This window comes from Choloepus didactylus, chromosome 3 (genome assembly GCF_015220235.1).
Source record: "Choloepus didactylus isolate mChoDid1 chromosome 3, mChoDid1.pri, whole genome shotgun sequence".
NCBI lineage: Eukaryota > Metazoa > Chordata > Mammalia > Pilosa > Megalonychidae > Choloepus > Choloepus didactylus.
Window position 1 is genome coordinate 158,405,678 of NC_051309.1, and position 144,179 is coordinate 158,549,856.

The 144,179-nt window shown below is 38.6% G+C and overlaps 1 protein-coding gene and 1 long non-coding RNA gene across 3 annotated transcripts; one reads left to right on the forward strand and one right to left on the reverse strand.

Annotated features, from left to right (window-relative positions):
• Positions 1 to 9,565: 9,565 nt before the first annotated feature.
• Positions 9,566 to 13,059, reverse strand: LOC119528860. Its single transcript, XR_005215773.1, has 3 exons — positions 12,759 to 13,059; positions 11,011 to 11,152; positions 9,566 to 9,617 (listed from the first exon to the last, which is right to left on the reverse strand). It is a non-coding gene; the product is annotated as an uncharacterized LOC119528860 (long non-coding RNA).
• A 1,124-nt stretch (positions 13,060 to 14,183) lies between these two features.
• Positions 14,184 to 63,749, forward strand: MMAA (metabolism of cobalamin associated A). 2 transcript variants are annotated; one of them, XM_037830749.1, is made up of 7 exons: positions 14,184 to 14,207; positions 43,164 to 43,667; positions 45,798 to 45,920; positions 49,384 to 49,554; positions 53,648 to 53,733; positions 54,872 to 55,021; positions 63,398 to 63,749. In XM_037830749.1, the coding sequence occupies exons 2-7, from the start codon at positions 43,223 to 43,225 to the stop codon at positions 63,683 to 63,685; spliced, it is 1,263 nt and encodes a 420-aa protein (XP_037686677.1). In that variant the 5' UTR covers positions 14,184 to 14,207; positions 43,164 to 43,222; the 3' UTR covers positions 63,686 to 63,749. The 2 variants fall into 2 exon arrangements, with proteins under 2 accessions (XP_037686677.1, XP_037686675.1); XM_037830747.1 differs by lacking the exon at positions 14,184 to 14,207 and adding an exon at positions 42,100 to 42,856.
• The last annotated feature ends 80,430 nt before the right edge of the window (positions 63,750 to 144,179 follow it).

A 144,179-nucleotide genomic window follows, 5' to 3' on the forward strand; every position in this document is an offset into this window, starting at 1 on the left:
GAGAAAACATAGGGAAGCATCTCCAGGACCTTGCATTAGGCAATGGTTTCTTGGACTTTATACCCAAAGCATGAGCAACAAAAGAAAAAATAAATGGGACTTCCTCAAAATTAAAAACTTTTGTGCATCAAAGGACTTTATCATGAAAGTAAAAAGATAACCTACACAAAGGGAGAAAATATTTGGAAACCACATATCTGAAAAAGATTTACTACCTAGAATATATAAGGAAACCCTACAAGTCAACAACAAAAAGACAACCCAATTAAAAAATGGGCAAAAGGCTTGAACAGACATTTCTCCAAAGAAAATACATGAATTGCCAAGAAGCTTCTGAAAAGATTCTTAATATCATTAGCAATTAGGGAAATGCAAATACCATTCCACAATCATTAGAATGGCTACTATTAAAAAAATGGAAAATTGTAAGTGTTGGAGAGGACGTGGAGAAATAGGAACACATTAATTGTTGGTGGAAATGTAAAATGGTGCAGCTACTGTGGAACACAGTTTGGCAGTTCCTCAAAAATACAGAATTACCATATTACCTGGCAATCCCACTTCTAGTTTCCCAATAGAATTGAAAGGGAGAAAATATTTGGAAACCACATATCTGATAAAGATTTAATACCTAGAATATATGAAGAAATCCTACAAGTCAACAACAAAAAGATAAACAACCCAATTAAAAAGTGGGCAAAAGTACCCAACAGAATTGAAAGCAGGGGCTTGAACAAATATTTGCAAACTGATGTTCACAGCAGCATTATTCACGATGGCTGAAAGCTGGAAGCAACCAAGTGCCTATCAATCCATGAATGGACAAACAAAATGTTTTTTTAATTCACAATGGAATATTATTCAGCCATAAACAGGAACAAGGAATTATGTTCTAATATGTGCAACTACATGGATGAACCTTGAAGACGTCATGTTTAGTGAAATAAGCCAGACAGAAAGGAACAAATATTGCATGCTCTCAGTAAGATAGAACAATTAGAATAAGAAAAGTCATGGAGTCAGAAACTAGAATATAGGTTACTAGTGGTGGGTGTAGGGGCAGGGAAGAGGGAGTTAATGCTTAAATTGTACAGAGTTTCTATTTGGTGTGATGGAAAAGTTTTGGTAATAGATGGTTGTGATGGTAGAACAACATTGTGAATATAATTAAGAGCAGTCAATTATATATTTGAATGTGACTTAAGGGGTATTTTTAGGTTGTATGTATGTTACTAGAATAAAAAAATTTTTTAAAACCCATAGGACTGTACAACACAAACAAGGAACCCTAATGTAAAACATGAACTATAGTAATAGTACAATTATAATAATATTCTTTCTCAATTGTAACAAATGTACTGCACTAATGCAAGGTATTAATAAGGGGGGTGGTGTATATGGGAACCCCATATTTTCTTCAAGATTTTTCTGTAAACTCATAACTTCTCTAACAAATTTTTTTAGAAAAACTGGTGCAATGATTTCACCAGAAATTCACAATTATCTACATACCAAATTGACATAAAAACATGGTCTGGAAATCATTAAGTTCATATTTCTCTTGAAAATTGGGTCATCTTTTTATTATTAGGTTGTAAGAGTTCTTTATTCTGGATCCAAGTCCTTTGTCAGTGTATTATGTACCCCCCCAAAAAAGGCATATTCTTAATCTTATTCTACATTCCTGGGTGTTTGCACCTATTTGTAAATAGGTCCTTTGGAAGATGTTGTAATTAGGGGGTGGCCAACTGATTTAGGGTGGGTCTTAATCTGTATTCCTGGAGACCTTATACAGAGGAGCCAGAAGTTAGAAGTCGGCAGAATCCTGTAGAGCAGACTTAAAGAGAGAGATATTGCCCTGTATTGGGAGGCAAAGATGCAAGTCAAGGATCTCCAAGGACTGCAATAACCAGCACCAGAATACTGCAGGCTTTGGGGAGAAGGCATGGTCTTGCCAATGCCTCAATTTTGGACTACAGTCATTTTTCCGGTTTGCTAATGCTGTCATTATGCAACATACCAGAAATGGATTGGCTTTTATAAAGGGGGCTTATTTGGTTACAAATTTACAGTCTGAAAGACATGAAAATGTCCAAATTAAGGCATCGACACAAGTATGCCTTCACTGAAGGACAGCCAATGTCATCTGGAAAACCTCTGTTAGCTGGGAAGGCACATGACTGGCATCTGCTGATTACAGGTTGTGTTCCAGCTCCTCTCTCAGCTCCTGTGCATTCTTCAAAATGTTGCTCTTGGGGCGTTTGTCCTTTCTTAGCTTCTCCAGAGCAAAGTGTCAGCAAAAGTCTGTTTTCAAAGGCTGTCTCCAAAATGTCTCTCTAAGCTGCAGCAGTACTGAGCAACTTCTGTCTGAGCTCTTACAGGGCTCTGGTAAACTAATCAAGACCCAAGCTGAATGGGTGGGGCCACACCTCCATGGAAATAATCTAATCAAAGGTATTACCCACAGTTGGGTGGGTCACATCTCCATGGAAATAACCTAATCCAAAGATTCCAATCTAATCACCACTAATACATCTGCTCCCACAAGATTGCATTAAAGAGCATGGTATTTGGGGGGACATAATACATCCAAACTGGTACAGACGCCAAAATCATAGAACAATAAATTCCCATTTTTTTTGTGATGTTTGTCATAGCAGCCTGGAAAACTAAGACAGCCAGATTTATGTATTACGAATATTCATTTTCTTATTAGTGTCAGAATTTCTAAGGGCAGAAGTGTTTTGTTTCTGAAAAGTCTGATTTTTCCGTTTTCTGTTTTATGATTATTGCTTTTTCGGTTCTAAGAAAACTCTGCCTATTTTTCCAATGTTTTCTTCCACGAGTTTCATAGTTTTGGTTTTTGCATTTAAGTCTATGAAACATTTCAAGTTAATATTTTAATGTGATGTGAAATAGGAATTGGGGTTCATTGTTTTTCAAATGGATGCCAATTCAGCACCATTTTTTTTTTGAATAGAATGTCTTTCCCCATTAAATTATTTTGTTGCCTCTAACTAAAATCAATTGTACACAAACACATTTTTCTGGGATTTCTATTTTGTTCCATTTATCTATATTTCTATCCAAGTGCCAATAATATACTATCTTAATCATTATAGTTTGTAATAAGTATTGAATTATTGAATTCAGGTAGCATATGATCTTCAACTTTGTTCTTTCTCAAAACTGTTTTCACAGTTCTAGGTTCTTTACATTTGCATATAAATTTTAGAATCAGCTTGTCAATTTATGCCAAAAAAAGTCTGCTGTAGTTTTGACTGGGATATCACTAAGTTTATAGATCAATTTGGGAGAACCAACATCTTAATATTTTCTAATCCATGAACATGGCATATCTCTCCATTTATTTGTCTTCTTTAATTTCTTCCTGCAATGTTTTGTTGGACAAGACTTGCATTCTGGAGTAAAACCCTCTGGGCCATTTTATCCTCATTTTATATTGCTGGGCTCAATTTGCTAGTATTTTGTGAGGGATTTTTGCATCTATATTCATGACTGATAATGGTCTATAATTTTTTTTTTGTCTAATATCCTTGTCAGATTTTTGTTCCAGAGTTATGCTGTTTTTTTTCCCTATAACTATTTTTTTTAATTTAATAAATTTTATTTTGAAATAAATTCAATCTTACAGGAACAGTTGCAAAAACAGTACAAACCCCATACATAGAACTCCATCATACCCCAACCCCCCTCCCCCGATACCCTGATCTACCACCTTTAACATCCTGTCACACCACCTTTTCTTTCTTTCCCTCCCTCTCTGCCTCCCTCCCTCCCTCCCTATCATCCATCATCTATTGCTCTGTCCTCTGAACATATGAGAGCTAGCTGCACATATCTTTGAACTGCAATCTCATTAAGCGCAGCTAAGAAGTTCAAGAAATTCAACATTGATATAAAGCTTACATTCTATATTTCCTTTTTTTTTCCTTGTGTCCCATCTGGAGTTAGCCTAAATCTTCCCATTCCACCCCCTCCCTAGCATTCCATTAATGGGATTAATCACATTTAGAATGTTGAAATGCTATCACCTTCCCACCATCCATTTCTAGAAGTTTCCCTTCACCCCAAACAGAAACCCTACTCTCATTTCTTAACTCCCCATTGTCCCTTCCCACACTTCTCAGGACCCCTACTCTACTTTTCATCTCTATGGTCATATTCTCTGATACTTTCTTTGTGTTTACTTGGGGGCTTAAATTTAACATCTTAAATCTATAACATTCTTGTTTTTCTTTGATACCAACTTAACTTCAATAGGACACATAAACTATGTTCCTATACTCCGTCATTCCCCCACCTTTATGTAGTTCTTGTCAAAAATTACATATTTTACATTTGAGTCCAAAACCACTGATTTATCATTACATTTTATGTATTTTAGATCCTGTAGGAAGTAAACAGTGGAGTTAAGTCAAAAATATAGTAGTATTGGTATTTATGTTTAGCATGTGATCTTTACTGGAAATCTTTATTTCTTCATTTAGTTTCAGTCAATTGTTTAGTGTCCCTTCCTCTCAGCCTGCTCAACTCCCTTTAGCATTTCTTATAGGACTGATTACTGGTGATGAAGTCCCTCAGCTTTTGATTATCCATGAATGTTTTCATCTCCCCCTCATTTTTATCCTCCAGGTGTTTGTGAATTCTCCAAGTCTCTGATGGTTATTGACTTCTATTTGTATTCCATTGTGGGCAGAGAATGTGCTTTGAACAAATTGATTTTTTTTTAATTTTTATTTTATTGAGACTTGTTTTTATGTCCCAGCATACAGTCCATTCTGGAGAAAGATCCATGATCACTAGAGAAGAATGTGTGTCTCGGTGACCTGGGATGTAATATTCTATAAATGTCTGTTAAAATTCTCTATATCTCTCTCTCCTTTCTTTGTTTCTCTGTTGGTAGGGCTCCCTTTAGTATCTGAAGTAGGGCAGTTCTTTTATTAGCAAAATTTCTCTGCATTTGTTTGTGAAAAATTTAAGCTCTCCCTCAAATTTGAAGGAGAGTTTTGCTGGATAAAGTATTCTTGGTTGGAAATTTTTCTCTCTCAGAATTTTAAATATGTCATGCCACTGCCTTCTCGCCTCCATGGTGGCTGCTGAGTAGTCACTACTTAGTCTTATGTTGTTTCCTTTGTACGTGGTGAATTGCTTTTCTCTTGCTGCTTTCAGAACTTGCTCTTTCTCTTCAGTATTTGACAGTCTGATCAGACTATGTCTTGGAGGGGGTTTATTTGGATTTATTCTATTTGGAGTTCACTGGGCATTTATGCTTTGTGTATTTACATTGTGTAGAAGGTTTGGGAAGTTTTCCCCAACAATTTCTTTGAATACTCTTTCTAGACCTTTACCCTTCTCTTCCCATTCTGGGACACCAATGAGTCCTAAATTTGGGCATTTTATTTTATCTATCATATCCCTGAGATCCATTTCGATTTTTTCAATTTTTTCCCCCATTCTTTCATTATTTCATTTTCTGTTCTGTGGTCCTCAAGGAGGCTGAGTTGTTATTCAACTTCCTCTAATCTTGTATTATGAGTATCCAGAGTCTTTTTATTTTGGCCTACAGTTTCTTTAATTTCCATAAGATCTTCTATTTTTTTTATTTACTCTTGCAATATCTTCTTTATGCTCTTCTAGGGTCTTCTTTATGTCTTTTATATCCTGTGCCATGCTCTTCTTTGTGTCTTTTATATCCTGTGCTATGCTCTCATTACCTGTCTGTAGTTCTTTGACTAATTGTGCCAAGTACCGTGTGTCTTCTGATCTTTTGATTTGGGTATTTGGGTCTGGGTTCTCCATATCGTCTGGTTTTATCATATGCTTTAAGATTTTCTGTTGTTTTTGGCCTCTTGGCATTTGCTTAACTTGATAGGGTTCTTTTAGTATATGTAGACTGATTCAAACACTTATCTCTAATTTGTCATATGTACAGCTTGGTGGAATACATTTTAACTAACCAGCAGGTGGCAGCCACGTGCCACCTATTCCCCTCAAGCCAGTTCTCCCCAACTTTGTCTTTCTGGTGAATGGGGTCTGAGTCTCGTGGGAGTCCAATTGGTGCACCAAGTTTGTGTGTGTAGTTGGTGCTGCCCACCCTGAATGTGGGGCATGTGTCTGAGCGGTTAGGGACGGAGGGCGGCTTTAATAATCAAGTCCCCCAGGTGTTCCTGGAGATTTAAAGCTGTTGCAACAGTCTACTCCTTCAGGTCAGTCTCGCTACAGTTTGTCTCTGCCGCTGACCCACAAGTCCTTGCTATTGGCATATGGTCCCTGGGACTTGCGAGTGGGTCCCTCTTCCAAGGCGTGTTCTCCTAGGGCCTCTGCTGAGGGAAGACTGCTATGTCACCAGTGAGCACCATCCCCCAAGGGAAGTTCTGGGCCATGGGGCCATGTAGTGGCATTCCCAGCCTGCTGAAAGGATGGCTGAATGGGGTGTGTTGATTTCCCCCCTTTTCACATAGTTCCACCTTCCCAGCTTTGGGACAATTAGCTGCGGGTGCACGAAAGGCTATTGTCCACGCCAGATACTGTGGCATGTGCGTGTGTTGCTGGAAATACTTCCTGTCACATTCAGTTGTTTGGTGCAGCTCTGGGCTGTGACGCTGGTGTCAGGTAGGGGCGTTCCCTGCCCGCCAGGAAGATGGCTGTAAGGGGATGCCCCCCTTTTCTTGGGAAGTTATGGTGTTAAGTGAAATTTTTCAGCCACTAGAGTTATTGCTTTGTCCTTCAGAGCTATCTTAGCTCTGCTCTTGCCTGGGCCCAAATTGCAAGTCTTCGAGGCCTTCTGTAATGGGCTTCTTAGAGTAATTGATTTAGAAAAAGAGAAAAAGATTAAAAAAAAAAAAAAGAAAGAAAGAAAAAAAGGAAAAGAAATAAGCAAAAGAACAAGAAAAAGAAAAAGAAGGGCCCTCCTTGCAGATCTAATCGGCTATTGAAATGCTAAGAGACAGGAGTTTAGGGCCATTAAGGAACAATCAAGAAAGCAGAGAAACCAGCTTTTCAGACAAGAGTCCTCACCCTCTGGATTTACATATGCTCCTGATTCTGTTTGAGACCTGCCCTTCTCTGTATTATGTTCACCGGAACTCCAAAAAGTCTCCATTTTTATTTTTGGTTTTTTTTTTTTGGTTTTTTTTTTTTGCTGTTTTTGCTAGCCCTATCTCCTCTCCGCTGGGCTGACTGCTCCCAGATTCTCCGGTGTCGGGTTTCAGTGTATCTATGTTTCGAGTTTTGGATCAGCAGTCTGAGTTTTCAATCAGAGCTGCAACTGTAGTTGTCCCTCCTGGTTCCCAGTACCGACGGCCCCTCCTCCCACAGGACTGTGTCTGGCAGAGAGAGGAATGGGTCCCCTGGCCGTGAGAACTTACAGATTTTGCTGATCTCTGTTCCACACATTCGTGAATGTTGTATGAAGTATGCCCAAAGTCAAATTGCTCTGCGGTGTCCAGTCCACGCAGTTCCTGTCTTTCTACTTACTACCCTGGAGGAGTAACTAAAACCCAAACCTCACCATTCCACCATCTTGCCCCCTTTCTCTAATCATTCTTTTTAGCATTATGAAATTTCTCACCTTATCTCTAGTAATACTCTTTTTCCTGAAGTCTACTTTGATATTAATATAGCCATGCCAGTTTCCTTGTGTTTACTATTTACTTTTTCCATCCTTTTGTTGTTAACCTACCTATGACTTTATATTTAAAGGGGATCAGTGGTGGAAAACATATAGTTGGATCTTGCTTTAAGCGGAGTGTTACATATAATGTAATTATTGATACCTTTGTATCTAAATCTATCATCCTGCTTTTTGCTTTACATTTGTGCCTTCTGTTTTTTGTTCCTCTATTGTCATCCCCCCCCCTTCTTTGGGTTAGCTATTTTTTAGTATTCCATTTTATTTCCTCTATTAACTTTTAAGCTATAATAATTATTACCTTTTATTATTTTAGTGGTTGTTCTAGGGAAAACAATATGAATGCTTCACTTATCAAAGTTCATTAAAAATAAATAGTATAACATTACCTCATAACTTACATGTCCCACTTCCCACTTTACACAGGGAACTTGCTTTTAATGTTTAATATATACACTGATTATATTAATCCTTCCATTTTTACATAATGATTATCACACCTGTGCTATATGTGAAACAATCAATGACATTCAAGTGTTAAGTGCAAAGTTGCTGACATGACAGCCAAAGATGAATCCAGGTGGAAGAGATTTGAACTGATATCATGACAAAGGAAGAGGAGCAAATTTTGGAAAGGAAAATACGTACTTTCATACATAAGGCACTGAGACCTGGGGAACAGTGTATCTGAAAGTTAAAGGAATAAAAGTAGGTTAGAAGTAACAGTTGTGAGCCACTTGCTTGCCCAGATCAGGGGTTGCAAACTTTTTCGGCAAAGGTCTAGATAGTGTATTTTAGGCTTTGTGGGTCATATGGTTTCTGAGTCAACTGCTCATTTCTGCTCTTATAGTTTGAAAGCTGCCATGGACAATATGTAAATGCATGGGTGTGACTGTGTTCCAATAAAATGTTATATACGCACACTGAAATTTGAATTTCATATAATTTTCATGCCATGAAATAGTCTTGCTTTTTATCCCAATCATATAAAAATATAAAAACTGTTCTTAGGTTATGGGCTATATAAAAAGCAGGCAGCAGGCTGGACAGGCCATAGTTCAGTGAACCTGTCGACCAGAATTTCTCAACCTTGGCACTATTCACATTTGGGACCAGATCATTTTTTGTTGTGTCCTGAGCATTGTAGGATGTTCAGCAGCATGGCTGGCCTCTACTCACTAGATGACTACAGCACCTACCTTAGTTGTGACAACCAAAGATGTCACCACAAACTGCCAAACTTCTCCTAGGGGGCAAAACCACTCCTCTTTGCTAATCACTGGTCTAGATTACAGAACATAGAGCATTACTTGACAAATAGATTCAACTTACCTATGTAGTCTATTATTGCTTCATATCTATATGATACTTTTTAGGATACTATTTTCACATACTTTATCTTAGTTAATCCTCATGACAGCCTTGTGATAGTTCTTAAATAGGATCCTGGCCCAGAATGATAGACATTGTTGGGACAACTAGCAAAATTTGAATGGAGTCTGTGGGATGGATGGTGGTATTGTAGCAATGTTAATTCCTGATTGGAGGGTTTTATGTCCTTACGTAGGAGAGTGTCCTTGTCTTAGAAAGTACATAGTGGAGCATTCCTTGTTTTCAAAACATTCAGGAAAAGATTAATGACAATGATAAATATTTAGAGAGAGGTAGAGATAGAGAAAATGTTAGTAATTGGAGACTCTGGATGTTTTAGTTTCTTATGCTGCTTAAAGCAGATACCATGTAATAGATTAGCCTAAACATGGGACTTTATTAGCTTACAGTTTGAGGCCAGGAAAATGTCCAAATCAAGGCATCATCAAGGTGTTGCTTTCTTCCTGAAGACCAGCTGCTGGTGATCCTTGGCTCCTCTGTCACATGGCAAGGCACATGGCCACATCTGCTGGTTTCTCCCTTCTCTTCCAGGTTTTATCGATTTTAGTTTCCTGCTCCTGTGGCTTTCTCTCTGTATACATATATTCATTCAGCTTATAAAGGACTCAGTAATAGGATTAAGTCCTATCCTGATTGAGGGGAGACACACCTTAACTGAAGTAGCCTCACCAAAAGGTCCCATTTACAGTGGGTTCACACCCACAGGAATGAATTAACTTTGACAACATGTCTTTTCTGGGGTACATACAGACCCAATCCACCACACTAGGTGAAGTGCATTTGATAGTTCTTTATTCTATTCTGGCAACTTTTCTCTAAGTATAATATTATTTCAAAATAAATCATTTTTAAAAAAACTACCTATCCAATCCTGCAAGAATTATGTCTTCATTACATTGTGATTGATAAATGCATATCAATGTGAAGGGTACCAAATTATGTCTTCAGGTTTACTTAGTTCAGGTTTGCTCTACATTCCATTTGTTTAAATATATTGAAAAATCAAATGGAACATTGTTTATATTTTTTCTTCATCATCTTTTTAAGAAACCAAGCTATTTAGACCATAAGGGCATAGGTAAGGACATTTGGAGCCAAAATAGTGTTATTTGGGAAAATTCCTTAGGGGAAAACAAACAGCCTCTTTAGTTCTTATGGCTTTGCAAACTCAAAATATAAAAAGTGAAGTAAATGTCAAAGTTCTATTTTCCTCACTAAATTTCCAACAATCTCTGCTACTGGAAACTGACAACAAGACTGACCTAGACTACGGTCTTTTTCAGTTGAGCTATCTAATTCTATCAAATAAAGAGAGAAAATAAAAATAATTTAACATAGCACCCATACCTATTGCTAAAGTGACAGATTATGTTAAACTTAAGCAATAATTCATATAAGTAAGGCATTTCATTGTCTGCAATATTATTATTTTTAACTAGTATTTAACTATAATCCCTCTTTGCTCTGAGCACCACAAAAAGGAGTTTATTGTTGTTGTTGTTTTTAAACAGTGCACAGGAGAAAGGATTGGATATAAGCATAATTTATCACTTATTTGAATTCAAAAGACATGACTCAGAAATCTGAAGCTATCAGAAAATGAACTAAGTGTTAAATAATCAGGTACAATTTTGTAATCTACTATTGATGGATGTTAGCCAATTAATAGCTATGGAAAGCATGTGTTTATCCACAGAGATAACAGACAGGCATGACTGAGTGTTGTTTCAACACAATGGTTTACAAATGGATTTTTAGTTCTGTGAGAGATGAACAGTGAAGAACAGCATCGATGACTACATAAAAAAATTTAGTCACAAAAATTAAATACACTCATCCAACTAGAAATAAATTCCCATATTCTGGAATCAATATTCTTTTTGCTCTTCTTGCTAAGAAAAGCCATAGTCTGCAAGATCTAGAATAGTTACCATGACAAGAAAATTACAATGATTTTACTGTACCTTATTTAGCATTGATTTGCTGCCACCTGCTGGGAGGCAGAAATGAGTTTCTAGCATCCTTAAAGGGTGAGAGGGATGACCTTAGAAGTTGTGAAGTGTTGCTTATCCCATAAAATGAAACATAATACAGGTTCCTTTGGACCTGAAAAAAAAGAAATCATTTTAGACTAAATGAACTGCATACAAATAATCTGATTTGTACATAAAAATGGGAGAGCAATCTTTTCCATCTAAGAGAAGTTAGATGACAATTTGTATTTCCTGTTAAATGATTTACAGTAAGCTTTCTTATTCCTCATACTGATTGTGTAGTTGGGTAAAGGTAATTGGCCATTTGTCTTGGGCTAACAGAAAAACTTATGTGGTAAAGAACCACTACTGAATGAAGATTATTAAGAAATAATACTAAATCTTATAATAATGATTGTGGTAGATAGAATAATGGACCCTAAAAATTGCCCATGCTCTAAATCCACTGCAAAGAGGGGAGAGTTGTAAACCCAGGAGGCAGAGCTAAGACACACCTCTCTATTCCTAGGCTTTGAAACTTAATGGAGATCACCCGGCTAGAATTTCAAATTGTTTGGTACTGCTGATTCTGCTTTCCTTCTGTTTTCTCCCTTTTTGAATAGGAATGGCTGTAATTTGCTATTCTACACCTGCCCCACCATTGTACTTTGGAAACGGATAACTGATTTTCATTTCATAGGTCCACAGATGGATTATACCCAAAGCCTTATCCATACCTAATTTAGATGATTTAGATGATGACATTTGAGACCCTTGAGGTTTACATGACATGCTGTAATGAGTTGAGAATTTGGGGGCCTTTGGGAAGGGGTGAACGGACTTTGCATGAGGACAGATGTGAATGTTTGGGGGCCAGTGGACAGATGGTGGTAGACAGAATAATGGTCCCCCAAAGATGTCGACACTCTAGTCACCAGAACCTGTGAACGTGTTATTTAACTTGACAAAAGGGACTTTGCAGATGTGATTACGGTTAAGGGAATGGAGAGATTATTCTGTATTAGCTAGGTTGTCCAGCTTAATCACATGAATCTTTAACAGCTGAGAACCTCTGGCCAGATGCTACTAGCTTTGAAGATGGAGGAAGGGGGCCACAGACTAGAAATGAGAGTGGCCTCTAGATGATGGAATAGGCAAAGAAACAGATTCTCCTTAGAGCCTCCAGAAGGAAATGCAGCCTGCCAACACCTTGGATTTTTAGCTCAGACTCGTGTGAGACTTCAGACTCACAGAACTGTAAAATAATTATTTGTATTTATGACATTTCTAGTCCTCATAATTTGATCTCTGCAACTGCCTATTAATGTTGTCTTTTATTTGAACATAATGCAACAAAACAATCATGAGATTGTTTCCCCTAAAAATCCTAAAATAATACACAAGTCAGGTTTACCACTTATAATCTCTTAGGTTTTTAAAAAATTAGTTACCATTCTGCCCCGCAGTGAGGTAGCAAACATTAAATATTGTTCATTTTCATTTCTGTTTCAGGGTAGAGCCGTTCCCCAGGTCCCCCCCACCCCCGGGAATTCCTGCAGCCCTGATAGCGGGGTGATCTTGCTCTTGGTGGCAACTAAAAATATTAATCAGTATGAATGGGTGACCTTTAGAGAAAAAAACTGTCCTTCAGCCACTTAAAAAAGACACCTCAAAATAACAACAAAAACAAACAAAATAAACAAAAGAAGCTCTATTTCGGCTGAACGTTGAGTATTTACTTCAAGTTATAAATTAGCTTTGAGGAGTTTGAGTCGCCTTAATTTCACCAGCTTGTTAGACGTTTCTCTTCTCGCCCACTACTCCACACTTTACGCTTCCAGGAAGCGGAAAATGTGGGCTTGGGCATCCAGGCCGCAGCAGGCTCCTGAGGGCAGAGAAGGAGTTGGGGTACATCTCACCCGCCTCGCGAAGAACAAATGTAACCCTTCAATCTGGAGGCGAAAGACCTGGAAAGAAGCAAAAACTACCCTCAAAGGCTGCGAACCACCCTTCCCCCCTTCACTCCCGCGAGAACTTCCCAGCACCCCACCAGCCTCTTACTCCCGCAGCTAGCGGGAGTTTTTCGCGCTCACGCCCCCTGGCGCTGCGCGCTAGATTTCGCGGCCACGTCCGCAGGAACTCTAGCCACGCCCCGCGCCGCATCCCTTGCTGCACGCTCCCGGCAGTCAGGCTGCGCCTGCGCGTAGCCGCGGGGGCGAGTCGGGTCCTGCGGAAGGGGCGGGGCGGAGCTGCATTTCCGCGGTGTCAGGCCGGTGAGTGTGGGGAGGAATATTTGCACTTCGTCTGGTAGTCGGTTCGCGTTTCTTCCTCAGTTCGCTGTCGTGGCAGCCCGGGCTTGGAGGGACGCCTACTTGAGGATTGGGGGCGGAGTGGGGAAGGACGAAGAGGATGATATTGAATTGGATCGTTTTAGGAGTGTGGAGTATGTGGGAACAGGCAGATGTCGGCAAATGGATTCAAAGGAAAGGTTCTTGTTTCTCCTCCCTCCCTCCTTTCCTTCCTTCCTTCCTTCCCTCCTTCCCTCTTTCCCTCTTTCCCTCCTTTCTCCCTCCCTCCTTCCCTCTTTTTTTTTTTTTTTTTTTTTTTTTAATGCCCTGTGAGCAGTATTTTTAAATTTCCGTCATTCGAGGCAGGTTTTTGAACTGACCTTTGTGCCACAGTGAGATAGCCTTGGTAAGGCGGCTTGTCCCTTGCTGTCATCCCAAACCTGGCGAAAGACCGGGTCGGGGAAAAGGCAGTATTAGTCCCTCTACCAGAGTGAAGTTAGAATTCGTCTTTTATGGAACAAAATCCAGGTTATAAAAGTGATTCATACTGAAAACCACAACAGTACTTTCAGGTTCTGTGAGATGTGCTCGCCCTGGGCTAGGTCTCTTCCAACAAAGGTTTTTCTGCCTTCAAATAAGTACTTTGTTATTATAAAATGAAAACCTAAGTCAAAATGATATGATAAAATTTTCTTCTCATTTTACCACCTTTCTTATGCGTTCTGCCCAAATACATATGGTTTTGGAAAACAAAAAGACTAATAATGTAGCTTATAATTCAGTACTGAATAATTTAGTACTAAACCAAAAGTTTCCCAAGGCCTGTGTGGAGTCTTAATTTTTATTTGTGGATTGTCTACAATGTCCAGAATATTCTTCTACATTGTAAACACGATACAGGTTTGTATTCAACCTATGAATTTTAAAAAAAATATATCAAAGACACAAACAGTGCTTTTAGGGGGTGCATTAGCAGAGACAAAATATTGAAAAGTTACCTAAACACAAGAAAGGTAAATCACGTTTTGACATATTTGAAGACGTCAAAAGGAAACCTATGTTAGGGATGGAAAGAGCTGGTGAATGCCTGGGACATTTGCTTCTTTGTCTCAGCTGTTTTGCCATGTGGGAAGGTTGGTCCATTGTCTTCAAATCTTCTGATTTTTCTCAAAGACAGGTTAAAAATCTAGATTTTCGTGTGATTTTTCTTGATTTTTAAATGTTATTGGCAACCAATTCAATTAACATACACACACAGCCCTCTGTGGGCTGGTTACAACCAGGTTGTGGCCTCTGCAGATTACACTAAAGCGAGTGTTAGAACATAATGGAATTTATAGAGGCGAGAAAAATTCTGGAGACTGGAATAGTCAGGAAAGGATGTAAGTAAAAAGTGGGATTTGAGCTGGCTTTTGTAGGTTGGGTAGGATTGGAGAAGTGTCAGAGAAGAAGAATATAAAAGGTAAGTAAAATCTCAGAGTTCAGAAAATAAGATTTGTAAAGTAAGGTTTGGAAGATGATGAGTAACTCTCCTTTGTAGATGTCTGGGAAAGTGAGTGCAGTAAATGGAAGAAAGTTGAATTTTGGGAAACCCTAAAATGCCAGACAAAGGAGATTGGACTTTATCCTAAGGTAGTGATTCTCAAACTTGAGCTTACATCAGAATCACCTGGAAGGCTTTTAAAAACAAATTGCCTGGTCCCACCTCTAGACTTTGTGATTCAGGAGGTCTGAGGTAGAGCTTGAAAACTTGCCTTTTTGATCAGTTCCCAGGTGATGCTGATGCTGCTGGTCTGGAGACCACACTTTGAGAATCACAGTCATAGGGCATGTGGAACTATTGGAGGAGGAGGGTGAGGAGATCACATTCATGTTTCAAGATAAGTCTTGCCTGTGAAGTCCAAGAGGGAGGGATGGGAAGGGAGAGAGAGAGAAAAGAAAAGAAGGTCCCTTGTAGTTAATGAGCACATGCACAATGCCATGCCCTCTCCCACGTGCTATCTCATTTCACACCTACTATAACTCTGATGTATAGGTCTTAATATTTTCATTTTGGAGGTGAAGAAGCTGAGTATGAGACTGTCTAGGTCCTGTAGTTGGTCTCACAGCTCTTAGAGCTATGTCTCCCTAAGATTAGTGCAGATTTGAACTAAGATGGTGGCAGTGGGAATGAATCAAAAAGTCTAAATGGGATTTAGAAAAAGAAGATTCCCAAGCAGATTGACACCTAAAAGTAGAAATTGGGAACTCTGAATCTTATTGGAAAAAATGTGAAGTAAAGACCTTTGGAGAATCTGCAAAAATTCAGTATGTGTTCTGTATTGTTCTTATATAACGATGACCTATTTAAAAGTTGCTTGTTTAAAATGTCATTCCCCTCTACAAAAACTTCCTGAGATTGTTAAGAAAACAGAGAAAGTAAAGCCTTCTGTGAAGATAGTGGGAGATGGATTAATGGTATCTAAAGATACATTAATGGTATCTGATGGCTTATCTCTGAATCAAAAGTGATTAGCATTTAGAGGTGGAAACACGTGGTATAACATTGCATTGCCTTTATGAATTGTGTTGCTCTGCAGACGCTGACCTAATGTATTGATTTTGGAAATCCTGCATGCTTTTTCTCGCCAGAGTGGATATTGAAATTGAGAATATTCATGGGATCAATTTCAAGACAAATACCTAAGGCAGACTGGCTGCTGCAGAGCAAACTTTTAATGAGGCAAAACATCCATATATTGAAATTAGACATTAAAAAAGAAAGTCCTTTAAATATATATTTACTCTAAAATCTAAAAAAATGTATGTATGGTGGTATGGAGCCATGTTTACCCCAGAAAAGCATATTCTTAAACTTAATTCATTCCTGTAGGTGTGAACTTTTGTAATTAAGATCTTTAACTGAGGTTACCTCAGTTAGGATGTGGTGTGGCTGAATCAGGATGGGTATTAATTCTGTTACTTGAAGGCCTTATAAGGAAGGTCACAGAAAGAAAGCCAGAGGGAGCAGCCAGAAGCAGAAAGTCAATAAAGTCGGATTAGAAAGGAGAAGCCAGGAGAAGCTGCCATGTACATTGCCATGTGACAGAAAAGCCAAGGACCAAGGTCACAGACAGCCACCCCCAGAACGCCACAGTCTTCTGGGAGAAAGCATTACCTTGATGGTGTCTCTCTTTTTTTTTTTTTTTTTTAATCTTCATTTTATTGAGATATATTCACATACCACGCAGTCATACAAAACAAATCGTACTTTCGATTGTTTACAGTACCCTTACATAGTTGTACATTCATCACCTAAATCAATCCCTGACACCTTCATTAGCACACACACAAAAATAACAAGAATAATAATTAGAGTGAAAAAGAGCAATTGAAGTAAAAAAGAACACTGGGTACCTTTGTCTGTCTGTTTCCTTCCCCTATTTTTCTACTCATCCATCCATAAACTAGACAAAGTGGAGTGTGGTCCTTATGGCTTTCCCAATCCCATTGTCACCCCTCATAAGCTACATTTTTATACAACTGTCTTCGAGATTCATGGGTTCTGGGTTGTAGTTTGATAGTTTCAGGTATCCACCACCAGCTACCCCAATTCTTTAGAACCTAAAAAGGGTTGTCTAAAGTATGCGTAAGAGTGCCCACCAGAGTGACCTCTCGGCTCCTTTGGAATCTCTCTGCCACTGAAGCTTATTTCATTTCCTTTCACATCCCCCTTTTGGTCAAGAAGATGTTCTCCGTCCCACGATGCCGGGTCTACATTCCTCCCCGGGAGTCATATTCCACGTTGCCAGGGAGATTCACTCCCCTGGGTGTCTGATCCCACGTAGGGGGGAGGGCAGTGATTTCACCTTTCAAGTTGGCTTAGCCAGAGAGAGAGGGCCACATCTGAGCAACAAAGAGGCATTCGGGAGGAGGCTCTTAGGCACAACCATAGGGAGGCCTAGCCTCTCCTTTGCAGCAACCGTCTTCCCAAGGGTAAAACCTATGGTAGAGGGCTCAACCCATCAAACCACCAGTCCCCTATGTCTGTGGTCATCTTAGCAACCATCGAGGTGGGGTAGGCGAATACCCCTGCATTCTCCACAGGCTCCTCAAGGGAGCACTACATATTTTTTTTTTCCTTGTTTTTCTTTTTTATTTTTTTAACTTTCCCTTCTTTTTTAAATCAAGTGTATGAAAAAAAGTTAAAAAGAAAACAAACATACAATAAAAGAACATTTCAAAGAGACCATAACAAGGGAGTAAGAAAAAGACAACTAACCTAAGATAACTGCTTAACTTCCAACATGTTCCTACTTTACCCCAAGAAAGTTACCTAATATAGCAACATTTCTGTGAACTTGTTCCTACTATATCCATCAGAAATTAACAGACCATAGTCATTCCTGGGCATCCCCAGAACGTTAAATAGCTTATCTGTTCTTGGATTATTGTTCCCCCTTCCTTAATTGCTCTCTATTGCTAGTTCCCCTACATTCTACATTATAAACCATTTGTTTTACATTTTTCAAAGTTCACATTAGTGGTAGCATATAATATTTCTCTTTTTCTGCCTGGCTTATTTCGCTCAGCATTATGTCTTCAAGGTTCATCCATGTTGTCATATGTTTCACGAGATCGTTCCTTCTTACTGTCGCGTACTATTCCATCGTGTGTATATACCACATTTTATTTATCCACTCATCTGTTGAAGGACATTTGGGTTGTTTCCATCTCTTGGCAATTGTGAATAATGCTGCTATAAACATTGGCGTGCAGATATCTGTTCTTGTCACTGCTTTCCGATCTTCCGGGTATATACCGAGAAGTGCAATCGCTGGATCGAATGGTAACTCTATATATCTAGTTTTCTAAGGAATTGTCTATATGACTTCCAGAGTGGCTGAACCATTATACAGTCCCACCAACAATGAATAAGAGTTCCAATTTCTCCACATCCCCTCCAGCATTTGTAGTTTCCTGTTTGTTTAATTGCAGCCATTCTAACCGGTGTTAGATGGTATCTCATTGTGATCTTAATTTGCATCTCTCTAATAGCTAGTGAAGCTGAACATTTTTTCATGTGTTTCTTGGCCATTTGTATTTCCTCTTCAGAGAACTGTCTTTTCATATCTTTTGCCCATTTTATAATTGGGCTGTCTGTACTATCGTCATTGAGTTGTAGGATTTCTTTATATATGCAAGATATCAGTCTTTTGTCAGATACATGGTTTCCAAAAATTTTTTCCCATTGAGTTGGCTGCCTCTTTACCTTTTTGAGAAATTCCTTTGAGGTGCAGAAACTTCTAAGCATGAGGACTTCCCATTTATCTATTTTTTCTTTTGTTGCTTGTGCTTTGGGTGTAAAGTCTAGGAAGTGGCCGCCTAATACAAGGTCTTGAAGATGTTTTCCTACATTATCTTCTAGGAGTTTTATGGTACTTTCTTTTATATTGAGATCTTTCGTCCATTTTTGAGTTAATTTTTGTGTAGGGTGTGAGGTAGGGGTCCTCTTTCATTCTTTTGGATATGGATATCCAACTCTCCCAGCCGCATTTGTTGAAAAGACCATTATGACTCAGTTCAGTGACTTTGGGGGCCTTATCAAAGATCAGTCGGCCATAGATCTGAGGGTCTATCTCTGAATTCTCAATTCGATTCCATTGATCTATATGTCTATCTTTGTGCCAGTACCATGCTGTTTTGGCAACTGTGGCTTTATAATAAGCTTCAAAGTCAGGGAGTGTAAGTCCTCCCACTTCGTTTTTCTTTTTTAGAGTGTCTTTAGCAATTCGAGGCATCTTCCCTTTCCAAATAAATTTGATAACTAGCTTTTCCAAGTCTGCAAAGTAGGTTGTTGGAATTTTGATTGGGATTGCATTGAATCTGTAGATGAGTTTGGGTAGAATTGACATCTTAATGACATTTAGTCTTCCTATCCATGAACATGGAATATTTTTCCATCTTTTAAGGTCCCCTTATGTTTCTTTTAGTAGAGTTATGTAGTTTTCTTTGTATAGGTCTTTTACATCTTTGGTTAAGTTTATTCCTAGGTACTTGATTTTTTTAGTTGCTATTGAAAATGGTATCTTTTTCTTGAGTGTCTCTTCAGTTTGTTCATTCCTAGCATATAGAAACATTACTGACTTATGTGCATTAATCTTGTATCCCGCTACTTTGCTAAATTTGTTTATTAGCTCTAGTAGCTGTATCGTCGATTTCTCAGGGTTTTCTAGATATAAGATCATATCATCTGCAAACAATGACAGTTTTACTTCTTCTTTTCCAATTTGGATGCCTTTTATTTCTTTGTCTTGCCGGATTGCCCTGGCTAGCACTTCCAGCACAATGTTGAATAACAGTGGTGACAGCGGGCATCCTTGTCTTGTTCCTGATCTTAGGGGGAAGGCTTTCAGTCTCTCACCATTGAGTACTATGCTGGCTGTGGGTTTTTCATATATGCTCTTTATCATGTTCAGGAAGTTTCCTTCAATTCCTACCTTTTAAAGTGTTTTTATCAAAAAGGGATGTTGGATTTTGTCAAATGCTTTTTCAGCATCTATTGAGATGATCAATTGGTTTTTCCCTTTTGACTTGTTAATGTGTTGTAATACATTGATTGATTTTCTTATGTTGAACCATCCTTGCTTGCCTGGAATAAACCCCACTTGGTCATGGTGTATGATTTTTTTAATGTGTCTTTGGATTCGATTTGCAAGTATTTTGTTGAGGATTTTTGCATCTATATTCATTAGGGAGATTGGCCGGTAGTTTTCCTTTTTTGTAGCATCTTTGCCTGGTTTTGGTATTAGATTGATGTTAGCTTCATAAAATGAGTTAGGTAGTGTTCCATTTTGTTCAATGTTTTGAAAGAGTTTGAGTAAGATTGGTGTCGGTTCTTTCTGGAAAGTTTGGTAGAATTCCCCTGTGAAGCCATCTGGCCCTGGGCATTTATTTGTGGGAAGATTTTTGATGACTGATTGGATCTCTTTGCTTGTGATGGGTTGGTTGAGGTCTTCTGTTTCCTCTCTGGTCAGTCTAGGTTGTTCATATGTTTCCAGGAAATTGTCCATTTCCTCTACATTATCCAGTTTGTTGCCATACAGTTGTTCATAATATCCTCTTATAATTTTTTTAATTTCTTCAGGATCTGCAGTTATGTCACCTTTTTCATTCATTATTTTGTTTATATGGGTCTTCTCTCTTTTTGATTTTGTCAGTCTAGCTAGGGGCTTGTCAATCTTGTTCATCTTCTCAAAGAACCAACTTTTGGTGATATTTATCCTCTCTATTGTTTTTTTGTTCTCTATGTCATTTATTTCTGCTTTAATCCTTGTTATTTCTTTTCTTGTACTTGGTTTAGGATTGGTTTGCTGTTCATTTTCTAGCTTCTTCAGTTGATCCATTAGTTCTTTGATTTTGGCTCTTTCTTCCTTTTTGATATATGCGTTTAGTGCTATAAATTTCCCCCTTAGCACTGCTTTTGCTGCATCCCATAGGTTTTGGTATGTTGTGTTCTCATTTTCATTCATCTCTATTTATTTAGCAATTTCTCTTGCTATTTCTTCTTTAACCCACTGATTGTTTAGGAGTGTGTTGTTTAACCTCCAGGTATTTGTGAATTTTCTAAGTCTCTGATGGTTATTGGCTTCTAATTGTATTCCATTGTGGTCAGAGAATGTGCTTTGAATAATTTCAATCTTTTTAAATTTATTGAGGCTTGTTTTATGTCCCAGCATATGATCTATTCTGGAGAAAGTTCCATGAGCACTGGAAAAGTATGTGTATCTTGGTGATTTGGGATGTAATGTCCTGTATATCTCTGTTAAATCTAATTCATTTATCAGATTGTTTAGGTTTTCAATTTCCTTATTGGTCTTCTGTCTGGTTGATCTATCTATAGGAGAGAGTGATGTGTTGAAGTCTCCCACAATTATTGTGGAAACATCAATTGCTTCCTTTAGTTTTGCCAGTGTTTCTCTCATGTATTTTGTGGCACCTTGATTGGGTGCATAGACATTTACGATTGTTATTTCTTCTCGCTGAATTGCCCCTTTTATTAGTATGTAGTGGCCTTCTTTGTCTCTCAAAACATCCCTGCATTTGAAGTCTATTTTATCTGAGATTAATATTGCTACACCTGCTTTCTTTTGGCTGTGGCTTGCATGAAATATTTTTTTCCATCCTTTCACTTTCAGTTTTTTTGTGTCCCTGTGTCTAAGATGAGTCTCTTGTATGCAACATATTGATGGTTCATTTTTTTTGATCCATTCTGCGAATCTATATCTTTTAATTGGGGAGTTTAATCCATTTACATTCAACGTTATAACCGTGAAGGCATTTCTTGAATCAGCCATCTTATCCTTTGGTTTATGTTTGTCATATTTTTCCCCTCTGTGTATTAATATCCTTTATTGTGCCCATACTGAATCTCTTTAGTACTGAACCTTTCTCCAATTCTCTCTGTCCTTTCTTTGTTTCTCTGTCTGTAGGGCTCCCTTTAGTATCTCCAGTAGGGCAGGTCTCTTGTTAGCAAATTCTCTCAGCATTTGTTTGTCTGTGAAGAATTTAAGCTCTCCCTCAAATTTGAAGGAGAGCTTTGCTGGATAAAGTATTCTTGGCCGGAAATTTTTCTCACTCAGAATTTTAAATATATCGTGCCACTGCCTTCTCGCCTCCATGGTGGCTGCTGAGTAGTCACTACTTAGTCTTATGCTGTTTCCTTTGTATGTGGTGAGTTGCTTTTCTCTTGCTGCTTTCAGAACTTGCTCCTTCTCTTCTGTGTTTGACAGTGTGATCAGAATATGTCTCGGAGTGGGTTTATTTGGATTTATTCTATTTGAAGTTCGCTGAGCATTTATGATTTGTGTATTTATGTTGTTTAGAAGATTTGGGAAGTTTTCCCCAACAATTTCTTTGAATACTCTTCCTAGACCTTTACCCTTTTCTTCCCCTTCTGGGACACCAATGACTGTTATATTCGGACGTTTGATATTATCTATCATATCCCTGAGGTCCATTTCAATTTTTCAATTTTTTTCCCCATTCTTTCTTTTATGCTTTCATTTTCCATTCTGTCATCTTCCAGGTCACTGATTCGTTGTTCAGCTTCCTCTAGTCTTGTACTATGAGTATCCAGAATCTTTTTAATTTGGTCAACAGTTTCTTTAATTTCCATAAGATCATCCATTTTTTTTATTTAGTCTTGCAATGTCTTCTTTATGCTCTTCTAAGGTCTTCTTGATTTCCTTTGTCTCCCGTACTATGGTCTCATTGTTCATCTTTAGTTCTTTGAGTAGCTGCTCTAGGTGCTGTGTCTCTTCTGGTCTTTTGATTTGGGTGCTTGGGCTTGGGTTATCCATATCGTCTGGTTTTTTCATATGCTTTATAATGTTCTGTTGTTTTGGCCTCGTGGCATTTGCTTTACTTGATAGGGTTCTTTTATGATTTGTAGACCAATTGAAGTCCTTATCTCTAATTTATCAGATCTACAGCTTCGTGGAGTACACTTTCTCTAACTAACCAGCAGGTGGCATCTACGAGCCACCTGTTCTCCACAAGCCAGTTCTCCCCTGCTTAGCCGTTTTGGTGAGTGGGGGAGTGAGTCTTGTGGGGTCCAATTGGTGTACCAATCTTGCGTGTGTAGTTGATGTTGCCTGCCCTGTATATGGGGCGTGTTTCTGGGCAGTCAGGGAGGGAGGTGGCCCTAACAATCAAATCTCCCTGGTGATCCTAGAGTTTTAAAGCTGCTGCAATAGTCTAATCCTTCAGTTCAGTCCTGCCACAGTTTGTCTCTGCCACTGACCCACAAGTCCTTGGTATTGGCATATGGCTCCTGAGACTTGGAAGTGGGCCCCTCTTCCAGGCTGTGCACCCCGGGTCCTCTGTTGAGGGATGACTGTGTTATGTCACAGATGAGTGCCGTCCCCCCAGGGCAGTTCTGGGCTGCTGGGCTGTGTAGGGAGGCTCCCAGTCTGCTGAAATGATGGCTGAATGGGGCTTTGTTAATTCACACTGCTCCACCTTCCCAACTCTGGGACAATCAGCTGAGGTTGCAGGGAAGGCTAATGTCCACGCCCAGTTTTGTGGAGTGTGCCTGTTATTTGAAGCACTTCCATCACACTGGGTTGTCTGGGGCAGCTCTGGGCTATGGGGCTGGCGATGGGCAGGTGCGGTCGCAGCTAGAGGCGGGCACCCACGGAACCCTCTGCACTCAGGGTTGCTTGAGGGGTACCGGCGGCAGCTCTTCCCGGAGGCGAAGGTGTGGCGGGGGACTTGGCCGAGTCCCCGGCGGAGGCGTGCAAGGTGTGGAGGGCGGCGAGAGAGGGACACGAGACACTCTCCTCTTGAGGGTGTAGAACAAAAGACCTTTATTCTGGGGCGAGCACAAGTTATATAGGCTGGCATAGAGGGCGGGGTCGGTGTTAGGGGTGTGGGGTTCTTACATGACAATGCTGAGGGGATAAGGCTAGGATTGGTTCTGAGAGGGCGCGGAGGTTGATTGAAAAGAAAAGGGGCGGGAGTAGCTCTGGCAACGGTATATGCGCACTGGCGATGGCGGGAGTTGCTTTGGTAACGGGGATTGCGCGGGCAAGAAGTGGGGGGTGCGGTTGTTTCCGGCAAGCCTCCCCTAGCGGCTGCTTTTTGGTGAGGGAAATGGGGCCTGCGGCCGGCTCCACTTTCTCGGGCCCGGGGGGCTGTGGAGGGCAATACTGCCCATGCCCACTACCCTCCCCAGGGGCTGGCCATTTCCCCTGGCCCCGGCCCGCCAAGCTGGAACTCAGCACCAGCAACCCGCAATTCCCCCTTCTTTTCTAATTAGATGAAGAGGCTTACAGGAAAGAACCGCCAAGGGAATGGGGGAGAGGGGAAGCAGGGGAGGGAAAAGGATTGACGTTTGCTTAGAGAGGCTGGAGCGCGACGTTGGTGTGGCGTCCGGGTGCTTGAGAGGGGCCTCTCTGCTTGCGGGATGGACGAGGGCGGTTACGCTGCAGAGGGTTAGCTTCTTTAGTAGAGGCAAGTCGTTGATACTGGACTTGCACAAATGATGAGAGGACAGCATTAGTATTGGCCTGGCTTTCAGCAAGTCGGCGAAGTCTGCGGATAACCCAGGGCCCTAGGGTGAGAGCTAGAATAATTATTAGTAAGGGGCCGATGAGAGGGAGGAGGTATGGGAGGAGGGGGGTAAAGATGTGGGACCAATAATTGGTGGCTTCACGGTTTCTTTTGCGTTGTTCTAGTCCCTCCCGGACCTTTTTTAGGCTGTTTTCGGCGAGACCTGTGGAATTGGCATATACACAGCATTCTTCTTCTAGGGCAGCGCAAAGGCCTCTTTCTTTGAGGAGAAGAAGGTCGAGACCTCGGCGGTTTTGGAGCACGACCTCAGAGAGGGAGTTAACAGAATTTTTAAGATGGGAAATAGCGTTTTGTAGGTGATTAATGTTCTCGTCCACGGCTGCCCGGAGGTGAGTTAGGGCGGAGCTTTGTTGGGCTAGCGCAGCAATTCCAGTGCCAGTGCCTGCAAGACCTAGAAGGGTGGCGACCGTGAGGGCGGTGATGGGCTCTCGCTTTTGCAGAGGGGTAGGAGCTGCAGTTTTTTCTAGGCGGAGGAAGAAGTCTTCCTCGCTGTGGTATAGGACCCTAGGGATAAGGACAATTAGGAGGCAAGTTTCATTAGTTGAGTTGAGGGTTTGCACGTTAAGGCAGGGGGTAAGTCCTGTAGAGGAGCAGAGCCATTGGGAGGAGTTGTGGGGAATAAGAAATTTGGCAGAGCTGTTGGGGGACGAGTAGTTGGCACAAGCTGTGAGGTTGGGAGAGTTGTATGAGAGAGGGCGGATGCACTTTCCTGTGGAGGTAACTGAATGAAAGGTTAGGAGGACGGCAGAGGTATTCCAATTGCACTTTGAGGGGCTATTCTCTGTATTTTCTGAAAAGGAGAAGTTGGAGGCAACGGGCTCGTATAGGGAGGAGGAAGTGGAGAGGCAAAGCCAACAGGAGGAGGTAAGATCGGGGTTGGAGGAATTTACTGAGGTGAAGGTTGCTTTGATAAGGCCGAGGAGGGGAGAGGAGTAATGAGAGGGGGGTAGAAAAGGTTGGGGTGGTGGAGTTAGCGATGCACTGTCTGTAGCTGAGGTGCGGCTGGAGGGCCGCGGATAAAGGGGGTTAAGGATTTTGTTGGGGCCAATGGCAGAGGGTTTTTGTTGTACGGTTTCCTTTTTTATTAAAATAAGAGATCCTGGGTCGGATCCTGCCACAAAGATTCGGAAGCCCCAAGTTAGACCCATGAGCCAAGAGGTGTCAGTAGGATTTAGTACGGTGAGCATAAGTTTCTTTGGACAGAGGTATCTATCGTAGTAACGGTTGCCTGAGTTTTGGCAAGTATATGGGACTTCTGTAAGATTAAGAAATTTGTCAGGGGCATAGGGTTTTCAGCCAGTGGCCAGAGTTTCACACCCCCAGTACGCACAGTAGTACTCATAGGGGGAATTGCAGTACGGTTTACCAGGATTAGAGGATGGGCACATGTAATAATTTTGTGTATTAAGGCTGCCAGGATAACCAACAGGTTTTGGATTAGGAGGGGGAAACAGATCAATAGCATTAAAGGTAAAAGAGGGGTTTAGAGCAGTGACATTGGTAAGAATAATTTTGGAGTCTTCCCATCGTGCAAGGGTCCATTTCCAAGGCTTATGGGGGTTAGAGATGCCGGAGGTGGCTGGGGTGGGAGAAGCGAGAGCAAGCATGATCATTAGAAGGGAAGCAATGCTTGGGTGGGGGTTATGGAGGTGCAGGGGACTTGCTTTTGCCCGTCTGTATAGGCGCATAATCTCCATAATTTCTTGTCTTTCCGGGGGTATTTCTGGACTGGGCTCCCGGTCTAGGTGCAAGGTTGTCATCTGGTACACCAGGTTGCGGAGACGACGGCGTTCTCGTCTCGTTAGACGCGTGGCTGCTGGTGGCGGGTCGGATTGCTCTTCCTGGGATCCAGATTGGCTGTGATGCATCATCTGGGAAAACACAAGCAAACCCGCGCCCCTGGGCGAGGAGTGGGGAGGGACCCTTCCAGGCATTACTCTCTGGGTCCTTCCAGTAGACCATCGGGGCCTGGGTGGGCCTATACGAGGGCCCCCAATGTTTATGTAGGGGCGAAAGCCCTTTCTTATTGAATGTGAATAGGTTAAGGTGAATAAGGGCTGCTATGATAAGGTCCCCTGGAGTTGCCTGGGGGAGCATGGCCCTTTCTTTTTCAATTTGTGTTTTTAAGCGGTGGTGGACGGCTTCCACAATGGCTTGCCCCTGAGGATTATAAGGGATGCCGAAATGATGGGTGATGTTATATAACTGAAGAAAGGCCGCAAAGGAGGCACTGCGATAGGCAGGCCCATTGTCCGTTTTTAAGTCCCAGGGGACTCCCATGAAGAGAATTCCTTGTCTCAGGGCCTTGATACACTGTTTGGCCGTTTCCCCGGCAAGGGGGACTGCATAACACATGGCCGAGAAGGTGTCAATCATTACATGGACATACTTGAGGCGCCCAAAGGACGGAACGTGAGTTACGTCCATTTGCCATCTAGAATTGGGTTTTAGGCCTCGTGGGTTGACTCCCTGAGGTTGCAGGGGGCCAAGCGGCGCGAAGGGCGCACAAGTTGCGCAATTGCGGACAAGATGTTTACAGGTGTCTAGGGGGAGGCCACATAGATGATGTAACGATGCAGCTGAAAAGTGAAACTTAGAATGCAATAACTTGGCCTGGTTAACAGCGTCTCCCGGAGGGGACGCTGTGCGGGTTAGCATTGCTTGGGTATCTTGAGCTGAGACCGCTTGGTCTACTATACTATTGCCATTAGCCAAGGGCCCCGGAAGGCCTGAGTGACTACGAATGTGGCTAATGAACCAAGAATTTTGTCGATGCTCTAAGATGCTCCTGAGGTCAGAAAGTGCTTTATCGATGGCCGAGTTTCCGGGGAAAAAGGTGGAAAACGCGAGGACTCGGCAGACCTGATAAGTGTAGAGGCTGTCGGTGAAAATGTTTACTGGGTGGTCCCAGTGGGTGTTCAGCGCTTATGACACCGCCAGGATTTCCCCCACTTGGACTGAATGAAGGTTGACATAGCTGAATAGGCGGGGTTTTGGGTGGTTCGGGGGATAAGAGAGGAAGGCGAAACGGGTTTTGGAGGCATCAGTAAAGACGGTAGTGGCACCCGGGATGGGTGCAGAGGAGGGGAAAGGGTGGAAGGGGCTGTGGAAGGGAAGCTTGGCGAGCCCCTGTAACAGTCGATGGCTAGGATAGTGGCAGCTGAATTCCCCATGAAATCCTTCTAAAAGGATTTGCATGTTCGGGTTATCACGTATAAGCAGGCGGGTTTGGCCTGCGTCCAGGGGCCAAACAATTTTTTCCGGCGGCGCTCCAAATACATGAACAGCCAGGGTGACTAGATTTGAAGCTAGGCTGATTCAGAGCCGCACTGCGGGGCAGATTTTCCTAAGCCGGCTTTTAGCGGGGTGCGCCCAAAGTAGAGGGCCATCTTGCCACAGGCAGCCCATGGGTGTTCCGGGCGTAGGAAGGATGAGTGCCATAAGATTGCCCTCTCTAGTGCTGAACCTGTTGAGACAGCAGGCGGCGAGCACCTTGTTAATGGCGGCAATGGCTTCCTTTGCCTCCTGGGTGAGCTTAATGCGCCGGGAGACCGCTAGCGGCGGGGCTTCTGGGACACTCAGCAGCATAAAGAGTGGTTGGAGCTGCGCGGTGGTGATCGGCAACGCAGAGCGGAGCCAATTGATTTGACCGCAGAGCTGTTGAAGCTCAGTGATGGTAACCCGATCTGGTATGTCCGGTTGGGGAGCGGACGGGGCAATGGTTTTATCAATGCTAAACCCTAAGAAGGCCAATGGCGGCACAATCTGAACCTTTTCGGGCTGAACCGTAAGGCCGAGGTCAGCTAAATTAGTGGTGAGGTCTTTGAGGATTAGAGGAAGCGCCTCGGCGTCCTCCGAGGCCACCAAGATGTCATCCATGTAATGGATGAGCATGGCCCGCTTTCGCAGGGGGGCCACTGCGTGATTAACATACATTTGGCAGATGGCCGGACTGTTACGCATCCCTTGAGGGAGGACTTTCCATTGGTACCTGCTAGCCGCGCCCGCGTGATTGGGGACGGGGACTGTAAAGGCAAAGCGAGGGCGGTCTCGCTCATGTAGCGGGATGGAAAAGAAACAGTCTTTGATGTCAATGGTGGCTACGTGATAGTGAGCCGGGATGGCTACCGGATGGGGGAGGCCAGGCTGCGGGGAGCCCATGGGAAGAATATGCTTATTGATCTCCCACAGATCATGGAGGAGCCTAAATTTTCCTGTGGCTTTTTTATGAATAACAAACACTGGCGAATTATAGGGACTAGTAGAAGGTTCTATGTGGCTTGCGTCCAATTGTTCTTGGACAAGGGCTTGGAGTGCAACTAATTTGTGCGTGGGAAGGGGCCACTGCTCCACCCATATAGGTTCCTCAGTATCCCACTGCAGAGGAACGGGCGCTGGAGGTGTTAAACGAGCAGTGGCACACATTATTGGGGGGGCTGCGTGGTAAGCACTGCCCCAGAGGCGGCGAGGATATCACGGCCCCATAAAATTTGGTCTATGGTGTGTAGGAACAACGGGCAGAAGGTGCCTGAGTAGCCTTCTTCATCCTCCCACTTAATGGGTTCCATGGTTTGAAGAGAAGTGGAGGTACCGGTGGCTCCCACTACCGAGGGACCATCGAGAACCATGCACATGGTGGCATACTGAGCGGGCATGCAAGAGACTTCTGCCCCTGAATCGAGCGTGCCCATGTACCATTGCCCCCCTATTTTTAATTTACGGGTAGGCTCTTCCGGAGTGATAGGGACTGTCCAGAGAAGCGTTTTATGGCCTTCCTTTTGAGGCTCTGGCGGGGAGACTTCAACGGTGCCGTTAGATGCCACATGCCACTGGTACGGGCAATTTTTCCTAGAGGAGAAGGAATGACAATGGTAGGGGCACTCGGGAAGTTCTTTGGGGCCGCCGTTGTGGCCCCAGGTGGGATGATTAGTTTCATTAGAACCGGCTGGGACGCTGCCTCTTAGGGGCGGGGCTGAGGCTTGCCCCGCTTGGAGTTTAAAGCTTGCTCAGCGCCTAGGTGCTGACCCTGACTGGGGCGGAGGGGTTTGGGGTTAGATTTGCAATCGCGCGCCCAGTGATAGCCACGCTGACAGTGTGGGCAAGGAGTGGGAGGGGGGCACCCATTGCGCGGCATGAAGGGCGGGCGGTTGACCTCCGCATTGGGGCACTCCCGGGCAAAATGGCCGCTCTGCCCGCACTTGAAACAACCGGTGGTGGCGGCTAAGGCGGCAGTGACAGCGCCAGAGACAGCCTGGGCTAGGGACGCGGCAGCTGGGTCAAAGGCGCTGCAGGCAAGTACCCAATCGTGTATGCTCTTCTCCCGCAAGGGAAGGATAGCTTGCTTGCAAGGGGGATTGGCTCCCTCGAGAATGAGTTCTCGAGCGAGGGCCAGTTGGGCCTGGGGATTACTAACCTTTCGAGCGCAGGTTTCTTCGACCCTGGAGACAAAGGTGGTGAAAGGCTCACTCGGCTCCTGGAGGAGCTTGGTGAATTTATTAGGCCGACAGGCGGAGCAGTTGGCAAACGCTCGTAAGGCGATTCCCCAAAGGATAGGCCAAAAGGTGGCGGGTGCATTGGTATAGGTGGATGCGTGTATAAATGCTCCCGTGCCCAGGTAAGCCTCGGGGGGATGAGGGGCCCCAGTGGCTGCGTCTTGCTCGCTCTGCCTAGCTGCTTCTGCTTGGAAGTGGGCACGCCAATCAACGAACTGGCCGGGGCCAAGGATGGTACGGGCAAGCGAGGCCCAGTCTTGGGGGAGGCAAAGGTCCATGGCGACATCCTGCAGTATTTGGGAAGCGTACGGGCTACCTAATTCGTCCTCCTTGACGGCCCTGCGAAGTTGCTTGATAGTGTTTGAGTCAATGGGATACCAGTCGAACGTTTTCACTGTTTCTTGGTGTGGGGTAAGGTTAAGGGGAAAGCAGCGAAAAGCACGAGGGAAAGGAGGACGCGCTTGCAGAGGGCCTGGCACGGGAGTGGGGGTAGGGGCAGCGTTGCCCCAAGGGTTGCCTTGAGGTGTAGAAGGCAGCCAGGGGTTGTTTGCCGGCGGGGCGGGAGGGGCGGCGGCAGCCGCCGGCAGCGGCTCTAAGGGGGAGAGGAAGGCGGGTCGTGAGTGGGGGGTGGGTGTGGGTTGCGGCGGCACAATCCAAGAGTCCGCCGAAGGGGGAAGCGGAAGCAGGAGGCACCAAGTGTCGCAAGATGGCGGCGCGGTGGGCGTGGCTAAGGCGTAAGATGGCGGGCTAGCTCCGCCCTGTGGAAGGCGGGGTAAGCGCATGCGGTTTCCGGCCCGGCTCAGGGCTGACGTCATAGCTGGAGCACTTCCTCCCTTTGGTGGAAGAAGAAGGGAAGTTCGCCATTTTGGCAAGACTCGGTATTGTTTTTTTTTGGGGGGTGACTTCGAGCGCGTTGTTAATCTGCTCGACTAAGGATTCTGTGTCCGAATCGTGGTCCGCATTGGTCTCACTGTCCGAATTTGTCGGTTGAGTTGACAGGGCCTCCTTGGATTTAATGGGGCTTCGATCAGGGGGGAGGGAGCCTTGAAGGCAAGAGCGGACGGTTATTAAGGTGGGGAGCAAGCCGGGAGGGAAGCGCTTGTTTTCATGTTCCATGGCGTTGGTGACCCGATCAATAAGGCGATCATAAGTGATGGGGTCCCAAAGATGGCAAGTGGTGAGCCATGGGTTAAAGGGCAGCAGGAGGTCCCAGTATACTTGCAGCTGCCAGACAGACACCTTGCAACGATGTGTGTCTAGAAGGCCCGCCAGAGCGCGAACTTGAGGCGCTTGGCGTGCGGATAGACGATTACCCATAACGGAGGGGAAAGGAGCAAGGAGAATGAGGTAAACCGTGGCCGCGAGGCCGAAGAAGACGACGAGAACAGAAAGCAGGACTCTCTGGTAACGGGAACAGTCTGGGGGGGCGGTCACGGCGAGGCACACTGCGCCGAACAGAGAAACGAAGACACAGAGGACTACACCAAGGTAATGAAGGGGTAGAGGGAGAGTGTTAGGAGGAATGGGGGTCATAGAAAGAGAAGACGAGAGGTAGTCGGGGGCAACGGTATTTGTAGCCGGGATAATTCGGCAAGGGAGAGGCGGCTCCGGGCGCGGAGCGGCGAGGGAGAGGCGGCTCCGGGCGCGGAGCGGTGAGGGAGAGGCGGCCCTTACCTTGCAGGCGAGGAGAAGGGGAGATGGAGAGGCGTCCGGGCGAGCGGGCGATTTGTTGGACCGTTGTGTGGAGAGGGGATGAGTAGAGAGGCCTCACACGGGGCACCAGTTGTGGTCGCAGCTAGAGGCGGGCACCCACGGAACCCTCTGCGCTCAGGGTTGCTTGAGGGGTACCGGCGGCAGCTCTTCCCGGAGGCGAAGGTGTGGCGGGGGACTTGGCCGAGTCCCCGGCGGAGGCGTGCAAGGTGTGGAGGGCGGCGAGAGAGGGACGCGAGACACTCTCCTCTTGAGGGTGTAGAACAAAAGACCTTTATTCAGGGGCGAGCACAAGTTATATAGGCTGGCATAGAGGGCGGGGTCGGTGTTAGGGGTGTGGGGTTCTTACATGACAATGCTGAGGGGATAAGGCTAGGATTGGTTCTGAGAGGGCGCGGAGGTTGATTGAAAAGAAAAGGGGCGGGAGTAGCTCTGGCAACGGTATATGCGCACTGGCGATGGCGGGAGTTGCTTTGGTAACGGGGATTGCGCGGGCAAGAAGGGGGGGGGGTTGTTTCCGGCAAGCCTCCCCTAGCGGCTGCTTTTTGGGTGAGGGAAATGGGGCCTGCGGCCGGCTCCACTTTCTCGGGCCTGGGGGGCTGTGGAGGGCAATACTGCCCATGCCCACTACCCTCCCCAGGGGCTGGCCATTTCCCCTGGCCCCGGCCCGCCAAGCTGGAACTCAGCACCAGCAACCCGCAGGCAGGAGTGTTTCCTGTCCACCAGGATGATGGCTGTGAGCGGACACCCCCCTTTTCTTGGGAAGTTGTGGTGTTTAGTGAATTTTCTCAGCCACTGGATTTGCCTTTTGTCTCAGAGCTCTCTTAGTTCTGCTCTGACTTGACCTGCCCAAATTGCAAGTCTTTGAAGCTTTCTGTATTGGGCTTCTTAGAGTAATTGTTTTAGAAAAAGAAAAAAGGATTAAAAAAAAAAAAGGGCCCTCCTCAGAGATCTAATGGGTTATTGAAATGCTAAGAGACAAAGCAACCAGGGCCATTAAGGAAAGGTCCACAGGGCAGAGAGATCAGCTTTTCTTCTGGATTTGCATATGCGCCTCAGGGCCTGAGCTCTGCCCTTCCTCTTTCTATGTTCACCAGAACTCCAAAAATCCTCTGCTTTTATTTTGGAGTTTTTCGTGTTGTTTTTTTTCTATGCCTGTCTCCTCTCTGCTGGGCTGGCTGCTCTCAGATTCTCTGGTGTCTGGTCTCAGTCTATCTGTGGTTGGAGTTTGGATCAGTAGAATGAGTTTCCGATAAGGGCTGCCACTGCAGTTCTCCCTTCTCCTTCCTGGAGCTGACAGCCCCTCCTCCCACGGGACTGAGCCTGGCAGGGAGGGGCGCGGGTCCCCTGGCCGCAAAAACTTACAGATTTCGCTGATCTCAGCAGTTCCACGTTTTCATGAGTGTTGTATGAAGTATGCCCAAAGTCAGATTGCTCTGTGGTGTCCAGTCCACGCAGTTCCTGGCTTTCTACCTACTTTCCTGGAGCAGTAACTAAAACATACAGCTCACCAGTCCGCCATCTTGCCCCGCCTCTTCCCCTTGATGATGTCTTGATTTGGACTTCTCCTTGCCTCAAAACTGGGAGCCAATAAATTCCCGTTGTTTAAGCCAATCTATTTGGCTTAAGCTAGGAAACTAAAACTAAAACAGTATGTTTTCAAAAGTTTGATCAGCTGAGTAATCAGTGTAATGGAGTTATTGATCCATGCAAAATTTGTAGCATAGTCATTTATTCTCTGAGCAATGAACTATGCTGTGGATACAAAGATAACCTATAGTCTAAGAAGAGACTGACGTCTTAAGAAATGGTAATAGAGGCAGGTGGTGGGAGTAATAACCCAAGGGTCTGGGAAAGGAGGCCAGTGTACTATTTATAGAGAAGAAATTTGAGTTGGTTCTTGAAGGGCGAGGAGGAATTTGTGAGATGATTAAAGGTGAGAAGGGCATTCTAAGCAGAAGGAACATCATAGACAATGGCTAAGCTGTATAAAAAAGAGCTTGGCTTTTTCTGGGAGCTGTATGCAGATGAGAATAATTATAGCAATGTAGTAAAGTGGAGGAGGGGAATGAATTAAGTTGAAGGTAGAAAAGAACACTCATAAAGAATATGAAATATTTATGTAGCGCTGTCTTGGCTGTATTATAAAGTTTACAATATCAGGAGTCATATCTGACTGATATACCACTGTATTCGAAGGCCTCTCACAGTGCCAGCATTTGGTAGAGTCCTAATAAGTATTTGTTGAATGGATGGCTGAATTGCAGAATTTTTTCTTTAAATGTATATGGCAGAGGGAACTTATATTTTTTAATTACTTTCAGTTTTTTACAGAAACATCATGTAGAAAGTACAGTTTTCATATATCCCCTCACCCAGTTTTCCCTATTATTAACATTTTGCATTAGTGTGGTAACTTTGTTACAATTCATGAAACTATTATTACAATTATGGTATTAACTTTATCCCACTGTTTACATAAGGGTTTACTCCTTGTGTTGAACAGTTCTATGGGTTTTGCGTGTGTATGTGGTAACTTATATACAACCCAAATTTCTTTTTTTATCTGTTTTTGAATATATAATTCACTGGTGTTAATTCTATCACACAAAAAATATATTCCTCTTCCGCCTCCCATCAACCATTGCCAGAACTTTTCCATCACCCCAAGCAGAAACTGCATGCCAGTTAAACATTAACTCACAGTTTCTGCCCTCTGGTAAGCAGTATTCCAATTTCTGACTTTATTAAAATGAGCAGAGGGAACCTTTATTTTAAGCAAAGGAATATGCAGATCAAATTTTATGTTTTATGAGGAAAAGTGGTAGTATGAAAGATGAATTAATGGTCAGAGAGGAATCTGTTAGATCAGTGCTTTTGAAACTTAAGCTTATGCACATTGGTGGGCTGCAATCAGCATTTAAAATACATAGAATAAAATAGAAAAGACAGTGTTAGAGTGTATCATATTTGTTCCAATTATATGCATGTGTGTTGGACTGTGATATAAATGTATTTTTTCCTATGGACTGCCATCAAAGCTTGAAAGCCTTTGTAGTAGATATATTTGGGACTGAGGGTGGAGAGAAGGAATGTATATGAAAGATATTTTTGAGAAAAACAAATTGGAATCTTCACAATGCTACTGTCCATGTTAACCTTCCTACAGGCCAGAGGATCCACTTTACAAACTACCTCAGTGTTTTTTTTATACTCACTTGACAGTTACGTTTTCCATTCTATATTAATAATATGTAATATAATACTACATAGTAATAGCTGCAGAATTTCTCTTGAATTATGGCAGTGTTAGTTACATTGTAGGATGAAACCATAATCATGAGGAATCATGAAAATTAGTTGAAACAATTGGATTTGATTATTGGCCAAGTTCTTTGATTTATCACCATAAGAAAGCAGGGAAAGTTGCTTAGTTCCATGAACAAGTGGGGAGTTTTTTCCCTATATATATGATTTTGCCACTCTAGTAGACTTAGTCTGTTCTGCCTGTGACATGTATACAAAGGTAGAAAAGTTGCTTGTACAAGGCTGTTACATGGGCTTTTAAAAAATATATGGGCTCCTTTAAAATCTAGTTGGTTGGATAAATTAATGGGTTTAAGTATTTTATGAACTCTTAGTTATCAGGTATGGATTAGTCTCTGTGGAGTGCAAAATATTTAAAATTTTTAAATGGTGTGTTCTGTCACCTAATGCATTATTGGGATCTCCTACTGATAAGATTTGCACAGAGAATGTAAACTGATTTTTCATTTTGGCCTAAGCAAAACATAGTTAAAAATCTAAACTACCTACCATAATCATACTGTAATCAAATGTAAAGAATATTTGATTTTCCCTTGTTTTGACATGACACCTGTTCTGGTTTGCTAATGCTGCTGGAATGCAAAACACCAGAGATGGGCTGGCTTTTATTAAAGGGAGTTTATTTGGTTATACAGTTACAGTCTTAAGGCCATGAAGTGTGCAAGGTAACACAACAGCAATCGGGTACCTTAACTGGAGTATGATGGCCAGTGGTGTCCAGAAAACCTCTGTTAGCTGGGAAGGCACGTGGCTGGCATCTGCTCCAAGTTCTGATTTCAAATGGCTTTCTCCCAGGGTGTTCCTCCCTAGGCTTCAGCTTCTCTCCAGAATGTCACTCTCAGTTGCTCTTGGCACATTTGTCCTCTCTTAGCTTCTCTGGAGCAAAAGTCTGCTTTCAAAGGCCATCTCCAAAATGTCTCTGTAAACTGCAGTTTCCTCTCTCAGCTCCTGTGCATTCTTCAAAGTGTCCCCTCTTGACTGTAGCAAGCTCACTCCTTCTGTCTGAGTTTATATAGTACTCTAGTAAACTAATCAGGCCCATACTGAATGGGCGGGGCCACACCTCCATGGAAATTATCCAATCAGAGTCATCACCCACAGTTGGATGGGTCACATCTCCATGGAAACACCCAAAGAATTACAATTTAGTCAACACTGATACCTCTGCCCACACAAGATTATATCAAAGATAATGGCTTTTGGGGGACATAATACATTCAAACCAGCACACTATTCCTATTTTTATACAACAATCTAGAGTTGACACTATATGGATTTAAATTTATGAAATGCAAAGTTTTTCCCAAGTTCCTCCGCTAGTTGCGAGGCTTTGCCCAAGCAACCTAACATTGCTGAGTCTTACCTGTATAATGGGATGTCATCTATTGAAGGATTGTTGTGAGGATTAGCTGAGGAAATGCATGCATAATACCTCACACATAATAAGCATTAAGTAGAAGGTAGCAGCAGCAGCTCCTCTGCCATTTATATGATCCAGAGGAGTTGGGGGCACCAAGAAAATCCACCCTCTGCCTCCCCGGAAAGGTTTCAAGGTGCCAAAACCTAGAAGTGTATGCGTCTGGATAGTTTTTTGGTTTGGGCAAAAGAATGGAATAAGTTGGTGCCATTGTTTCCTGGCTCTTTTCATTTAAAGGCCTTTTGAGGTTTGTATTGACATGAAAGGGTAGAGAACTTCACAGTCCCAAATTGTGATAAAGCCTGCATATGAACCATAGCTTATCAGATAGTTGGCAGGAATTCCCTGAGAAAGCAGATAGTTGGCAGGAATTCCCTGAGAAAGATTGTGCTTCAGTCGTTGTAAGAAATCACTATTTTAAATGTTATCATAATCAATGACACTATTATTTAGACAATTTTTATTAATCTCATTTTATTTAGGGGGTGTTATTTGCTTGCATATTAAACATAGACACATTTTCATCTAGTAAAGCTCATGTTACTGGGTTTTAGTTTCTTACAAACTTCTGTTTTTCTGATTCGGAAGATTGGTTAGGTGTTGAAAGTGCCTTGATTCAAAGCAGGAAACTTTGAAGGCAGAATGTTTTAGTAGATGTCTTCAAATTGCACAGGTTAAGAGTGTTATTCAAACTTTTCTTTATAGTTATTAGCTCAGTGTAAACTAGATAGAGTACCCATTCATAAACTTTAATGTGTGTGTGTGTGTGTGTATTCTGAGGAAATAAAGAATAAGATATTGTACTTTTTCTGGGATGATAGTCAGCTGGAGGATGAGTGGTGAGAATTGGTGAGGAGAGGTCTATAAATAGATAATTTAGAAAACAAGAAGACAAATACTATACCTGTGATGTGAATAAAATGCTCTGAAACATTGAAGATAGAACAGTTAACTGCTTGGGAAGACTGGGGGGAAATGTGTCTCAGAGGAGGTGATCTTTGAGCTGAGCCAGAGTTGATCAGGCAAAAAAGTGGAAGATACATATTCCAGACACCAAATATTATGGCATATAGGTGGTTTAAAAACATCTGTCATGCTCAAAAATAGTTACTAGTCCTTGTACATTACATTATTTCACAGTACTGTTGAATTTTTACATCTTAAGATGATTCTGATAGAATCTCTGTGCATAGAAGTGTGGCTAAAATGTGATTATCACTTCACCTTGCACATATTCTTTTTACTAGGTTTATAGGTATATATGCTAATTTTATGACTACATTAGAAATTAGCATATAAATATACATTGAATGAAACATTGGTGGTCACAATAACTGTCTAATTCTCTAGTTATTAGGAAGACATTTAAATGCAGAAGGAAGCAAGTTACATGTTATGGCAAAGATAAGAAATCATGAATGATTATTAGACATTTCTCATTAAAATTCTAAAAATTCTAAACTATACCTTTAAAAAAAATTAATTTTTTTTCTTACCATAGCAACTGTATTAGTTTTCTACTGCTGCTATAACAAATTAGTGCAAATTTGGCAGATAAAAACAAAACAAAATTATTGTCTTACCGTTCTGTAGGTCAGAAGTCTGACATGAGCCTCACTGGGTAAAATCAAGGTATCAGTAGGGTTTTGTTCCATCCTGGAGGCTCTAGGGGAGAATCTGTTTCCTTGCCTTTTTCACCTCCTACAGGCTTGTTCATGGGCCTCCTACTCCATCTTCAAAGCCAGCAATGATGGGCTTGTTCCTTCACGTGTGCATCACTCTGATCCTCTCTTCTACCACTGTGATTACATAGGGTTCACTTGGATAACCCAGGATAATCTTGTTTTAAGGTCAGCTGATGAGCAACCTTAATTCCATCTGTAAATTTAATTCCCCTTTGTCGTGTCAGGTAAAATATTCACAGGTTCCAGGGATTAGGGTGTAGACATCTTTGGAGACCATTATTCTGCCTACCAAAACAACATACACTTCTGAAAAAAATTCATGGAAAGAAAAAAAAACATAAAAGAACTATAATATCACATATGCATAGACAAGGTTAACACTCCTATTCCTTCTGTTTGTGTGTGTGTATAAAATGTTATGAAAAATGGTGTCATACCTTCTCTTTATCTCCATTCTTTTGGTAATCTCATTGGTCATTAATTGAAATGTCATCTAAATGATGATTCTCAAATTTATACCTCAACTCTGATCTCTCTCCTGAACTTCAGACTGATAAATGTAATTGCCTATTCAGGATTCCACTTGGATATTTAATAGGCATCTTAAACTTAACATATCCGAAACTAAGCTCTTGATCTTTCCTCAAACCTCACATTCCAGTCTTCCATAGCTCATTAAAGGGCAACTCCATCTTTCCTGTGGCTTAGGCCAAAACCTTTGTCTCATCCATGAGTGCTCTCTTTCTTTCCCACCCAAGACATCATTTATTTGTCAATCCTTCAGAATTCATCTGGACTCTAACTTTACGCCCCCTCCACCTGGTCCAACCCTTCATTTTCTCTCATCTGTATTATTGCAATAATTTTTAGCTAGTCTTCCCATTTCTATACTTGCACCCCCATTCCCATACCCTCCTTTGGAATTTTCTCCATAAAATAGCCAGAGACATACTTCTAAAAGGTTAAGTCAGATCACGTTACTCTTTTGTCCCATTACTGCCCATCTCACTCAAAGTTCTTCCAGTCATCTATTAAACCCTATATCTGACCTCCCTCTTTGACCTTCTCTTGGACATTTTCCCTCTTATTCAACTGGGTCTAGTCACATTTGTCTCTGTATTTAAATGTATATTGTCTGTCTTCCCTTACTAGGATTTGAGCTTCATGAACACAAGAATTTTTGTCTTATTTTAATCATTGTTGCATCCCCGGTGCTAAGCTAGTGCATAACACATAGTAAATGCTCAAATATTTGTTGAGTGAATGAATGAATCCTTTATAGTCTTTTTCTCTTAATGTTACTTTGATCTTTTTTGAACATAGCTTGTTTGGTGACAAGAGGTAATTATGGTAAGACTTGTTAATTAAAAGGTGTATTTTAAATAATTCTAATTTGCTGCTACTCTACTTATGACAGCAATCTCCCTTATAGAATAGGGCTAGATTTGGTAATAGGAAGGTTCTATATCCTTGCCAACATTTCTTCTTTCTTTGTTTTTTTGACTTCTCCTAATACCACCACAATCACTACATACTGAAAATACTTCTTACTCACTTTGAGAGGTGGAGAGAGTTGCTAATATCCATCTCCCTTTTAGCCAAAGACTTCTCTTTATTTCTATAATAATTTAAAAAGAAATGCCCTAGAGAGTCAAAAGACCTGGGTTTGAGCCCTAGTCCTGTCACTGGCTATGACTGTGGTTACCTAACTCTCTTATTCTTCATTCCCCTTCTGTTAGATAACAATAATAATAATTGTCCTACTGTCCTCATGGAATTGTTTGGAAGAGTAAAGTCAAATAAAGTATTTGAAAGTGGTTTATAAACTCTGGAGGGCCAGGCAAATGGGGAATAAAATGAGTTCAGATCAGCAGTCCCTTTTGAATGATTGCTGTGTGCCAGCTACATGTCAGGCTTTGAGGATTCTGACATGGACAAAAAGCTCTTAAGTCTAGGTTGTCTTTTTCCCAGTCCAAGTGCTCATCATCTCTTGATTTGACTCTTTGCTAGGGTTTCCTAAATTGACCTCTCTTTTACTGGGGTCTTAGTATTCTTGACTTCTTGCCACTGCTCCTAGAGTTATCTCCTAAAAAAACTCACATTCATGAAAGTCTGTCGTTTCTGCACTGCCAAAAAGACTTCATGCCTTGTCCTCATCTCCTATCACTGGTTCCATATACCCTAGGCTTCTGCCTCACTGAATTAATCAGTCTTCTCTGATATGGCAAGAAAAAGACCAAGTCCCAACTCTGACTTTGTACATTTAAGTCCTCAGCCTGGAAAGCCTGCTTCTTCCTTCTTCAACCTATTTATCCCTTAAGACATTGGCTCTTCTATGTCTTGTCCCTTCTACTCCCCAAAGAAAGTTAGTTCCTGACATAGTTTTCCAGGGCTGGTATAAAAAATACCAAACAGTATTTGGCTTAAACAACAAGAATTTATTGTGTCAGTTTTGGAGGCTATTGGTTCAATCAGGGTATCAGCAAGCCATGCTTTCTCTGAAGTCTGGAGTGTTCTGGTGGTGGCTTTGCTGACCATCCACATCTATACCTCTGTCACATGGTGCTCACTCTCCTTCTGTCTCCTTCTCTGCTAGTATGGATCCCAGTCCTATTGAATTAAGACCTGGCCCTGATTCAGATGGGCCCCCATATTAATTGGATCTTAGAAGATTCTATTTATAGATGAGTTCACATCCACAGGATCCCCGGGGTTAGGATTTGAACATGTCTGTGGGGGATATGATTCAATCCATAACAGTTCCTTTAATCTTGTCTGTTCCCACAGCACTTTGTTCTTTCTTTGGACATGGTGTTTATCTCTGAGCTCGTGAAGTGGTGGGATTATGTTAATTAAACAGGATGAGATAATGGGGCAGTCCATCTAAAAAGGAGTAGTGGGTTGAATGGTACCCCTCAACCCCACAAAGAAGCATATGAGCACGTCCTAATCTCTGGAACCTGTAAATGTGACCTTATTTGATAAAAGTCTTTGCAGGTATAATTAAGTTAAGGATCTCTAGATGAGTTCATCCTTGATTATCTGGGTGGACCGTAAATCCAATGGCAAGTGTCTTTATAGGAGTCATACAGAAGAGAGAGACAGAGTAGAAGAGAAGCCCATGTGGAGACAAAGATGGAGATTGAAGTAATGTGGCCACAAGCCAAGGAATACCTGGAGCCACCAGAAGCTGGGAGGGACAGGGAAGGATTCTCCCATAGAGCCTTCGTAAGGAGCACAGCCCTGCCAACACCTTATTTCAGACTGCTGGCCTCCACAACTGTGAGAGAATAAATTTCTGTGGTTTTAAGCCACCAAGATTATGGTAATTTATTACAGCAGCCCTAGGAAACTAATACAGAAGGGTCTAGTACACTGGCCACAACATAATAAGTATCATTGTCATCACTGTCAATACCACTGCAATCGTCACTGATCTTATGACCTAGCATGGGGCCTGGAAAGTAGTATGTGCTCAGAAAATAGTGGTTGAATGAAAATACGGTTCTTGCCTGTGAGCTTCCAGTGTGGTGGTGGTGTTTTGAATGTCTTTTTGTGAGTTTATGAGGGTGGGAGTAGATTTTTTTTAGTAATGTTTTAGGAGATCTTTGACATGTTTTTTGTAAATTGCCCCTTTAAAGTAAAACAAATTTTATACAAATAGACATGGTGTAAAGCCCAAAAAACAAACAGGAAAAAAAATGTTGTCTTTGGAAAACTGATGAGCAGTTGTAGTTTTAACAATAAAAAAGAGAAAATCTTAAAATAGTTCTGTTTTTCCTAAATAGTAGATATTAATTAGCTAAAATTAATTTCATGCTGGTTGGCCTTGAAGTAACATTTAGAGAGGTAGCTTGGAGAAATAAACTAATTTATTTCATTGTAGCTACAAGATACTTGAAAACCAAAATTTACAAATAATCACAAACCTAAACTGTGTAAGCAATATGTATCATTTGTAAATTTCAATTTGCCTGTGGAAGCGAGGTCTGTGACCTAATTATTACCAATGTTTTATAAATTGGTATAATAATAAAAGCTATTGTTTATGGAACTCTTAATCAGTTGGCTAGGCATTGTTCCAAGCTTTTTACGTGAATTAACTAATTTAGTTTTCATTACCACCCTATTGAAGAGGTACTCATATATTTCCCATCTTTTACTCAAGAGGAAACTGAGGCATAAAGTGGTTAGGTAACTTGCCCAAAGTCAGTAAAGCTAAGTGGAAATGACTCAGAGTGACAGTCGCCGGTAACCTCCACACTATCCTGACCCTCAGTATACTGTGTCAGCTTTCATTGTCTAATATAGTTAGAATTGGAGAATATCAGTACACCTAAGCAAAGGGTCCTCATTTCATAATGATTCACGCTTTAGTGTGCTTACCTGTGGGGATTCTAATTAGTAGGGCTGAGAATATGCATTTTTAATAAGTACCCAAGCATTCTGACCATACTTTGAGATGCACTGATCTAGTGACACACCCTTCACAATTCACTTCACATGAAGGCTTTTTGTGTGTGTGGTTGTTTACTTGCTTAAGCTAGGTCATTCTTTGTGTGAATCTGTGTTCAGAATCACTCAGTCTTTGAGTGAGTCTTTTGAACCCATACATGTCTCTAATATGTACTTACGCCTCAAACGCCCACACTACTAATCAACATTTCTTTTGCAGAGAATAAATAAATGGCCAGTACCAGAGGGGTTTTACTGCTTAAAAAATTTTTCTATGATGTTTAGAATAGGGTATATCTGACCTGAAGAAGTTGTAAAGATGAATGTAGTGTCCACTTACAGAAGAAAGTAAGCACGACATAAAATTTCTACCTTAATGAGTTTTTTGTGTGATTGTTTTTTATTTATAAGAAAATTTAATGTAAATTGCACTTTACAGTACAGTAATAGTTCCATGATTTGGGTTACTTTAAGTAATAACTGATCAAGGAAGGACTATTCTCTCAAATTTAAGAGGAAAACTTTAACCCATTTGTACTACCAAGAACCCTGATAACATATGTTTTGGTATATGGGGAAAATGCTACTTGCAATTTTACTACTTCAGTATCTTAATTGTTTATTGAACTAGCAAAAATGTTTTTCTTTCTTCTAGGGAGGTAACAAATCACACTGAGCAAAAAATATTCAGTGTTCTCTTCAGTTACAAGCAAAATGAATATTTCCATGCTGTTACAATGTGCTCACCAGCATTTCCTAAAAGGACTTTTAAGAACAACTTTACGACATTACCACTTCATCTTTCACTCAAGTACTCATCATGGATCAGGAATCCCATCTGCTCAACCATTTAATTCTCTTGGACTCCATTGTACAAAGTGGATGCTGCTGTCAGTTGGTTTAAAGAGAAAGTTATGTGTGCAGACAACCTTAAAAGAACACACAGAAGGACTTTCTGATAAAGAACAAAGATTTGTGGATAAACTTTACTCTGGTTTAATCCAAGGACAAAGGGCCTGCTTAGCAGAGTCTATAACTCTTATAGAGTCAACTCATGACAGGAAAAAAGAGTTAGCCCAGGTGCTTCTTCAGAAAGTGTTAGTCTACCACAGGGAACGAGAACAATTAAATAAAGGAAAACCACTAGCATTTCGAGTGGGTCAGTCATTTTTTTTTTTGGTCTGTCCAGTAAATATCCTAAATTCTCTCTTCTTTTAAAATAATTCTAAATAGATTGCCATCAAATGGGGATTTTTTTTCTTTTAAGAATTTTAAAATGAATTATAAATGCCTTTTCTTTGCAAATATTAGTCTTGCTATGTTGTTTAGAAAATGTCATGTCCATTTGAACCAAGGTTCTGTATTTTGAGAGGACAATGTAATATTTCTCTTGGTAAAAATCTTGCTATGGCTCCCAGAATAGAAATAATGCATAGGAAGAACTATTAACCAGTTTGCTCATTATTTTCTGTAGTTCATCTGGCTAATAGTCTAAAGTGAATTCCCTGTTTTTGTGATCATGTCAACTCTTAACTATCGTTATCACTTTTCAGAATTCTGCTTAGGTATTTCATTAGTCTTTCTGTAGGCAGTCTCACTTCTTTAGATACTCTTTATTGTTGTAAGAGTCTCTGGGAATAGCTCTAAAACCAGCCATCTCAATAACAAAGTATATTAAAGGAGAGACAATATTCTTTTGTTGTCTGTCCCAAAACATTAAGTATTCATTTGGTTTCTTGAAAATTGACTTGTTTCTGTAATTGTAAGGCAGTTTCCTGCATTTTCAAACAATTTGGATACGTTTGACCAGCGGGAATTAAGCAAGTCGGTGTTGGGTGGAGTAAGAACTTCCCATGATGGTGAAGTAGTTGATTGAAACCAACCCCCTAACTAAAGACTACTTGAAATGGTGGACAAAGTGCATAAATTTTATGAGGGATAAGTAAATAAATTTAAAATGTGTAAGGATCATTTCAAAAAGAACTCACCAACCAATTTGTACTGGTCCACGTTTTTCACACATCTTGCTGTTCTGCCCGTTCATGGGTACTTGAGCTAACTTTAAGAGTACTGCATTGGATGTTAATCTTTATGTATCCTGGTCAGAGAAAACACTGAACTGTTAAAGAGAAATTGTAGTTATGACAAGTACTACCTATCAGGTTTTAGGGAATCTTTGAATAGAAAATTTCCAGAAATGTCTAGAGTTAACTAGCAACTCACAAATTTGCAGTGCTATTCTGGTTCTTCTATTCTGGTCTGGAGAAGCCAAACAAACCTGTCTTTATTGCAGTTATTTTCTCACCATCTTAACAGCAACAAATGTTTATTCACCCATAAAAATGTTGAAGACAGTGAGTTGCCCCTGGAAATTGTGGTAAAGAGTCAAGCATACCATATACCATACATACTTTTGAATGTAGTTATAATTATCAGTATTTTACATACTTTATTGTACATACACTTATGCATCTCTTACTGTATATGTCCACTGTGAGTGCAGATGTTGACTCGTTGAATATGTACAACAACTTGAAGAGATAGGTACAATTATTATAAGCATTTTTTTAGGAGGAAACTGAGGCACAGAAAAGTGAGGTAGCTTGCCCAAGGTTACACAGCTTGTAAAAAGCAGAGCCAGATTGAGAACTGGCTGACAGGCTCCAGGGTTTATGCTATTATACCTGCCATGCTCTACTAACTCCATGTAGGGGAATTTTCTGCCTTTCTCTAGACAAATTATTTTTTTCAAGATTCAGGTTATATAATTCTTTGAGTTATGAGTGGGAAGAAAAAAAAACTATCCTTTATAAATAGAAAATTATTTTCTTAATCACTGGGAATTTCTAGAGTCATGAGTTGTTTTTCTAATAAGAACATAAAATGTACAGAGTTGGGTGGATGGAATAATTACTGATCATTGTAAGAAGTGGGTAGATGTTGTAGGAATTCAGTGCATTAGCAACATAGGCAAGGAAGTCTGTCCAAAAAGATCTACTTCACAGGAAAAAAAAAGGTGGAAAACATTTTGTAATTTTTAAAAATTAATTTTGTGAATTTAAAAATGAAAGTGGAATACAGAATTGTTTCTTTCCTATATCCCTGTTACTCAGGAATTTATATAAAAAAATGGATTTTCCTGTACTGCTTTGGGAAGTTTTAAAATACATTAATGGTTTCAATTCAATAAATGAGGGAAAATAGAAGGTAGTCTAATGTTTTATTCAACAGAACTCCTCATAGTTCTGATTCCATTTATTTCATTAAATTAGGTCTCTTTCCACCATAGGATTGTCTGGCCCTCCTGGTGCTGGAAAATCGACATTTATAGAATATTTTGGAAAAATGCTTACTGAGAGAGGGCACAAAGTATCTGTGCTAGCTGTGGACCCTTCTTCTTGTACTAGTGGTGGTGAGTATTGCTGTTTCTTTTGAAATTGCACAGCAGGAGCTCTTGAGGGCTCTCTCATAATTTAGTGGAATTTACAGTCAGATGATCTCTAATCACTAGCTGAGAATGGTCTTACTGAAGAAAAGGGAGTTCTGCAGGGTGAGGTGGAGGCTGAGGGAGGTGGTTTGGGAGGTTTGGGCTGACAGGGGAGGTCAGGTTGTAGGTACCCCAGAAGTAGCCTGGGTACTTAGACAACTAGGAGAGCAGGAACCAGAAGTGGAAGATAAATGAAAGCAAACTTCAACCCTTTAGCTATCCTGCCTAATGCCAGGCCTTCCCTTGCCTCCTGTTGTTTTTCCTGGCTACATCAGCAGCTACTCAATTCAGAATATGGGTCCTTATTCATTTGTTCTTCTACTTATATTGTTGTAACATGTCTTAAATTTTTAAAAAGCATCTTTAAAAAGCATACTATATGGTCAATTAAACAGAAAGCTCTTAGAAAGACCAGTAACATTGCTGTTCCCCCTACAGCACTTAGCATAATACATTGCACACAGTGCTTAGCAATTACTTACTGATTTGAAGTCATGCAGTCACTCAAAGTTTAATTTGTAGTTCATCAAAGTTAAAATGAATATAAACTTAGTTCCCCAAAGGATCCTTTAAAGAAAACATGAAGCATACCATATAAATACTCAGGAATTTTTCTTCCCCTTCCCCTTCTTTATGATTTAAACTTCTTATCTTCCAGTTGTTCATTTAACAATTATTTGAATGCCTACTATAGGTGGGGCATTGTGCAAGGAAGGTGATGAGTGTATAATGGTGAATGAGATAGTTCTCTTGGCCTTCTGAGGCATTCTCTCTTATGAGGGAAACAGACAAGTAAATATAGGCCATTGCATTATAACATGTTGGGAAGGGTTAAGTACAGGGTGCTTTGTGGAAGTATTTGGTTTGTATGTTGTGAGTTTAGTACTAGGAAGTAAAGATGATGATGTAATCAGATTTCAGGGCTTTAGATCAATAGATATGTGGACAACAATTCCTGTTATCACCAGTAAAGGAATTTAGCTTAGAACATTCAATATTTTTTTATTCACTATACTAAAATGATTAACTGTAAAATAAAATTTATAAGTCACACAATTCAAGATTAAGTCAATGTCAATGTATTGTCCAATTTATTTACAGTCTAAGAACTTTGGTAAAGATAAATATTTGAAAAAAAGGATTTTTCTGATCATATAGACAAGACTTTTTATCACCTTCATAATATTCTAGAATATCTGCAATAGAAAAATAAAATAATAGCTTGAGATAATAATAAATATCAGAAATGATGTCATAGGATAGTCTATGATTAAGGCATAGCAGTTAGGTGATTCCTAACCTTTCTCAAGCAAAATGACGGTCCCTTTCTCAGGTAAAAAAAATATATATAGTTACTTTGGAAAAAAATACATGAAGATAAACTAAGCACTAGGAATAAATTTTTACATATTGTAATGGTACACACATCTGAAAAATAGTACTACATTAACATTGAGAAGCATTCAACATTTGTTCTATAGTCAATCCTTGTTGTGCATCTGGATTCATAGACCACTTGAAATTGCTTTGGACCTCCCAGGGCATCTGTAACCAGCAGTTGGGTATTCACTGGCAAAGATAATCATACAGGAGAGTAACTTGTTTAGTTCAGTATGTTGGGATCTATAGGATAACTTAAAGTAAGCCTTTTGTGGGTTGTTGCCTTAAACAGATAATTTCATGCAGAAAATGAAGTTTAGAAAAAAGTTTTGTGTAATTATGATATGTGATAGGTGTATACTCCACAATTAAAACCAATTAGAAGACTCTAACCTGGAATCAAAGGAGAACATCTCTTTAAGGAAAATTTCTTAATGTTTAGTGTCAACTTTATTTGGAAAAGTTAGCTCTTAGGCAGAGTGAAAATAAAATTTCAGGCTAGAACAGTACTGCACCTTCAAATGTTGTATGGGTAAAAGAAAGGAATAAAAGGTAAACTAAGTAGTTCCAGGGCTTTCAGTTGTCTATAATTTACAGGTATTGATGTTTGCCAAAATACTTCCATAAACCCTAAAACATAACCAGTTCTATTCCATAGGTATTGAGTGCCTACTCTGAACATTTTGCTAAGCATTTAGTGTACAAAATATATAAGAAGTGGTCCTATAGGCAAGGAACTTATGTCATGTTAAAGCAGGGTTTCTCAACCTTGGTACTAGTGACATTTGGGGCCAGATAGTTCTTTGTTGTGTTCTGTGTATTGTGGGCCGTTTAGCAGCTTCCCTGGCCTTTACCCATTAGATGCCAGTAGCACCCCACCACCCATTTATGACAACTAAAAGTGTCTCTAGACATTGTCCTGTGGGGGACAAAATTGCCCCTGGTTGAGAACCACTGTGTTAAAGAGATAAAACATGTAGATTTAAAACAAATGTTGTACAAACAGTTTTCCATCCATTTACTCAGTTTACATTGTATTCGGTGGAGGCTCTGAAATTTCTAAGTAGTGAGGACTTAGAAGCAACAGTCTGATTGAAAGGGACAGCTTGAAGATACATTTGCATAGCACTTTGCATAAGATTGAGAAAATGCCATTTGTACACAGAAAGGGATGGGGAGTGAAGGGTGCTAATGGAGATAATTTAAAGGAGAAGGATGTTAAGGTGTTTATGCACTCCAGGATGCTAGCAGTTTGCAGAGTGGTTGTACTATAGAGTTTCAGAGATGGGCCTGGGGTGAAAAAGTTCTCAAAAAACTTTATGAAGGAGCTAGAACCTTAACTGGTCTTTAGAAGGTGGTATGCTGTAAGTATCCGAGGAGAATTTAGGGGTTTTTGAAGCACTTTCATGTTTATAATCTCCCCAGTGATTTGGGTTTCCCAGTGGCTTGTAATCCTTGTTATGTAACTGAGAAAAGTGGGGTTCAGGAAGGTAAAGTGACTTGCCCAAAATTGAATAGGGAGGAATGGTGGAGCCAGGATACAGACCCCGGGCTTGACAGCTTTTACATGGGCAGTAAGGGAAAGGAGGGGATCGTGGGTCTGGCTAGTAGAAACAATGAGAGGAGGAGATAAATGCAACAGTGTTAAGTTGACAGTAAAGAAACCACCCTACATGGAACAGAGGATTAGTTTAGAGACTAGTGGAAGTTGAAATTGGGAAGGTAAGCTGGGGCTGGCTGGGTTCTGAGAATCTTCAGTGCTAGTCTGAAGCATCTAAATTTGAACCTCTAGTCAGTGGAAAGCCGTTATAGGTTTTGAGGGGTGTGACGTGATAAATGATTCATCTGGCATTATTGTACACAACAAGTTGGAGGGAAAGCACTATAGTGTGAAATACAATTTGAGACATTGGGAGAAATGTCATAAACCACCTCTCTAGGAACTGAATGATTGATAATTGGCCTTTATAACTGTTCCACAATTATAAAACGTAACTGTGTGTTTTAGGTTCACTCTTAGGTGATAAAACACGAATGACTGAGTTATCAAGAGATATGAATGCATACATCAGGCCATCTCCTACTAGAGGGACTTTAGGAGGTGTGACAAGGACCACAAATGAAGCTATTCTACTGTGTGAAGGAGGGGGATATGACATCATTCTTATTGAAACTGTAGGTAAGTGATTTTTGTATTTCATGAAAATAAAATGCTATTATAATGAATGTTATATAAAGATGAGTGACAATTTCATTTTTATTCATTCAGCAGATTTTTATTAAAGGTGTACTTAAATACAAGATATTATCCCATACTCTGTGGGAGATATGTGTATGTAGACTATAATCGTTAGCTTCAAAGAGTTTACCATTTAAAGGATAGAAATAAGCCATGTCTCTGAATAACTGTTACACAAGGTGGTATGCTGTAAGTATCCGAGGAGAATTTTAAGCATTAGCATGACCTATGGAAACAGTGCTTTAACACAACACCTGATTTGTTTAAGCACATTTTACATGCCTGCAATATTCACTTAGAAAGTTAACATAGTTGGGTGCTTCTTGAACATGGGACCTTGTTTCATTTATTTTTATATCCCCAGCATATAACTACATACAGGGAAGATATAGAGATGAAAACCCCAAGAAATTCACATTCTTCTAGAAATACAAAATATTATATTACTGTGTGATGAATGTTTGTGGCAGAACCTAACCCAGATTCAGGGGATAAGAAAGACTTTATGGAGAAGATGACAGTTGACCTCAGTACTGAAGGAAGAATTGGAGTTAAGCAAAGCACGGAGTAAAGGGTATTTGCAAAGGCACAGAAGTATGAGAGAGCATGGCTGTATTAGGGTTCTCCACAGAAGTTATATACACACATACATGTAAATATTAAAAGATTTATTATAGGAATTGGCTCACATGACTGTGAGTATGGGCAAGTCAGAATTCCATAGGGCAGGCTGCAAGTTGGCAACTCAGTGGTGATGTTAAACTCCCCAGGAAAAGCCTCAAGTTGGGAACTCCAACAAAGGTGACAGTGAATTCCCCAGGAGAAGCTGGCTGTTGGAAGTAGAAATAGGAATTCTTTCTGATTGATAACATCCTCAGTTTTCCCTTTAAGGACTCCAGATGATTGGATGAGGATATTCCTTTCATTGCTGAAGGTAGTCTCTGATGATTATAGAAGTAATCAGCCATATATGCAATCAACTGACTAATCATTTAAATTCATGAAATACCCTCACAGTAGCAATCAGGCCAGTGCTTGCTTGACCAAACAACTGGACACCATAGCTGAGACAACTTGACACATGAACTTAACCATAGCAGTGGCCCACTCATAGAACTCTAGTTTGCTCGGGATACTTAGAGCATAGAGTATGAAGACAGGGAGTGAAGAAGCAGGAGGTGAGGAACTTACATGCCAAGGAGTTTGGAGTTTACCCTGACGATACTGGCAAGCCACTGCAGGGTTATAAGCAGGAATGTGACAAAACCAGATATGCATTTTGGAAATACCCTTGGCAGTAGAATGTTGGGTGCTTAGAGAAAGATCTAGAGTGGAGGCACAGGGGCAGTTAGGAAACTTGTATTAATCCTGGAAAGATGTGGGGGACTGAACTAAGCAGCTGCAGTGGGAATGGAAAAGATGAGATGGATTGAAAAACATTGAGGGTAAATTGGCAGGACTTTATCCATGATTGGCTGTAAGAGGTTAGGATGGAAGAGGAATTAAGGATAATAAAAAGGCAGATTTGGAGAGGGAGAAAATAATGAGCTCAATTGTACATATATTAAACTAGAGTTGTTTATTGGTTGTCCAAAGTAACCACATGTCTCAAGATGAGAAATACAGATTTAGCCATTATCAGCATAGTGCATAGTTTCATAGTTCAAGCTATGAATTTGGTTGAGATCAACTGAGGAAAATATGTACTAAAACAGAAAATAGCCAAGACTGGGACTTGAGAAACTCTAATATTTAAAGTGGATAGAGGAAGAATGGCCTGAGTGTTATAGAGAGGATAAAGCGAAAAGGGTACCTTAAAAACCAAGTGCATTGCTTGGAAGTTAAATATGGCTGTTTATCCCAGAGACTCAAAATAACAGTGGAACAAACAAGAAAGGAATTTATTTTCTCCTAGATGGAAGATAGTTAGAAGCAGGCAATCCAGTGGTGGTTTGGTATGGTGGTTCTACAATGTCTTCAATGTCCCAGGTCTCACTGCTCTTCATTCTTGGCAATTAATTTCCCTCCTCAAAGTTACTTGTGGCTAAAAGATGGCTGAGGAAGCTCTAGTTGTTATATCCATGCTCTAGGTAGAGCAAAGGAGGAAGAGGGAATAAGGAGTAAGGCAAAAGAGGTATACCTTCCAGCTGGATTGGCACCCTTTAAAGACTTTTTCTGGAAACCTTATGTCTTTAAATAACTTCTTTGGAAGCCTTGTCTAATGACTGTTACTTTTATTTACTAATCATCTCTAGCTGTGAGGGATCCAGGTAAATGTGATCTTTCACCTTGATGTTCCTAATAACAGTGGGTAGGGAAACAGGGAAGAATAGAAATGGAATAGACAACTAGAAGTCTCTGCCACACCAAGAAAAGAGAGTTTCAAGAATAGTTTGTTGCATAAGCAGTTTTAATACAGCAGTGGATACCGAAGTCAAATTTAAGTGGGTTGGGATTAATGTGAAGTAAGGAAGTAGAGACAGTGAGCGTAATTACTTCTTTACTTGACAATAAAGGGAAAGTGAGAAATATGGTGAAAGTTGGAGGAGGATCTGAGTTTTTGTTTTGTTTTGTTTTGTTTTAGGATGAGAAAGACTTGTGTACAATTTAGGTGGTGTGCTGAAGGACAAGAGCCTGTAGACAAGGGAGAAGTTAAAAATAAAAAAGGAATAAGAGTCCAGTGGTTCCCATTTATTAAATGTTTATATGCATTGGGTAGTATGCTAAGTAGTTTGCACACATTGGGTTATTTTTTCCTTGTAGCAATACTAGGAAGTATGTATGATCATTCCATTTTTACAAGTGAGGAAACTGAACCTTAGAAAAAGAAGTGGTTGATCCAGAATTTTAAATGAACACACAACCTCCAAGTGGTCCCTCTGAAGTTAATTTCCAAGACTGCTTCAGTTCTCTTACATTTGCGTTTAGGCTAACTATTTTGTTATAACAGGAATAGTTTGCTTTCAATTTTAGGATGGACAGAGGAGATGCTCAACAAATTATCATCAATCAATATTTTAAAAGTTTTTTTTTTTTTAAATTTCCCTTTCCTTCACCACTCTGATCTAAGTACATTTCTTAGGATTGATTCAAGACATAAAGATTAGAATTTAGAATAAAGTGTAAGAATAAAGAAGTGAGCCATATAGTAAACAGAGAAATGAAGCTTTTAATAAGCAAAATATAATAAGAAACAAATAAAAAAGAGACTGATGGCCCAGAGGAAGTAGAAAGGAATGTAAGGTTAATCTTCAGGCAATACCTCTTACACTGAGACTGGAGAGGAGGCAGTACTGTGACTTTGTATTTGTATGTGTTTATCTGTGGAGGGGGAGAAGAGAGGTGGAGGAAGTTCCTGCCTCTATTTCCTTTGTGAAGTAGGTGCCACTTCATTATCAAGTGGGGAAATTACTGGAAAGTGAATGTTTGTAATAGCCATGGTGAGAATGGGAAAGGAAGCTGACTGAGGGCATTTAAGGGGATTACCTTTATCACACAGTGAGGAAAACGTAGCAGATAATTGGAGATCATGACTATAGTAGCACCTGTTCACACGGTTGAGCAATTTGTCCTGTATGCTTACAGAGAAGAGAACATAGAAAATTAGACTGATTCATGGTTGGAGGTTTGCAGGGCTGGTGTGCAGATGAGTAGACAAGAGAGTTAAATGTATTGACAAGAATGATTTAAGATTAGAATCACAATGTTCAAGCTGCTAACTAATGTAAGAGAAGCCAAGAAAGAGCTGTGCAAGAAGAGAAAATGGAGGTCTCAGGTTCTTCACTGCTTCAAAGACTAGTTCTAATGGGAATAAGGGAGGGAGAGTGTTGGGAAGGAAAACAGGTTTGCTCATTGGGTAAGATGGTGGTTCTTAATACATTGCTCAGAGGTGGGGTGTCTCAAGTGGTGACCAAGTTGAGTGTGTGACCATGTATCTGAGTGAATGAAGTGGAATGGAAATGATGGTTAATGTAGTTGAGAAAGTCTAAGAACTATGAATATTTTAGTGTATGGTTGTGATTTAAAATTTCAGGTGTGGGTCAATCAGAGTTTGCTGTTGCTGACATGGCTGACATGTTTGTTTTACTACTGCCACCAGCAGGAGGAGATGAATTGCAGGTAATTGTTTTCTGATTTTTTTTTAATTCTAAAATGCAAAGTATACAGCCCTGAAAGTACAGGTTTCCAGTGTTGTGTTTTTGTAAATTAAGTGGATAAAAGTATAGAGAAGAAAATATTAGTTTACAGTGGCTAAAATACCTGAGTGAAAGGTAGATTCTCTATAATTTTATCCCAACTTATAGTGATAGAATGTATAACCTTAAACTAATAATGTAACTTAGAGTTTTCCACCTGTAATTTGGGAATGAGTGGAATATATGAACAGTGCCAGTGAAATGATACCACTGTTGAATAGGTGTTTGTAGTATACTTGGTTCATGTATCGTAAGATACTACTTTGTTTTTAGCTGGGATCCCACTATCATAATTTTGTGTATTTAAAAATAAGATTCTTACTAACCTCTCTTTCATTTGTATAATTTTAAAATACTTACAATAGACAAGATGCTGTGATTTAGAAACATTAGCCATTAAGATTTAATTGTTGAAAGTTGAGATTAAAAATATTTGGAAAAAAAATTAATCTTAGATGAAAAAAATCTGTATTTCACAAATAAAGTTTGGTTTTTGGATTTCATCCTTTATGTCTAGTATTTTTATGCAACATAATTTAAATCAAGAGATAGGGGCATTTTTAGCCAGCAGGTTATTTTTCCTCAAGTAGAATTTGAAAACAAAACACTATATACATTGAAAGAAAGTTTCAAAAATTTTATTTCTAGAAATGCAAATGTTAGTGATGTGTTTTCTTTTTAAACACCTTAACGATGGATGGTTTTACAGTCTGCGATGTTAGCTCATGAGAAGTGGAATCTACCATGAGACAGTGTGAACTTGTCTTGTCTCATGCCGATATAGTTACTCTAATTCTGAATGTATTTCAACATGTTAGTCTCTAAACTTGGAAGAGATATAACAGATGACCTTCCTATTCCCAAAACCCAGTGCTTTTGAGTAATTTCTGTTGAGCAATTGTGATTCCTGGCACCCAGTGTTTAAGAAGATGCTGAGAAAAAGTTAGGTAATGAAGTGTATACTTTAAAAATCTTAGCATTGACTGGTTGTCCCGTTTAACGCTAGTCATGATTAAATTAAATGTTTTTGAGAATTCAAATTTCCCCCCTTTTCTCTTTAGGGTATCAAAAGGGGTATAATTGAGATGGCAGATCTGGTGGCTATAACTAAATCTGATGGAGACTTGACTGTGCCAGCTCGAAGGATACAAGCGGAGTATACGAGTGCACTGAAATTACTCCGCAAACGTTCAGAAGTCTGGAGACCAAAGGTTAGCTTGCCATTCTACATCTTTCATCCTGGGTGGACTGTGCACATTATAAGAGAGAATGGAAATCCCAAGCTAGACATGTAATCAATCCTTGCTTATATGTGAAGATTACAATTTTTAAAATTATGACAGAGCCAGAGTGTGTAGTCATAATTTTAAATATAATCCTTCAACCACTAGATGTCAAAAACCAGATGTGAGGTGATAGATTAGGTTGCTTAATGCTTGATTTGAGCCAGTCAAAAGTGGTAGCAAATCCATTCCAAAAGGAGACATCCTTAAGATTATGGAGCAGTTAATGATCTGGTTATTTATAATGGAGTTTGAGTAAGACAGAAAGTTTGTGATGTGATACTTTTTTTTTTTAAACAGCTTTATTGATATACATGTCAAATACCAGACAATCCACTCATTTAATGTGTATACTGCAACTGTCACCACGGTCAATTTTAGAACATTTTCCACTAATAGATTTTTATAAATATTTTAGCCAAAGAAAATCATAAAAATGGGACCCAGAAGAAAACTCTTAGAGGTGTTTTCCTAGTACAGAAACTCCTTTTTTAACAAACTTAAAACTTGTCATAGCTACTTTCCAGAGTAGAAGAAATTCAGTTCTGTCAATGAACTGATAAAATATGAAGTTGCTTATATGAAGACACTTGGGGAAAATTGACAGCCTGTTTGTGTAAGTAGTACAGAAGCTTCTATACTTGATAAAATCATAGATGTGATACTTTTTAACAAGTATACTTAAAAATATTTTTTTCCTTTATTAGAGTATTTGTGAGTTTACAGAACAATCATGCATAAAATACAGTATTCCCATATACCACCCTCCCACCAACACCTTGCACTGGTGTGGAACATTTGTTACAACTGATGATAGCACATTTTTATAATTGTACTGTTAAAGTCCATGGTTTAACTTAGGGTTCACTGATTGTGTAGTATAGTTCCATGGATTTTTTTTTTTTTAATTTTATTCTGTTATATATAATCTAACATTTAACCTTTTAATCATATTCAGATATATATATTTCAGTGCTATTCATTGCATTTACAATGTTGTGCTGCAATCATCTCTATCCAGTACCAAAACATTTGCATCATTCCTAATAGGAACCCTGTACATTTTAAGCCTTAACTTCGCATTCCCTTTCCCCATCCTGTCCCCTGGTAAGCTATATTCTAGATTTTGACTCTTATGAGTTTGCCTATTTTAATTGTTTTAAATCAGTGAGATCACACAATATTTGCCCTTTTGTGCCTGGCAACAGGATGTCTTCAAGGCTCATCCATGTTGTCTCATGCATCAGGTCTTCATTCCTTTTTATGGCTGAATAACATTCTATTGTATGTATATATCAAATTTTATTTATCTGTTCATCAGTTGATGGACATATGGGTTGCTTCCATCTTTTGGCAATTGTGAATAATGCTGCTATGAGCATCAATGTGAAGATATCTGTTTGAGCACCTGCTTTCAGTTTTTTGGGGTATATACCTAATAGTGGGATTGCTGGGTCATGTGGTAGTTCTATACTTAATTTTCTGAGGAATCATCAAACTGTCTTCCACAGCAGCTGCACCATTTTACATTGCCACCAGAAATAAATGAGTATTCTTATTTCTCCACATCCTCGTCAACACTTGTTATTTTCTGTTTTTTTTTTTAATAGCAGCCATTCTAATGGGTGTAAAATGGTAACTCTGTGGGTTTGATTTGCATTTCCCAGATGGCTAATGACATTAAGCATCTTTTCATTGCTTTCTGGCCATTTGTATATCTTCTTTGGAGAGAGATCTGTCCAAGTCATTTGCCCATTTTTTAAATTGAGATGTTTGTCTTTTGGTTGTTAAGTTGAAGGATTTATTAATAAATTCTGAAGATGAATCCTTCATCAGATATGTGGTCTCTAAATATTTTCTCCCATTGTGTAGGTTGTCTTTTTACTTTCATAATAAAGTCCTTTGAGGAGCAAGTTTTTGATTTTGATGAGGCTCCGATTATCTATTTTTTCATTTGTTGCTTGTTCTTTGAGTGTAGAGTCTAAGAAACCATTGCCTAACATTGGGTCCTGGACGTGCTTCCCTATTTTCTTCTGGGAGTTTGATAGCGCCTGCTCTTATATTTAGGTCTTTAGTCCATTTTGAGTTGATTTTGTATATGGTGTGAGGTAAGGGTCCTTTTTTTTTCAAATGGAGATCCAGTTTTCCCAGCACCATTTGTTGAAGAGATTATTCTGCCCAGTTGAGTAGTCCTTGTCACCTTGTCAAAAATCAGTTGGCCATAATTGTGAGGATTGATTTCTGGTTCTCAATTCTATTCCATTGGTCCATCTGTCTGTCTTTGTGACAGTGACATGCTGTTTTGATTATTGTGGCTTTGTAATAAGTATTAATATTGGGAAGTGTAAGTCCTCCAACTTCATTCTTCTTTTTCAAAATGGCTTTAACTATTCAGGGCTCCTTATTCTTTCGTATAAATTTGATGGTTGGCTTTTCCATTTCTGCAAAAGAGGTTCAAATTTTGATTGGGATTGCATTGAATCTATAAATTGCTTTGGGTAGTACTGACGTTTTAATGATATTTAGTCTTCCAGTCCATGAACATTTATTTAGGTCTTTTTAAATTTCTTTTAGCAATGTTTTATAGTTTTCTGTGTATAAGTCCTTCAAATTCTTGGGTAGATTTATTTCTAGATACTTGTTTCTTTTAGTTGCTATTTTGAATGAAATTTTTTTCTTCATTGCTTGTTCCAATTGTTTATTGCTTGGGTATAGACACAATACTGATTTTGGGGGTGTTGGTCTTATACCCCACCACTTTGCTGAATTCACTTGTTAGCTCTGGGTGCTTTGTTGTGGATTTTCCAGAATATTTTCAGTATCATATTTACAAATAGGGAAAGTTTTACTTCTTCCTTTCTAATTTGGATGCCTTTTATTTCTTTTTTCTTGCCAAATTTCTATGGCAGGAACCTCCAGTACAATGTTGGTAACACTGGTGACAGTGGGCTTCCTTGTTTTGTTCCTGATCTTAGAGGGAAAGCTTTCAGTCTCTCACCATTAAGTAGGATGTTAGCTGTGGGCTTTTCAAATATACCCTCTATCATGTTGAGGAAGTTTTCTTCTATTCCTAGTATTCTAAGTGTTTTTATCAAGAAAGAATGCTGGATTTTGTCAAATGTCTCACCTGCATCAATTGAGATGAATGTGGTTTTTTCATTCATTCTGTGAATGTGGTATATTACATTAATTGGTTTTCTTGTGTTGAACCACCTTTGCAAACCAGGGATAAATCTCACTTGATCATGGTGTATAATTCTTTTAATATGCATTTGGATTCAATTTGCTAGTATTTTGTTGAGGAGTTTTGCATCTATATTCACAAAAGATATTGGTCTGTAGTTTCTTTTCTTGTAGAGCTTTATCTGGCTTTGGTATGGGGGTGATGTTCTCATAGAATGAGTTAGGGAGTGTTTCCTTCTCTTCAATTTTTTGGAAGAGTTTGAACAGAATTAGAGTTAAGTCTTCTTGGAATGTTTGCTAGAATTCCGCTGTGAAACCTTCTGGTCCTGGGATTTTGTTTGTTGAGAGGTTTTTGATTACTGAGTCAATCTCTTTACTAGTAATTGGTTTGTTGAGATCTTCTTGAGTCAATGTAGGTAGTTTGTGTGTTTCTAAGAATTTGTCCATTTCTTCTAAGTTATCTAATATTTTGGCATACAGTTGTTCATGGTATCCACTTATGGTCCTTTTATTTCAGCAGGATCAGTAGTAATGCCACCCTTTTCAGTTCTGGTTTTCATCATTTGTAGCCTCTCTTTTTTTGCTTTGTCAGTCTAGCTACAGGTTTATTGATTTTGTTGATCTTTCCAGAGAACCACCTTGTGGGGTTTTTTTGGTTTTGATGATTCTGTTGTTTTTGTTTGTTTGTATGTTTTTTGCTTTCTATTTCATTGATCTCTGCTCTAATCTTTGTTATTTCCTTCCTCTACTTCCTTTGGGTTTATTTTGCTCTTCTTTTTCTAGTTCTTCCAGTTTTAAGGTTAGGTCTCTGATTTGAAGTCTTTCTTCTTTTTTAGTGAAAGTACTGAGTGCTATGAATTTCCCTCTCACCATTGCTCTCACTGCATCCCATAAGTTTTGGTATGTTGTATTTTCATGGTCATTTGCCTCAAGAGATTTCCCAATTTTGCTTCTGATTTCCTCTTTAACCCATTGGTTGTGTAAGAGTATGTATATGCTGTGTGAAATTAGGAAGCCCCTACTTAATAAGTCAAGCCCTTGATCTTGATGCTTGTTCTTGTGAAACTTATAGCTATAAAAGGGAGGCTCAGCCTTCCTATAATTATGTCTAAGAGGCACCTCCAGAGAACCTCTTTTGAACTCAGATGTGGCCTTTCTAAGTCCAACCCAGCAAATAAAAAAAAGTATGTTTAATTTCCACATATTTATAAATTTTCCCTTTCTCCCTCTGTTATTGATTTCTAGCTCCATTGTGTTGTGTTCAGAGAATGTACATTATATTATTTCAATTTTTTAAAAAATTTATTGAGACTTGTTTTGTGACCCAATATATGGTGTATCCTGGAGAATGATCCTTGTGCACTTGAGAAGAATGTGTGTTCTGTTGTTGTGTGCAGTATTCTATACATGTCTGTCAGGTCTAGCTGGTTTAGTGAATCTAGCTGGTTTAGTGTACTTCCTTATTGATCTTCTGACTAGATATTTTATCCATTATTGACAGTGGTTTGCTAAAATCTACTACTACTGATGTAGAACCATCAGTTTCTCCATTCACATCTGTCACTATTTGCTTCATATATTTTGCTTCATATGTTTCATATATATTAGGTCAATATATATTTATACCTATTATATCTCCATGTTTAGTTTTCTGCTTTATCAGTACGTTACAACCATCTTTGTCTCTCGTAACTGTTTTTGACTTAAAGTCTATCTTATTCAATATTAATATGACTACCCCAGCTCTCTTTTAGTTACTACTTGCATGGTATATTTTTTTCCATCCTTTCATCCTCAAGCTACTTATATCTTTGACTTTAAGGTGAGACTCTTGCAGACAGCATATAGTTGGGTAATGCTTTTTAATCCATTCTGCCAATCTCTACCTTTTGACTGGTGAATTTAATCCATTTACATTTAAAGTTACTACTGATAATGTAGGTCTTCTGCCATTTTGCTTTAACCTTTGTAAGTCTTATACCTTTTTTTTGTCCCTCACTTCCATTAAAACCTACTTTTATATTTATTTGCTTACTTGTTTTGGGCCACATTTAGTGCCTTCTCATTTTTATCTGAATATGTTTTTCATCTGTTTTACTTGTGGTTACCATGGGGTCAAAATTTAACCTCCTAAATATATAACAGTTATATTTGATTTGATACCAACTTAACTTCAATAGCATGAACATGTACTTTTTCTATCCCCTCGTCTCCACACCTTTTTTTGTACTTGTTACCACTTCTATCTTTGTACATTGTGTTTCCAAAAACCTAGATTTATTAATTTTTATGCATTTGCATTTTAGCAACTGTAGGAAGTAAGAAGTTGAGTTACATACCAAACAATACAATACAGTAGTACTGGCATTTCTAATTACCAAAATGGTTACTTTTTACCACAGGTCTTTATTTCTTTGTGCTACTTGGAACCACTGTCTAGTGTTCTTTCATTTCAGTCTGAAGAATTCCCTTTAGAATCGGTTATAGGGCAGGTCTAGTGGCAATATACTTCCTCAGCTTTTGTTTATCTGAGAATGTCTTAATCTCTTCCTCATTTTTGAAAGAGAGTCTCACCAGATATAAAATTCTTCGCTGGCAGTTGTTTTCTTTCAGCACTTTAAGTATTTTAACCCACTGCCTTCTTGCCTCCATGGTTTCTGATGAGAAATCGGCACTCCATCTTATGGGATTCCCTTGTATGTAACACATTGCTTTTCTCTTGCAGCTTTCATAACTCTCACCTTGTCTTTTGCATTTGATAGTGTAATCAATAGAGGATGGGGTGTATTTTTCTTCATGTTTATCCTGTTTGGTGTTCTCTGAGCTTCTTGGATGTGCATATTCACATCATTTGCTATGCTTAGGGAATTCTCTGTCATTATTTCTTTGACTGTTCCTTCTGTCCCTTTCTTTCTTCTACTTCTGGGACTCCCATAATGTGTATATTGGTGCACTTGATGGTGTCGCATAGTTTTCTTAGGCTGTTTTTTCTTTTAATATTTCTTTTTATTTTCTGCTCCTCAGCCTGACTCATTTCAAGCATCTTTTCTTCAGGTTCACTGATTCTTTCTTCTACCAGCTCCATTCTGCTCTTGAATCCCTCCTGGGCATTTTTCATTTCAGTTATTGTGGTCTTCAAATCCAGTATTTGTATTTGGTTCCTTATAAAAATTTCCCTTTACTGAGACTTTCCTATTGTTCATTCATTGTTTTCCTGATATCCTTTAGTTCTTTCTCTGTACTTTCCTTTATCTCCTTAAGCATTTTAAGATTATCTTTTTAAAGACTATTTGGTATGTCTATATTCTCATCTTCTCTGTTGGTGTGTGCTGTATTTTTATCCTCTTCCTTTGGATGGGCTATCATTGCCTGTTTCTTGGTTTTTCTTGTACTCATTTGTGTCACACTGAACATTTTAATATTTTAAAATGTCAGCTCTGGGATTTACTCCCTGGGATATCTGCCTCTTGGTTTGTAACCAGCTGGCAATAAGACAGAGATCTTGAGCTTCAGCCGTTCTCTCTGGGAAGTGGTAACAAGTCTGTGCAGGGTTTTCCCTGTCTTTCTGGGCCTCTGTCTTGTCCTTGGGTTTTTGCTTTTTAGTTGTCTTGGTATTCCCCTGTTTACAGGAGTTTGGTTCTCCTGTTTCCCAGGAGACAGACCTCCCTCTCCATGGTGTTTGGAGCTGGCAGGCCTTTGCCGCAGACTATCTGCCTGTATAGTTTTTTATACTCCTTTTGTTGTCTCAAGCTGTATTTTCTTGGAGAGCAAGTTCTGGGGAGATGGTCCCCTGAAGAGGACTTTCCAAAGTCAGTATTTCCCAGCCAGAACAGGATGAGGCATCCACCAAGGGGGTGCAGACTGGCTCCAAAGAGCCCTGTGGAGGGGGTTAGCAAGGGTACTAAGAGGTTCTCTGACAGCTCCCCAAGGCGGAGCTTTCCTGGCCTGTCCAGCAAGTGCAGCCCTTCAGCTAACTGTCCCCCGCAGCCCTGAAGAAGCACTGTGTCTTTAAATCTCCACTGTCTCTACCCCTTTCCAGGAGGGTTGAAACAGTGAAACAATGGCTGCTCTCAGAGCCAGGACCCAGCAATCCGAATTTCCTAACCAAAAGCCATAATTAGTGATCGGCCGTGCCCACCCCTGTTCCTTGGGGAAGAGGATTTTTCTGTCCCTTGCTGTTACCAGCAGCAGGGACTAGTCCCTGCAGCATCCTGTCATGAGAGTGGGGGGTGGGCATAACAGTAGCCATAACAGGAAGAGAGTGATTTACAGTTATTTACCATAATTTATCAGCATTTCCTCCCTCTCTTCCCTGAATACTATACAGTGTTCTTCTGGCCTCTGGAGTTTCAAAATAGTAGTTTCAGACAGTTCCTGCCTGTTTAGTAGTTGTTTTGGTGGAAGGACTGAGTCCCAGAACACTCTACTCCACCATCTTCCCTTGAAGTCCCAACAAGTATACTTTCAATAAGCTATTTTTAATAAGAAAAAATACCTGAAAAGTCCTGTAACAAGTGATGCTATAATTTTGATGCTTTATCTGCAGGAGTACACTATGTTATTAAAGAATAAGCTGTAACTATTACGAGAACAATGATGACATATCTTACCTTCAACCTCTCGTTTTCTCCAACCATATTGTTTTTTTTTTTTGAGTTTGGAGCTGTCTTATACATTCAGATGCTGAATGCTCAACTCTTATCACTTGCTGAATCAGGCAAATTTGACATAGGGAAGGAGGCTATTTTCTCAATTCAGCTTCATTTCCTGGCACACAGGCTGTAGGAATCTTAGCTAGCATTGCCCTTATCATCCTTATTACTGGCTCATAATTCCTCCATGATTCCTCTTGAGACTATCTGAGCAATCCTAAATTAAAGTAAATAACTGGGCTAAAAATTTGACTTTGAAGCATTGTCTTATTTCTAATATGTACTTAGTAATCTCAGATACCTAAGTTACTGCAGTATATTTACTTTGCACAGTTATAAAACTTCTCATTTTTGTTACTTGTCTATTTCCTTAGACTGTGAAAAGTTAATTGACAAATATCAGAGTTCCTCATAAAAGGGTTTTCTGTCATTTTAAATAAAATAGTTACGGTTCTTCCCTTTTCAATAGGTAATTCGTATTTCTGCCAGAAGTGGAGAGGGAATCACTGAAATGTGGGATAAAATGAAAGAATTCCGGGACCTGATGCTTGCCAGTGGGGAGTTGACTGCCAAACGACAGAAGCAGCGGAAAGTTTGGATGTGGAATCTCATCCAGGAAAGTGTGTTAGAACATTTCAGGTCCTATCCCACAGTAAGGGAACAGATTCCTCTCTTGGAAAAAAAAGTTCTCAGTGGGTCTATGTCTCCAGGACTAGCAGCAGAATTCTTGCTGAAAGCTTTTAAAAACAGAGATTAATGAAACTTACTCTGTATAATAATTTTATATATAGTTTAATAAAGTATTCTAATGTTAAAAATCACCTATAATGCTTATCTTTTCAGTAATTTCATTAATTTCTTTTCAGAATTTCAATAATCTTTTTATGGTGCCTTTGACTTCCTTATTTGTGAACCATGTTTAAAAATCTGAAGGAAGTTACATACAGATGGCAAAGGTTAGTCAGACAATATTTGTAACATAACTCTTGTTTGCTACAGATGTTATATCTTTTTATTCTTACGCCCTGGTGGGGTGGCCTGTAGGATAGTTTCTTTTTTCTCAATCCAGAGCAGAGAAAGCTGAGGACAGAAAAGATTATGTCCCTTAACATGCTTTCTTTTATTCTGTATTCTCTGATATTCCAGAAAACATATGCAAGAGTGACCGCATTTTTGAAGTCTTACTTGATACCAGAGCAATACACAGTGGGCTTCTAAGAGCTTAAAATCATGATTGACATTTAGTGTACCAAACTATTCTGGGAATTTCTGAAATGACCATGTATGCAAGTAGCAAAACAGCTGGAATGATGTAGTAATGTGAACGAAACACAACTTTAAAATCTACTTCCTGGACTTGTGGACACCTCTTGTCCCAGATAGGAAAGAGAGCCAAAAGGTTACTGGGGAAATCAGCAGCAAATAATGTGGATCCATTAATCCCCAAGAATTAGAAAAACCCCAAGAGACCCAAGTAAGATCAGAACAATTCTTGGGTTATTTTGTTTGAATATTATCCAAGTCTTTTGTTTTCTTCCTCCTTGGCCATTCACTTCATGTTAGCATCTTAAATGTCTATTTTATTCTTGATGGTGAAGAACAAGTTTGTTCTACAGAGGCAGCATGGCACAGTAATTAAGAGCTTGGACTGTGGAGTTGGACTGTGGGTTTAAACTTTAAACCCAAGTCAATCACTTTTTAAGCTGTGAAAGCTTGGATAAGTAACCTAACCTCTCTAAGTTTCAGTTTCCTCCTCAGTAAAATAGAATTGACATATTAACTTCAAAGGGTTAATGAGGATTAGATTAGACAACTCAGGAAAAATTATTTAGCCATCATGCCTGGTACATAGGAAATACTCAAAGGCTGCTTTCTATTATTATTATGTTAAAGTTATGTTAAACCTTATATATAAAATTTCAGTTTTCTTCCATGGTTTATTGCTACCATCATGCTCTTGTTATGGTATTTTATGTTTGTTTTTAAGCACTTGCTCTAGTGAATTCTTTGAATATATTATTTGAATGTATTTTATGCTATTTAGTGGTAGTTAGAACTATGTACATTTCAATAAGATGATTTCTAACCTTAAATTTCTCCATTGCTTAAAATATCTTCCCAGAAACTTTAAACAGATTCCATTCTATACACTGTAGAGTATTTTACATAATATGCCAGCTTTCATTGTTACTTTATCTACTATCTTAAATCAGTTTTCTGCAGTATTATTTTAACAAACATTCTGTCTTACATTTTAAAAAAGATTTGTGGTATTGGCATACCTATATCTTATTTGAGGGTTGAGAGAAAATTGGAAGAGTTATCTATCTAGTCAATTGTTCTAACTTCAGAAAGGACCACCATTAAACGATTGTATTAAATGGGAGACTGGTTTTCAAAAACTTCCAGAGAAGGAATTTTGTAATTTGCCTTAGTAAACTATTACACAGGGAGTAGCAAACCTCCTGTCATTTGTGATACAATCTAAAATACCAGTGGAGACTGCACTAGCATGCATGCATGCGTTCTTTCTTTCTTTCTCTTTCTGCATTGTTAACCCTAAATTTAGCTGCATTTCTTCTGTTTGCAGCTACTTTTAAATGTTATATAGTCATAAAAATCATTAGAAAAACCCTTTGTCTTCCTTATATTGTTATTATTATTACCATTGGCTATGATTTATAGATCAATTTCTAAGATAGTTTTCATTTTTGTTACTCAGTTTATTGGATGCAGTATGATTTAGTGATATATTTTTGACCTTCCTTTTGTTTTGAAATCCATGCTCCCTTTTGTTATACTCAAAAATGCCATGCCACCCCTTTTGTCCCATCTGTGCCAGACCCCTGAACTGGTTAAAAGCGAAGGTTTGGGGTTAGACACAAGTAGGTTGAGGTCCCAACTCTCTTACTAGTTAGCTATATGATTTGGGGCAAGTTGTTTCTTCTACATATGGGCAACAGTTTCCTTATTTGTAAAATTAAGGTAATAATAGCTACCTTACAGAGTTGTTGAAAGAATTAAATGGAAATTGTATGTAGAGTGCTTAGCACTCAGTAATTGATAGGTATTGTTATAAGTATTATACACAGACACTTTATTCTTTGTTCTGCAAAACGGACTAGTATAATTTAATTCCAGATTGACCAAATTACTTAATCTCCCTCTGCTTCTGTTTCTTCACTCTAAAATGGAGATGACAATAGTGTCCACCCAGTGTTGTTTAGTTAATATACATACTGTACCTCCCTACTATATTGTAGTGCTAAGTATTTGTTTAATAATAATTAGTACCTACACATAAGGTTGTTGGAATGATTAAATGAATTACAGTCTCCCTCCATTTTACAAGGATAATCCTTTCCTGAAAAAACCTCATAGGGTTTTTTCTTTGTGAAAAATATAATTACTATTAATTTCTGTAGGTAGGAAAAATGTGCTATGTTCCTGAACTCCAAAATTGACACACCTTAATCCTAAAACGATACCAATCTCATTAAAATGACTGAAGTTTTTTCAGTAGTTCAGATTAGCTATCACAATACAACCTGAGAAGACATCTTCTCTTTGTTAATGACTCTGTATCATGACTACTTACCTGCTTTCCCTAAGCTCTTGTCACTTTTGCCCAGTCAACACTGAAGACAGTAGCAAATGAACAGAATATACCTAAGATATTCAGTATTTATGTAATTCAACTATTAATGCAAAAATAAAGCCCAACACTGAAAATTCATTCAGTAAATTGCCCACATAGAAGTCAGGATGCTACTGCTAAAAACTAGTAAACCATACCTCTGAGAAGTAACTCGTATGTTCCATACATTTGGGCAGTAGGTGGAGCTTGGCTGCTTGTGAAGCCTGAGCAATCCATGTGGGTCTTTATAAACTTAAATGCTTCCTAAGCCAGACTTTATGAAACTCCTCATTAAGTTGAATTCTCATAACCCAAGCAGGTATATCTTGGGGTACCACTGTAATTCATTAGAATGAGAGGTGGTACCAATATTCACTATCTCAGCATTGTTACTCAGATAAGGCTAAGAAAATGATGAACAGTCAAAATTCTCCTTGAAAAAGAACACTTGGAAAAAGATTCTTTTTTTTTTTTTAATTTTTATTGGGATTGTTCAGATACCATACAATTATCCAAAGATCCAAAGTGTACAATCAATTGCCCCTGGTACCCTGATACAGCTGTGCATCCATCACTGCACTTAATTTTTGTTCAATTTTTAGAACATTTTCATTACTCCAGACAAAAAATAAAGTGAAAAATGTAAAAAGAAAAAAAAAAAAAGGAAACTCGAATCCTCCCATATCCCTAACCAACCCCCTCAATTGTTGACTCATAGTGTTGATATAGTACATTTGTTACTGTTTATGAAAGAATGTTGAAATACTGCTAACTCTAGTATATAGTTTGCAATAGGAATATATTTCTTCCCTATATGCCCCTCTATTACTAACTTCTAGTTGTATTGTCATACATTTGTTCTGGTTCATGGAAGAGTTTTTCTAATATTTGTACAGTTAATCATGGACATTGCCCACCATAGGATTCAGTTTTATACATTCCCATCTTTTGACCTCCAACTTTCCTTCTGGTGACATATATGACTCTGAGCTTCCTTCCCCTTTCCACCTCATTCACGTGCCATTCGGCACTGTTAGTTATTCTCACATCTTGCTACCGACACCTCTGTTCATTTCCAAACATTTAAGTTCATCCTAGTTGAACATTCTGCTCATACTAAGCAACCACTCCCCATTCTTAAGCATTGTCCTGTATCTTGGTACCTTATATTTCATATCTATGAGTTTACATATTATAATTAATTCTTATCAGTGAGACCCTGCAATATTTGTCCTTATGTGTCTGGCTTATTTCACTCAGCATATTGCCCTTGAGGTTTTGTCATCAACCCATTTTTTTTTTTTTAAGATGGTTTTGTTCACACACCATACATTCCATTCTAAGTAAACAATCTATGGTTCTCTGTATGGTCACATATTTATGTGTTCACCACCTTCACCACTATCTCTATAAGGGCATCTACACTTCTTCCACAAGGCAGGAGGGAGAGTCAAAGAAGGTAGAGAGACAAAAGAAAGAGGAAAAAAGTGACAGCTAGGAAGTAGCAAAAGGAAAAGTAACCTTAAATCAAAGTAGAGTAAAGAGTCAGACAACACCACGAATGTCAAGTGTCTAACATGCCTCCCCTTTCCCCCCCTCTTATCTGCATTTACCTTGGTGTATCACCTTTGTTACATTAAAGGAAGCATAATACAATGATTCTGTTAGTTACAGTCTCTAGTTTACATTGATTGCATCCCTCCCCCAATGCCTCCCCATTTTTAACACCTTGCAAGGTTGACATTTGCTTGTTCTCCCTTGTAAAAGAACATGTTTGTACATTTTATCACAATTGTTGAACACTCTAGATTTCACTGAGTTACACAGTCCCATTCTTTCTCTTTCCTCCTTTATTCTGGTGTCTCACATGCTCCCAACCTTCCTCTCTCAACCATATTCATAGTTGTCTTTGTTCAGTGTACTTACATTGCTGTGCTACCATCTCCCAAAATTGTGTTCCAAACCATGCACTCCTGTCTTCTCCTATCACTCTGTAGTGCTCCCTTTAGTATTTCCTGTAGGGTGGGTATCTTGTTCACAAAGTCTCTCATTGTTTGTTGGAAAATATTTTGAGCTCTCCCTCATATTTGAAGGACAGCTTTGCTGGATATAGGATTCTTGGTTGGCGGTTTTTCTCTTTCAGTATCTTAAATATATCACACCACTTCCTTCTTGCCTCCATGGTTTCTGCTGAGAGATCTGCACAGAGTCTTATTAAGCTTCCTTTGTATGTGATGGATTGTTTTTCTCTTGCAGCTTTCAGGATTCTCTCTTTGTCTTTGACATTTGATAACCTGATTATTAAGTGTCTTGGCGTAGCCCTATTCAGATCTATTCTGTTTGGAGTACGCTACCCTTATTGGATCTGTAATTTTATGTCTTTCATAAGAGATGGGAAATTTTCATTGACTATTTCCTCTATTATTGCCTCTGCCCCTTTTCCCTTCTCTTCTCCTTCTGGGACACCAATGATATGTACATTCTTGTACTTTGTTTCATCTTTAAGTTCCCGGAGACATTGCTCATATTTTTTCATTCTTTTCTCCATCTGCTCCTTTGCGTGTAGGCTTTCAGGTGTTTTGTTCGCCAGTTCTTGAGTGTTTTCTTCTGCCTGTTGAGATCTGCTGTTGTATGTTTCCATTGTGTCTTTCATCTCTTGTGTATCTACCTTATGTATGCCCAGTGTTTTCTTTACAGCTTCTATCTCTTTTGCGAAATATTCTCTAAACTTTTTGAATTGATTTAGCATTAGTTGTTTAAATTCCTGTATCTCAGTTATAGTGTACGTTTGTTCCTTTGGCTGGGCCATAGCTTCATTTTTCTTAGTGTAGGTTGTAGTTTTCTGTTGTCTAGGCATCTGACCTCCTAGGCCACCCCAATCAGGTTTTCCCAGACAAGAACAGGCTCAGGTCACAGAAGGAGGAAATACTCAGTATCTGGTTTCCCTGATGGTTTTTCTTAGAGAATTGATACACCTGTGCTTTTCTGCCCAGCAGGTGCACCTGTCAGCCTGTCACCGCCTGTGTAAGAGGGTGTGGCCTGTGGCTCTCCTCCCCCAGGCTTTGGAGTCTGGTTCCGGAAAGGTGGCAGTAGAGCTGGGCCCCTCCCTTTCCTCTTGGGAAGCTATGCCCCCTCCAGAGAGGTTATCTGCATATCAATAAGTTCTTTATTTCTCTGACTTTGCTGATCAAAGTGTTTTGATTTTAAAATGGCTGAGGCTGTCTTTACTGCAAAGAGCTGCAGGCTGAAAACGGCTGAGGTTTTCTCCACAGAAAAAGGGACAGAAAATCTCCCAGGTTCACCCATCACCCAGAGATAGCACCTGATCCTCTGGGCTCCCCGTCCTGAGACAGATATGTCCCCCGACTCTCCCAAGGTCAGTTGTCACCAAAAGCCTCTGTCTGCTTGTTGATGATTTGCTGTCTGTATTGAGCAGTTAACATTAAAACCCCAGTTGGAGCTGGGCTGAGAGAGTGCTGCTTTCTAGCACCACAAGGCTTCCATGAGGAAGGGGCTCTTGGCTCTCCACTCTTGGCTCTCAGCTCTCGGCATGGGTCCGCAGTTTTACTTACAGATTTTATGCTGTGATCTCAGGCATTCCTCCCAATTCAGGTTGGTGGATGATGAGTGGACAGTCACGTTTGTCTCCCTGCAGTTATTCCAGGTTATTTACTAGTTTTTTGGTCATTTATGAATTGTTCCAGGGGGGGACTAGCAGTCTTCCCCTCCTCTCTATGCTGCCATCTTAGCTCCCGAGAGCTTGGAAGGAGATTTTAATCTATTTTTTAGTTCTTTCCACTGTAGTAGTTTAGTTAGTTTGTTATTAAATTTATGGACTTTACATTTTCTTCCCTCTTGAAGTGAATAGTTAGTGATAATTCCTGCCCCATGAAGCTTATAGAACTTCACCGTTATTAATTTTTGTTGTCATTGGTGGTAAGTTGGATAACAAAATACTGAAGTGGCACAAAAGCAGTTATAACATATTGAATGCTTTCTTTCCCCAGAAAAATTGGTAACTTTGAATTACAAAATGTTCAGTTCAGTGGCAGATAATAAAGTGGTACATATAAGCAGACACATAGTGACAGGTATTATCTTCATTTATAGATTCTTCTGTGGTATAGAGTAGATAAGGGAATTATTATACATAATTATATAATAAATACATTTTTTAACTTTAAGATTTTTCTTCTACAATTTAACATCTTACATTTTGTTCTTTTGGAGAAAGGTACCTAAAGGTATTTTTCCCAGGAGATTTTTCTACTTATGCTTGAAGTTAATCTTTTAGACATTAAAAAACAAAACAAAAACACTTGATATCAGTGTCTACATTAGCCAGGACTCAGCTAGAAATGACAGAATCTTACTAATTTGGGAAAAAGGAGAATTTATTGGCTCACCTAATCATATAGGGAGAGGCAGCAAGCTTCAGCTACACAAACGAAGCTAGGATTCTCCATGTTTTATCGCTTCCTCTTTGCATTTTACCTCATTCTCTCAGGTTCTTCCAAATAGCTGGAGATGTGGCAACCAGCAGCACTCAGCTCAGAGGAAAGACTTCCCCTATCTCTATAGGTCCAATTCTGAAAGTCTTGGGGGAAGCACTCTGATGGGCCTCCTTGACAGGTCCCATGTCCACCTCCGTGGCCAAGAGGTGTGGGTTTACTGTTTGACTGCTTTCACTGGCACCGCTTGGAGTAGGGGGAAGACCAGTTACCCAAAATAAGTGGGTTGCTAGTCACAGAGGAAAGTAGGATGACAGGCAGACAAGACAAATATATATTAGACATACTTGAATCCATTTTGGAATAAAGTGAGATACAATAAATGTTATTGGTGTGTTGTATTTAAAAATGTGATCTTCACCAAAAAGCTTAATTATATAAGTATTGTCAACATATCACTGAAACACACAAGTGAGGCTAATGTAGTCAAGTGTCATTTATATTCACCTTACATGGCTGGAACACTCTTATTTACTGGAAATTTCTTTCCTAATTCAGTTTTACAAATAGCATATTTTCTCTTTTTATCCCTATTAGATTATTATTTTCTCTTGTTGATAGCAAGGATGCATCTGAAAACAGGAAATGATCACTAGCCTGAAGAGGAATGGTTAAAAAGCACATTATCTTTTAGATATGATTTCTTTTATATCTAGTTTGATTAATGGGAGATTTTAGAGTTATTTTATCCTACGCATCCCCTTTGTGGAATTAAAGAAGCTGTGACTCAAAGAAGGGAATAAATTTTGGTCAGGGGTCCTTTGATTTTATCATTGCCCTGCTCAAGCCTACTCAAGAGGAGATGGATTTATTTTAAATATGGAGATCTCATGAGAATCCAAAGACAGGAGTCAAAGTCCAGCCTTTAAGGATGGAGGCGGTGAGGACTTCCACCTTAACCTCTGATATATGAAGAACTTGGAAGTCGTAACTTCTGTTCTTACCATAAGGAAAAAGCAAACTGAAAATCAGTGACTTTTCTTGGATGCATAAAGACTGAGTTTTCAGGGCAAACCACCATGCAGAAATCTAGGGACAGGTACATCCAGAGAGTCACAGCCAAGATCTGCTTACCTGGAGCAGAGAACACTGGTGCCATAAACTGGTAGGAACACAAATAGTTGTTTTGAAGAAACATGGAGGCTGCATGTAGACTAGTATGAGACTGAGAAAAACCTTGGGGTCACAGTCTAGGGTTACTCTCATACTTTTGTGGACTTTACCTACATGAGCCCTACCAGATTCTCACAGTGAAAAATCTAAGAAAGATCCCCTTGTGTCTCTGGCAGGGGAATGGGAAAGAGTAATCATTGTGTAATATGCTCAGTACTTTCTCTAAAAGGCAAACACTTCAGGGGAAAAGACATTGCCAGAGCCTTGGAATTCCTCCTGTGTTGTATTCTAGTACCTTCTAGTTTCCTGAGGGGTGGGGGGCAGAGTTAACAAGGATCAGGTTACAAGGAAGTAGATTGGGAATGCTGTAGTCAATGAACAGAGTAGGGAGTGGGACTGGGGGGAGCTAAACTGGGGAAACACGTTGGAAGGTCACAGCCCAGAGACACAGGCCCAATAAAAGACAGATTTAGCCATGAGATTACAGAACATGCCACCTCCCTGACAGTATTACCATTCCAACAGGGATCCAGTAAAACAACAGTGAATTACAGCTGAAAGAGCTGCAAGACACTGACTTTATGAGAAGTGCTTAGGGAAGTCCAAACTCAAGAGGGGACGAAAACAAGAAGACTAGAGGAATTTGAAGCCTCTGGCACCTATAGCTACAGCAAAGTATAGCCCAACTCTTAGCCAGATTAACAGGTATCCTCACACTAAAGTCCAATTTGACTAAGTTTATGTTACCTAATACAACATGTTCAGATTCCAACAAAAAATTACAATGTGTGCCAAAAGGTAAGGAAAAAAAAATGTGAAGAGAAAGCAGTCACCAGAACCAGACTCAGATACGACACAGATGTTATAATTAGAGAATTCAAAATAACTGTGATTAATATGTTAAGGACTCTAATGGAAAAAATAGACAACACGCAAGAACAGATGGAAATGTAAGCAGAGAGATGAAAACTCTATGTGAGAATCAAAAGGAAATGTTAGAAATCAAAAATACTGTAACAGAAATGAAGAATGTCTTTGATGGGCTCATCAGTAGACTACACGGCCAAGGAAACACTCAGAGAGCTTGAAGATTGGTCATTAGAAACTTCACAAAATAAAATGCAAACAGAAAAAAAGAATGGAAAAAAAAATCCAGGACATCCAAGAACGGACAATTTCAAAAGATTTAGCACACAAGTAATTGGAATACCAGAAGGAGAAGAGAGAAAAGAATGGAAGAAATATTTGAAGTAATAATGGCTGAGAACTAGCAAAAGTTAATAACAGACAACAAACCACAGATCCAGGAAGTGCAGAGAGCATCAAGCAGGATCATTATGTTCCCCACCCCACCCCACCCCCCAAAAAAACCCTCAAAAAAAACCCCGTATATATCCATATCACATTCAGACTACAGAAAACCAAAGACAAAAAGAGTGGCGGCACCTCCCTGACATGAGCCAGGAGGCCTTGGTCATGACACTTTGCTTCTCTCCTGTCTGCCCCTTTCTAAAGTGTATGCTTTCAAAACTGTTTTTCACAATGGACCATCAAGATCCAGTTTTATCTCATTACCTTACAGCATGAGTGCCCACTTTTACACTAAATAGTTTCTTGGTTCCCAATATCAAATTCCTTATAGAATTGGATTGACTTGTTCATCTCTTGGAGGCAAAAGAGGTCACTGAGGGGAAGTCCAGGGATGCGCTGTCTAGAATCAGGTGCCCACCTCAATCCAGTCCATTGTGGTTGGTGTACGGGTGGGATAATAGGATATAAATATGGTTCCTGCTTATCCAGCAAGAACAGTTTGTAATGCACTTTTTGTTGGGGTTTGTGGGTGGGGCAGGCAGTGATTTATACTTTCACTACAGAATAAATTATTAGGTAGATAAATGAGTTTCATAGGGGTAAGTGATTGTCTTAAGCAGCCAGTATGACAGATTCATAGCTATCTCTCCTAACTCCTTACTCTATTACATGGATTAAAAACAAGCTATGAAGAAAAATGCATTGCTTTTTTTTTCTTTATTAGAGAAATTGTGGGTTTACAGAACAATCTTGCATAAAAATACAGGATTCCCATATGCCACCCTATTAACACCTTGCATTGGTGTGGAACATTTGTTACAATTGATGAAAGCACATTTTTATAATTGTATTGTTAATTATAGTCTGTGGTTTAACTTAGGTTTTACTGTTTGTATAGTGTAGTTCCATGGACTTAAAAAAATTTTTTTATTGTTACCGTATATGCAATCTAACGTTTCCCCTTTTAATCACATACTGTTTGTATAGTGTAGTTCCAGGGACTTTTAAAATTTTTTTATTGTTGCCATATATGCAATCTAACATTTCCCCCTTTAATCACATTCAGATTAGTGCTGTTAATTACATTCACAATGCTGTGCTACCAACATGTATTGCTATTTGATCATAATCTTTTAGATTATTCTTCCTTTTCCCTTAGAAATTCATCAGTCAATTTAATTCTAGAAATATCATTGTTTATTAGAATATGTAAATACTACATCTTTATTTAGGATTAAGAATCTGAGATATCACACCACCTCACTGTTGTTGCTGGTTCCAGAACCTTTCTACCCACTAGCTACAGTCACCTGGGGCTCTTGTAATAATAGAGGACACAGAGATCACTTTACTCAATGAATCTCAGAACATTTTATTGCCCACATAGTATCCATCATATACCATCATTGTCAATCTCTGTCTGAACCTTACTCAAAGAAAGAAACGTCTACAAAGATTTTATAACCCCCTAAACAAGAATATATTCTTTCATCTCCCAATTCTTCCTGCCTTCAATACCTTGAAAACCCATAAAACAAAAGGAACACAAGAGATCCCTTGTACTTCTCTTGTCAAGGTGCCTTGCTTCCTTTGATATTTCACAGTTTATGCCGTACTTTGACATTGAATTTAGCATTGGGCTTTGAATATCCTAAATTTTCTAAGTCTGTGAGGTTAAGTCTTTTATAAGCCTTTGGGTTCCTGTAAGAGATTCAGGAAATTACAGATGCATTCTAAAACAATTAGACTTGAGCAACAGAAAAGCCATTATGAAATATATGGCTACTCAAAGCTATTCTGACTCCCCTTGGTCAATTGTGCCTGTTAGTTAATCCTAACAGGATTTATCCACTGGTCTCTGTTCACCAACACACATGCTTCAACCAATCCTTTTAGCAGCTTTATTTCATGCCTTCCTCCCACCCCCACACTGACCTTCTAGTGGGATTCAACTTGATTAAAGCTGTGAGGAGTTCATCTACTTATTATTTGTCTTCAAGCATTTAGGGAATGTAATTTTCTGTTAGGATTACTTCCTTTTTTTTTCATTAAAAATATTCATTTTTTGATTATAACAGTTTTACATGTTCATTGTAGAAAATTCAGAAAAATAAGAATTATAAAAGAGAATGAAAATGATTGGATTCCTAGCATTTCCAACTGTTAATTTGGTCCACTTCTTTTCAGTCTTTTTTCTGTATAGAGAGAGTTATTTTACAAAACATGGGTCATATTTGCACAGTTGTATAATATTGGCCAAACATTCACTTAAACAGGGTTTTTTTTCTTTAATTCATTTATTTTTAGTTGGGGTAAGACATACATAACATAAAAATCATTTTAACCATTTCAAGTTGACAATTCTTTGACATTAAATATATTGACAATACTGTATAACTTTTACTACTATCTATTTCCATCATTGCAAACCAAAACTCATACTCATTTAGCAATAACTCCCCATTCCCCCACTCCCACCACCCCTGGTAACCACTCTTCTGCTTTCTGTCTCAATGAATTTGCTTATTATTAATGTTTGATAAAAGAGCAATCATACACACTATTTATCCTAGGATTACTTTCTTTTTAACAGAGAATTCTTCAGAACTCCAGTTGGGAAATTAACCATCGGTAATAACTTCCTAGAACCTCTCCTCTTAGCTTGGACAATTTCTGGGGTTGTGAGAATTTTGCATGTTAATACTTAATTGATAATTATTTGATGTATGGTTCTTAAACTTGGTGTCAGAATATTTACGGTTTTTAAATGATGTGTTTAATAGGCAGATAAATATCTCTTTACTTATAAACAAATCTATGGACCTCAGGAGCACAAAGTAGTTGTGTGTTTTTTAAAAAAGTAAAGATGGTAATGCTTTGGTCTTTCTCTGCAGGGCATGTTTATTGGATCATGATTAGCAGTCTATAAATATGAAAGTCTTTAATATACACATTGTTAGGATGCTTTTGGACCGGATTAAGGAGAAAGGGAATAGCCAGCAAGTATGGAACCAAACAGAAGAGGAGAAGGCGGACATTGGGTTATGATAGGTGGAAGACAATGGATAAGTAGAAAGAAAATTAAAGATGCAGTATTAAGTAATCTAAGGAGTCCAGACTCTGGAATATCAGTCTGGATTTAAACTTGAAGTTTGGTATTTCCCAGCATCGTGGCCTTGGGCAAAACTTCTGTGGATCAGTTTCCTCTACTGTAAACCAGGGGTAATAATAGCATCTTCCTCACAGTGTTGTTGTCAGTATTCAATGAATTAATGCCTGTAAAGGGATTATAAAAGTACCTGGAGCATAAAGTATCATGATGTATATTATTATTATATGCATCAGACTCTCCTGAGACTTAGGGTGTTAAGAAAGAAGAGAACTTTGAAATTAGTTTTGATTATCCCAATAATATGTTCTATGTAAGACTGAGGTTGATGTCCAAGCAGAATTGTACAATGATGGCTTAATTTTTTAATAAAGTATAGGAAAAATGGGTCAACCCTACTTGTGAATATACAACTCCCACATTGTCCTGGGGTGAATTGAAGAAATAAGCCATCACTGTATGCTCTTTATACCCAGGAGGTAATACTGAAATCCAGGAGGCCTTGACCAATATTATGAGTCAGTTTTTAGTTTCATTTATGAGCCTTTTTGTTTGTTTGTTTTAGGGTGCAGGACACAATTCATAGACTGTCTCATCATGGGTACCTGTGAATAGACAGGGTCTCCTTGCAGAGCAGCAACCATTCATTCAATAGTCCTCAGTTTGGAGGCTGTATATATATATACCCCAATCCCTTCCTCAGTAAACTGCCATATCCTTCTCATTCCTTTTCCCTGTCCCCTACTCTCTACCTACCCCACACAGACACCCTAAAGAACTGTATGCTTTATGCCTGATTCTTTCCCTTCCTCTGATTCCTGGATCTAGAAATAGAATAAGAGAAAGTTTAGAAGCATCATTTAACTGAACTGACTCCAATTCTCTACGAATTTTTTAAAAGTCTACACTCGAGAGAGAAGTGGAAGAGAAAAGTAAATGTAAACCCAAAAGAGATTCCTTGCAAAATTTCAGAGATTCATTATATGTGGATGCATTCCATTTGTTTTAGTTTTTGTAAAATAACATTTTTACTCTGATTACAAGTTACATATATCCATGGAAAAAAAGTTTAGAAAATAAAAAGATGGACAATATAAATGTTCTAGTTTGCTAATGCTGCCAGAATGCAAAACACCAGAGATGGATTGGCTTTTATAAAAGGGGGTTTATTTGGTTACACAGTTACAGTCTTTTTTTTTTATCTTCATTTTATTGAGATACATTCACATACCACTCAGTCATACAAAACAAATCGTACATTCGATTGTTCACAGTACCATTACATAGTTGTACATTCATCACCTAAATCAATGCCTGACACCTTCATTAGCACACACACAAAAATAACAAGAATAATAATTAAAGTGAAAAAGAGCAATTGAAGTAAAAAAGAACACTGGGTACCTTTGTCTGTCTGTTTGTTTGTTTCCTTCCCCTATTTTTCTACTCATTCATCCATAAACTAGACAAAGGGGAGTGTGATCCTTATGGCTTTCCCAATCCCATTGTCACCCCTCATAAGCTACATTATTATACAATTGTCTTCGAGATTCATGGGTTCTGGGTTGTAGTTTGATAGTTTCAGGTATCCACCACCAGCTACCCCAATTCTTTAGAACCTAAAAAGGGTTGTCTAAAGTGTGCGTAAGAGTGCCCACCAGAGTGACCTCTCGGCTCCTTTTAGAATCTCTCTGCCACTGAAGCTTATTTCATTTTCTTTCACATCCCCCTTTTGGTCAAGAAGATGTTCTCCGTCCCATGATGCCAGGTCTCAATTCCTCCCCAGGAGTCACATTCCACGTTGTCAGGTAGATTCACTCCCCTGGGTGTCTGATCCCATGTAGAGGGGAGGGCAGTGATTTCACCTTTCAAGTTGGCTTAGCCAGAGAGAGAGGGCCACATCTGAGCAACAAAGAGGCATTCGGGAGGAGGCTCTTAGGCACAATTATACGGAGGCCTAGGCTCTCCTTTGTAGCAACTCTCTTCCCAAGGGTAAAACCTATGGTAGAGGGCTCATCCCATCAAACCACCAGTCCCCTATGTCTGTGGTCATGTTAGCAACCATCGAGGTGGGGTAGGCCAATACCCCTGCATTCTCCACAGGCTCCTCAAGGGGGCACTACATATTTTTTTCCTTGTTTGTTTTGTTTTTTTTTAACTTTTTTTTCTGTTTTAAATCAACTGTATGAAAAAAAAAAACAAAAACAAACATACAATAAAAGAACATTTCAAAGAGACCATAACAAGGGAGTAAGAAAAAGACAACAAACCCAAGATAACTGCTTTACTTCCAACCTGTTCCTATTTTACCCCAAGAAAGATACCTAATATAGCAACATTTCTGTGAACTTGTTCCTACTATATCCATCAGAAATTAGCAGACCATAGTCATTCCTGGGCATCCCCAGAACGTTAAATAGCTTATCTGTTCTTCTTGGATTATTGTTCCCCCTTCCTTAATTGCTCTCTATTGCTAGTTCCCCTACATTCTACATTATAAAACATTTGTTTTACATTTTTCAAAGTTCACATTAGTGGTAGCATATAATATTTCTCTTTTTGTGCCTGGCTTATTTCGCTCAGCATTATGTCTTCAAGGTTCATCCATGTTGTCATATGTTTCACGAGATCGTTCCTTCTTACTGCCGTGTAGTATTCCATCGTGTGTATATACCACATTGTATTTATCCACTCATCTGTTGAAGGACATTTGGGTTGTTTCCATCTCTTGGCAATTGTGAATAATGCTGCTATGAACATTGGCATGCAGATATCTGTTCGTGTCACTGCTTTCCAATCTTCTGGGTATATACCGAGAAGTGCAATCGCTGGATCGAATGGTAACTCTATATCTAGTTTTCTAAGGAATTGTCTATATGACTTCCAGAGTGGCTGAACCATTATACAGTCCCACCAACAATGAATAAGAGTTCCAATTTCTCCACATCCCCTCCAGCATTTGTACTTTCCTGTTTGTTTAATGGCAGCCACTCTAATCAGTGTTAGATGGTATCTCATTCTGGTCTTAATTTGCATCTCTCTAATAGCTAGTGAAGCTGAACATTTTTTCATGTGTTTTTTGGCCATTTGTATTTCCTCTTCAGAGAACTGTCTTTTGATATCTTCTGCCCATTTTATAATTGGGCTGTCAGTACTATTGTCATTGAGTTGTAGGATTTGTTTATATATGCAAGATATCAGTCTTTTGTCAGATACATGGTTTCCAAAATTTTTTTCCCATTGAGTTGGCTGCCTCTTTACCTTTTTGAGAAATTCCTTTGAGGTGCAGAAACTTCTAAGCATGAGGACTTCCCATTTATCTATTTTTTCTTTTGTTGCTTGTGCTTTGGGTGTAAAGTCTAGGAAGTGGCCGCCTAATACAAGGTCTTGAAGATGTTTTCCTACATTATCTTCTAGGAGTTTTATGGTACTTTCTTTTATATTGAGATCTTTCATCCATTTTGAGTTAATTTTTGTGTAGGGTGTGAGGTAGGGGTCCTCTTTCATTCTTTTGGATATGGATATCCAACTCTCCCAGCCCCATTTGTTGAAAAGACCATTATGACCCAGTTCAGTGACTTTGGGGGCCTTATCAAAGATCAGTCGGCCATAGATCTGAGGGTCTATGAATTCTCAATTCGATTCCATTGATCTATATGTCTATCTTTGTGCCAGTACCATGCTGTTTTGACAACTGTGGCTTTATAGTAAGCTTCAAAGTCAGGGAGTGTAAGTCCTCCCACTTGGTTTTTCTTTTTCAGAATGTCTTTAGCAATTTAAGGCATCTTCCCTTTCCAAATAAATTTGATAACTAGCTTTTCCAAGTCTGCAAAGTAGGTTGTTGGAATTTTGATTGGGATTGCATTGAATCTGTAGATGAGTTTGGGTAGAATTGACATCTTAATGACGTTTAGCCTTCCTATCCATGAACATGGAATATTTTTCCATCTTTTAAGGTCCCCTTCTGTTTCTTTTAGTAGAGTTATGTAGTTTTCTTTGTATAGGTCTTTTACATCTTTGGTTAAGTTTATTCCTAGGTACTTGATTTTTTTAGTTGCTATTGAAAATGGTATCTTTTTCTTGACTGTCTCTTCAGTTTGTTCATTTCTAGCATATAGAAACATTACTGACTTATGTGCATTAATCTTGTATCCCGCTACTTTGCTAAATTTGTTTATTAGCTCTAGTAGCTGTATCATCGATTTCTCAGGGTTCTCCAGGTATAAGATCATATCATCTGCAAACAATGACAGTTTTACTTCTTCTTTTCCAATTTGGATGCCTTTTATTTCTTTGTCTTGCCGGATTGCTCTGGCTAGCACTTCCAGCACAATGTTGAATAACAGTGGTGACAGCGGGCATCCTTGTCTTGTTCCTGATCTTAGAGGGAAGGCTTTCAGTCTCTCACCATTGAGTACTATGCTGGCTGTGGGTTTTTCATATATGCTCTTTATCATGTTGAGGAAGTTTCCTTCAATTTCTACCTTTTGAAGTGTTTTTATCAAAAAGGGATGTTGGATTTTGTCAAATGCTTTTTCAGCATCTATTGAGATGATCATTTGATTTTTCCCTTTTGAATTTTTAATGCATTGTAATATATTGATTGATTTTCTTATGTTGAACCATCCTTGCATGCCTGGAATGAACCCCACTTGGTTATGGTGTATTATTTTTTTAATGTGTCTTTGGATTCGATTTGCAAGTATTTTGTTGAGGATTTTTGCATCTATAGTCATTAGGGAGTTTGGCCGGTAGTTTTCCTTTTTTGTAGCATCTTTGCCTGGTTTTGGTATTAGATTGATGTTAGCTTCATAAAATGAGTTAGGTAGTGTTCCATTTTCTTCAATGTTTTGAAGGAGTTTGAGTAAGATTGGTGTCAGTTCTTTCTGGAAAGTTTGGTAGAATTCCCCTGTGAAGCCATCTGGCCGTGGGCATTTATTTGTGGGAAGATTTTTGATGACTGATTGGATCTCTTTATGTGTGATGGGTTGATTGAGGTCTTCTATTTCTTCTGTGGTCAGTCTAGGTTGTTCATATGTTTCCAGGAAATTGTCCATTTCCTCTACATTATCCAGTTTGTTGCCATACAGTTGTTCGTAGTATCCTCTTATAATTTTTTTAATTTCTTCAGGATCTGCAGTTACGTCACCTTTTTAATTCATTATTTTGTGTATATGGGTCTTCTCTCTTTTTGATTTTGTCAGTCTAGCTAGGGGCTTGTCAATCTTGTTGATCTTCTCAAAGAACCAACTTTTGGTGATATTTATCCTCTCTATTGTTTTTTTGTTCTCTATGTCATTTATTTCTGCTTTAATCCTGGTTATTTCTTTTCTTCTACTTGGTTTAGGATTAGTTTGCTGTTCATTTTCTAGCTTCTTCAGTTGATCCATTAGTTCTTTGATTTTGGCTCTTTGTTCCTTTTTAAGATATGTGTTTAGTGCTATAAATTTCCCCCTCAGCACTGCTTTTGCTGCATCCCATAGGTTTTGGTATGTTGTGTTCTCATTTTCATTCGTCTCTATATATTTAGCAATTTTCTTGCTAGTTCTTCTTTAACCCACTGATTGTTTAGGAGTGTGTTGTTTAACCTCCAGGTATTTGTGAATTTTCTAAGTCTCTGATGGTTATTGGCTTCTAATTGTATTCCATTGTGGTCAGAGAATGAACTTTGAATAATTTCAATCTTTTTAAATTTATTGAGGCTTGTTTTATGTCCCAGCATATGATCTATTCTGGAGAAAGTTCCGTGAGCACTAGAAAAGTATGTGTATCCTGGTGATTTGGGATGTAATGTTCTGTATATGTCTGTTAAATCTAATTCATTTATCAGATTGTTTAGGTTTTCAATTTCCTTATTGGTCTTCTGTCTGGTTGATCTATCTATAGGAGAGAGTGATGTGTTGAAGTCTCCCACAATTATTGTGGAAACATCAATTGCTTCCTTAAGTTTTGCCAGTGTTTCTCTCATGTATTTTGTGGCACCTTGATTGGGTGCATAGACATTTATGATTGTTATTTCTTCTTGTTGAATTGCCCCTTTTATTACTATGTAGTGGTCTTCTTTGTCTCTCAAAACATCCCTGCATTTAAAGTCTATTTTATCTGAGATTAATATTGCTGCACCTGCTTTCTTTTGGCTGTAGCTTGCATGAAATATTTTTTTCCATCCTTTCACTTTCAATTTCTTTGTGTCCCTGTGTCTAAGATGAGTCTCTTGTATGCAACATATTGATGGTTCATTTTTTTTGATCCATTCTGTGAATCTATATCTTTTAATTGGGGAGTTTAATCCATTTACATTCAACGTATGACCGTGAAGGCATTTCTTGAATCAGCCATCTTATCTTTTGGTTTATGTTTGTCATATATATATTTTTCCCCTTTCTCTATTAATATCCTTTATTGTACCCATACCAAATCTCTTTAGTACTGAACCTTTCTCCAAGTCTCTCTGTCCTTTCTTTGTTTCTCTGTCTGTAGGGCTCCCTTGAGTATCTCCAGTAGGGCAGGTCTCTTGTTAGCAAATTCTCTCAGCATTTGTTTGTCTGTGAAAAATTTAAGCTCTCCCTCAAATTTGAAGGAGAGCTTTGCTGGATAAAGTATGCTTGGTTGGAAATTTTTCTCACTCAGAATTTTAAATATATCGTGCCACTGCCTTCTTGCCTCCATGGTGGCTGCTGAGTAGTCACTACTTAGTCTTATGCTGTTTCCTTTGTATGTGGTGAATTGCTTTTCTCTTGCTGCTTTCAGAACTTTCTCCTTCTCTTCCGTGTTTGACAGTATGATCAGAATATGTCTCAGAGTGGGTTTATTTGGATTTATTCTATTTGGAGTTCACTGGGCATTTTATGATTTGTGTATTTATGTTGTTTAGAAGATTTGGGAAGTTTTCCCCAACAATTTCTTTGAATACTCTTCCTAGACCTTTACCCTTTTCTTCCCGTTCTGGGACATCAATGAGTCTTATATTCGGACATTTTATATTATCTATCATATCCCTGAGGTCCGTTTCGATTTTTTCAATTTTTTTCCCCATTCTTTCTTTTATGCTTTCATTTCCCATTCTGCCATCTTCCAGGTCACTGATTCATTGTTCGGCTTCCTGTAGTCTTGTACTGTGAGTGTCCAGAATGTTTTTAATTTGGTCAACAGTTTCTTTAATTTCCATAAGATCATCTATTTTTTTGTTTAGTCTTGCAATGTCTTCTTTATGCTCTTCTAGGGTCTTCTTGATATCCTTTGTATCCCGTACTATGGTCTCATTGTTCATCTTTAGTTCTTTGAGTAGCTGCTCCAGGTGCTGTGTCTCTTCTGATCTTTTGATTTGGGTGCTTGGGCTTGGGTTATCCATATCGTCTGGTTTTTTCATATGCTTTATAATTTTCTGTTGTTTTTGGCCTCTTGGCATTTGCTGAACTTGATAGGGTTCTTTTAGGATTTGTAGACCAATTGAAGTCCTTATCTCTAATTTATCAGATCTACAGCTTCGTGGAGTACACTTTCTCTAACTAACCAGCAGGTGGCGTCCACGAGCCACCTGTTCTCCACAAACCAGTTCTCCCCTGCTTTGCCTTTTTGGTAAGTTGGGGAGTGAGTCTTGTGGGGTCCAATTGGTGTACCAAGCTTGCGTGTGTAGTTGGTGTTGCCCACCCTCTATATGGGGCGTGTTTCTGGGCAGTCAGGGAGTGGGGGTTGCTCTAACAATCAAATATCCCTGGTGATCCTGGAATTTTAAAGCTGCTGCAATAGTCTAATCCTTCAGTTCAGTCCTGCCACAGTTTGTCTCTGCCACTGACCCACAAATCCTTGGTATTGGCGTATGGTTCCTGGGACTTGCAATTGGGTCCCTCTTCCAGGCCGTGCACCCCTTGGTCCTCAGTTGAGGGATGACTGTGCTATGTCACAGGTGAGTACCGTCCCCCCAGGGCAGTTCTGGGCTGCTGGGCTGTGTAGGGAGGCTCCTAGTCTGCTGAAATGATGGCTGAATGGGGCTTTGTGAATTCACACTGCTCCACCTTCCCAACTCTGGGACAATCAACTGAGGTTGCAGGGAAGGCTAATGTCCACGCCCAGTTTTGTGGTGTGTGCCTGTTATTTCAAGCACTTCCATCACACTGGGTTGTGTGGGGCAGCTCTGGGCTATGGGGCTGGCGATGGGCAGGAGTGTTTCCTGTCCACCAGGATGATGGCTGTGAGCAGACACCCCCCTTTTTCTTGGGAAGTTGTGGTGTTTAGTGAATTTTCTCAGCCACTGGATTATTGCCTTTGGTCTCAGAGCTCTCTTATTCTGCTCTTGTCTTGACCTGCCCAGATTGCAAGTCTTTGAAGCTTTCTGTATTGGGCTTCTTAGAGTAATTGTTTTAGAAAAAGAAAAAAAGGATATAAAAAAACAAAACAAAACAAAAACAGCCCTTCTCACAGATCTAATGGGTTACTGAAATGCTAAGAGACAAAGCAATTAGGGCCATTAAGGAAAGGTCCACAGGGCAGAGAGATCAGCTTTTCTTCAGGATTTGCATAGGAGCCCCAGGGCCTGAGCTCTGTCCTTCCCCTTTCTATGTTCACCAGAACTCCAAAAATCCTCCCCTTTTATTTTGGAGTTTTTCATGCTGTTTTTTTCTATGCCTGTCTCCTCTCTGCTGGGCTGGCTGCTCTCAGATTCTCTGGTGTCTGGTCTCAGTCTATCTATGGTTGGAGTTTGGATCAGTAGAATGAATTTCCGATAAGAGCTGCCACTGCAGTTCTCCCTTCTCCTTCCCGGTGCTGACGGCCCCTCCTCCCACAGGACTGAGCCTGGCAGGGAGGGGCGCGGGTCCCCTGGCCGCAAAAACTTACAGATTTTGCTGATCTCAGCAGTTCCACGTTTTCATGAGTGTTGTATGAAGTATGGCCAAAGTCAGATTACTCTGTGGTGTCCAGTCCATGCAGTTCCTGGCTTTCTACCTACTTTCCTGGAGGAGTAACTAAAACATACAGCTCACCAGTCCGCCATCTTGCCCCGCCCTCCCATAGTTACAGTCTTAAGGCCACAAAATATTCAAGGTAACACATCAGTAATTGGGTACCTTCACTGGAGGATGGCCAATGGTGTCCGGAAGACCTCTGTTAGATGGGAAGGCATATGGCTGGCATCTGCTCCAAAGTTCTGGTTTCAAAATGGCTTTCTCCCAGGACATTCCTCGCTAGGCTGCAGTTCCTCAAAAATGTCACTCTTAGTTGTCCTTGGGATATTTGTCCTCTCTCAGCTTCTCCGGAGCAAGAGTCTGCTTTCAACAGCTGTCTCCAAACTGTCTCTCATCTGCAGCTCCTGTGCTTTCTGTCAAAGTGTCTCTCTTGGCTGTAGCTCCTCTTCAAAATGTCACTCACAGCTGCACAGAGTTCTTCTGTTATGTCAGCTCATTTATATGTCTCCACTGATCAACTTAGACCCACCCCAAATGGGTGGAGCAACACCTCCATGGAAATTATCCAATCAGAGTCATCACCCACAGCTGGGTGGGGCACATCTCTGAAGAAACACTCAAAGAAATCTAATCAACACTGATAACATCTGCCCACACAAGATTACATGAAAGATAATGGCATTTGGGTGACACAATACATTCCAACTGGCACAATAACGATCACATGTAATTGTCCCACTCAGCTATAAGAAATATTACCATTTTTATATATAGCCTTTAGGCCTTTTCTTATAAATACATATGTGCACATACATTTTCATTAATCAAAATTGAGATCACAATGTACAACACTGTAATCAGTTTCAGTTTTCAAATAGTGAACATAACCAAAAATAAATATCAGGAAAGAAAAGAAAAAAGATCCTTCCTTTTAGGCTTCTCCTCACTAATTTTTATCAATTTCCTTTTCCTGTTCCTATGATGTTGACCCTTCTTTTATTTCCATCTAGTCCTGTCACAACTGGTTCCTTTTTTTCTATGTCCTTAGACCATGTACAACACTAAGTTTTTGATAAGCTACCAAAATTTTTAAATCACACAGTTGGTAAGCATAAACAAATCATTCTAAGATCAAGAACTAAGAATTATTATTGTAACTGATAGACTAACAGTTATTAACTCTGACACATAATATATGCTCATTTAGATGTTAGCCACACTCATCCAAATACTAAAATTCAGTGCCTTATAGTGAGGAGATATGCTGAGATGGAAGCTTCAGTTTCATATGGTGTCTTGTTTCTCAAGGAAATTTGACCTTTTCTGACCTTTATATTACGTGATTTCTTCCTGGCTTCATCCTAAAATGGCATCAGTGCGTTTCTGCCTTCACAGAATATAGCCTGACATAATTAGTCTATAGTGATAGGTGTTGAAATAGTGGTTACCTCTGTGTGTGTTTGTTTTGTTTCGACTGGGAAGAGATAAGAAGCAACTTTCTAGAGTGCTGGATTGGGGGAGTGGTTACATGGTGTGTGTATATGTAAAAATTCATCCAGTGGTACATGTTGTGTACTTTACTGCTTGATGTCATATCAATTAAAATATGTATGTAGTTTGATCCATTCTCTTATAGCCTGTCAGTGGTTTAGACTATTTATTCAAGATCTAGTAAATTTCAGAGACTACAGACCAGCCACTGTCTTAGCTATAGAGACCTCTAACCTTTCCACTTCCTGGACTGTTCCACAGAACAGCAATCTCCAGATATGCTCCCTCCAAAAGGAATTTTGCAGTCAATTAAATTTAGAAATACTATACAATCTGTCTTCTACAGTACACATTGGAATATTAAAGGCTTTGTGAAGTCCTTCAGCAAAGAAATGTGTTTATCCCAATTTGTCTGAAACTTACTTAACAAAGAAACTCTTTTAATTAATACCTATTACCATCCATTAGAATAATTGGCTTATGTTTAGACAGAAGCTTGGTCAAGGGCTGTACACCAAAGCTTCTCACGCCTCAGGTGATCTCTCCACCACCTGCTGGTTTATTTGGGTAGGAGATCACTTAGTAAGCTTCCATTTTCACTAAATTGTAATCACAATCTGGATTTATTGTCACACTGAGCTTGATTAGGTTTTTTTCACATTAACCTACCAGGACCTGTACAATACAACTTTGCCATAATTCAGTTACAAAGGGAGTTTTTTAGAGCAGGTTCTCCAACATGGAAGGTGTACCATATAGTCGGCACTGATACCAGCATCCAAAAGGGTGACATATCAAAGAAAATATCAGAACAAAGGGTGAGTAGGAAGTTCTTTAGAATTCTACAGTTTTATAAATTAGACAGCTATGATAATAAGTCCAATTAGTCTGTTCTATTTATTCTCTAATTTGAAATCCAATTTATTTTTAACAGACTTGCTCAACATCTAGGAAATTAATAAACCAAAATTTCACCTAAACCCAATTTTAGAAATGTTCATTTGAATTGTTTCGTTATTCTTGGTTCCTGAAATTATAGTTTTAAAAGTGACATCATAGTTGATTTTGGGAGAAGAAAAGTACAAAGCAATATAGGGGATAAGAAAGTGATAAAGTATACATACTATAATTTGTCTTTAAAAGACCTTGTTTTATTACATACTTGTTAACAGACTACCACACAAGTTGAGAAGAAAATTTTAAAATATTTTATACAAATAGTCTTTCACAATTGACTCTGTTTATTTTCCTATTTCAAAACAGCAACATATTGCTCGGAGAGGTTTCTTTAAGTAAAGCTACCATTTTGCAAGAATGCATGAACGCTAAAGTAAAGAAGCAGCATCTATCTAATGTTGGGTGGGTTGAAAACAGTTAGGCAGCCCAGTTTTCTTTCCTCTCCTTCACTGTCTATCTCCATCATCTTATATCAACTGGGTTTCTCCAAGGAGTCTTCAACTACATGGGGAAAAGCAGCTAGGATTGCAAACAAACTGCCTGATCCTTCTCCTAGGAAAAAGTTACTTATGTTACAAATTTCGAAGTTTTAAGGAAAGAAACCACTAATTTGAAATACTAACAATTTACAAATAATTTCATCCTCAGAAAAACAGACCATGTAGTGTGTCAGCCACACTTTAAAAGATTACTTAAGTCTCTGGAGCAGTGTTCCCAGGGTGCCGGGATCAGTTGCATCAGTATCACATAATTGATTATAAAAATGCAGATTCTTAGTATTCGTCTCATACCTACGGTCTCGGAACACAGAAGAGAGCTTTGCATGTTTGATGTGTGCCCCATAGGTGCTGATCAAATCACCCATGGAGAGTTTTTAATTCTAATGCTGATGATGGATCCACTCCCAGAGAGGTGATTCAGTACCTCCAAGTGAGGCATGCCTTCTGTATTCATGAAAAATTCCACAGGTCACTTGAGTGAGCATTGCTCCAAGAGTTGACAAAAGAAAGGATGATGTTGAAAGATCTGTATTTCATCTCAATTTGCCAATGAATTGTTAACCTGTAGAAGTGAGGATGAACAAACATATTAACCAGCTTTTGAGTAATGATTAGTGAAGGATGGAGGGAATCATATGAATAAATAGAAGATTGAATTCTATGACTTCTCAACTTGAAAAAGGCTCACAGTTGCACTTCAGTGACCACAATTCTTTTTATAGTCCCAGGGGATTAAGCCATTAAGAGATGACATTGCCTAGGTCCTGATCCAGAACAATTGAATCAGCATCTCTGGAGTTGGGGCCTGAGCTTCTGCCTGTTTTTACAGCTCCTGGGGTGACTCTAATGTGCAGCCAGTTGACATATTGCTCTGTGACATATGAGAACCTGTTTGAGTCACCTGCTATTGTTGACATCACAAGAAATTCATGTTTGCTTTTGGACATTTGGAGGCAGATCTTTAAGGGAAATGAATGCTTGGCAGTGTCTTTTTATCTCTCATTACTACTTAAGCCACTGTCATTTGGATTCACTACTTTATTTATGATAGCACTGATATTACAAATAATTTTACCACCTGCTTTCTTGCCATAATTATGTAGCAGTGTATTGCTTAAAGGCCAGAAAGTTATATAACCTACAAATTTGCTAGTAAAATTTGGGAGGAAGAGGGTAGCAGTTCTGATATTTTGTGATCCATTGCTTGGCAACTGTATCTTAAGACAGTTAAACTTTTGTACTCCAGTGAACCATCTGGGTTACAAAGTTTGGTGGGCCCAGTCAACTACTTCTTGCTACTAGAAGGAAATTAAGTCTTATTTATGCAGTGGGCTTAAAACGTCACTGAGAGTGGGCCATCCGTAGCTATGTCACACTACTTCTACTTGGCTCCAGAAGTGTGTCTCCCCTTTAGCCCTCTTACTTCTCAAGAGTTTGATCTGATTAGATACAGGGCTGGAACATCTTGGCAGAAAGAAACACGATGGTCAGATTCTTCTGTAACCACATATGCGGGGAGTTACCGACAAAAACAACTGGATGAGTCCATGAGCAGCCGATTTTCTTTCAAAGAAGAACTGCGTGAACCTGAGTGTAAATAGTAAGATTTCTTTGCAATTTGCACCTGGATATGTCACTATAGCTATATGAGGATGCTTTTAGACGACAGAGGGCATCATAGACCCTGAGAAACTTCACAGGGTTTAAACCTGCATATTTTCCTGTGTAAATAGCAGTAGGAAGAAAAAGTAAATGTCAATTACCAGCTGCTGTTATAAGTGTAGTCTCTGTTTAGTGCTAATAAAATTGTCACTACCTACTCCTGAAAGGATAAGAAATGAGTATTTGACTAAATTGTGGATATTTTTGTGTTCCCTGTTTAGCAAAGAGGTGCTCCTGAGAATTTCACTTTGTTTCTTGTCCAGTCTTCTTTCAGCAGTTGAAAAGTTCCCTCAAAGCAGAATTTGAAGTAGACTAAATCCTCTACTTCACATTGTGATGTCTGTCAATGCACATTGTGATGTCTGCAAGCTTATAGTAAAACAAAAAATGTCTCAGCCACAGTAAAAAATTAATTTCAATTTAATGTGGCAACTGCAACTATAGAAATATGTAATCAGTACAAAGGAGGGAGATTTTTACCAACTGTCTCATGGGAAGATGAGGTATATTTCTGGGAAGGTCTTAGTAAAGCAGGTTTCCTCTGTGCTAGTGTGGAAGGCAGACAATGTGAGGGATAGAAAAGCCTACTGCGTGGAGGAAAGAGCACGCACAAAGTCAAGACAATCCCAAACACAGGGAACTGCTCAGTGAGTTTGAGGATAAAGCATAAATGGAGATGTGGAAAAATATGAGGACTAATTATGGAATAAGTTCCTCTGAACATTAACTGACAAATTTCTTGTCCAGATTCTGGACACTATTTCAAAATTGGCTGGATTATTGGCCCTGACTTCAGATATGAGGCATCACCCAAATACAGGGATACTGCAGAGATCTTACAGGTTCAGTTCTAGACCACCGCGATAAAGCGAATATTGCAATAAAGTGCGTCACATGAATTTTTTGGTTTCCCAGTGCATATAAAAGTTATGTTTACACTGTACTGTAGTCTATTAAGGGTGCAATAGCATGTCTAAAAATGTGCATACCTTAATTAAAATGTGACATAGAGACATGAAGTAGATACATGATTTTGGGAAAAAATGGTATTGATAGACTTGCTCAATGCAGTGTTGCCACAAACTTTCAATTTGTAAAAATACAATATCTGTGAAGTGCAATAAAGTGAAGTGCAATAAAATAAGGTGTGCCTGTAATAGTCTAATAAATATTAGTTATATTGCTTTCCAAGTCTTTCCAAACCATCAAAAAAAAAAAAAAAGTGCTTAAAGCTAAAATGTCTCAGAAGTAGCTTCTAATGGATGTATTGTTTGATTTATTCCAACACACCATCATTTTGACATTTCCATTTTTAATAGCTGTCTAGTATGCAGACACTTGAATTAGCTTTGGAAGTCCCTTTGCTAATTCTGTGAATTTCAAGGCAGATAGGGGCATTTTCAAGCACTGCTTACATCATCTTGAAAATAAGGAGTGTTTGAAAACTGGCATCTAAACAGATCCATTCATCAGAGTAGAAAAAGAGATACTTAATAACACTGAAAAAATGCAGATACATGACATCTGGTGAAAATATATGGAACTTTGACTTTGTTTCCTATTTAGTGTTTGATCATTATATGAATCATTCCAAGCAAGGCACCCTGTGACACTGCAAACCGCAAAAAAGCACAAGCTTGTAGGGTTTATATGGTTTGTAAAACCTCAGAAATGAAAACATATTCTTTGTACAACTACTGCTTATTCTAATATAGCATAAGAAGAAACAAATGTTATAAATGAAGATGAAGGGGAGATTCAGCTCATTTTGAAGGTACCAGTTATATTCTCAATTTGCTTTTGTTTTTAGTCTTCCTCTTGGTTAATTTTAGCCTCAAGGGCAAATGTCTTTTTAAGTTCTGAGCAAAATCTATTTGAATAAAATTTTGTAAAACTATACAGAGACGATTTTTATACTGTTATAAAATCAAAATGGTCTGAAGGAGATTATTGGAATAAAATATGAAATGACTGATCATTTAAAATATGTTTAGTCAGGAAAATATTAAAATAAATAAAACAATACTTTGCATTTGCCTTATTTAACATGCATTGATTTACCCAAATTGTGTGAGACATAAGAAATTTGGTAGAAATGTTGATTGTTTGATTCTGAATCAATTTTAACTGAAATTCATAAACATGCAAAAGAAGGAATCCTGCATTAGGAGAGTGGAGATTTTAATCAATTTGGAATCAGACAGCTTTTACCCACTGACTTCTTTCATTTAAGAATATGAATCTAAAATTCATCCATGTCTTTTCAAGGCTTGATACCACATTTCTACCAAGATTTTAATCAATTGGGATTGACACTGATATTCCATAATAGCTTAAGTTCTTTACCACCTTCTAAAATAAGAAACAGTTGTACCTTGCAATTCTGAAGACAGGGATATGGCTCAAGTATAATTTTTTGTGTTAATGCTTTGTCTATTAAATTATTTATTTATTAATTCATTCATCAAATATTAAATGCCAACTATTTGCAAGGTTTTAGGCCAGATGCTATGCTACATCAGTGATCAAAACATATATGGACCCCACCAATGGGGCTTATAGTCTGGTGAGGGAAATATCACTGGGAAAACAATAAACCATTTGTCTTTGTCAGAAACAAATATAGATATTTGTTGAAAACAAAGGGGGATGGCCGTTTCTTACAAAATTAAGCACACTTTGCCATATGATCCAGCAATTGAGCACTTAAGTGTTTTTTGCCCAACTGATACGAGATCTTAAAATCCACACAAAAACCTGCATGCAAATCTTTATAGCAGCTTTAGTCATAATCACCCCAAACTGTAAGCAACCAAGATGTCCTCCAATAGTTCATGATTAAACTGTGCTATATTCATACAATGGAATATCATTCAACAATAGAAGAAATGTGGTATCAAGCCATGAAAAGACATGGATGAATCTTAGATTCATATTCCTAAATGAAAAAAGTCAGTGGGTAAAAGCTGTCTGATTCCAAATGTATGACATTCTAGAAAAGCAAAATGAACAGACAGCATACAGATCAGTGTTGCCATGGAATGGGGGAGGATTGACTAGATGAAACACGGGATATTTAATTGGGGGCAGTGAAACTATTCTTTTTGATAATGTAATAGAGAATATAGGACATTAAGCATTTGTTAAAACCCATTGAAAGGGTAAACTTTAATAACAAATAAAAATATGCAAATAAAAATATATGCATGTAGAAGATTGGGAGATCCCAGGATGGAATACAAATTTGTGAATACAAATGTGACAAAGAATCAAAATATATTACAAATATATAAAACAGTCTCACTGAAGGAGATGTGGGAATAAAGTACTAACCTAAGTAACTTTGGAAATGAGTGGATTCTGTAAAACTAAAGACAAAAGGAACTGTACATAAGCACTGTACTCTAGTTGATAAAGTCTTTCCCTTGGGAGTATAGGTTGACAATTCTAAAACCTTTATCAATGTATACTGAAATTGAACAACTAAGTACATGGATGGTGGATGGTAGGAGTCAGTTTTCTCAGTGTTGGAGTTGGAGGTTAAAGATAAGCAAGGGGAAGAAGCTAGAATGATCCTGTTTTGGAGATCAGATTTGGAGATGTCAGTATGAACTCATGTTTAGCTTAATTTAGAGAGGATGGTTACATGGAGAACTATTTAAAGATATATGTATATACATGGGCTAGTACAAACAAATATATTTCCTTTCTCTTTGGAAGAAAGTCACTATGCACAGCCCATATCAGCAGTATGAACCTTCAGCTGACAGGGCTTAGAAGCAGCAATACCCAGGTAGTAAAAAGCACCCCTAACACCCAGATCTTGATTTCTAATACCATTCTCTAGTAAAAGAAACCAGGGTGACCTGGAGAAATGGCTGATTCCAGGACTGTGACAGAAAATATACAAGATGAGCCTGGAGCATCATGTAGTGCCAGAAAGTAAGAAAGTGCTCCAAAACAGACAGACAGAAGCAAAACAACAAAAACAATGATGGGGTATGTCAAAGAGATACAGGAGCCAATTGAAAAAACTCCCAATAACCAAAGCTGAAACAGTTTGAGCAACAATATAAAGTAGTATTGGATTATAAACTCAAAGTATAAAATAAATATCCACAAATCTGCACTGATATAAATAATTTAATAAGTACATAAAAGGCTGGGAGAGAAATATCTCTTGTGCAGAGGAATTCCAGTAATTTATGAAGTTAACTTCACCCTCAAGGAGGTGGGGCATAACTTCCCATTCCTTAAATGCGAGCTACACATAGTGACTTTTTCCAAAGAGCATGGAAAGGGAGAAAAAAATTAACTGCACCGTGGGGAAATCTGACAAACAACACTACCTCAAGCCTGTGATAAAAGTTAGCATGATAAGTCATATTGATAGTTTGTACCTTTGAGTCAGCATGACAGTTTACCTCTGTGGTCTCCCTCCCCAAAATATATTAACACTATCTAATCATGGGGAAAAAATCAGATAAATCCCAATTGAGGGCCGTTTTACAAAATTCCTGACCAGTGATCCTCAAAACTGTCAAGGTCATAAAAAACAAGGAAAGTCTGAGAAATTTTTACTCTCAAGAGGACCTAAAGTAAACAAGACCATTAAATATAATGTGGTATCTTTGATGGGAACCTGGAACAGAAAATGGACTTCAAGGAATAATGTGCCAATATTGGTTCACTAATTGATACAAATATACTAATGTAAGATGCTAATAATAGGGGAAATTGGGTGTAGAGTATACAGGAACTCTCTGTACCATCTTCATAGTAATCCTGTAAATCTAAAACTTATAAAGTTAAAAGTTTATTTATAAAGGCAAAAGACTGAGAGGTTACAGAGGGCTATTTTAGATAGGATGATCAGAAGGCAAGAATTAAGGACAGACATTTTATGATAGAAGGGTCAACCAAATAGGAAGATATAACAATCCTATATTTGTACCTAATAAAATAGTCTCCACATTTATTAGTTAAAATTGACAAAACTGAAAGAAATAAATTGAGGATCATAATTGAAAAATATAAAACATCTCTCAGTAACTGGTAGAACAAGCATATAATCATTAGGAACATACTAAATTTGAACAACACAATTAAGATATTTGTCTTAAATATCTAGCATATTGAATCCACCAACTTCAGAAGAAACATTTTTTTTTCAAGAGCACATGGAATATTTTCAGAAACTGACCATATGCTGGATCATAAAACAGCACCATCAAATTTCAAAGGATTGAAGTCATCTAAAGTATGTTCTCTGGCAAATGTTATTGAGCTAGAAATTAATGACAAAGAAAACTAGAAAATGCCCAAATATTTAGAAATTAAGCAATATACTCCTATAAAATTCATGGGTTAGAATAAAATCAAAATTAAAATTAGAAAATGTTTTTAGTTTAATCATAAAAATTTGCAAAAGGCAGGACTTCCAGATGCAGAGGGAGGACCTCTGTACACCTAACTCCTCCATACAAGCATCAAAAACACTGACAATTGTCAAAATCAAGTTTTCAAAACTCTGGAAATAAAGCAAATCATGCAACAATGGGAGGAGTGTGTATTCAAGAAAAACTACAGATCCTCAGTAAAAACAGCAGGTTTTGTGGCATTGTGACATGACCTACTCCCATCCCTTGCTTTCCATTCCGTAGTAGCCTTGAAAAAAATAGAGCATCAGCAAATGTAGTTATATAAGTAAATATGAAAGAGTAAAAATGTATTTTTATAACTCTTTCTCTGATCTGATTTAAAAGACAATTGCATAAAACAATAATTATAAAATTGTGTTAATGTACTTATAAGGTATGAAGATGTAATTTGTATGACAATAATAGCACAAAGAAGTAGAAAGGAACAGAGCTATATTGCAGCAAATGTTTTGTTTTTGAAATTGAGTTGGTATTAATGTGATTACATGGTTTTATGATTCTAATTGTAATCCCCAGGGCAACCACTAAGAAAATATGTAAAATGCAAAAACAATCAAAAAAAATATAGTAAGAGAAACAAGGGGATTAAAATAGTACACTAGAAAATATCAATTTGACACAAAACAAAGCAGTGATGGAGAAATAAACATGGAAAAAAATAACAAAATTAGACGTAATTCCAACCTTATCAGTAATTACATAAATGTAAATGGATTGAACACTCCAATTAAAAGGCAGAAACTAGCAAAATGGATTTTAAAAATCATCCAAATATATACATACCATCTACAGAGACATGTTAAATTCAAATATAGAAATAGCTTGAATGTAAAATGATGAAAAGATATGCCATAGAGTTACCAAAAGATAGCTGGAGTGGCTACACTAACATCAGACATGATAGAAATTAAGAATTGTTACTAGAAACAAAAAGGAAATTCTAAAATGATAAAAGGTTAATTTATACCATTGATGCAATAACTATAAACATATATGTACCTTATTGCAGAGCATCAAAATACAAGAAGCAAAGAGTGAGCTAATTGAAGGGAGACATAGACAATTCAACAATAACAGTTGGAGACTTCAATACCCTACTTTCAATAATGGATAAAACAACTAGGCAGAAGATCAGCAAAAGAATAGAAGACTTGAACAACATTTTAAACCAACTAGACCTAACAGACATCTCTAGCACACTCCACCAAACCACAGCAGAATACACATTTTTCTCAAGTTTACAGGTAACATTATCCAAGATAGGCCATAAGCCAAGTGTTAAAACAAGCTTCAATAAGTTTAAAAGAACTGAAACATACAAAGTATGCCCTCTGATCACACTGAATTACATTAGAAATCAACAATAGAAGCAAACTTAGGAAATTTACAAATATGTGGAAATTAAACAACACACTCCTAAGTAACTACTAGATCAAAGAAGTCAAGAGGGGAAATATTTTGAAATGAATGAAAATGAAAAAATAACATATCGAAACTTATAGGATACAGCCAAAGCAACACTTAAAAGGGGTATATATAGCTATAATGCCTGTATTAAAAAAGGAAAAAGATCTCAAGTCAAGAACCTAAACTTCCATCTGTGAAAGTAGAGAAAGAAGAGCAAATCAAACAGGAGGAAGGAAATACTAAGATTAGGGCAGAAATAAATGAAGTAGAGAATAGAAAAATAATAGATAAATGAAACCAAAAGTTGGTACTTTGAAAAGATAAAAAAAAAAAAAAATTCAAATTACTAAATCCAGGAACAAAAATCATTAAAATAACTACCAACCTTACATTAAAAAAAAGATTTTAAGAGAATATTAAGAATAACTGTGCTCCGGTTTGCTAATGCTGCTGTTATGCAAAATACCAGAAATGGATTGACTTTTATAAAAGGAGTTTATTTGATTACAATTTTACAGTCCAAAGGCCATGAAAATGTCCAAATTAAGGCATCAATACGAGTATACCATCACTGAAGAATGGCTGATAGCATCCAGAAAACCTCTGTTAGATGGGAAGGCATGTGGCTGGAATCTGCTGATTCTTTACTCTGGGATCCTGGTTTCAAAATGGCTTTCTCCAAAATGTCTCTGGGTTTCTCTTAGCTTAGCATCTCCAAATATCCTTCTGTCTGTATTCTCAATAATCTCTAGGCGTCAGCAAGCAACTCTTGGGGCGTTTTTTCCTCTCTTAGCTTCTCTAGAGCAATCTCTGGGCTAGCATCTCAAAGCATCAGCAAACAACTCTGTTAGCTTCCAAGTGTCTAATGTCTGTGTGTCCTGGCTTAGCATATCCTGGGGCATTTTCCTCTCTCTGCTGTTTGTGAGAGCTCCCTTTAAAGGACTCCAGTAAACTACTTAAGACCTACCCTAAATGGGTGGGGTCAAATCTCCATGGAAACATTCAATCAAGAGGTCACACCCTAATCAAAAAGATTAATCAATAGGCCCCCACAAGATTGCCTTAAAGAATATAGCTTTTTCTGGGGGACATAATATATACAAACTGGCACAAACTGTATGCCAACAAATTAGAAAACAGATAAAATGGGCAAATTCCCAAAAAGATACAAACTACTAAAACTGACTCAAGAAGAAATTAAAAAATGTGAATAGGTCATTATGCATAAAGAGATTGAATTAGTAATTTAAAACTTCTCACAAAGAAAAATCCAGGCCCAGATGGCTTCACTTGTGAATTGTTCCAAGCAATTAAAGAAGAATCAACACCAATCCTTCACAGATTCTTTCAAAACTTAGAAGAGGAGGGAACACTTTTGAAACAATTCTGAGGCCAGTATTACCCCAATACCAAAAGCACACTAAGATACCACAAGAAAGAAAACTGTAGACCAATGTCTCTTACAAACATAGACTTAAAAATCCTCAACAAAATGCTAGCAGACCAAATTCAGCAGCATATAAAAAAGATTGTACATCATGGCCAAGTCGGGTTATCCCAGGAATGCAAGATTGTTTTAACATCTGAAAATTAATGTAATACACAATATTAATAGAATAAAGTACAAAAACCACATGATCATCTCAATAGACACAGATAAATCATGTAACAAAATCCTATACTTCTTTCATGAGAAAACCAGCCACCCAGGTACAGAACTTCCTCAACTGGTAAACATAGGCATCTACAAACACTCTTAGCTAACATCAAAATTAAGGTGAAAGACTGAATGCTTTCCCTCTAAGATCAGGAACAAGACAATGATATCCATATTCACCATTCTTCTTCAATTATACTGTAGGTTCTAACCCGGGCAATTAGGTAAGAAAAAGAAAAAACATCCAGGTAGGAGAAGAAGAAGTAGAACTATCTTCATTTACAGACAACATGATTTTCTATATACAAAATCCTAGGTAACCCAAACAAAACATTAGAATTAATAAATGAGTTCAGCAAGATTGCAGGATACAAGATCAATATACAAAATTCAGTTGTATTTCTAATCACTATCAATGAATAATCCAAAAATGAAATTAAGAAAACATTTCTGTTGGCAATAGCATCAAAATATAATACTTAGGAATAAATTTAACAAAAGAAATGCAAGATGTATACAGAACACTACAAACAATGTTGAAAGAAATATAAGAATATTTAAATAAATAGAAAAACCTCCCATGTTCATGGATTGGAAGACTTAATATTGCAATAAACCCAAATTGATTCTGAAAAGTCAATGCAATGCCTACCAAAATCCTAGCTGCCTTTCTTGCAGATATTGCCAAGCTAATCCTGAAATTCATATGGGAATTCAAGGCACCTAGTATAGCCAAAAATCTTGAAAAAGAACAAAGTTGGCAGACTCATGCTTCCCAATTTCAAAACTTAACTACAAAGCTGCAGTAATCAAGCCACATGTAGAAATGTGTGTATTTAGACCTGGTATAAGGGTAGGCATAAACATCAATTGGAATAGAATTGAGAGTCCTTTACAAGTACAGTAAATTGATTTTCCACAAGGTGCCAAGACAACTCAATGGTGAAAGTATAGGTTTTTTTCAACATAATGTTGCGGGGACAACTGGATATACACATGAAGAATGAAGTTGGACCCTCCTTTCTTACATGAAATACATATGTAACATAAAAGTCTTAAAACATAAGAGTAAAGCTTCATAACCTTGGGTTAGACAATGCTTCCTTATAGTTGACGTCATTGGCTGATTTGTCTTGAATACTATTTTAATCTATAACACTTCTCTCTCTCTCTTTTTATGCTGTTTTTGTTCATGAAACTGGATCAGTTCTGTAGAACTTCCCACATTCTGGATTTGGCTGATTGTATCCCCCCAGTGTTGTTTTTCTTGTTCCTCAAGCCTCTATATTTTCCACAAAATGGTAGTTAGATCTAGAAACTTGGTGAATATTTAGCTTCAATTATTTTGGCAAGAGTATTTCATCTGCAGTTGTTTATACTTCCTATTGCATCACACTTGGGGGATGTATCATCCAGCTGTCCCGTGATTAGTGATGTTAAAAGTAATGAATGGTTCTGATATGATCAGATAATCAATTGCAGAGTTCCCCATGAATATTTCACTTAATAGCTTTAGCAGCCATCAATGATTGTTGACTGATTGGACCAGGAAGTATGCTCAAGTACAGTTTACCAAACCCACAATTTCTCATTTCCAAAGTTAATAGGTTTTGATCTAATTAGCCACTCCAGTTACTTTCAAATAGAAGAATCATGGTTTGGAAATTAGGCTAGTTAAAATGATTTAAAAAAAAAAACAAAAAGCAAATCTCATAGGCACTTTGTATGTATGGGCTATATAGTTTCAGTTGGCATTTTAATTATTATATTCTTCATTCAAAAGGTTAATCTCCCCTCTCCCTACCTCACACCATATAAAAAACTAACTCAAAATTAATTGCAATCTAAATATAAAAGCTAAAACTATAAAATTCCTGGAAGAATACATAGGTGTAAATCTTCAAGACCCTGGGAAAGGCTGTGGTTTCTGAGATTAAGACATCAACAACACAAGCAACTAAAGAACAGGTAAACTGTATATCAAAGGACACCACCAAGAAAGTGAAAATATAACCCACAAAATGGGACAACAATTTGAAAATCATGTCTGTTAAGGAACTTGTATCCAGAATTTATAAAGAAGTCTTAAAACAATAAAAACACAAATACAAAAATTTTAAAATGAGCAAAACTCTTTCAAAAACAGTTTGGTGTTTCTGCAAAATGTTAAACACAGAGTTACCATATGATCCAGCAATTCCACTCATAGATATATACCCAAGAGAAATAAAAAAATACATCTGCAGGAAAGCTTGCACACAGATGTTCATAGCAGCATTATTCATAATAGTTCAAAAATGAGAAAGGACTGAAATCCGTATCAACTGATGAATGGATAAACAAAATGTGGTATAGCAATAGAACAAAATATTATTCAACAATAAAAGGGAATGAAGTACCAATAGGTGCTACACCATGGACAAACCTGGCAAACATACTAAGTGAAAGAAACCAGTCAAAAAAGATGACATATTGTAGTATTCCATTAATCTGCAATCCAAAATAGGAAACCTGCAGAGACAGAAAGGGGGTTTGAAGACTGTCTGCTAAAGGGTCCAGGGTTTCTTTTAGGACTGATGAAAACATTCTAAAATTAGATTGAGATGATGGTTGCACAACTTTGTGAATATACTAAAACCACTGAATTGTACAATTTGAAGTCTGAGTTTTATGTATATATGAATTACCTCTCAAACCTGTTAAAAACCAACCAACCAAAAAAAAAAAAAAATCCTTGTGAAATGCAGCTAAAGTAGTGCTTAGAGGGAAATGCATAGTCTTAAATGTATATTTGAGAAAAGTATGACTGAAAAAATCAGTGGAAAAACAGGTGAATTAAACATGAAGAAAGTAGAAGAAAGGAAATACTAAAAGAGGAGAGATTAGTGAAATAGAAAACAGTTAATAGGAGAAACCAACAAAGCAAAAAGCCCTTTGAAAAAACTAATGAAAATAATAAACTCCTAGTATGAATTAAAAACTAAAAAGAGAGGTGGCAAAAATTACCAACTCCACCAATAACTATGATTTTTGCTGTAGTTTTGTAGATACTCTTTAGCAGATTAAGGAAGTTCCCTTCTATTCTTTGTGGGTTTAAAAAAATAAATGAAAGCTCAAATAAAATGAAAAAATATAACATGTTAATGGATTTGAAGACTCACTATGGTAAATATTCCAATTATCTCTACTTTTTATTTATTGCTATGTAACAAAGTGCCTCAAAAGTTAGTGACTTAAAACAACCACCACCACTTATTATTTGTCATGATTCTGTGGGTTGACTGAGCTTAGGTGTGAGATTCTTTTGCTCCATGTTGTGTCAGCAGGGGCTGAGTTATCTAAAGGCTTGATTGGGTAGGTATGTCCAAGATTGGTAAGCAGTTGGTGCTGGCTGTTAGCTGGGGTGTCAGCTGGGGCTGTTGACCAAAGAGTTCTCATCACGTGACCTTCCCCTATGTCTTCTCTGAGGATGGTGACAGGAGTCAGAGGGAGTGTTCTGTTCTGAGCATGTGAAAGCAAAAAGGGCAGATCTCTTAAGGCCTAACCTTGGAAGTTACACAGCACTACTTCCATTACACTCTACTGCTCAAAGCAATTGCAAGACCAGCCCAAAATAAAGGGTAGGGGAAATAGATGTCATCTTGCTAAGAAGAATGGCAAACAATTTTCAGTATTTTTTAATCCACCACACTTCCCTAGTATATCAATGCAATCCCAGCAAAAATTCTCAGCAGATTTCTTTTGCACACACATGCATGTTTATGTTTGGGTGTCAGCTGACAAGCTGCTTTAAGATGTGTATGTAAACACAAAGGGCCAAGAATAGGCAAGATAATCTTTATGAGGAAGAACAAAGTTGGAAGACTCAAACTACTAGATATCAGGACTTATTTTGAAGCTGTGGTAATTAAGGCACTGTGGATTTGTACAAGGATAGACAAATAGACCTGGGGAACAGATTGAGTCCAGAACAAAAACCACACATATACAGTCAACTGATTTATGATAAATGTACTGTATTATTCAGGGTTCTCTAGGGAAACAGAATGAACAGGAGGTATCTGTAAATATGAAATTTATAAAAGTGTCCCTCCCAACTGTAGAGATGCATGAGTCCAAATTCTGTGGGGCAGGATGCATGAGTCCAAATTCCATAGGGCAGACTATGAGCTGACAACTCTGATGAAGGTCTTTGATGAACTCCCAGGAAAGGATGACTGGCTAAAGAAATAAAAGTTCTCTCTTCTCCCTTAAAAGTCTTCAATTGATCAGATTAAATCCAACTGATTGAATTCTCTCACTGCAGAAGACACTCCCTTAGTTAAACATAGATATAATCAGCCACAGATGCAATACACTGACTGATGATTTAATAAACCAGCTTTCTGGCTTATTAACCATCCACAAAATGTCCTTGCTGTAATGGTTAGGCCAGTGCTTGCTTGACCAGACAACTGGGCACCATCACCTGGCCAAGTTGACACATGAACCCAACCATCACAGGTACCATGGCTATGCAGTGAGGATAACATGGTGTTTTCAGTAAATGGTGGTGGTGAATCACATGGAAGAAAAAGAAGAAACTTGCCCCTAACTTGCACAGCACACAAAAATCAATTCTAGATTGATCACAGACCTAAATACGAAAGGTAAAACAATAAAGCATCTAGAAGATAATATGAGAGAACATCTTCATGACCATGGGGAAGTCAAAGCTTTCTTTAAAAGAACACACACGGAGGAGGAGGTGGGGCAAGATGGTGGACTGGTGAGCTGTATGTTTTAGTTACTTCTCCAGGAAAGAAGGTAGAAAGCCAGGAACTGCGTGGACTGGACACCACAGAGCAATCTGACTTTGGGCATACTTCATACAACACTCATGAAAACGAGGAACTGCTGAGATCAGCAAAATCTGTAAGTTTTTGTGGCCAGGGGACCCACACACCTCCCTGCCAGGCTCAGTCCCGTGGGAGGAGGGGCTGTCAGCTCCGGGAAGGAGAAGGGAGAACTGCAGTGGCAGCCCTTATCGGAAACTCATTCTACTGATCCAAACTCCAACCATAGATAGACTGAGACCAGACACCAGAGAATCTGAGAGCAGCCAGCCCAGCAGAGAGGAGACAGGCATAGAAAAAAAAACAGCACAAAAAACTCCAAAATAAAAGCGGAAGATTTTTGCAGTTCTGGTGAACATAGAAAGGGGAAGGGCAGAGCTCAGGCCCTGAGGCTCATATGCAAATCCCGAAGAAAAGCTGATCTCTCTGCCCCCTGGACCTTTCCTTAATGGCCCTAATTGCTTTCTCTCTTAGCATTTCAAGAACCCATTAGATCTGTGAGGAGGACCTTATTTTTTTTTTTAATCCTTTTTTCTTTTTCTAAAACAATTACTCTAAGAAGCCCAATACAGAAAGCTTCAAAGACTTGCAATCTGGGCAGGTCAAGACAAGAGCAGAACTAAGAGAGCTCTGAGACAAAAGGCAATAATCCAGTGGCTGAGAAAATTCACTAAACACCACAACTTCCCAAGAAAAGGGGGGTGTCCACTCACAGCCATCATCCTGGTGGACAGGAAACACTCCTGCCCATCGCCAGCCCCATAGCCCAGAACTGCCCCAGACAACCCAGTGTGACAGAAGTGCTTCAAATAACAGGCACACACCACAAAACTGGGCATGGACATTAGCCTTCCCTGCAACCTCAGCTGATTGTCCCAGAGTTGGGAAGGTAGAGCAGTGTGAATTAACAAAGCCCCATTCAGCTATCATTTCAGCAGACTGGGAGCCTCCCTACACAGCCCAGCAGCCCAGAACCACCCTGGGGGGACAGCACTCACCTGTGACATAGCACAGTGATCCCTCAACAGAGGACCAGGGGGTGCACGGCCTAGAAGAGGGACCCACTCGCAAGTCTCAAGAGCCATACGCCAATACCAAGGACTTGTGGGTCAGTGGCAGAGACAAACTGTGGCAGGACTGAACTGAAGGATTAGACTATTGCAGCAGCTTTAAAACTCCAGGATCACCAGGGAGATTTGATTGTTAGAGCCACCCCCCACCTCCCTGACTGCCCAGAAACACGCCCCATTTACAGGGCGAGCAACACCAACTACACACGCAAGCTTGGTACACCAATTGGACCCCACAAGACTCACTCCCCCACTCACCACAAACGCAAAGCAGGGGAGAACTGGCTTGTGGAGAACAGGTGGCTCGTGGATGCCACCTGCTGGTTAGTTAGAGAAAGTGTACTCCACGAAGCTGTAGATCTGATAAATTAGAGATAAGGACTTCAATTGGTCTACAAATCCTAAAAGAACCCTATCAAATTCAGCAAATGCCAAGAGGCCAAAAACAACAGAAAATTATAAAGCATATGAAAAAACCAGACGATATGGATAACCCAAGCCCAAGCACCCAAATCAAAAGATCAGAAGAGACACAGCACCTAGAGGAGCTACTCAAAGAACTAAAGATGAACAATGAGACCATAGTACAGGATACAAAGGATATCAAGAAGACCCTAGAAGAGCATAAAGAAGACATTGCAAGACTAAATAAAAAAATAGATGATCTTATGGAAATTAAAGAAACTGTTGACCAAATTAAAAAGATTCTGGACACTCATAGTACAAGACTAGAGGAAGTTGAACAACGAATCAGTGACCTCGAAGATGACAGAATGGAAAATGAAAGCATAAAAGAAAGAATGGGGAAAAAAACTGAAAAAATCCAAACGGACCTCAGGGATATGATAGATGATATAAAACGTCCGAATATAAGACTCATTGGTGTTCCAGAAAGGAAAGAAAAGGGTAAAGGTCTAGGAAGAGTATTCAAAGAAATTGTTGGGGAAAACTTCCCAAATCTTCTAAACAACATAAATACACAAATCATAAATGCTCAGCGAACTCCAAATAGAATAAATCCAAATAAACCCACTCCGAGACATATTCTGATCACACTGTCAAACACAGAAGAGAAGGAGAAAGTTCTGAAAGCAGCAAGAGAAAAGCAATTCACCACATACAAAGGAAACAGCATAAGACTAAGTAGTGACTACTCAGCAGCCACCATGGACGCGAGAAGGCAGTGGCACAATATATTTAAAATTCTGAGTGAGAAAAATTTCCAACCAAGCATACTTTATCCAGCAAAGCTCTCCTTCAAATTTGAGGGAGAGCTTAAATTTTTCACAGACAAAGAAATGCTGAGAGAATTTGCTAACAAGAGACCTGCCCTACTGGAGATACTAAAGGGAGCCCTACAGACAGAGAAACAAAGAAAGAACAGAGAGACTTGGAGAAAGGTTCAGTACTAAAGAGATTTGGTATGGGTACAATAAAGGATATTAATAGAGAAAGGGGAAAAATATATATATGACAAACATAAACCAAAAATAAGATGGCTGATTCAAGAAATGCCTTCATGGTCATACGTTGAATGTAAATGGATTAAACTCCCCAATTAAAAGATATAGATTCACAGAATGGATCAAAAAAAATGAACCATCAATATGTTGCATACAAGAGACTCATCTTAGACACAGGGACACAAAGAAATTGAAAGTGAAAGGATGGAAAAAAATATTTCATGCAAGCTACAGCCAAAAGAAAGCAGGTGCAGCAATATTAATCTCAGATAAAATAGACTTTAAATGCAGGGATGTTTTGAGAGACAAAGAAGACCACTACATAGTAATAAAAGGGGCAATTCAACAAGAAGAAATAACAATCATAATGTCTATGCACCCAATCAAGTTGCCACAAAATACATGAGAGAAACACTGGCAAAACTTAAGGAAGCAATTGATGTTTCCACAATAATTGTGGGAGCCTTCAACACATCACTCTCTCCTATAGATAAATCAACCAGACAGAAGACCAATAAGGAAATTGAAAACCTAAACAATCTGATAAATGAATTAGATTTAACAGACATATACAGAACATTACATCCCAAAGCACCAGGATACACATACTTTTCTAGTGCTCGTGGAACTTTCTCCAGAATAGATCATATGCTGGGACATAAAACAAGCCTCAATTAATTTAGAAAGGTTGAAATTATTCAAAATACATTCTCTAACCACAATGGAATACAATTAGAAGTCAATAACCATCAGAGACTTAGAAAATTCACAAATACCTGGAGGTTAAACAACACACTCCTAAACAATCAGTGGGTTAAAGAAGGAATAGCAAGAGAAATTGCTAAATATATAGAGATGAATGAAAATGAGAACACAACATACCAAAACCTATGGGATGCAGCAAAAGCAGTGCTGAGGGGGAAATTTATAGCACTAAACACATATATTAAAAAGGAAGAAAGAGCCAAAATCAAAGAACTAATGGATCAACTGAAGAAGCTAGAAAATGTACAGCAAACCAATCCTAAACCAAGTAGAAGAAAAGAAATAACCAGGATTAAAGCAGAAATAAATGACATAGAGAACAAAAAAACAATAGAGAGGATAAATATCACCAAAAGTTGGTTCTTTGAGAAGATCAACAAGATTGACAAGCCCCTAGCTAGACTGACAAAATCAAAAAGAGAGAAGACCCATATAAACAAAATAATGAATGAAAAAGGTGACATAACTGCAGATCCTGAAGAAATTTAAAAAATTATAAGAGGATACTACGAACTACTGTATGGCAACAAACTGGATAATGTAGAGGAAATGGACAATTGCCTGGAAACATATGAGCAACCTAGACAGACCAGAGGAAGAAATAGAAGGCCTCAATCAACCCATCACAAGCAAAGAGATCCAATCAGTCATCAAAAATCTTCCCACAAATAAATGCCCAGGGCCAGATGGCTTCACAGGGGAATTCTACTGAACTTTCCAGAAAGAACTGACACCAATCTTACTCAAACTCTTTCAAAACATTGAAGAAAATGGAACACTACCTAACTCATTTTATGAAGCTAACATCAATCTAATACCAAAACCAGGCAAAGATGCTACAAAAAAGGAAAACTACCGGCCAAACTCCCTCATGAATATAGATGCAAAAATCCTCAACAAAATACTTGCAAATCAAATCCAAAGACACTTAAAAAAATCATACACCATGACCAAGTGGGGTTCATTCCAGGCATGCAAGGATGGTTCAACATAAGAAAATCAATCAATGTATTACAATGCATTAAAAATTCAAAAGGGAAAAATCAAATGATCATCTCAATAGATGCTGAAAAAGCATTTGACAAAATCCAACATCCGTTTTTGATAAAAACACTTCAAAAGGTAGAAATTGAAGGAAACTTCCTCAATATGATAAAGAGCATATATGAAAAACCCACAGCCAGCATAGTACTCAATGGTGAGAGACTGAAAGCCTTCCCTCTAAGATCAGGAACAAGACAAGGATGCCCGCTGTCACCACTGTTATTCAACATTGTGCTGGAAGTGCTAGCCAGAGCAATCCGGCAAGACAAAGAAATAAAAGGCATCCAAATTGGAAAAGAAGAAGTAAAACTGTCATTGTTTGCAGATGATATGATCTTATACCTGGAAAACCCTGAGAAATCGATGATACAGCTACTAGAGCTAATAAACAAATTTAGCAAAGTAGCGGGATACAAGATTAATGCACATAAGTCAGTAATGTTTCTATATGCTAGAAATGAACAAACTGAAGAGACACTCAAGAAAAAGATACCATTTTCAATAGCAACTAAAAAAATCAAGTACCTAGGAATAAACTTAACCAAAGATGTAAAAGACCTAGACAAAGAAAACTACATAACTCTACTAAAAGAAATAGAAGGGGACCTTAAATATGGAAAAATATTCCATGTTCATGCATAGGAAGGCTAAACATCATTAAGATGTCAATTCTACCCAAACTCATCTACAGATTCAATGCAATCCCAATCAAAATTCCAACAACCTACTTTGCAGACTTGGAAAAGCTAGTTATCAAATTTATTTGGAAAGGGAAGATGCCTCGAATTGCTAAAGACACTCTAAAAAAGAAAAACCAAGTGGGAGGACTTACACTCCCTGACTTTGAAGCTTATTACAAAGCCACAGTTTTCAAAACAGCATGGTACTGGCACAAAGATAGACATATAGATCAATGGAATCAAATTGAGAATTCAGAGATAGACCCTCAGATCTATGGCCGACTGATCTTTGATAAGGCCCCCAAAGTCACTGAACTGGGTCATAATGGTCTTTTCAACAAATGGGGCTGGGAGAGTTGGATATCCATATCCAAAAGAATGAAAGAGGACCCCTACGTCACACCCTACACAAAAATTAACTCAAAAATGGACCAAAGATCTCAATATAAAAGAAAGTACCATAAAACTCCTAGAAGATAATGTATGAAAACATCTTCAAGACCTTGTATTAGGCGGCCACTTCCTAGACTTTACACCCAAAGCACAAGCAACAAAAGAAAAAATAGATAAATGGGAACTCCTCAAGCTTAGAAGTTTCTGCACCTCAAAGGAATTTCTCAAAAAGGTAAAGAGGCAGCCAACTCAATGGGAAAAATTTTTGGAAAGCATGTATCTGACAAAAGACTGATATCTTGCATATATAAAGAAATCCTACAACTCAATGGCAATAGTACTGACAGCCCAATTATAAAATGGGCAGAAGATATGGAAAGACAGTTCTCTGAAGAGGAAATACAAGTGGCCAAGAAACACATGAAAAAATGTTCAGCTTCACTAGCTATTAGAGAGATGCAAATTAAGACCACAATGAGATACCATCTAACACCGATTAGAGTGGCTGCCATTAAAGAAACAGGAAACTACAAATGCTGGAGGGGATGTGGAGAAATTGGAACTCTTATTCATTGTTGGTGGGACTGTATAATGGTTCAGCCACTCTGGAAGTCAGTCTGGTAGTTTTTTAGAAAACTAGATATAGAGTTACCATTTGATCCAGCGATTGCACTTCTCAGTATATACCTGGAAGATCGGAAAGCAGTGACACAAACAGATATCTGCACGTCAATGTTCATAGCAGCATTATTCACAATTGCCAAGAGATGGAAGCAACCCAAATGTCCTTCAACAGATGAGTGGATAAATACAATGTGGTATATACACACGATGGAATACTACACGGCAGTAAGAAGGAACGATCTCGTGAAACATATGACAACATGGATGAACCTTGAAGGCATAATGCTGAGCGAAATAAGCCAGGCACAAAAAGAGAAATATTATATGCTACCACTAATGTGAACTTTGAAAAATGTAAAACAAATGGTTTATAATGTAGAATGTAGGGGAACTAGCAATAGAGAGCAATTAAGGAACGGGGAACAATAATCCAAGAAGAACAGATAAGCTATTTAATGTTCTGGGGATGCCCAGGAATGACTATGGTCTGTTAATTTCTGATGGATATAGTAGGAACAAGTTCACAGAAATGTTGCTATATTAGGTAACTTTCTTGGGGTAAAGTAGGAACAGGTTGAAAGTAAAGCAGTTATCTTAGGTTAGTTGTCTTTTTCTTACTCACTTGTTATGGTCTCTTTGAAATGTTCTTTTATTGTTTGCTTTTTTCTTTTTAATTTTTTTTTCTTCATACAGTTGATTTAAAAAAGAAAAAAAAGTTAAAAAAAAAAAACAACAAGGAAAAAAATATGTAGTGCCCCCTTGAGGAGCCTGTGGAGAATGCAGGGGTATTGGCCTACCCCACCTTGATGGTTGCTAACATGACCACAGACACAGGGGACTGGTGTTTTGATGGGTTGAGCCCTCTACCATAGGTTTTACCCTTGGGAAGATGGTTGTTACAAAGGAGAGGCTAGGTCTCCCTATAATTGTGCCTAAGAGCCTCCTCCCGAATGCCTCTTTGTTGCTCAGATGTGGCCCTCTCTCTCTAGCTAAGCCAACTTGAAAGGTGAAATCACTGCCCTCCCCCCTACATGGGATCAGACACCCAGGGGAGTGAATCTCTCTTGCAACGTGGAATATGACTCCCGAGGAGGAATGTAGACCCGGCATCGTGGGACGGAGAACATCTTCTTGACCAAAAGGGGGATGTGAAAGGAAATGAAATAAGCTTCAGTGGCAGAGAGATTCCAAAAGGAGCCGAGAGGTCACTCTGGTGGGCACTCTTACGCACAATTTAGAGAACCCTTTTTAGGTTCTAAAGAATTGGGGTAGCTGGTGGTGGATACCTGAAACTATCAAACTACTACCCAGAACCCATGAATCTCGAAGACAATTGTATAAAAACGTAGCTTATGAGCGGTGTCAATGGGATTGGGAAAGCCATAAGGACTATACTCCACTTTGTCTAATTTATGGATGGATGAGTAGAAAAATAGGGGAAGGAAACAAACAAACAAATAGACAAAGGTACCCAGTGTTCTTTTTTACTTTAATTGCTCTTTTTCACTTTAATTATTATTCTTGTTATTTTTGTGTGTGTGCTAATGAAGGTGTCAGGTATTGATTTAGGTGATGAATGTACAACTATATAATGGTACTGTGAACAACTGAATGTACGATTTGTTTTGTATGACTGTGTGGTATGTGAATATATCTCAATAAAATGAAGATAAAAAAAGAACACACACACACACAAATTATTTAGGAAAAGACTGAGAAATAGACTTCTTTTTAATTAAGAATTTCTATTCATCAAAAGACACCATTAAAAGTATGAATAGATAAGCCAAGTATAGAAGTTAATTACAATTTGAAAAGATCTTGTATCCAGAATATATAAAACACTTAAAGAAATAAATTTAAAAATAACCCAATTTTTTAAAAAATAGGCAAGAAACATGAACAAAAGAAGATATCCCAAAGACTGATAAGCATATGAGGAGACAGTCAACATCACTAGTCATCAGAGAAATGCAAATTAACACCGCAATGAGTGTCACTACAAATCCACCAAAATGGTTAAGAATAAAACGAAACAAAAAACTGACACTACTAAGTGTTGGCTAGAATTTGGAGTTATTAGCATTCTCATATACTGTGTGTGGAAGTGTAAACTTGTATAAGAATTTTGGAAAACTGTTTAACAATTTCTCTGCTGAATGTGTATTTTTGCTGTGATCTGGATTTCTACATTTATAACAAATCCATAAATAAATTCACCAAAATATACATACCAAAATGTTCATAACAATAGTATTCATAATAGTCCCAAACTGGAAGCAATCGAAAATCCATCAGCAACAGAATGGATAAATTCTGGTGGGTTCACACATGGAATGCTAACTAATCAGTGAAAATGAACAAATTATTGCTGCTTGCAACAACATGGAAGAACCGCACAATGTGCCAGTTTGGATATATTATGCCTCCCAAGAAAAAGCCGTGATCTTTTAATCCAATCTCATGGGATATTGGGATTAGGTTGTTTCCATGGAGATGTGACCCACCCAACTATGAGTGACACCTTTGGCTAGGGTGTGATCTCTGATGGAATGTTTCCGTGGAATTGAGGCCCCGCCCATTCAGCGTGGGTCTTGATTAGTTTATTAGAGTCTTATAAACGAGCTCACAAACAGAAAGACCTGAGAGCTGAAGCCAAGGGAAATGTTTTGAAGACGGCCATTGAAAGTTGACTTTTGCTACTCCGGAGTTTGCCTGGGAGAAACTAAGAGAATACCCCCAGACACCTAGAGAGAAATGTCCTGGGAGAAAGCCATTTTTGAAACACAACCTGGGAGCAAAGGAAGAAGACGCCAGCCACGTGCCTTCCCAGACAACAGAGGTTTTCCAGAGGCCATTGGCCATTCTTCTGTGAAGGTACCCTATTGCTGACACCTTAGCTTGGACACTTATAGCCTTAAGACTGTAATTTTGTAACCAAATAAAACTCCTTTATAAAAGCCAATCCATTTGTGGTATTTTGCATAATGGCAGCATTAGCAAACTAGAACACACAATGTTCAGCAAAAGAAGCCAGATATAAAAATTGCATTCTGTTTGATTCCATTTACTTGAAGTTCAAGAATAGGGATAATGCAAAATATTAAGTTTCTTCAGTGGTCTAGTGTCCTGGTGTGTCTGACACCAGCCACCTTCCTCATGAAAAAAAAAAAAAAAGATGAGGGCAGAAATCAGGATAATGGTTACCTTTATGGGGGAGGAGTGATAATCAAAGAGAGACAAATGGGAACTCTGTATTGCTGATACCATTCAATATTTTGGTCTGGAGGGCGGTTACATGGGTGTGTTTGCTGTGTAAATGGTCATTTAGCAGTACACTGAGTGTGTGTTTTACAGTTTGTTATACTTAAATAAAAAGTAAAAAGAAAAAATTTTTACATCAGCATTTTATATATATCCAATGGAATCTAAATATCACAGTAATTTGAAACCCAAATCATACATTTAAAAAATAATGAAAAGCATGTGAATTATATCTCAATAGAATTTATTTAAAAAAATAATAATGAACAAGATCCTTAACATTTCAGAATTCATAAATTTTACATCTTTGGGTTTTCTCTTTCATCTCTTCTTTCCATTCTACTTCTTCTACCTACTTTTTACTGTTGCAAAGTATATTTATTGATCACTGTTTTATAATTTTCTGTCACAAAAATATATTTTAAATCTAATTTTTAAATCTTAATTAAGATTTAATTTATTTAAAAGTTTCTGTTCCTATATGGCTTTAGGAGCTAAAAATTTCCTCTGTATTAAGATACCATTAAAATTACTAGTAGTAAAAGATCAAAACAGTATAAATATTTTACAAATTTGGAGAAATGATTATTAAACAGAAAAAGTAAAATTTTAATGGAAATGCATCTCTAAATGAGATGAATAATGACTGGGCTTTTCCTCATGATTTTAATGAAAGAGAAAGATATATAATACTAAGAGCTAATCATTCTGGAAGCTAGTGTGTTTTTTTTGTTAAAAGGAGATAAATATGTTAAACATGAAGATAAAATAAGATGAGAATTAATTAATTATAATTAGAATAAAGATTTTATTGATTTGGTAAAATCGATTTTAAGTACCTTATTTGACACACACAGTGGATTTGAAATAAACCACTTAAATTTTTTCCATGATTTTAATCCAATATATATTTAAAATTTTGGTCACTCTGGGAAACATTCCAATTACATTTTTAAAAATAAGCACCACGAACTTATTTTGCTTCAGTGTTAAAAGATACTTTTCTTTCCACAAATGACACATCTTAGGGATGATGATTAAGATCAACTAAAAAGATGTATGTGACAGTGTGTGTGTGTGTGTGTGTGTGTGTATGAAAAAAACATTTTTAGCAGTCAATATGTCTTATTTTTTGTACTTTTGCTTCTCTCACGAGACTCTCTAGACTCCCTAGACATGCATTCACTGGCAATAGTTAGGATGTTAGAAAGGCATCCTCTCATCACCCCACTCTATCATGTTTCTAAATTTAAAACAGCCTTATTTGGGCCAAAATACTAATTTTCTAACACTGCATTCCCCCCTTAATGGGAATAAGATGGAGAAATAGCAGAGGCCCAAGGCCTTATGATCCCTTGATTAATCATTACAGGCAGCATCCCTTTTTATCCCACTTCCGTTTTTGTTTTGTTTTGATCTTTTTTAAAATAGGAGGAGGCCTATTGAGAGTCAGGAATGCTTAGGTGAATCTGTTTTAGTACATTCAGAAGTTCAGGATCTGGAAATTAATCTCTATAAATCTTCCATTGTAGAATTCCTCCAAAAAGTCAGCATGCATACTATTTGAAGTTCACTAAAGCAAGCAACTCGATAAATCTGTAACTTCAAAGGAATTTTCTGGTCTATAGATACATAGGAATTGATAGCATAGAGATGGTTTCTCAAGTTATAGGACTAGATGAGATCACCCAGAGAGAGGGTAAAATTAGAGAATAGGGACCAGGCAGACTCCAAGGAATCCTAACACTTAGTGGTTGGATAAAGGAAAAGTCAGAAACAAAATGGAGTGGCCAGTGATATAGGGATAAAACCAGAATGTACTAACAAGAAAGCATGGTATTTCACGAAGGAAAATGTAGTCAACTAGGTTGAGAGCTGTGAAAGGATGAGTAAATGAAGACAGAAATATCTCCAATGGATGTGGGAGCACGGGAGATCATCGGTGACCTTGATAACAGCAGTTTGGGTGGGTTGATGGAAACAGAAGCTTGATGGGAGTGGATTGGATTGTGAACAGCAGGTGTACAAGAATAGAATGCCTGTGGCAACTTTGGAGACATGTTGTAAGTGGGGAGCCAAGAAATGGAGCAGTGGTAGCTGATGAGAAGACGGAAATATAGGGCCAAGGAATATTTATTTTGATTTTGGTTGTTGTCACTGTTGTTTTGTTTTGTTTGTAATATGATGCATATTAAAACCTGTTGGTTAGTTGATGGGGATGATCCAGGAGAGAGAGAAATTGTTAATGCAGGAGTGTTCTAAAAGAAAGAAGAAATGAGTGCAGCTATAAGAAGGTTTGTTGACTTGCTGGTGAAAGGATGAGTGCTTTCCTGTGTGGTGGTTTCTCTTTTCTCAAAGAAAAATGAGGATAGTTCGCCTGTTGAGAGGGGTGGCAGTGGAGAAGTGATGCAGAAGGCATGAAGAGGGAAAAGGAGGCCTGAAATGGAAGAGAGTAAGAAAGCAACATTATCTGCGGTGTTAGCAGGATTACATGACAGTATTGAGGACCCATTTAAGATTACAGTTCTTGACAACCGTGGGTGTAATTTTTTCTCTGACAGTATTCAGCTGCACAGAGGAAAGCACAAAGAAGAGAGATGGCTGGGGTTCACCAGGTTTGGGTTTTTATAGTGTGAAGGAAGGAGCAAGGGGTGAGAAAACTGAAGTGATTTGCGAGGGAGTGATTACAATTGCCAGGATGGAAAGGGAAAAAGAGAGGGGCCTTGTGATAGAATATAATGGAGTTAGAATCTGGGAAATGACTGAACCCTGGAGAGGTGGGAGGTGAGGAGGCTGGTAATGTAGAGGTGTTTTCAGATGAGATCGAAAATTCCAATTAGATTAATGGAAGAGTTTAGAAGGGAGGAGAGGCCTGGGGGATTGGGTCAGGTAAGGAGTTGGACCCACAAATGTGAGGATGATCATGGGTGATAATGGGTGCGTGGGGAGGCACAGTCTTCTGGCAATGACTGAAGCCTTGGAAGTGAGGCTTGATGGAGCCAGATCTGATAGCCCTTAAGAGCACTGGTTCCTACACTTGCTTGATTATGAAAATTATCAGTTGTTCTTGTTGAAAATAAAAATTCTAAACCTTCTCCTTCGAAATTCTGATTATGAGGTCTCAAGTGAATCTCTGTGTTTAAAGAAGTGCTCCATATGATTCTTGTGATAAGAAAACAATGGGAAAGTTTGCTTTGGAAGAAGGTGAAAAATCTGTTCCAGCAACATGGTCACCTAATAAGAAACCCAGTGTTGCTTCAGAGGCCTCTGAGCAGTCACTCTTGAGGCACTGGATGTTGTGGTGGTTTTGTTCTCTGCTCTCCTTTACATCCTAGGGCAAGGCCTGCTTTCCCATCTCAACCTTGAACTACCCCAATTGGTTTCATTATCACTCAGGAGGAATACAAACCCAGAAAAGATGAAAAGCTGTGATGACTATGACTGGGCCTTTTGGAATACTCCCAAATTGTCTGAAAAGTAATGATTTTCTTTTCTAAGTTGGTGTACTTATAGAAACAAATCCCTAAAAGAAAAAGAAGCAGCGTATAGCATCATGCTTCTCCAATGAAATGGCATTCTACTATGGCCTGCTTGCTAAAGTGACAGGATAAATAGGGAGTGTTAGTTTGTTTCAGCAGCAATAGAAAAGTTATATAGTTGGAATAGAGAGCAGGAACATTTTTATAATAAAGGAATGCATAAATCTAGCATGATACAAAATGTTCATAAATGCTTAAATTAAAACAGAAAATATAAAAGAAAATTAGCACTTACCAGTAAGAGTTAAAAGATGAAAATCTTTTTCAAATGCCACATATAATACCATTAAAATATGGCAGGTCTCCAGGAATAAATGTAATCAAAGATGGGCAAACTCTCCATCAAGAAAACTATAAAACAGTGAGAAAATGAAGAAAACCTATGTAAATGAGGAGACAAATCTTGTTGGTGGATTGGAAGACTGAATACTGTAAAAATCTCAGTTCTCCCCAAATTAACCGATAAATTCAATGCATTCCTATTTAAAGTTCCAATGTGTGTTTTTGTGGAACTTGATGAGATGATTTTAAATTTATATGGAAAGGCAAAGGACCAGACAATAGCCAGGACACAATAAAAAAAGAACAAGGTGGGAAGGCTTGTTCACCAGACAACCAGACACTAATTATGGCAGGGTGGCATTATGGTACAAGGATGACAAATACAACAATTAAACATAATAGAGAGGCCAGAAACAAAACCAGCAACCTGATTAATGAAAAATGGTGGCAATTCAGTGGGGAAATACTATGATATTAATCCCAAGTAGATTAATTCCAGATGAATTAAAGAATGAAGTATGAAAGGCAAAAATAAATAAATAAATAAATAAATAAATACATACATACATACATACATACATAAATAAATAAATAAATAAAATTATTGATGACAATGTAGAGAATAGCTTGATGATCTTGGGGTTGGCAAAGATTTCTTACAAATGCAAGAAAAAAAAAAACTAACAGCAAAGAAAAAGATAAATTAGAATATTTAAAAACTAACTAGTTCTGTTCAATGAAATATACCATGAAGAGAATGAAACAGAAGAGGATTGTGGGAAGGTGCTGAGTAGGAAGCTCTAGGAATCTTGTCTGTTCCACCAGAACAACCATTGAACTGGCAGGAACTGTCTGAATCAACTATCCTGAGACTCCAGAGTCTAGCAGAGCACTGAGCAGGAGAAAGAGGCTTGTAAATTGCGGTAAGTATTTGTGAATTTCGCCCTCCTAGCCATGGCTACTATCCCCCATCTCCCAGCCTTGCAGCAGGCAGCATTGGTATCTGCAGCTCTGATGCCTGGTGCAGCTTGCAGGTGCCAGGGTGAGGTATAAAGGCCTTGCTCCCCAAGATCCAGGAGTGTGGGGTCAGATCACTGATCAATGCTTTTGATCAGTACTTCAGACCACTGGGGGCCTGGCTCTGAGTGGTGCCATTTCTTCAAATGCTCTCAGACCAGAGCATCAGAGGAGTCTTAAGACAGAACCCCTCCTCAAAACTATAGAAAAGAGTTATAGGGCTGCATTAACTGGGCAAGTGTCAATGAAGAAAACAGCCTCAAAAGCCACAGAAGTTCCTGGTTCCTGTGCCAATCTCTACCCTCCCTCCCCAGTGTGGTGTGGAGTCAGCCTGTGCTCTCAGTGTTATAAAACAGCCTGTGCTCTGGCGGGGAAAGACTGACCTAAGAAACTCCTCTAGAGCTTGCTGCCCTGAGAATTTGCCCTCCAGGCAAAAGCAGCTTGGGGCAGCTTTAAACCCTACAATAGAGCTCCCAAGAGAGGGAGAAAGTCTGTTTCATAGGGAGTAAAGGAGCATTCAAAGTCCTGTAAATGGAGAAAGTTTTAAGGCCACTAACAAGCACAAGCCAAGGACAAGATACAAGGTCAGAAAAGAAAGGAAGACCCTGAACTTTCTATTCACCTCGGGCTGTGAAAGTATTGATAGGAAGACAGCTCTGAAGGGGAGCACTGCCTAATGCAAAGTCAATTTGCAAAGACTGTTAAAATTGTTTTTTGAATTGATTGGTTTGGTTTTGTTAGCTCCTGGCAATCAAGGAAATCTCTAACATAACATGAGCTAAATAAAAACTTAAGAAACAGACGGATCAGGGAATAAATCCTGAAGTTAATACCTTAAAATTTTAAAATGTATAGTGTACAACAAAAGATTATAAAACAAAGAAACAGGAAAAGATGGCCCATCCAAAGAAAGAGGAAAAAAATCCAGAAAACGTCAATGAAAGATCAGACTGTGGACGTACTGAACAAAGACTTTTAAAAAAATAATCTGCAGTATGCTCAAAGAGATGAAGGAAAGTACAGAGAAAAAACTACAGGATATCAGAGAAACAATTAGTGAACAATATGTCAGAAGACATGATTCTATATATACGAAATCCTGAAAACTCCCCAACAAAGCTACTAGAGCTCATAAACAAATTCAGTAAAGTGGCAGGGTACAAGATCAATTTGCTAAAATCATTAGTGTTTCTGTACATTAGTAATGAACAATCTGAAGGGGAAATCATGAAAAAATTCCATTTACAACAGCTACTAAAAAAATCAAATAGGAATAAATTTAAGCTAGTATGCAAAGGACTTATACATGGAAAACTACAAAACATTGCTAAGAAAATCCAAGACCTATTTAAATAGAAAGACACACCATAGTCATGGATTGGAAGACTAAATATTGTTAAGATGTCAATACTGCCCAAAGTTATTTACAGATTTAATGCAATCTCAATCAAAATTCCAACAGCCTTCTTTACAGAAATAGAAAAGCCCATTGTTAAATTTATATGGAAGTGTAAGAGGTCCTGAATAGCCAGAAACATCTTTAAAAAGAATGAATTTGGGAGACTCACACCTTCCAATTTTAGAACTTATTACAAAACTATAGCAATGGTAATGGTAATTACAACAGCATGGTAATGGCAAAGGGACAGACATATAAACCAATAGAATCAAATTAAGAGTTAAGAAATAAACCCTCACATCTATGGTCAGCTGATTTTTTTTTACAAGGGAGCCAGGTATACTTAATTGGGACAGAATAGTCTCTTCAACAAATGGTGCTGGGAGAACTGGATATCCATATGCAAGACTGAAGGTGGAACCTTATCTCATGCCATATAAAAAACTGAACTCAAAGACCTAAATATAAGGACCAACACTATAAAACTCTCCTAGAAGAAAACATCATGAAGTATCTTCAAGATCTTGAGTGAGGCAATGGTTTCTTAGACTTTACACCAAAGGCAGGAGCAACAACAACAAAAATAGATAAATGAGACTTCGTCAAAATAAAAAATATTTGTGCCATCAAAGGATTTTATCATGAAAGTAAAAAGACAACTACAGAATGGGAGAAAATAATTGGAAACCACCTATCTGATAAGGGTTTAATATTCAGAGTACGTACAGAAATCCTACAACTCAACAACAAAAGACAAACAACGCATTTTAAAAATGGGCAAAAGATGTGAGTAGACATTTTTCCAAAGAAGATGTACAAATGGCCAAAAAGCACATGAAAAGATACCCCACATCATTAGCCATTAAGGAAATGCAAATCAAAATCACAGTGAGATACCCTTTCACACCCATTAGAATGGCTACTATTAAAAAAATGGAAAAGTGTTGGAGAGAACTTGGAGAAATAAGAACACTCGTTGATTGTCAGTGGAATGTAACATGGTGTAGTAGCTGTGGTGGTTCCTCAGAAAGTTAAGTATAGCATTACCATATGACCAGCAATCCCACTTCTAGGTATATATCTTAAAGGATGGAAAGGAGGGATTTCAAAGAATATTTTCATAACAGTGTTCATAGTAGCATTATTCACAACTGATGAAAGATGGAAGCAACCCAAGTACCCATCAACAGATGAACGGGTAAACAAAAGGTAGTATGTATACACAAGAGAATATTTTCAACTGTTACAAGGAGTGAAGTTCTGATACATGTAATGACATGGATGAAACTTGAAGACATCACTCTGAGGACAAATATAGTATGATCTCACTGATATGAAATAATTTGAATAAGGAAATTCATAGAATCAGAAACTAGAATACAGTTACAAGATGTGGGTAGGGAATGGGGAGATAATTCTTAATTGGTACAGATTTTTTCCTTGGAGTGATGGAAACATTTTGGTAACAGATGGTGATGATGGTAGCACTACATTTTGAATGTAATTAACACCACTGATTTATATATTTGTATGTGGTTAGGTTGTTATATATGTTAACAGAATAAACTAAAAAAAAAAAAAACCACAGGACAGTATAACACAGTGAACCCTAATGTAAACTATAGATTAACATGATTTATATGATCATAATAATGTTTTTTCAATAATTGTAACAAAGGTACCAAAATAATAGAGAAAACGGTGTGTAGGAGGTGGTACATGGGAACTCTGTATTTTGTGCATGATTTTTCTGTAAACCTATAACTTCTGTAATCTAAAAAATATGCAGTTTTAAAAAGAACAAAAAGATTTAAGGAATGAAATGAAAAGATAAGTGAAAAATCCCTCTAAGTGCATAGATTCAATTTAATTTATAAACCCGTAAGCTTTTAACTTGGTTCTTCTACTTGCTTCCTTCAGGATGCCGAGGCCAAACAGCTCTGCCTGTAATCCTACACTCCTCAGGGCTCGTAACCCAGAGGCTCCAGATGTTAACAGTAACTACATCATGATCAGTTCTTCTCAGCATACCCTTTTTGACAAGGTTCTGGGTTTATAACTTTTAGGTTCTTGATTGTAGTACATATGGTTTCCCTTTATTTCCTAAAGGCAATGATGTCTTTAGCAAGAAATGAGCATGTATCACTCTGGATCCTTTGCTCTTAAAAATGATAGTTATTCCAGAGCAAAAGTTTCCTTTTACTTATTAGTCCCAGAATGTAACTTTCATCAGAGCTTTGAACTCTAGGTAATGCAATCTAAGTTTTACTGGATACACCAAAGTTAGAAGAGAAACCGAGGCTAAAACAATGAACCAGGTAAACTACATTACTACTCTACATCCACCTTTCAGAGTTCCACTTTCCATATTGTTTTAGTTCCATTAGGTTAACACTAGCTGGTATGATAGATAAACACTCAAATTCCAGGGGTCTAACACAATAAAAGATGACTTTTATCTTCACATAAAGGTCAGTGTGGCTGTTTGCAGGCAGTCTCCACATGGTGATTTAGGGACACAGGCTTCCTTCATCTTGTGGTTCTACCATCTCCAGTCTTTGTGTCCATCTGGCTGGTGTGGGGTGAAGGGTAGGTATGGCACACCTGCTTTTTAACCCCTTCAGCCTGGAAATGACACACGTAACTTAGGCTCACATTCCAATGGGAAAAGCAGTCTCAAGGCCCCACCTGGATGCCAGGGGGCTCAGAAATGGATTCCATGGCTGGGCAGCCCCTTCCTAGCAACAACTACACAAAGGGAGCTCAAATGGTGGACAGATGGCCACATCTGCCAAACACTGATCTGGGGGAGCAAACACAGTATCTTTTTCCCTATCACTTCTGTCTTTCATGGCTGACTTTTTGAAGGTTTAAGACTAATAATTATAATCTCAAGTTAGGATTTTTAGCACTGACAAACATGATAATGTTTGCCCATTTGTTTTAGCATTTAAAGGTTTAATATAAGGAGTAGAAGATGAGAAGAGTTGTCTTCCAGCCTTGTGGGGATTTCCTAAATAAAGAAGATGCTGTTTTTTAACAGTTGCCTTTGGAAGATCACTATTGTGCTAGCTTTCCTAATAAGATTTGGCTTTATGGGAATAGTACATTTGAGAAGGGTTTTATGTGTTCCTCTGCGGTTTGTTGAGGCAACAGGACAGTACAGCTAACCCTTTGTGCTATTGTTGAAATCTGGAAAGAGCTTTTTCTCCCCCTTTGCAGTAATGAACATAAAATTGAAACATACGACATAGCTTGGAGACAAGTTTGAGCTAGCGTAAAGGAAATTAAATAGCCTGATCACATCATTCATAGTAAGTTAAGGTGACAGTGCATCTGATCTGAGTAGCACAAAGGACAATCCTATTACATTTATATTGCTATTTGTGCCCTTCAGAATTCTGATTAACCCCGCAAATCACCTATGACCTGCTAGAGCTGATAGCTTAGCAGTTCAGCAGCTGGTTGTGTGGGAGTACTTGAGAGATGGTAAAATGAGCAGCAAAAGCAATAATTTACCACTATATGATAGATAAATTACATTGTTTTTTTTTTTTTATCTCCCCTTCTGTTTTTATAGTACAATATTGGTAGGAGGAAAGGTAGAAATGACATAAATGCATATGTTCATAATGATGACTTACTAATAGATTTTGTCCATGTTGCCTTGTTTTTACTCTCCTTAAATGGTCATTTTAATTTAACTGATGGCTAGTGTCTTCATTAAGAGGTGACAGTACATCAAGGCAGAGTTATCTGATTTGGCCAAATGACAAATTGTCCTTCTCCTTCTTTCCAATTTCCATGTCTAATTTTTGGATTATTATGATTAGCTGTGCTAGGAGCCTCTAATGAAGGGAGTTAAGCCATGAAGCTGAGCACCAAATTGTCAATACAAGACAACTATATTAATTGGTTCACCATTACTGGACATTGGTATTTTGGTGTTCTCTTTGCAGAAACTTATCCATTCACAGACAGGCAAATCAGATGGGCTGTGCTTAAGTGTAACCACAATCATCATAGAAAAACATCCTCAAATCCTGTTTCACAACTGTCTTTCAAAGAGTTCGGTCTTACTTGTTCTGCCTACACTAAGGCAATTTTCCTTTTGCATTACTATTAATTCCTTTCCAAGTCTTAGTTTGGTGGCAGCTTTTCTGACCCTGTTCCCTCCTGTGGCCCATCACATGCTTATTTGTCATATTCAAGAAGTACAAAGCAATAGCTAACAAAAACAAGCATTACAAAGCTACAGTACAACAAACAAATCATGGAACTAAATTCAACTCATCTCCATTTACAAGCTCTGCACAGACAGATTTTAGCAAATTTGTTCAATTAAAAACTTCTCTCGAGCAAAAGAGACTTTTTGAAGAATGTGGTGGAATGCAGACTGTGACACAACTAGGTCAGCACACACTGGCTATCCCTCCTCTTCCCCTTGTTCCTAGTTGTATAACCGTGTCCCACACCTGTACCCCTCTATGATGGGCCCAAATTATCTTTTCAAAGGGATGCACTGGCCTCTTTTATTCTTGCTATTCCAGGAGACGTAATACATTCTGGGAGAAGGTTTTAAATGGGATGCCCACTTCAAAGCCCAGATGTGATGACATGTACAATCTCCTTGGGTTATTTCCTAACAAATTCCATGCCCCTGAAGCAGCTGCCTGAACTGCTTTTATTGTACACAGCCTTTTACAAGGATGAGAATTTCTAGGAAAATACTAATGAGAACCAAATAATATTCTGAGAAAAGAGGGTAAGATGCATACATTTTGTAATGTAATTTCAGGAGTATTTGCTTCCATTCTTAACATCCTTTTTCTCCTACTCCCTTATCCCTACTTTTATTCTTCCTTGAAGTTTTCTCTGAACCTCTGAAGACTTCTAAATGCAGTAGAAATGCACCAGACTAACCCATTAAGTCAGGTCTTGCCGAAACAATCTATTCGTCACACAGCAGCCAGGGAGATCAGAGCATAAACGAGATATCATTTCTCTGTTTCCAATTGTACTTGGAGTAAACTTCCAATTCATTACCAAGACCTGCAAGGCCTTGCATGAAAGTGATGCTACCTATCTTCCCAGTCTTGTTTTAGGCCTCCTCCCACTTGTGCTCACTCTCTTCCAGTTATGTTGGCTTACTTTAGTAACTTGAAAATGCCAAACCATTTCCCACCTCAGGACATTACACATGTTATTCTGTTTGTTGGCATGCAGTTCTCCCCACTCTGCTGAGCTGGATTGTCCAGTCCTTCAGGTCTCAATTTAAATGTCACCTCTTCTGAGAGGCTTTCCCCAACACCATGGTTAACGTATGTTCTACACATCCTCTCCCCCATAATTTCCATCCTGGTGCCTAGTTTGCTTTCTATGAATTATTATATTTGTTTACTTCCTTGTCATCTCTTCACCTTCTAGAACATAAGCTTCATGAGGGCAGGAACTTGCCTGTCTTGTTCATCCTTGTATCCCCAGCACCTGGCACAGGGTTCAACACAAAGCAGATGCCCTATAATTGTTTGAACAGCGGTTTTAGTGGACTTTCCATCACTGGCTTTTCCTTTCCCACAACATTTCTTTATAGATGTGGATCTTTATTTATAACTTGTCTTCCAAAAGTCAATTTATAAATTGCTTTTTAAAATTAGAATGTAGCTTTTTTAATAGAAGCAAACTTTGAAAAAGATGTGTTTCCAATTGGGAGCCTTTAGAATCCTATGTAGTACCCAATATGATTGCAATATTTTGCAGATTGATTGAGCAAATAGCCCATGGCACTGTTGCACATGTACGTAATTATTTTAGTCACACCCACACCTCCATCCCTACCCAGGTTCTGTGACGGGCTGAAGGAGATACAACTAGGCAACCCCCAAATCTGAAACATGCCCATTTGAAATATAAACAAGTGATTGCAGACATGATTTAAGATGGGAGGGAGAGGAAGAGAGCAGGAGAATAACTGGTATTTGTGAGACAATTTGGGGCCTGAGGCAGGGGATAGTACCTTTCATTTCTTGTAGCTTCCAAGTTTTGTTGGTTTTGCTATAAGAACGTCTCAGGGATGTGACTCCTTGTGCTGGTCTTTGAATCATTTCCAAAGTTTATTGCTCTTTGAGATTGGGAACTAGAGTAAATGTGGGAATGGATCGGTTAGGGCATGCCTGAAGAGAAGGGGGCTTTCCCCACAGGTTTCCCCCTCTGCCTGAGAAAGGGACATTAGGCTGACACGGGATACGATAGTACAGGGGTAAATGGCAGCCAAACCAGGCAACTATCCCCCAACTTTCCTGGGAGAGAATCACAGTTCCCCAGTCATGTCTTGTCACACCCAGGCCAGCTTTCCCAGGCAGAGGTATCGGGAGGAAACTCCCCCTCTCCAAGGCATCCTCTACTGTGAAGTCCAGAAGTCGGGGATGACAGGAAGGACTCTCACCTACTCCTCAGCTCTAGAGGGAAAAACTCTTGACTGAAACCCAACTCCCCAAAAGGCCTGAATGCATCTCTTTCTCTGTGTGAGCCTACGCAATCCTGAGTTGTATGTACCCGAGCTTCCACCCTTTTCCACTCCCACCATGTACACTGGGAACGTTCTCCTGCCCTTCTCCACCCGTCTTCCCTACACCTGCTGCCTGTGAGGGAATGATTTTTCCACTTCCTACTGGAACAAGCCCATTCATATCCTCTCTGTTGAGAGGAGAAGAGGACTCTGCATGATTTTACCAAGAAAGCCTTCATTGTTTTTTTTCCTGGAGCCACCTGGTTTGCCTTCCATTGTTAACAAAGGAGAGCGACCCCACAGGATATTTGAGGGGCAGTAGGGTTGGTCCACAGGCCATTCCCTCACCTAATCACTGTGCTCACCCGGCCCTCCTCCTCTCACCGCAGGATGTGACTGCCACCGGCTGCCCAAGGTGAGCAACGAAGGTGACAAGGTGGCTTGGAACAAGCCTTCCTCACCACAGGGTTCCATGTCCTCATGTCGGCTGTCACAGCCAAGGGACCTCCTTATCTTGGGATTTATTTTGCTTTCTGGCTAATTCGTATGCCTTACTGTAGGATGTTCAGAGATTTCTTTTGAACTATAGAAAAAAAAAGGATCACATTGGCCACACATAAATCTCCAAAGAGTGATAAGCACTTTGCCCAAGCTTGAGGTTCTCACCACACTAAAAAGTACAGATGTGCTGGATGATTGCCAGGACACACCAGTGAAGCCTGGGATGGGCCCCCGGATGCAGGAAATACCAATGTCCCTTCCAAGTGTCGGATTTTTTTTCTCTCTATTTTAAATTAGGAAACAGTCTAATAAATGGTTAAATGTGTTTGCCAGAAAATATTCAAGTGTAAGGCAACACTTTCCAAATTCCCTGCAGAGACTGGACACAAGGGAGCTCTGGCAGCCAAGCCTGTTATTAAGAAGGTCACAAGATGCCATCTGTTACTGCGTGCACGTTACTGTTCAAGCATAACATTAACTAGGAGGTGGCTGCAATGGATCTTGCCCGTGAACTCGAGAGATAGCACTATAGTGGGCAGTAGAGTGATTTTAATGGACTTGTGTGAACAAACCACATCTGCCTAAGGGATGGGCTGGGATTATGTGGGAAGAAGATGGGGAGAGAGCTAAGCGTCGTTTCTAGGTCTGTCCTCTGTCGTAGCTCAAATGTAACTTGGACTACTGCTGGCTGCCTTTTCGCCTAAATATAATAGCACTGCCTTCTTTATCTGATTCCTATAAAATTAAATAGTAAATAGTGTCATACACATTATAATTATTAAGTCAGATAAGTGAATGCCTTATTCTTTAAGTCACATCTTTAAAAAAATTTAAATCCATAGAAAAGTTGAAAAGACTTCTAAAATCAATATCCACACACTCTTCTTCTAAATTCACCAGTTGTTATCATTTTGCCACAACTGTTAACGTTTTGCTTTATAGAGGTCTCTAAATATTGATACCTATATATATACTTCTTTACTGAGCTATTGTACAGTAACAGTACATCCTTACCTACTTTAGCACTTACCTCCTAACTGTAAGAATATTCTCTTACATAACCACAATGCTGTTATCACGTTCAAAAAATTTAATTGATAGAATAATTTTCATTTAATGTAAATATCATTGAATGCCTTATTCTTAAAAATCTGTCAGGAAAGAGATTTGCTCTGTTATCTATTCCAGTGGTTAACAGTTCTGTCTTTAAGACAAAATACCTCATATTTGGGAGGCATTCTGAAAAATCTAATGAAAGCTCTGGGCCCTATCTTCAGAAAAATTTCCATAAAGGCACTTATACATGCAAATAGTACATCTATTTTGGATCCCTCCCAGGTGTCCATGGACCCCAGTTAAGTATTTTGTTGATGACTGTGCCAGTTTGAATATATTGTGTCCCCCAAACGCCATTATCTTTGATGTAATCTTGTGTGGGCAGACGTTATCAGTTTTGATTAGATTTCCTTGAGTGTTTCCTTGGAGATGTGCCCCACCCAGCTGTGGGTGATGACTCTGATTGGATATTTCCATGGAGGTGTGGCCCCACCCATTCAGGGTGGGCCTTGATCACTGGAGCCATATAAATGAGATGACGGGCAGAGGGAACTCAGTGCAGCTGTGAGTGATGTTTTGAAGAGGAGCTACAGCCAAGAGGGACACTTTGAAGAAAGCACAGGAGCTGCAGATGAGAGACAGTTTGAAGACAGCTGTTGAAAGCAGATTCGTGCTCCGGAGAAGCTGAGAGAGGAACATTGAGAGAGGACAGATATCCCAAGTGCAACTAAGAGTGACATTTTTGAGAAACTGCAGCCTGGAGAGGAATGTCCTGGGAGAAAGCCATTTTGAAACCAGAACTTTGGAGCAGATGCCAGCCACGCACCTTCCCAGCAAACAGAGGTTTTCCAGACACCACTGGCCATCCTCCAGTGAAGGTACCCGATTGCTGATGTGTTACCTTGGACACTTTATGGCCTTAAGACTGTAACTGTGTAACCAAATAAACCCCCTTTATAAAGACCAATCCATCTCTGGTATTTTGCATTCTGGCAGCATTAGCAAACTAGAACAATGACTGATATAAATTCTTTATGTATATACAATTTAAGACCAGCATACTCAGAAAAGATGGAGAGCAGTTTGTCTTTGCCTTCCAACATTATGTTTTGTGTTCATGAAGCTACATTTCAAGGAATTCAGCAATAGGTAGGTGGGAAATTGCATTATTCCCAATCTATTAAAGGGAAACTGAATCATAGCAAAGGCTGAGAGTTGTACTATGTCAGACAACCAGTAGGTGGACTAAATGATGAGAATAGAAAACCTAGGAGAATACTTCCAAACTTGAGCTTCTCTGATTCTGCAAGAGTTGTGCACACAAGCCCACACTTGTTTTCTTGATAATTTACTGTTAAAAAACAAATACTTGGAGCATCCTATCAGGGTTGGCACAACATTTAAGGACCTAGTATCTAAGGGTAGAATTTGTTGGCAGTACTAACATTGTCAGTTTTATCAACAAATTGCCAGAGCTGAGTACAGTTCTAGGACTGGGAAGTGGAAGCATGGAGATGGATATGTGCTAGCAAATCAGGGTAACATTTAATGTCTTTAATTAAAAGCCAGAGCAGAAACTGCCAAGGTCAAGTTACACTGACCTTGCCAACTGAGAACTTGCAAAGAAAAATTATTAGCTAACGGTATTCCATTTGTGTGTTCCTCTCCATGAACAGACTAAAGAAAGGAGACATTTTTAGCTCAGTTAGGAAAATGAACAAATTTGGCTAAAAGATAGACACAAATGTGCAAATCCTTCATGCAATGGTCTAACACAAATATAGTATCTGTTTTTTCCAAAATGCATCAAATGCCTCAAAATTACTTTTCACAGAACTTTAATATTATAGAATCAGATCATTTACTAATTAATAATTATCTAGCAAAATTCCCCAAAGGAAGGATAGCCAAAAGTTAACTAAAGCCTCTGGCAGGCCTACGGGATTTATAAATCTTATAGAGCTTTGAAAGGCTAAGAATTCACAGCCAGTGGAACAACAAGCACTGATTGTGACGCATACATTTATCCACCTGCTTTTACTGAGCTATGAAAAAAATGGGTTTTTCTTGAATTTAGCTAGGTACAGGCATACCTCAGAGATATTACAGGTATGGTTTCAGACCACTGCAATAAAGTGAATATTGCAATAAAGTGACCTACACAATTTTTTTGGTTTCCCAGCACATATAAAGGTTATGTTGACAGTGTACTGTAGTCTATTGCATGTGCAATAGCATTATGTTTAAAAACAATGTATATACCTTAATTAAAAAATACTTTATTGCTAAAAGAAATGCTAACCATCATCTGAGCCTTCAGTGAACCATGATCTTTGCTGGTGGATGGTCTTGCCTCAACGTTGATGGCTGCTGGACTGATCAGAGTAGCGGTTGCTGAAGGCTGGGTGGCTGTGAAAATTTCTTAAAATAAGACAACAGTGAAGTTTGCTGCATCGATTGACTCTCCTTTCATGAAACATTTCTCTGTAGCATGTGATGTTGTTTGATAGCATTTTACTCATGGTTGAACTTCTTTCAAAATTAGAGTCAATTCTCTCAAAACCTGCTGCTGCTTTATTGACTAAGTTTATGTAATAGTATAAATTGTTTGATGTCAGTTCAACAATGTTCACAGCATCTTCACCAGAGGTAGATTCCATCCAAGAAACCACTTTCTTTGATCATCCATAAGAAGCAAATCATCATTGATTAAAGTTTTATTGTGAGATTATGGCAATTCAGTCACATCTTCAGGCTGCACTTCTAGGTCTAGTTGTCTTGCTATTTCCACCACATCTGCAGTTACTTCCTCCACGAATTTCTGAGCCCCTCAAAGTCATCCATCAGGGTTGGAATCAACTTCTTCCAAACTCCTGTTCATGACTCTTCCCATGAATCAAAATTGTTATTAATGGCATCTAGGATGGTGAATCATTTCTAGAAGGTTTCTAATTTGCTTTGCCCAGATCCATCAGCACATTTCCTATCTATGGCAGCTATAGCGTTATGAAATGTTTTTCTTAAATAAGAAGACTGGAAAGTAGACATGGCTCCTTAATTCATGGGCTGCAGAATGTATGTTGTGTTAGCAGGCATGAAAACAACATTAAACTCCTTGAACATCTCCATCAGAGCTCTTGGGTGACTGGGTGCACTGTCAATGAGCAATCATATTTTGAAAGGAATTATTTTCTGAGCAGAAGTTCTCACCAATGGGCTTAAAATATTCAGTAATCCATGTTGTCATCTAGGCTTTATTGTTACATTTACAGATCATAGGCAGAGTAGATTTAGCTAATTCTTAATGGCCTTAGGATTTTCAGAATAGTGAATGAGCATAGGCTTCAAATCACCAGATACATTAGTCCCTAACAAAAGAGTCATCCTGTCCTTTGAAGCTTTGAAGCCAGGCATTGACTTCTCCTCTCTAGCTATGAAAGTCCTAGATGGCACCTTCTTCAAATAAGAGTCTGTTTCATCTACATTAAAATTCTATTGTTTAGTGTAGCCACCTTCATCAACTCTCTGAGATCTTCTAGATAACTTGCTACAGCTTCTACATCAACACTTGCCACTTTATCTTGTACTTTTATGTTATGGAGATGGCTTCTTTCCATAAACCTCATGAATCAACCTCTGCTAGCTTCACAGTTTTCTTCTGCAGTTTCCTCACCTCTCCCAGCCTTCTTATAATTGAAGAGAGTTAGAGCCTTGCTCTGCATTAGACTTGGGCTTAAGGGAGTGTTCTGGCTTGTTTGATCTTCTCTCCAGACCACTACAACTCTCCATATCAACAATAAAGCTGTTCTGCTTTCATATTACTCATCTATTCAATGGAGTAGTGCTCTTAATTTCCTTCTAGAACTTTTCCTTTGCATTCATAACTTAGCAAACTGTTTGGTGCAAGAGACCTCACTTTTGGCCTAACTCAGCTTTTCTCACTAAGGGAAGCCTTCCTCACTAAGCTTAATCATTTCTAGCTTTTGATTTAAAGTAAGAGACGTGACTTTTCCTTCCACTTGAGCACTTAGAAGTCACTGTAGGGTTATTAATTGGCCTAATTTCAATATTGTTGTGTGTCAGGAATAGGGAGGCCTGAGGACAGGGAGAGAGATGGGGGAAATGCTGGTCAGTGGAACAGAACACACACATTTGTCAATTAAGTTCACCATCTTACATGGAAGTAGTTTGTTGTGCCCCCAAACAATTACAATAGTAATATCAAAGATCACAGGTCACAGATAACCATAACAGATGTATACAAATAATGGAAAGGTTTGAAATATTGTGAGAATTACCAAAATGTGACACCGAGACAGGAAGGGAGTGCATGCTGTTGGAAAAATGGCACTGAGAGATTTGTTTAACATGGGGTTGCCACAAACCTTCAATCTGTAAACATGATATCTGCAAAGCACAATAAAGCAACACACAAGAAAAGAAATACCTATGATTTTTAAGCTCTTTATTTGACTTTAATTTAAGATACCTTGTTTTTTAAAAAGTTTGTCAGCAATAAATAGCAAAAAGAACAAACATTTGCCAAAGGCTATTCCCCTCACTTGATCATCTCTAATGACCAGACCCCATCATATTATGCGAAGCAAGACTTCCTTTCAGCACTGTATTCTTTTCTTTAGTTCAATTTTATTGAGATATGCTCATATACCATGCAGTCATACAAAGTGTACAATCAGTTGTTCACAGTACCATTATATAGTTGTGCGTTCATCACCAAAATTAATTTTTGAACATTGTCATTTACACACACAAAAAAATAATGAGAATAAAAATTAAAATGAAAAAGAAGAATAAAAGTAAAAAAAGAGCATTTGGGTGCTTTTTTTTTTTTGCCCCCATTTTTCTACTCATCCATCCATACACTGGACAAATGGGAGTGTGGTCCATATGGCTTTCCTAATCACATTGTCACCCCTCATAAGCTACATTTTTATACAATCATCTTCAAGATTCAAGGCTTCTGGGTTGCAGTTTGATAGTTTCAGGTATTTACTGCTAGCTATTCCAATTCATTAGAACCTATAAAGGATTATCTATATTGTGTGTAAGAGTGCCCACCAGATTGACCTCTCAGATCCTTTTGGAATCTCTCTGCCACTGCAACTTATTTCATTTCATTTCACATCCCCCTTTTGGTTAAAAGGATATTCTCCATCCCATGATGCTGGGTCTAGATTCCTCCCTGGGAGTCATATTCCACGTTGCCAGGGAGATTTACACTCCTGGGTATATTTACCCGAGACTAAATGAATGCATATGTCTGCACACAAACTTACATATCAATGTTCACAGAAGCATTATCCTTAATAAACAAAATTGGAAACAACCTTAATAGTCCACCAACTGGTAAATGGGTTACAAGTCTAGTATATTCATTTGGAATACTATTCAGCAATAAAAAGAAAAAAACTCATACATGATGCAACATGAATGAACTTCAAAACCATTGTGCTTAATGAAAGAAGCAGACATAAAATACCATGTAGTATATGATTCCATTTATTTGAAACGACCAATAAAGGAAAACAGAGACAGACTGTAGGGGAAGGGTTTTCTGGGTTTAGAGATAGGAAAGAGGATTAATTGTAAGTGGGCATGAGGGATCTTACTGGGGTGGAGAAAATGTTCTAAAACTGGATTAGGGTGATAGTTGCATTACTCAGTAAATTAATTAAAACTTATTGAATGGTACACTTAAAAATGGATGAACTGGAGGCGGGGCAAGATGGCAGACTGGTGAGCTGTATGTTTTAGTTACTCCTCCAGGAAAGTAGGTAAAAAGCCAGGAACTGCGTGGACTGGACACCACAGAGCAATCTGTCTTTGGGCATACTTCATACAACACTCATGAAAACGTGGAACTGCTGAGATCAGCAAAATCTGTAAGTTTTTGCGGCCAGGGGACCCGCGCCCCTCCCTGCCAGGCTCAGTCCCGGGGGAGGAGGGGCTGTCAGCTCCAGGAAGGAGAAGGGAGAATTGCAGTGGCTGCTCTTACCGGAAACTCATTCTACTGATTCAAACTCCAACCATAGATAGACTGAGGCCAGACACCAGAGACTCTGAGAGCAGCCAGCCCAGCAGAGAGGAGACAGGCATAGAAAAAAAACAACACGAAAAACTCCAAAATAAAAGCAGAGGATTTTTGGAGTTCTGGTGAACACAGAAAGGGGAAGGGCGGAGATCAGGCCTTGAGGCGCATATGCAAATCCCGAAGCAAGGCTGATCTCTCTGCCCTGGGCACTTTTCCTTAATGGCCCTAGGTTGCTTTGTCTATTAGCATTTCAATAACCCATTAGATCTCTGAGGAGGGCCGTTTTTTTTTTTTGTTTTTTTTTTTAAATCCTTTTTGCTTTCTCTAAAACAATTACTCTAAGAAGCTCAATACAGAAAGCTTCAAAGAATTGAAATTTGGGCACGTCAAGTCAAGAGCAGAACTAAGAGAGCTCTGAGACAAAAGGCAATAATCCAGTGGCTGAGAAAATTCACTAAACAACACAACTTCCCAAGAAAAGGGGGGTGTCCGCTCACAGCCACCATCCTGGTGGACAGGAAACACTCCTGCCCATCCCCAGCCCCATAGCCCAGAGCTGCCCCAGACAACCCAGTGTGACGGAAGTGCTTCAAATAACAGGCACACACCACAAAACTGGGCGTGGACATTAGCCTTCCCTGCAACCTCAGCTGAATGTCCCAGAGCTGGGAAGGGGGAGCAGTGTGAATTAACAGAGCCCCATTCAGCCATCATTTGAGCAGACTGGGAGCCTCCCAACACAGCCCAGCAGCCCAGAACTGCCCTGGGGGGACGGCACTCACCTGCGACATAGCACAGTCATCCCTCAACAGAGGACCCGGGGTGCACAGCCTGGAAGAGGGGCCCACTTGCAAGTCTCAGGAGCCATACGCCAATACCAAAGACTTGTGGGTCAGTGGCAGAGACAAACTGTGGCAGGACTGAACTGAAGGATTAGACTATTGCAGTAGCTTTAAAACTCTAGGATCATCAGGGAGATTTGATTGTTAGGGCCACCCCCCCTCCCCGACTGCCCAGAAACACGCCCCACATACAGGGCAGGCAACACCAACTACACACGCAAGCTTGGGACACCAATTGGGCCCCACAAGACTCACTCCCCCACTCACCAAAAAGGCTAAGCAGGGGAGATCTGGCTTGTGGAGAACAGGTGGCTCGTGGACGCCACCTGCTGGTTAGTTAGAGAAAGTGTACTCCACGAAGCTGTAGATCTGATAAATTAGAGATAAGGACTTCAACTGGTCTACAAACCCTAAAAGAACCCTATCAAGTTCAGCAAATGCCACGAGGCCAAAAACAACAGAAAATTATAAAGCATATGAAAAAACCAGACGATATGGATAACCCAAGCCCAAGCACCCAAATCAAAAGACCAGAAGAGACACACCTAGAGCAGCTACTCAAAGAACTAAAGATGAACAATGAGACCCTAGTACGGGATATGAAGGAAATCAAGAAGACCCTAGAAGAGCATAAAGAAGACATTGCAAGACTAAATAAAAAAATGGATGATCTTATGGAAATTAAAGAAACTGTTGACCAAATTAAAAAGATTCTGGACACTCATAGTACAAGACTAGAGGAAGTTGAACAACGAATCAGTGACCTGGAAGATGACAGAATGGAAAATGAAAACATAAAAGAAAGAATGGGGAAAAAAATTGAAAAACTCGAAATGGACCTCAGGGATATGATAGATAATATGAAACGTCTGAATATAAGACTCATTGGTGTCCCAGAAGGGGAAGAAAAGGGTAAAGGTCTAGGAAGAGTATTCAAAGAAATTGTTGGGGAAAACTTCCCAAATCTTCTAAACAACATAAATACACAAATCATAAATGCTCAGCGAACTCCAAATAGAATAAATCCAAAAAAACCCACTCCGAGACATATACTGATCACACTGTCAAACATAGAAGAGAAGGAGCAAGTTCTGAAAGCAGCAAGAGAAAAGCAATTCACCACATACAAAGGAAACAGCATAAGGCTAAGTAGTGACTACTCAGCAGCCACCATGGAGGCGAGAAGGCAGTGGCACGATATATTTAAAATTCTGAGTGAGAGGAATTTCCAGCCAAGAATACTTTATCCAGCAAAGCTCTCCTTCAAATTTGAGGGAGAGCTTAAATTTTTCACAGACAAAGAAATGCTGAGAGAATTTGCTAACAAGAGACCTGCCCTACTGGAGATACTAAAGGGAGCCCTACAGACAGAGAAACAAAGACAGGACAGAGAGACTTGGAGAAAGGTTCAGTACTAAAGAGATTCGGTATGGGTACAATAAAGGATATTAATAGAGAGAGGGAAAAATATGGCAAACATAATCCAAAGGATAAGATGGCCGATTCAAGAAATGCCTTCACGGTTTTAACGTTGAATGTAAATGGATTAAACTTCCCAATTAAAAGATATAGATTCGCAGAATGGATCAAAAAAAATGAACCATCAATATGTTGCATACAAGAGACTCATCTTAGACACAGGGACACAAAGAAACTGAAAGTGAAAGGATGAAAAAAATATTTCATGCAAGCTACAGCCAAAAGAAAGCAGGTGTAGCAATATTAATCTCAGATAAAATAGACTTCAAATGCAGGGATGTTTTGAGAGACAAAGAAGGCCACTACATACTAATAAAAGGGGCAATTCAGCAAGAAGAAATAACAATCGTAAATGTCTATGCACCCAATCAAGGTGCCACAAAATACATGAGAGAAACATTGGCAAAACTAAAGGAAGCAATTGATGTTTCCACAATAATTGTGGGAGACTTCAACACATCACTCTCTCCTATAGATAGATCAACCAGACAGAAGACCAATAAGGAAATTGAAAACCTAAACAATCTGATAAATGAATTAGATTTAACAGACATCTACAGGACATTACATCCCAAATCAACAGGATACACATACTTTTCTAGTGCTCACGGAACTTTCTCCAGAATAGATCATATGCTGGGACATAAAACAAGCCTCAATAAATTTAAAAAGATTGAAATTATTCAAAGCACATTCTCTGACCACAATGGAATACAATTAGAAGTCAATAACCATCAGAGACTTAGAAAATTCACAAATACCTGGAGGTTAAACAACACACTCCTAAACAATCAGTGGGTTAAAGAAGAAATAGCAAGAGAAATTGCTAAATATATAGAGACGAATGAAAATGAGAACACAACATACCAAAACCTATGGGATGCAGCAAAAGCAGTGCTAAGGGGGAAATTTATAGCACTAAACGCATATATTAAAAAGGAAGAAAGAGCCAAAATCAAAGAACTAATGGATCAACTGAAGAAGCTAGAAAATGAACAGCAAACCAATCCTAAACCAAGTACAAGAAAAGAAATAACAAGGATTAAAGCAGAAATAAATGACATAGAGAACAAAAAAACAATAGAAAGGATAAATATCACCAAAAGTTGGTTCTTTGAGAAGATCAACAAGATTGACAAGCCCCTAGCTAGACTGACAAAATCAAAAAGAGAGAAGACCCATATAAACAAAATAATGAATGAAAAAGGTGACATAACTGCAGATCCTGAAGAAATTAAAAAAATTATAAGAGGATATTATGAACAACTGTATGGCAACAAACTGGATAATGTAGAAGAAATGGACTATTTCCTGGAAACATATGAACAACCTAGACTGACCAGAGAAGAAATAGAAGACCTCAACCAACCCATCACAAGCAAAGAGATCCAATCAGTCATCAAAAATATTCCCACAAATAAATGCCCAGGGCCAGATGGCTTCACAGGGGAATTCTACCAAACTTTCCAGAAAGAACTGACACCAATCTTACTCAAACTCTTTCAAAACATTGAAAAAAATGGAACACTACCTAATTCATTTTATGAAGCTAACATCAATCTAATACCAAAACCAGGCAAAGATGCTACAAAAAAGGAAAACTACCGGCCAATCTCCCTAATGAATATAGATGCAAAAATCCTCAACAAAATACTTGCAAATCGAATCCAAAGACACATTAAAAAAATCATACACCATGACCAAGTGGGGTTCATTCCAGGCATGCAAGGATGGTTCAACATAAGAAAAACAATCAATGTATTACAACACATTAAAAACTCGAAAGGGAAAAATCAATTGATCATCTCAATAGATGCTGAAAAAGCATTTGACAAAATCCAACATCCGTTTTTGATAAAAACACTTCAAAAGGTAGGAATTGAAGGAAACTTCCTCAACATGATAAAGAGCATATATGAAAAACCCACAGCCAGCATAGTACTCAATGGTGAGAGACTGAAAGCCTTCCCTCTAAGATCAGGAACAAGACAAGGATGCCCGCTGTCACCACTGTTATTCAACATTGTGCTGGAAGTGCTAGCCAGGGCAATCCGGCAAGACAAAGAAATAAAAGGCATCCAAATTGGAAAAGAAGAAGTAAAGCTGTCATTGTTTGCAGATGATATGATCTTATATCTAGAAAACCCTGAGAAATCAACGATACACCTACTAGAGCTAATAAACAAATTTAGCAAAGTAGCGGGATACAAGATTAATGCACATAAGTCAGTAATGTTTCTATATGCTAGAAATGAACAAACTGAAGAGACACTCAAGAAAAAGATACCATTTTCAATAGCAACTAAAAAAATCAAGTACCTAGGAATAAACTTAACCAAAGATGTAAAAGACCTATACAAAGAAAACTACATAACTCTACTAAAAGAAATAGAAGGGGACCTTAAAAGATGGAAAATATTCCATGTTCATGGATAGGAAGGCTAAATGTCATTAAGATGTCAATTCTACCCAAACTCATCTACAGATTCAATGCAATCCCAATCAAAATTCCAACAACCTACTTTGCAGACTTGGAAAAGCTAGTTATCAAATTTATTTGGAAAGGGAAGATGCCTCGAATTGCTAAAGACACTTTAAAAAAGAAAAACGAAGTGGGAGGACTTACACTCCCTGACTTTGAAGCTTATTATAAAGCCACAGTTGCCAAAACAGCATGGTACTGGCACAAAGATAGACATATAGATCAATGGAATCGAATTGAGAATTCAGAGATAGACCCTCAGATCTATGGCCGACTGATCTTTGATAAGGCCCCCAAAGTCACCGAACTGAGCCATAATGGTCTTTTCAACAAATGGGGCTGGGAGAGTTGGATATCCATATCCAAAAGAATGAAAGAGGACCCCTACCTCACCCCCTACACAAAAATTAACTCAAAATGGACCAAAGATCTCAATATAAAAGAAAGTACCATTAAACTCCTAGAAGATAATGTAGGAAAACATCTTCAAGACCTTGTATTAGGAGGCCACTTCCTAGACTTTACACCCAAAGCACAAGCAACAAAAGAGAAAATAGATAAATGGGAACTCCTCAAGCTTAGAAGTTTCTGCACCTCAAAGGAATTTCTCAAAAAGGTAAAGAGGCAGCCAACTCAATGGGAAAACATTTTTGGAAACCATGTATCTGACAAAAGACTGATATCTTGCATATACAAAGAAATCCTACAACTCAATGACAATAGTACAGACAGCCCAATTATAAAATGGGCAAAAGATATGAAAAGACAGTTCTCTGAAGAGGAAATACAAATGGCCAAGAAACACATGAAAAAATGTTCAGCTTCACTAGCTATTAGAGAGATGCAAATTAAGACCACAATGAGATACCATCTAACACCGGTTAGAATGGCTGCCATTAAACAAACAGGAAAGTACAAATGCTGGAGGGGATGTGGAGAAATTGGAACTCTTATTCATTGTTGGTGGGACTGTATAATGGTTCAGCCACTCTGGAAGTCAGTCTGGCAGTTCCTTAGAAAACTAGAGATAGAGCTACCATTCGATCCAGCGATTGCACTTCTCGGGATATACCCGGAAGATCGGAAAGCAGTGACACGAACAGATATCTGCACGCCAATGTTCATAGCAGCATTATTCACAATTGCCAAGAGATGGAAACAACCCAAATGTCCATCAACAGATGAGTGGATAAATAAAATGTGGTATATACACACGATGGAATACTACGCGGCAGTAAGAAGGAATGATCTGGTGAAACATATGACAACATGGATGAACCTTGAAGACATAATGCTGAGCGAAATAAGCCAGGCACAAAAAGAGAAATATTATATGCTACCACTAATGTGAACTTTGAAAAATGTAAAACAAATGGTTTATAATGTAGAATGTAGGGGAACTAGCAGTAGAGAGCAATTAAGGAAGGGGGAACAATAATCCAAGAAGAACAGATAAGCTATTTAATGTTCTGGGGATGCCCAGAAATGACTATGGTCTGTTAATTTCTGATGGATGTAGTAGGAACAAGTTCACTGAAATGTTGCTATAGTATGTAACTTTCTTGGGGTAAAGTAGGAACATGTTGGAAGTTAAGCAGTTATCTTAGGTTAGTTGTCTTTTTCTTACTCCCTTGCTATGGTCTCTTTGAAATGTTCTTTTATTGTATGTTTGTTTTCTTTTTAACTTTTTTTTTCATACAGTTGATTTGAAAAAAGAAGGGAAAGTTAAAAAAAAAAAAAAGAAAAAAGACAAACAAGGAAAAAAAAAAAAACAAAAAAAACGATGTAGTGCCCCGTTGAGGAGCCTGTGGAGAATGCAGGGGTATTCGCCTACCCCACCTCCATGGTTGCTAACATGACCACAGACATAGGGGACTGGTGGTTTGATGGGTTGAGCCCTCTACCATAAGTTTTACCCTTGGGAAGACGGTTGCTGCAAAGGAGAGGCTAGGCCTCCCTGTATTTGTGCCTAAGAGTCTCCTCCTGAATGCCTCTTTGTTGCTCAGATGTGGCCCTCTCTCTCTGGCTAAGCCAACTTGAAAGGTGAAATCACTGCCCTCCCCCCTACGTGGGATCAGACACCCAGGGAAGTGAATCTCCCTAGCAACGTGGAAGATGACTCCCGGGGAGGAATGTAGACCCGGCATCGTGGGATGGAGAACATCTTCTTGACCAAAAGGGGGATGTGAAAGGAAATGAAATAAGCTTCAGTGGCAGAGAGATTCCAAAACGAGCCGAGAGATCACTCTGGTGGGCACTCTTACGCACACTTTAGACAACCTTTTTTAGGTTCTAAAGAATTGGGGTAGCTGGTGGTGGATACCTGAAACTATTAAACTACAACCCAGAACCCATGAATCTCGAAGACAGTTGTATAAAAATGTAGCTTATGAGGGGTGACAGTGGGATTGGGAATGCCATAAGGACCAAACTCCACTTTGTCTAGTTTATGGATGGATGTGTAGAAAAGTAGGGGAAGCAAACAAACAGACAAAGGTACCTAGTGTTCTTTTTTACTTCAATTGCTCTTTTTCACTCTAATTATTATTCTTGTTATTTTTGTGTGTGTGCTAATGAAGGTGTCAGGGATTGATTTAGGTGATGAATGTACAACTATGTAATGGTACTGTAAACAATCGAAAGTACAATTTGTTTTGTATGACTGCGTGGTATGTGAATATATCTCAATAAAATGATGATTAAAAAAAAAAAAAATGGATGAACTGTATGGTATGCAAATTTTACCTCAATAAAGTTGTTTAAAAACCATACCAGAGCTTCTTCAGAAAAATTTCAGGACGTGGACTCTCAGCATAGTTTTGGTTCCCTCTGATTCTGAATGTGAAAGTTGTGTATCAGAGTAACATGTTCTAGCCATAAAAATATTTACAGCTCCAGTTTATGGAAAGTTTGGAATAGAACTACCATATGACCTGGAAATCTCACTTATAGATCTATACCCAAAAGATCTGAAAGGAGGGACTCAAACAGACATTTGCACACCAATGTTCATGACAGCATTATTCACAATTGCCAAAAGGGGGAAGCAACCCAAGTGTCCATTAACCAATATATACAATGGACTATGATTCAGCTGTAAAAAGGAGTGAAGTTCATATTGATGCATGCTACAACATGGATGAACCTTGAAGACATCATGTTGAGCAAAATAAGCCATACACAAGAGGACAAATATTTTATGATCTGACTGATATGAAATGATTAGAATAAGGAAACTCATGGAGTCAAAATCTAGAATATAGGTTATCTGAGGGAACTGGGAGTTAATGCTTACATTGTACAGAGTTTCTATTTGGGTTGATTGTAAAGTTTTGGTAATGGATAGTGGTGACGGTAGCACAACATTGTGAATGAAATTAACAGCACTGAATAATATATTTGAATATGGTTGAAACGGGAAATTTTAGGTTTTGTATATGTTATTAGAATAAACTTTTTTTAAAAAAAGGACCATATAACCTGATTGTAAACAATGGATTATAGTTAAGCATACAATTATAAAAATATGCTTTCATGAATTGTAAAAAAAAAAAAAGTTACACTGTTCCAGAAGGTTCACTACAAATTTAGCTTTTAGTCAGTTTAGTCTTACCTGACTGACAGTCTTTTGTTGGCCATATTCTAAACAGAATCAAGTGATGTGTGTATACTTTGTTGGTGATATCCCCTAATTGAGAGCGTAAGAAATTTCACTAAGCTTAATCCTGGATTTCTTTCTTCATTTGTCATGCAGGATTCTTCCCCTATATAAACAGTTCCTTTGGAAATTCATATGATGTCAAGCATGGGGTGGTAAGTCCAACATTTTCCAAGTAGTCATTTGTTAAGGTAGAAAGTTTAAAGGATTCCACATTACATTTTATTCATTTATTAATTACAGGGGATTGGTGCTATTTTTTAATAATATTCATCAAATGTTCATTTCTGAGCACTTGTGTGTATTGCTTTCTATTAGGTGATGAGGATACAAAGATAAACAACTAAGGGTATGAGTTATGAACAACTGATGATGATGTACTTTTATCACAGTCACCAACTTTTCCATGAATGGCAACAATAATTATATATAATATATTGACATTGAAAAACAAAAGCGGATTTTCTTTGATTGTAAAAAAAAAAACGTGGTCTTTGTAAGCTTTCAGATAATACAGAGAAATAGAAAAGTAGAACATCTGAAATCTCCCTTCCGCTGGGGATAATCACCATTTACATTTTGGTGAACTTCCTTACAAATGCCTCTCTATATTTATGTTTATATAAAGATAAACACAGTAAAATCTATAAAATCTATGTCCTCTGTAATCTGTTTTTTTTTTTATTAGAGGAGTTGTGGGTTTACAGAATAATCATGCATAAAATACAGGATTCCCATATACCTCCCCACCACTAATACTTGCATTGTGTGGAAAATTTGTTACAATTAACTATAACAGTTTTTTGTAATTCTCTTTTTTTAACAGTAGTTACATTTGTTTCAATTGATGAAAGATTATTAAAGTAGTACTATCAACTATTGTCCATAGTTTACATAGGGGTATTTTTTCCCCATATTCCCAAACTATTTTTTTTCATATATGTCTGTATTTTATACTCATTTACCCATAAATTGGATAAAAGGAGTGTCAGTCCCATGTAATCTGTTTTTATCATTTCATATTTTTATAGACATCTTTCAGTGTTAATAAGCATAATTATCATTTTTAATGTATGTATAATATTCCATTGACTGGATATATCCCAATTTAAAAATATCCCAGATTGCTAGGCATTTAGGCTTTTCAAATGTGTAGTTTTTATAAATAATGATATGATGAATAAATCTGAATATACATTCTTGCAATTGTACAATCATCTCTTTAAGGTATATTCACAAAAGTAGAATTCTCGGGTCAAAAGCTATTCTTATTTTAAGTTTTGATATATAACCAAATTACTGTCCAGAAAATTGGTCTCGTGTTCCAACAATATATGAGAATTTTCCTGTTTTCCTATATCTTCCTATATCTTCTGTAACATTGCCTTTTAAAAATCATTTAAATATTTTCCACTGTGATATGTGAAGGTATTTCAATTTTCTTTTAATTTTCACTTCTTTGATTATCAGTGAAGTTGAGCATGTACTCTCATGTTTGTTATTTATAGTACTTTAATGAATTATTTCCTTGGCCCATGATTCTAATAGAGTATTTATTTTTTCTTATTGATTTGTATAAGCTCTTTACATATTAGGGCAGTATGCTCTCGCCTAGTCTATTTTATAACCATTTTCTGCCATTTTTTCTTCCATTTTACTAGTAGTGTCTGTTATAAGTTGTGGTGGCTTTTGAAAGCTTTTGGAAGTAAAGAGCTCATGCAGCTACATTTTATAATTATTTTTCTACACTGACTGAATCTTTTAGAAATGACAACAGTCTTCTGGCTCATCACTATCATCAAGAGCACCTACTATGTTTGGCATCTTTTCTTATGAAGTCAGGGAGAAGGTACTGCACAAAGCAAATTAGACAGTCACACCCCTGCCCTTTGGTGGTTACAATTTAACACTTAGGCATACATGCCATGACAATAGTACTAATTATTTAATATTAAACATAGACTAGATCATAATATTTATATGGTAAGGAATTCAAAATGTAGGCACAGTCCTGTGCATTTCTCTTTAAACTAGGAAACATCATCTCATCTCATTTCCAAATGTAAAACTCTGATTCTTCCAATTAACCAGGAAAGATTTTCAGGAATATTTTCAGTAATGGAAATCTTGAATTTCTGACTTGGTTTGGAAAAAAGTTTTGTAGTAAGAATGGGTTGATTGATTGCCAGATAACAAAGGAGATTTGCATTAGTTTCCCGGAGAGGTATCCCCTTAAGAGATGCTCCCAAATTCCTGACCTAGGGAAACTATGAGATAATGAATGTTTGTTGTTTTAAACTGCTAAATTTTGGGTTTATTTGTTACACCACAACAGAAAGTGCACCTGCTTTTCTGGAGCTTATGGTATAGTCTATTATTTTACAAAGTTATGATCACACTATATTTATACTCCTGTATTCTTTGTGTACAACATTTTTAATGGGTTGAAAAACTTTCAGTTCTCTATATAGCAGAATGTACTTCAAAATGAAGGTGAAATAAAAACCTTTTTAAGACCAAAAAGATTAGAGAATTTATTGCCAGCAGATCTGCACTGTAGAAATATTAAAGGGGGTTCTTCAGGCTGAAGGAAAATATT

Excerpts from the sequence above, each read along its gene's own strand:
- MMAA (XM_037830749.1), top strand. The coding sequence starts at position 43,223 with ATGAATATTTCCATGCTGTTACAATGTGCTCACCAGCATTTCCTAAAA. Across the intron at positions 43,668-45,797 it reads ACCACTAGCATTTCGAGTGG|GATTGTCTGGCCCTCCTGGT; the intron begins GTCAGTCATTTT and ends TTTCCACCATAG. Across the intron at positions 55,022-63,397 it reads CAGAAGTCTGGAGACCAAAG|GTAATTCGTATTTCTGCCAG; the intron begins GTTAGCTTGCCA and ends CCTTTTCAATAG.